This window comes from Podarcis bocagei, assembly GCF_964188305.1.
Source record: "Podarcis bocagei genome assembly, chromosome: 2".
NCBI classification, from domain to species: Eukaryota; Metazoa; Chordata; class Lepidosauria; order Squamata; family Lacertidae; genus Podarcis; species Podarcis bocagei.
In genome coordinates this window covers 4,086,596-4,199,838 of record NC_138126.1, presented here as the reverse complement: position 1 = coordinate 4,199,838, position 113,243 = coordinate 4,086,596, and the positions used below count along the sequence as shown (strand labels likewise).

At 47.5% G+C, this 113,243-nt stretch overlaps 7 protein-coding genes across 25 annotated transcripts; 1 reads left to right on the top strand and 6 right to left on the bottom strand.

Moving 5' to 3' along the window:
* Positions 1–4,822: 4,822 nt before the first annotated feature.
* LOC308580591 (uncharacterized protein) lies at positions 4,823–22,170 on the bottom strand. 6 transcript variants are annotated; one of them, XM_081182462.1, is made up of 5 exons: positions 22,103–22,170; positions 21,033–21,209; positions 20,777–20,903; positions 17,933–18,016; positions 4,823–7,032 (listed from the first exon to the last, which is right to left on the bottom strand). In XM_081182462.1, the coding sequence occupies exons 2-5, from the start codon at positions 21,108–21,110 to the stop codon at positions 5,420–5,422; spliced, it is 1,902 nt and encodes a 633-aa protein (XP_081038588.1). In that variant the 5' UTR covers positions 21,111–21,209; positions 22,103–22,170; the 3' UTR covers positions 4,823–5,419. The 6 variants fall into 6 exon arrangements, with proteins under 6 accessions (XP_081038588.1, XP_081038590.1, XP_081038587.1 ...); XM_081182464.1 differs by having other exon boundaries at positions 17,933–18,013; XM_081182461.1 differs by lacking the exon at positions 17,933–18,016 and adding an exon at positions 7,636–7,725.
* An 8,654-nt stretch (positions 22,171–30,824) lies between these two features.
* On the bottom strand, positions 30,825–36,425 carry LOC308580942 (uncharacterized protein). 2 transcript variants are annotated; one of them, XM_081183279.1, is made up of 3 exons: positions 36,273–36,425; positions 33,991–34,068; positions 30,825–32,467 (listed from the first exon to the last, which is right to left on the bottom strand). In XM_081183279.1, the coding sequence occupies exon 3, from the start codon at positions 32,287–32,289 to the stop codon at positions 31,120–31,122; it is 1,170 nt and encodes a 389-aa protein (XP_081039405.1). In that variant the 5' UTR covers positions 32,290–32,467; positions 33,991–34,068; positions 36,273–36,425; the 3' UTR covers positions 30,825–31,119. The 2 variants fall into 2 exon arrangements, with proteins under 2 accessions (XP_081039405.1, XP_081039404.1); XM_081183278.1 differs by having other exon boundaries at positions 36,233–36,418.
* A 3,603-nt stretch (positions 36,426–40,028) lies between these two features.
* On the bottom strand, positions 40,029–54,716 carry LOC308581050 (uncharacterized protein). Of its 6 annotated transcripts, XM_081183494.1 has the most exons (4): positions 54,616–54,716; positions 53,437–53,514; positions 51,569–52,058; positions 40,029–41,035 (listed from the first exon to the last, which is right to left on the bottom strand). In XM_081183494.1, exons 3-4 carry the CDS (start codon positions 51,882–51,884, stop codon positions 40,434–40,436), a joined length of 918 nt encoding a protein of 305 aa, XP_081039620.1. In that variant the 5' UTR covers positions 51,885–52,058; positions 53,437–53,514; positions 54,616–54,716; the 3' UTR covers positions 40,029–40,433. The 6 variants fall into 6 exon arrangements, 1 of the variants encoding a protein (XP_081039620.1); XR_014004869.1 differs by lacking the exons at positions 40,029–41,035; positions 51,569–52,058; positions 53,437–53,514 and adding exons at positions 45,101–45,395; positions 46,531–46,608 and having other exon boundaries at positions 54,616–54,695; XR_014004870.1 differs by lacking the exons at positions 40,029–41,035; positions 51,569–52,058; positions 53,437–53,514; positions 54,616–54,716 and adding exons at positions 45,101–45,395; positions 46,531–46,608; positions 48,731–48,761.
* Positions 54,717–57,771: 3,055 nt separating this feature from the next.
* Positions 57,772–69,396, bottom strand: LOC308581005 (uncharacterized protein). The gene is made up of 3 exons (XM_081183421.1): positions 69,296–69,396; positions 60,528–60,605; positions 57,772–59,153 (listed from the first exon to the last, which is right to left on the bottom strand). Exon 3 carries the CDS (start codon positions 58,977–58,979, stop codon positions 57,978–57,980), a length of 1,002 nt encoding a protein of 333 aa, XP_081039547.1. The 5' UTR covers positions 58,980–59,153; positions 60,528–60,605; positions 69,296–69,396; the 3' UTR covers positions 57,772–57,977.
* Positions 65,786–97,788, bottom strand: LOC308581006 (uncharacterized protein). 7 transcript variants are annotated; one of them, XM_081183424.1, is made up of 3 exons: positions 97,765–97,788; positions 75,090–75,167; positions 71,203–73,710 (listed from the first exon to the last, which is right to left on the bottom strand). In XM_081183424.1, the coding sequence occupies exon 3, from the start codon at positions 73,534–73,536 to the stop codon at positions 72,535–72,537; it is 1,002 nt and encodes a 333-aa protein (XP_081039550.1). In that variant the 5' UTR covers positions 73,537–73,710; positions 75,090–75,167; positions 97,765–97,788; the 3' UTR covers positions 71,203–72,534. The 7 variants fall into 7 exon arrangements, with proteins under 7 accessions (XP_081039551.1, XP_081039550.1, XP_081039548.1 ...); XM_081183422.1 differs by lacking the exon at positions 97,765–97,788 and adding an exon at positions 91,577–91,621; XM_081183423.1 differs by lacking the exon at positions 97,765–97,788 and adding an exon at positions 76,311–76,355.
* On the bottom strand, positions 81,125–84,816 carry LOC308581051 (uncharacterized protein). Of its 2 annotated transcripts, none has more exons than XM_081183495.1 (3): positions 84,748–84,816; positions 83,387–83,452; positions 81,125–82,440 (listed from the first exon to the last, which is right to left on the bottom strand). In XM_081183495.1, the coding sequence occupies exon 3, from the start codon at positions 82,265–82,267 to the stop codon at positions 81,350–81,352; it is 918 nt and encodes a 305-aa protein (XP_081039621.1). In that variant the 5' UTR covers positions 82,268–82,440; positions 83,387–83,452; positions 84,748–84,816; the 3' UTR covers positions 81,125–81,349. The 2 variants fall into 2 exon arrangements, with proteins under 2 accessions (XP_081039621.1, XP_081039622.1); XM_081183496.1 differs by having other exon boundaries at positions 84,708–84,787.
* Positions 97,789–97,991: 203 nt separating the features above from the next.
* LOC308580583 (uncharacterized protein) lies at positions 97,992–106,565 on the top strand. The gene is made up of 5 exons (XM_081182441.1): positions 97,992–98,052; positions 99,190–99,331; positions 99,461–99,587; positions 104,290–104,367; positions 104,558–106,565. Exons 2-5 carry the CDS (start codon positions 99,254–99,256, stop codon positions 106,198–106,200), a joined length of 1,926 nt encoding a protein of 641 aa, XP_081038567.1. The 5' UTR covers positions 97,992–98,052; positions 99,190–99,253; the 3' UTR covers positions 106,201–106,565.
* The last annotated feature ends 6,678 nt before the right edge of the window (positions 106,566–113,243 follow it).

Below are 113,243 nucleotides of genomic sequence, written 5' to 3'. Positions count from 1 at the left end.
AGGAGCTGTGTAGCAAAGTGTTGGTCTCCCTGGTCTAAGCCCAGCACCCTAACTGGGGGCTGGGGAACCTCAGTAGCAGGGGCCAAATCCAGCCCTTGAGGCCTCAGCAATCTCCCAGGCCACCCCCCCCTTTAAAATCACTGCCCTGGATCCTCCTATTGAATGGCTGGAAAAGACCCTTGGAATGAATGTAGCTACTGGACAAAGGTCAAATTTGCACCCATAGCTCCAACCACCCTGATCTCTGGCCCCACCCATCAATGGAATGTGGCCCCTGGATGACTGTTCAGAAGGGAATGTGGCCCTCTGGCTGGAGAACACGCCCACACCCGTTACAAAAGCTATATTTTACTGAGACTGACCCACCTTACAGGGCTGTTCTGCTTTCATCCCGCCCCCCTTATTACTAGGCCCTCCTGGGGTGAGGGTGGCAGCGAGACCCTCAGGACTGCTGCACTCGGCCAATCCTGAAACGCCCCCTCGAATCCATTTCTGTCCCCAGAAATTCCAGTTAGGGAGGGGGCGTTTAATTCCTCTCCAGTCTTTGCCATAAGGATATTTAAAGGTCCCCTAAGAATCTAATCAGCTTCAAATCCTGCCACCCATTTGCTTTGGCTCACCCTGCAGGGTTCTGGTGTGAGCATTGCCCAGGTGGTGGGTTTTAGATCACCTACAGTATTATAAAGGCCCTCCCGGCAACCTGGATGGGGACGAGGCCAGGCAGGAGTGAGGCTGCCAGAACCAGCAGGGAAAGTCCCTCAGCACCTCTGCGCTGGGCCAATCCTGCAAGACAGGCCAGATCTCCCACCCCTGGGAGATTTGATTTTCCTTTCCAACAAAGTCCCAAGAGGCTATCTGGAGAAGCCTCTTTTTGGAAAGTAACAGCATTAAAAACGCATCCCCCCTCCTCTTTCCCCCAAGTCCAGCTGGGGAGGGGGCATTTCTTTAATTCCCCCAAACTTTGCCTTGAAGCTTTTTAAAGGGCTCCTGAGACCTTGATCAGTTTCAATTCCTGCCATCCATGGGCCCATTTCCCTTGCCAAGCAGGAGGAAAACTGACAAGGTGCTTTTTCATGCAGGAAATCAGGAATGCTCCTCTTCCCTCCAGTTTTGGGGAACAAAAGCAGCATAGCAAATCCTCCCCAACTGCACCCCCAACATGGGAAACCCAACAGGGCTCTTTCCTTTGTGCCAAAGCAACCTCAGCCGGCTAGACTAGGATTTCTGAAAGGGGAGTGTGGGGGGGGGGCTCCCCCCTCCTCCTCACATCAGCCTCTTTCTTACTCAGGAAGCCTCGGAGGCCGATTTTCCTTGACATTGTCTATCTCTCACCCCCCCACCCAATTCGAAATCTCCCCCCTCTCTCCCAATCCAGAGGCGACTCTGTTCTCCAGCTGCTTCCACTTCCTCTCCCCTGCTTGCCCCCCCCATCTCCGCCCCACTGAGGCAGGGGCTTCGGCAGCAGATTTCGGGGGGGGGCAGATCAGGGTCCTGAAGGAGCTCAGCCCCCCCCCGCCCAGACTAGCTCCCTGACGCAGGAGGCTAAGGGAGGGGGGTGTTCCAGGCTGAGTGTGCAGAAATACACAAAAATGGGTTAGAAGGCTGGGTCTAAGATGGGGGGGGGTGTCACCTGGTGACTTTCATTGCATAGGTGCCAGATCCCCGGGTCCCTGAGCTCCCACCCAATTCCCCATGAAGGGGCCGGGCACCCACAAATTTCGGTGCCAGGGCCATGCATACTGAATGGCACCCACAGCCCCGGGGACCCACGGTCGTGGGGTGAAACTGGCACAACTGGTTCCGTGTCCCAGTCAGGTTGCATGGGGGTGGGGGTGGGGGGAGAACCCTTCTCTGGTTCGTCTCGGGAAGCAAAATCTCTCCCCCCCCCCCGGAGTCTGGCTGATCTCTCCGCTTCCAAGAGGATCCTGCAATGCAAACCTTGTTTGGGGAAGAGGACGCCCCCCCCCCTTTTGCAGCCGATTGCAGATTGCCTTTCCTGGTTCCCAGAGGGAAAGGGGGGAGCCCTTCCTTGCTTTAATGACCCCCTCACCTTTCCCCCCCCTCCCGCCCTATTTGTAGATTCATGGGGAGGAAATGCAAATTCTTCTCCCTCCCTGCACCCCAAATCACCCCCCCCCCCGAAACATTGCACCTTTTTCCTCCTCCTTTGCAGGCATCCTTCTCTTCCGGGGGTGTGCATGGAGACCCCACCCCTCCAACATTGCCTCTACCCCCCCGCCCTCCTCCGTCACTTCCTGCCTCTCTAGGAAGAGAGTTCATTGACCCAAGGGGAGGGGCAGGAGATTGCCCCCCCCCCCTGGAAGCAGAGTCCTAGGAATGTAGTGGGAAGGACGCCCCCCCAATGGAGCCCAGTGTCCCTCAGCCTTTTTCCGACCATGGCCCCCTCCCGACCTTCTTTCCTTCCTTTGCCCCCCCCCCCGGTAGAAAGGTAGCTATTTAAATGTTTTGCTTGTACATAGACCTTTTTTATTTATAGTTTTTATTTATAAATCTACTACGAAACACGGGCACTTTCTGCTTTTCTTTCTTCACTTCTCACTTCCCTCTGTGGCCCCCGAGTCTCGTGCCCTGGCCCCCCATTTACACGATGTTCGCCTGTGGCCCCCTTGGAATATCCATATGCCCCCCCCCTTTAGAAACACTGTTTTAGTCTTTAACCAGTTACCTGGGAGTAAACCCCATGGAATTGAGTGGGACTGGCTTCTGAGTAAACATCCTGTTCAAGCCTAAGGATTTTTATTCAGAAGTAATTCCCACTGAGTTCTATACGACAGATTCCCCCAACTGGGCAAGTTCTGCAGAAGCTGTTGAAAAGAAAGTCATAGACCCCCACTTTTGAGATTTTTCCCTGTCTCTACGGTAGTTTCTGTTGTGTGAATGGTGCTGTGGATCCCTGGGGGGGGGGGTTACCTGGAGTGGGCAGACTTACCTATTGGGAACAGCTGCTTTAGCGCTCTGATTTCAGGAGCCCCTTATGGTTTCTCCCCATGGGTTTCATTTTGGGGGAAATTAGCAACGAACCTACAGTGAAGCATTTTGCACACTTTTGTCACATGCCTGCTTGATTCAAGATGCTCCCACACTCCCCTGTGCCACCTTCCCATGTCCTGCAAAACATGCAGAGAGGAATTGGGTCTTTCCTGGTACTCCCACTAAACACTCCCTTTATTCCTGAGACCCTACCTGCCCGCAGACCGTTTTGCCTGAGTGGTGCATGCTCTAGTTACCTCCCACTTGCACTACTGCAATGCAATCTGCTTGGGGCTACCTTTGAAGGTGACCCAGAAACTACAACGAATCCAGAATGTGGCAGCCACTGAGATGATATAACATGGGTCCTAATGTATCTTCACTGGCTCCCAGTATGTTTACGAGCACAAGTCAAAATGTTGGTGCTGGCCTAAACAGCCTTGGCCCAGTATACCCGAAGGAGCGTCTCCACCCCCATCATCCAGACTGGACAATGAGGTCCTCCTCCGATGGTCTTTTGGTGGTTCCCTCTGTGAGAAGTTACAGGGTAGCAGGCAGAGGGCCTTCTCGGTAGTGGCGCCCTCCCATCAGATGTTAAAGAGATAAACAGCTACAGTGGTACATCTGGTTGCGAATGCCTCTGGTTGTGCACGCTTCGGGTTACAAGCTCCGCCACCCCAGGAGTAGCCGCTCCTGGTTGCAAACTTTGCCCCAGGATGCGAGCGGAAATCGCACACCAGAAGCATGCATGCAGCAGGAAGCACCATTAGCGAAAGCACGCCACATGCTATGAGTGGTTTCCGGTTATGAATGGACCTCCAGAATGGATTCCATTAGTAACCAGAGGTACCACTGTACACAACTTTCCTAAACATAGTTCTGTATCAGGAAGCATTTAATAATTGATGTTTTGTGTGTTTTTATTCTGTCAGAAGTAGTCCAGAGTGTCTGGCTCAATCCAATCAGATTATTATTATTATTGCTTGTCACAAAAGCAGTAGCCCTGGGGTTGCTACATGATGCTTAGGAGTGAAAATGGACCGACTAGGGGATTCAATGGTACCGGCAGCATCTTTTCTTTCCAAAATTGTTCCATTCTTCCACTGAGTTGTGTTTGTGCCACAGATGGAGAGGTAAGGGTTAATTTCACACATGTGGACCCCTCCCTGTGCCCTATTGGTTGGAAGGAAGTTTCTTGTTGGCTGCAATAGTGGGGTAAAGGTAAAGGGACCCCCTGACCATTAGGTCCAGTCGTGACCGACTCTGGGGTTGCAGCGCTCATCTTGCTTTATTAGCCGAGGGAGCCGGTGTACAGCTACTGCGTCATGTGGCCAGCATGACTAAGCCGCTTCTGGCGAACCAGAGCAGCACACGGAAACGCCCTTTACCTTCCCACCGGAGCGGTACCTATTTATCTACTTGCACTCTGACGTGCTTTCAAACTGCTAGGTTGGCAGAAGGGATCGAACAAAGGGAACTCACCCCGTGGCGGGGATTCGAACCGCCAACCTTCTGATCGGCAAGTCCTAGGCTCTGTGGTTTAACCCACAGTGCCACCTGCGTCCCTGCTGTAATAGTAGGTATGCTTCTAGACCCCCACTGCCCTGTTGCCACCTTCCCACCTCATGCAAAATGCACAGCTAAGAGCTGAGACTTTCCTGCCTCTTCCACTAAACACCCCCTTTACTCCTGCTGCCACCAGCTATGTTTTATCTGAACACTTTGCCCTTCACAGAATGAGGAGGCATAGCAGCACTATTAATGTATGACCTACAGACCATGTACAGTATTCAGGTTTACTTTATGCAGATAAGAAGTTGCTTTCAGCCTGTTTCTTATTTGTTGCTTTATTGCAGTTAAAACAATGCGCCTCATGCCACCGTTCCTATAATACTAGTTTAACCAACTCTTTTTGCAAAGCAACACCACGAATCTCACACTCCCATTTTCACAACTATCCATTCCTAACTCCAAACATCAACTTTTCCAACTCTCTCGACCAAAGACTGAAATTCAGCCGACTCTTAGGCCATCATCACTAAACACAACTCCAGATTCACACTCCTCCCTATCTAACAATACAAAGCAGCTTATACTTTACTAAGTATTATGAGACGTTACCTTCATTACTTTACTACATGAATGTACAACTTTACATTGAAACACCAGAATATCACATACACATAATGCGTTTAGATTTGATTTCTGCCTATAGGAACCTGTTCATCTGAAGGAAGAAGTGAACTCTTGAGGGGAAAACTTTCTACCCTCCATACACCTAAATGGTTTCTCCCCTCTGAGTCTGTAAACATTTTGTATGTACTTTATTAAACTGAAGCACTTCAGTTTCACATGTGGTGGGGTCGCAAAAAAAAAAAAAAAGAATATTCTGACTGAAGTTCTTTCCACACACCATACGCCTACATGGTTACTCCCTTGTGTGAGTCCGTTGATGATTTCTAAGTGTTCCACTACAGATGAAGCTTTTTCCACATTCAATACATTTATATGGTTTCTCCCCTGTGTGAGTCTGTTGATGTTTTCTTAGCGTTCCACTCTCAGTGAAGCTCTTTCCACACTCCATACATTTATATGGGTTCACCCCTGTGTGAATTCGCTGATGCTGTCTCAAATTTCCACTGTGACTGAAGCACTTCCCACACTCCATACATCTAAATGGTTTCTCCCCTGTATGAGTTCGTTGATGTACAGTAAGGTATCCATTGTCACTGAAGCTCTGCCCACACTCCATACATTTATATGGTTTCTCCCCCGTATGAATTCGTAGATGTGTTGTAAGAGTTCCATTCCGACTGAAGCTCTGCCCACACTCCTCACATTTAAACGGTTTCTCCCCTGTGTGAATTCGTTGATGTACGGTAAGATTTCCGCTTTCGCTGAAGCTCTTTCCACACTCCATACATTTAAATGGTTTTTCCCCTGTATGTGTCCGTACATGTATGGTAAGTTTTCCATTTTCACTGAAGCTCTTCCCACACTCCATACATTTAAATGGTTTCTCCCCTGTGTGAGTCTGTAGATGTGTTGTAAGACCTCCACTGTGACTGAAGTTCTTCCCACATTCCATACATTTAAATGGTTTCTCCCCTGTGTGAGTTCGTTGATGTCTAGTAAGGTGTGAACACTGTCTGAAGCTCCTTCCACACTCAATACATTTAAAGGGTTTCTCCCCTGTGTGATATCGTTGATGTATAGTAAGGTGTGAGCACTGAAGGAAACACTTGCCACACTCCAAACATTTAAATGGTTTCTCCCCGGTGTGACTCTGCTGATGCACAGTGAGTCTCGAACTACAAATGAAGCACATTCCACACTCCACACATTTATATGGTTTCTCCCCTGTGTGAGTTCGCTGATGTCTTGTAAGAGTTCCATTCTCACTGAAGCACTTCCCACACTCCATACATTTAAATGGTTTCTCACCTGTGTGAGTTCGTTGATGAACGCTAAGATTTCCGCTTTCACTGAAGCTCTTTCCACACTCCATACAGTTAAATGGTTTTTCCCCTGTATGAGTTCGCATATGTATGTTAAGTTTTCCATTTTCACTGAAGCTCTTCCCACACTCCATACATTTAAATGGTTTCTCCCCTGTGTGAGTCTGTAGATGTCTTTTAAGATCTCCACTGTGACTGAAGCTCTTTCCACACTCCATACATTTAAATGGTTTCTCCCCTGTGTGAGTTCGTTGATGTTTAGTAAGGTGTGAACACTGTCTGAAGCTCCTTCCACACTCAATACATTTAAAGGGTTTCTCCCCTTTGTGAATTTGTTGATGTTTTGTGAGAGATACACTGTGACGGAAGCTCTTTCCACACTCCGTACATTTAAAGGGTTTCTCCCCTGTATGAATTCGTAGATGTGTCGTAAGAGTTCCATTCCGTCTGAAGCACCTTCCACACTCCACACATTTAAATGGTTTCTCCTCTGTGTTAGTTTGTAGATGTGTGCTAAGGTGTTCACTCACACTGAAGTAATTTACAGATGGCTCCTCAAAATTCTGATTGCCTTCTTCATCACCTGGTTTAAAGTGGGTGATAAGAAAATATTGTTAGGTCTTCAAGGAAGAGAACCAGAGAACTTAAGACACAGCAAGACCAATCAGCACCTTCTCTTCTTTTAACACCTCCAGCATTCCTCCCTCTGCTATGTACCAATTTTTTAGGAAAGGAAATCTGAAAATAGTCTCAAGAACCCTTAGTATCCAGTTCTACCTTCAACTCCCATGTAACACTGAGCACCAAGAGAAACCTTCTATGCTGAGATGAGGCATCTATGGCCCTCAAGATGTGGTTGGACTCTAAGTACCATCAACCCAAGTAAACATGGCCAATGACCAGGGATGGCGGGAGTTGTAGTGCAGCAACATCTGAAGGGACACACTTTCTCCATCTTCCTCCTCCTGTGAAAATGCTATGACTCTGTATTCAGTTTTCTCCTTCCTCCCTGATCTGTAATATCTCACTGATACATTCCAACCAGCTGTTCACATCACCTAAACCTGCACCAGGATGCTGGAAAAGATGGGCCCTCGTTCTGATCCAAAAGGGCTCTATTTATATTCCTACACACTGAAAGGAGACATAGAAAATTACAGCCTCACAGCAAAGTGGAAGTATGTACCTCTGAATTGGTCCAGGACAACATCACTGTAATTTTCTGTTCCAAGCGAGGTGTGCTCAGACTTGAGTATCAGAGTCTCTGCTATGTGGACTAAGTAAAATGTAAGTGCTGTATTAGTAGTAGTAGTAGTAGTAGTAGTAGTAATAAACAACTTTTATTTGTATCCCGCCCTCCCTGGCTGAGACTTGGCTCAGGGCGGCTAACATCAAATATGTAACATTGATATAAAATCAAACAATAATTATATTATGTCCAAAAAACAGGTAGGAATCAAAATAATTTCTAATTAGATGGCTTTCCACAGGGTTAGCGTTGGGAACAGTAAATGCTCATCAGGCCCAACTATGTACGCTGATCTTATATGGGCCTGTGAGAATGCTGTGAGGCCTCCTTTGTACTAGTTCTTATACAAAAAGAGGAGAGTGAGGCTGAGCCATGATCAAAGGCCTGGCGGAACAACTCTGTCTAACAGGCCCTGCAGAAAGATGTCAAATCTCGCAGGGCCCAAATCTCCTGTGGCAAAGCGTTCCACCAGACTGGGGCCAAGGCCGAAAAGGTCCTGGCCAGCCTAATCTCCCTGAGGCACGGGATCTCCAGGATGTTATTATTTGCAAACTATAAGGTCCTCTGTTGGGCATACCAGGAGCGGTGGTCCCTTAGGTAAGAGGGTCCTAGGCTGTATAGGGCTTTAAAGGTTAAAACCAGCACCATAAACATGATCCTGTACTCCACCAGGAGCCAGTGCAGCTGTTATAGCACTGGATGAATGTGATCCCGCGGCAAGGACCCCATAAGGAGTCTTGTCACGGCATTCTGGATCTGCTGGAGTTTTGGGGTCAGCTTCAAGGGCAGCCCCACGTAGAGCGAGTTACAATAATCAAGCCTGGAGGGTTCTTGGTCGCTTGGATCACAGTGGCTAAATCAGGGCGAGAAAGGTAAGGAGCCAACTGCTTAGCTTGGCGGAGATGGAAAAATGCCGCCTTTGCTGTGGCTGCAACCTGTGCTTCCATAGAAAGGGAGGCGTCAAGGATTACACCCAAACTCTTGACAGAAGGCGTTGGCACTAATTGCGCCCCCACAAGAGATGGGAGTTCGTGGTAATACAGTGGTACAACTGGTTATGAACTTAATTCGTTCCAGAGGTCCGTTCTCAACTCAAAACAGTTCTTAACCTGAGGCACACTTTCGCTAATGGGGCGATTCCACTCACATCCTGGTGCAAAGTTCGCAACCTGGAGCACCTACTTCCGGGTTAGCGGAGCACGTAACCCGAAGCTTTCACAAGAAGGACTGTTTGTAACCACAGATATTACTTTATATGACTCTAAAAATATACAAGAAATATTAATCTTTTGAAGCAAAGACAATAAAGTATCTGCTGGCCCATTAAAAGCTAATAAATGAAACCTCATGCCACCATTATTAACCTGTGAGTCTCTTTGTAGAGTTTCCCTTTTTAGGTATTTTTGGGGAATTCATACCACAATGTCAGCTTATGAAGAGTTACCTACTGACAAAAGTACAGCGTTGCTATAAACTACAATCTTCAACATCAACTTCTTCGGACAACAAAAGAGGCTTCAAGATACTCTCAAGGCAAATCTTAAAAAATGAAGCATAGGCATAGAAAACACTGGCCTGCAAGAGTGCCAAGTGGAAAACTGCCTTTACCAAAGGCTTCGTGGACTTTGAAGAAACACAAGCTCAGGCCAAAAGGAAGAAACGAGCTAAGAGGAAAGCATGTTTGGCAAAACTTCACTGTGATTAACTCCCGCCCGGAAACCTATTTCCCCACTGTGGAAGGATGTATGGATCCAGAATTGGACTCCACAGTCACTTACGGACACACCATTAAGACCGTGTTCATGGAAGACTTGACTACAAGGATTCGCCAAAGAAGAAGACATGACATGAATAAATGGCTCAAATAACAGTTTCACACTTCCAACGTCTAACAGCCAAGAGGAATAAAAATGTACCCTCACCTAGAAAGGCTGCCATCTCATAATTCTCCTCCATGACTTCCTTGTACAGAGCTCTTTGGCCTGGATCCAGCAGAAACCACTCCTCCTCCGTGAAGAACACAGCCACCTCCAAAAAGGTCAAGAAGGCCTGAAAGAAGAGGAAGAAGACAGAGTTTCTCTTAGATCCCCATCATCCCCACTCAACACAGAGGGAGGCTGGGTGGTCCCATCTGTGCCTCTTCCCTCCTACTGATTTCCCATGGCTCTTTCCCTACCTGAGGAAGCTGCCTGGCTCCTCTTTCCACTCCACCCCTGAGAAGAGGCCGTTCAGAGGGTGTCTCAGAGGCCATTGTGTTGCCAGTGGAAAGGACAGAGGAGGAGGCGTAAACTGGGCCACTTCTGGGACTCTCTCAGCTGTTGCCACGATGCACTTCAATGCAGGGAGCAGGTCTTTAAGGAGAAAAATGCAGAAATAATTATTATTATTATTATTACAGAATTGAATTTATATTCCACCCTATACCCGGATGTCTCAGTGGTTCATAGAAAGGTGGATTTATTTAAGGTGGGAGACATTTACACAGATAGCATACCTTTTACAAATTACAAATACCAGTACTAATAAATCAATACTCATAAATTCTAACTGCAAATGCAAAATCCAAACACATATTATGAAACATATATGAAATAGTTGTGTTGTTGTTGTTTAGTTGTTGAGTCATGTCCGACTCTTCATGACCCCCTGGACCAGAGCACACCAGGCACTCCTGTCTTCCACTGCCTCCCATAGTTTGGTCAAACTCATGCTGGTAGCTTCGAGAACACTGTCCAACCATCTCGTCCTCTGTCGTCCCCTTCTCCTTGTGCCCTCCATCTTTCCCAACATCAGGGTCTTTTCCAGGGAGTCTTCTCTTCTCAAGAGGTGGCCAAAGTATTGGAGCCTCAGCTTCAGGATCTGTCCTTCCAGTGAGCACTCAGGGCTGATTTCCTTCAGAATGGATAGGTTTGATCTTCTTGCAGTCCATGGGACTCTCAAGAGTCTCCTCCAGCACCAGAATTCAAAAGCATCAATTCTTCGGTGATCAGCCTTCTTTATGGTCCAGCTCTCACTTCCAAACATCACTACTGGGAAAACCAGAGCTTTTACTATACGGACCTTTGTTGGCAAGGTGATGTCTCTGCTTTTTAAGATGCTGTCTAGGTTTGTCATTGCTTTTCTCCCAAGAAACAGGCGTCTTTTAATTTCGTGACTGCTGTCACCATCTGCAGTGATCATGGAGCCCAAGAAAGTAAAATCTCTCACTGCCTCCATTCTTCCCCTTCTATTTGCCAAGCAGGAGGGAAACTGACAAGGTGCTTCAGGAAATGGGAAATGCGCCTCTTCCCTCCAGTTTGGGGGCACAAAAGCAGCACAGCAACCCCCCCCCCAACATGGGAAACCCAACACGGCTCTTTCCTTTGTGCCAAAGCAACCTCAGCCGGCCAGACTGGGATTTCTGAAAGGGGGGCTGGGGGGCTTCCCCCTTCCCAAGAAGCAAGTTCTTGTTTTCTTTTGCTTCCTTCTCACATCAGCCTCTTTCTTACTCAGGAAGCTCTGGAAGCCAGTGTCAAGGGAATGTCAAGGGAACTGTCCATCTCTCACCCCCCACCCAACTCAAAATATCCCCCCTCTCCCCCAATCCAGAGGCGACTCTGTTCTCCAGCTGCTTCGCTTCCTCTCCCCTGCTTGCCCTCCCGATCTCCGCCCCACTGAGGCAGGGGCTTCAGCAGCAGATTTCGGGGGGGGGGGCAGATCAGGGTCCTGGAGGAGCTCAGCCCCCCCTCCCGCCCAGACCGGCTCCCTGACGAAGGCAGAGCCTGGGGGGAGCGATGGGGGGGCAGCAGCAGTGGCGTAGCGTGGGGGGTGCAGGGGGGCCCGGCCGCACCGGGCGCAACATCTAGGGGTTAGGGAGCGCAAATCCACGGGTTAGGGGGCGCAAATTACGTGCCTTGCCCCGGGTGCCAGTGGCGTAGCGTGGGGAGTGCCAGGGGTGCCGGCCGCACCGGGCGCAACATCTGGGGGGGCGCGAGTCCAGAGGGAAGGGACAAGTTCCTTCCTCCGCCGGGCTCCCCGCCGCCACCGCCAGCCTTGCGCCCTAGCGCGCGCGCCCCCTGCCGCCGCTGCAGCTGCGCTCCACTCACTGCTCGCAGGAGGAGCAGCCGCTGCAGCAGCGCCGACGCCGCCACCAACGCCTGGCCGGGCACGGGCAGCCTCCGCACCCCGACGACGACGCCATCCCCTCGGCCCAGCCACAGGTGGCGGCTGCTTCTGCCGACTGGGAGGGAGGAGAGCTCCGAGGGGCCTCGCCGCGCCATGCACTCCCCAAAACCCTCCGAGAGGAAGCCGGCCGGCGGGCGAGGGTCTCCCGGCAGAAGGGGGCGCCGCTGGCTCCGGCTCTCAGCCGCGGGGGGGGGGCGAGAACGGAGCACGGCTGGAAGCCCCCGGACCCGGCGGGGAGGAGGAGAGGCGCTCGCCAAGCCCAGATCTGGAGCTCCACCTACAGCCCAAGGAGAGGAGGGGGCGGGGAGGCGCCTGAGGGGAGGGGGCTTCGGCTGCCTCGGCCCGCGGGGGCTCCGCAAATAATAAATTTAATAAATTCCTGCTGAGCCTTTGGGGGGGTCCTTGGCTCCTTCGCTCGCCCCCAGCCCCAGTGGTGTAGCGTGGGGGGTGCAGGGGGGCCGGGCGCAACATCTGGGGGGGGCCGCTCGCACTGGAGTGCTAAAATCCACGGGTTAGGGGGCGCAAATTACTTGCCTTGCTGACAACCCACGCTACGCCACTGCCGGGTGCTGACAACCCACGCTACCCACTGGGCAGCAGTGAGAAGGGAGATGGAAGCTGTCAAACAGAGAGGAGCATCACTAGGCGGAATGGGGCTCCCCCCCCCCTTTGAACGAAGGACTGACTTCTGAGTCAACATGCACAGGTTGGGGCTGCAAATCCCTTTGTGGTTAGGGCGCACTGGGGGGGGGCGCCTTTTTGTGGTTCGTCTCAAGTGCCTTCGCTGCGCTTCGAAAAGGATCTTGCAATGCAATCCCTGTGGGGGGAGGGAGAGGACCTCACTTTGCAACAGGATGGCCTGCATCCAGCCCCCCCCCCCCGATTTCCACAGAGAAAGGGCAGAGTCCCTCCTTGCTTTCCTTTCTACCCCCCCCCCGGCTCAATCCTCCCGCCTCCTTTCCCAGCTGCCCTCTTTGTAGATTCAGGGGGAGGGAAAGCAAATCCTTCTCCCACCCCCCTCCCCAAATAACCCCCAAATATGCGGCACCTCTTTTTCCTCTTCTCAAAGTCCGCTTCTCTTCCGGGAATGAAGATGGAGACCCCTCCCCTCCAAATTGCCTCTCCCCCCCAAAAAAAAAACTTCCCTGCCTCTCTAGGAAGCGGAACTCATTGACCCAGAGGGAGGGGGAGGGGCAGGAGATCCGCCCCCCCCCAAACAGAAATGCCTTTCCTAGCAGGCAAGCTCTATATTCCCGTTTATTTAGGGAGAAATTCATGGGTTCAATTCCCCGCAGGGGCAGCGAAAGACAAAAAAAACACACACACACACCTCAATTTTTGAAAAGCCTCCTCCTGGAAAGGGGTTTAGAGCAGTAACTTAAAGACAACCCTAAAAGGTGGTCCTCCCTGGATGGTTAAATCCAGTCAAAGGCGACTAGCATCTCACTTTCAGGCCGAGGGAGACGGCGTTTGTCCGGTTTCCAGGTCATGTGGCCAGCAGGACTGAACCGCTTGTGGTGCAATGACGAAAGCCGGAGCGCAGGGAAATGCCATTTTCCTTCCTGCTGCAGCGGAACCTGTTTATCTACTTGCACTGGTGTGCTTTCGAACTGCTAGGTTGGCAGGGGCTGGGACGGAACTCACCCTGTTGTGGGGATTCAAACCGCCGACCTTCCAATTGGCAAGCCCAAGAGGCTCAGTGGTTTAGACCACAGTGCCACCCATGTCAATACAATGCGTACCCTTTTTAAAAAAGGGGGAGCTGATGGAGAAAGTTATTGGGAGGGTACAACTCAGTGATAGAGTAGTTGCTTTGCATGCAGAAGGTCTCAGATTCCTATTTTCACGTTTGGTGGGGGTGTACCGTGGTCCATGGCTTCTGGGGGAAAGTTTTTATATCTGACCTTCAAAATCACTAAACAATATATCCATCCTAGTTCAGCATTTGCCTTATTATAACTAGATTTGACCTCAAATCCTATGCTTCAATCTAAAGAATTAATTTCCTTTCTGTTCACAGCCGCTAGACTAGAGTTACTGCCCAACGATGGAAGGAAACCTCTAAAAAACCAATAACAATAGAGGATTGGATTAATAAACTTAAGACCATTGCTCTATCAGATCACCTCACATAATACCTCTCCAAAAAAGATACCTTTGACACAATCTCCCTTTATTGAAGAACAGGGTATTTTAATGCCAGCATCATCATCATCATCATCATCATCTCGGAGGTATTTGTGGAGAAGATTATGATTGGAAGTGTCTAGCCAAGCAGATGGGTAGTTGGGTTCCTATTGAGGGTGTTGGGGGAGCCAACATGACCGTGATGTGGGACTGAGGACTGGAGTGGTCATTCTGTGATATTATGGCAGTGGACAAAGCTGTATTTACTCTGAATAAATGAATATTGTTGTTTTAATAAAGGTCTCAAATTCAATGCTTTGCATGCAGGAGGTCCCAGGTGAAATCCTCTTCAGGCAGAGAGACCCTGTTGGCATCCATCTGTCTCAGGAGGCGATGGAGGAGGGGGCCTTTGGGGGTGTGAAGTCCAACTGTGGGCAGCTTGCAAGACCTGCTGTGGCTGCTTCATGTCAGGGGCAAATGCTCAATGCAGGCAGAGGGAGGAGCAGATCCAGGTGAACTTTCAGCCTCCTATACTGCCTGCTCTTTCTACAGATATCTGAAAGATGGGCCAATAGTAATAGCTACAATAATAATTTATTATTTATACCCTGCTCTTCTGACTGGGTTCCCCCAGCCACTCTGGGCAGCTTCCAACAGAATATTAAAAACACGATAAAACATCAAAAACGTGGGCACAGAGATCCCACTCTCCACAGGGAGCTGGCTCTCCTGAAACGACTGGCAATGCCCACATTTCCCTGTGCCACCTTCCCTCCCCATGTTGGTTGTTCCCCTCAGCACCTCCTTTATTCTGGCTGCCAACACGGATTTTTGCCGTTAATGTAGCCATGAATGAGAAGCTGTTGCAAAACAATTCATAAAATATAAACAACATAGGACAGTTTAAAGCTTGCTTTGTGCACATAAGACAACCATCCCAGTCTTTCTGTGTTTTCATTGTTCCCTTATTGCAATTATAAAAATGGGCTTTATGCTGCTGTTCTTATAACAGGGAGCTGGACTTGACCCTTGGAGTCCCTTTCAACTCTACAGTTCTAGGATTCTAGAGCCAATCCTGCTTCCTAAACACCACTGTTGTCAGGGACATAGCCACCCAGAACGGTGCTGAGGAGTCTGAATGGGACAAAGAGCCAGACGAAGAAAGGATGGCTTTTTCTCCTTCTCAGCTACGAATGATAACAGAAGAAGAAGAAGAAGGAGAAGGAGAAGGAGGAGGAGGAGGAGGAGAAGAATCTGCCTTTGTAACATCTGGGTGACATTTTAAAAAATGTAAGTAAAATATTTAATATAATTATAATATTTATATATAGTATTATAGTAGCAAGTGGGGGTAATAGGGAACTGTACAGTCATATCTCGGGTTGAAGTAGCTTCAGGATAAGTATTTTCGGGTTGCGCGCTGCAGCGACCTGGAAGTAACGGAGCGCATTACTTACGGGTTTCGCCGCTTGCGCATACGGTAAAAATGACGTCATGTGCAGAAGCAGTGAATCGTGACCCGTGCAGACGCGGGTTGTGTTCGCTTCTGGATGCGAATAATATAGGCCTACTAATAAAGATGAATATTTTTCATCATAGGCGCCTACATAACACAAAACACTGTTCCTGTATGTAGGTTTTATTTTATTTGTTTTTTATCTTATATTTTGGAAATGTACATCCAGGTTTCTTCCTTCAATTTTTTTGGGGGGGCCCCTAGAGAGTGGGGCCCTAAGCTATGCCTTATACATAAAATCCGTCACTGTCTGTGAGATCGTTGATGTTTACTAAGAATTACACTCTTACTGAAGCAGCTTCCAAAATCCATACATTTAAATGGTTTCTCTCTTGTGTGAGTTTGTTGATGTGTTGTAAGAGCTCCACTCTCACTGAAACTCTTCCCATGATCAATACCTTAAAATGGTTCATTCATGTACAGTAAGTATAGTGGTACCTCGGATTACAGATGCTTCAGGTTACAGACGGGTTAAGAACTTTACTTCAGTATGAGAACAGAAATCACGTGGCGGCAGCGGAAGGCCCCATTAGCTAAAGTGGTACCTCAGGTTAAGAACAGTTTCAGGTTAAGAACAGACCTCCAAAACGAATTAAGTTCTTAACCTGAGGTACCACTGTATTCCATTGTGACTGAAGCTCTATGCATACACTACAGGTTTCTCTCATGTGAGTTTGTAGATGTATGGTCAGATTTGAAGGTTCACTGAAACTCTTTCCACACGCCAAACATTTATACGGTTACCCCCACGTATGTGTTTGTGGATGTCTTGTAAGTTGTCCACCTTCACTGAAACCCTTCCCACAATCCATACATTTAAATGGTTTTTCCAGTGTGACTATGTTGGTGCACAGTAAGTTTCCAACTACAAATAAAGCTCTTTCCACACTCCAAACATTTAAATGGTTTCTCCCCTGTATGAGATCGTTTATGTCTTGTAAGAGCTCCACTCTGACTGAAGCATTTCCCACAATACAAACATCCATATGGTTTCTCCCCTGTGTGAGTTCGTTGATGTTTTCTAAGAGCTCCACTCTCAATGAAACCCTTCCCACACTCCATACATTTAAATGGTTTCTCACCCGTGTGAGTTCGTTCATGTACAGTAAGTATTCCATTGTAACTGAAGCTCTGTCCACAAACCATACATCTAAAGGGTTTCTCTCCTGTGTGAGTTCGTAGATGCGTTGTAAGAGCTCCACACTGAATGAAACCCTTCCCACACTCCATACATTTATATGGTTTCTCCCCTATATGAGTTCGTTGATGTATTGTCAGTTTTGCACCTTCACTGAAACCCTTCCCACAATCCTTACATTTGAATGGTTTCTCCTCGGTGTGACTCTGTTGGTGCTCGGTGAGTTTCCAACTACAGATGAAGCTCTTTCCACACTCCATACATTTAAATGGTTTCTCCCCTGTGTGAGTTCGTTGATGTACAGTAAGTTTTCCATTTTCACTGAAGCTCTTTCCACACTCCATACATTTAAATGGTTTCTCCCCTGTGTGAGTTCGTTGATGTTTTGTGAGAGCTCCTCTCTCAATGAAACCCTTCCCACAATCCATACATTTAAACGGTTTCTCCCCTGTGTGAGTTCGTTGATGTTTTGCAAGAGATCCATTCTCACTAAAGCTCTTCCCACACTCCAAACATTTAAATGGTTTCTCCCCTGTGTGAGTTCGTTGATGTCTTGAAAGAGTTCCATTCTTACTGAAGCTCTTTCCACACTCCATACATCTAAAGAGTTTCTCCCCAGTGTTAGTTTCTGGATGTGTGCTAAGGTGTTCACTCACACTGAAGTACTTTACAGATGGCCCCTCAAAATTCTGATTGCCTTCTCCATCACCTGGTTTAAAGTGGGAGAGAAAGATAATATTGTTAGGTATTCAAGGAAGAAAACCAGAGAAGTTAAAACAAAACAAGACCAATCAGCACCTTCTCTTCTTTTAACACCTCCAGTATTCTTCCCACTATGTACCAAATTTATATGAAAGGAAAGGAAATCTGAAAACAGTCTCAAGAACACTTAGTATCCAGTTCTACCTTCAACTCCCATGTAACACTGAACACCAAGAGAAACTTTCTATGCTGAGGTGAGGCATCTATAGCCCTCCAGATGTGGTTGGACTCTAAGTACCATCAACCCAAGCAAAGACCAGGGATGATGGGAGTTGTAGCCAATGACCAGGGATGATGGGAGTTGTGGTGCAGCCACATCCAGAGGGAGACACTTTCCCCCTCCTGTGAAAATGCTGCACCTCTGTATTCAGTTTTCTGCTTCCTCCTTGATCTGTAATTTATTCCTGATACAGTCTAACCCACTGTACACATCACCTAAACCTGCACCAGGCTGCTGGAAAAGATGGGCCCTCGTTCTGATCCAAAAGGGCAAAGGCACAGCCTCACAGCAAAGTGGAAGTATGTACCTCTCAATTTGTCCGGGACAACATCCCTGTATTTTTCTGTTCCAAGTGAGGAGATGAGCTCAGACTTGAGTATCAGACCCTCTGCTATGTGGAATAAGGAAAACAGAAGTGCTGTTTATATATATGTGACTGTAAAAATATACAGCAAAGACAGCAAAGTATCTGGTGGACCATTAAAAGTTAATAAATGATGTGGACCAGGAAACCTCATGCCACCATTATTAACGTGTCAGTCTCTTTCTATATTTTACATAGGATTTTTTTGGGGGGTGAGGGTTTCATACAATATCAGCTTATGAAGAGTTACCTACTGACAAAAGTACAGCATTGCTATAAACTACAATCTTCAACATCAACTTCATTGGACTTGTCATGTTGTTCAGATGCCTGATTATCATCTTCCAAAGCAACTATTCTATTCCCAACTTAAGAATGGAAAGAATATCAATGATTAAAATGACAGTACTTCCCCAAATCCTCTTTGCCTTTCAGACAATTCCAACAATTATTGGGACAAAATGTTTTAAAGATTGGCAGAGGGACCTGGCGAATTTTATTTGGCAGGGCAGAAAAGCAAGAATGACATTTTAATTGTTGACGGAACCCAGAGAAAGAGGAGGGTTCATGGTCCCGGACCTCAGAATGTACTTTGAGGCTGCATGCTGGACTTGGTTGAAGGACTGGATGTTGCTTAGGAATACCGAAGTCTTGGATTTAGAGGGCTGGGACAAGGTTTTCAGGTGGCATGGCTACTTATGTCATGATAAAATAAAAGCACAGAAAGGCTTCATGAACCACCTAGTGAGGAAGGCCTTATTCAAAGTTTTGGAGAGGAATAAATCCAAAGTTATAACAAAAAAACCATGGTGGATATCGCCTATAGAGTCAACTGCCATTCATAAGAATAACATGAACAATAACTGACCAACTAACATGAATGAAACTGAAAAGGTCTGAAGAACTCAAACAACTAGGGATAAATTGGCTAGAATATTACCAGCTTAGGGCGACCTTTGAAAAAGATAAGATGTTAAAAGGGTTTGATAATAAAGCATCGGTCTTAGAGAAGGAGGTTTTACAGAACAACCAAAAGACTCTCTCCAGAATGTACATGCTGTTACAGAATACTCAAATAGAAACAGAGGAAAAGGGAAAGGCCATAACAAGATGGGAGCAGGACTTAGGTTATGTAATTGAATATAAAGAGTGGAAAAAACTGAGGACAAAAAATATTAATTTTAAAGCAGATTGGAACCTTCTACCATATGAAATCGGCCCTGAGTGCTCACTGGAAAGACAGATTCTGAAGCTGAGACTCCAATACTTTGGCCACCTTATGAGAAAACTCCCTGGAAAAGACCCTAATGTTGGGAAAGATTGAGGGCACAAGGAGAAGGGGACGACAGAGGATGAGATGGTTGGACAGTGTTCTCAAAGCTACCAGCATAAGTTTGACCAAACTGCGGGAGGCAGTGGAAGACAGGAGTGCCTGGCGTGCTCTGGCCCATGGGGTCACAAAGAGTCAGACACGACTAAATGACTAAACAACAAAACCATGTGTGGTAGACATGTCCAGAGATCAGAAAGTTCTGGGACATGATCCATGAAGAAATTAAAAAGTTACTAAGAACTTCACATAGCAAAAGATCAGAAGCATACCGTTTGGGAATATTGAATAGTGAAATTTCTAGAGAAAATACTAAATTCTTCCTGTACATGACATCTGCGGCGAGAATCCTGGTGGCTAAGTACTGGAAGGGTAACCAGGTACCGACTAAAGGGGAATGGTTAGGCCAAACTGACAGATATAATAAGACTAAAGCCAATGAATACAGTCAAGAAGGAATGGAAGTGCTTGAATGATTATTTAGAAAGACAATGTTCTAATATAAAAATCTGGCTGTGTCTAGAATGACCTTGTGAATGGAAAAGGGGAAACACACACACACACACACCCCTATATTAAGGTGAAAATAATAATGAAATGCGGATAAAATAAGAAATGTTAAGGAAGTGTGAGAGTGATGGAAGTCTATCACCACTATTATTTTGTAAAATAGTGTTTATTGTATTGAAATATTATATTTTTCTCTATTATTTTACTGTACTTTTCTTCACATTTCTTCTTTTTTTCTCTTTTCTTTTTAAAAATTTATTCTTTATGTATGGCTTGGTATTGATGTATTTACCGTATTTTTTGCACCATAACACTCACTTTTTTCCTCCTAGAAAGGGGAAATGTCTGTGCGTGTTATGGAGGAAATGCCTACGGGTGGCATGCCTACGGATTTTCCTCCTCTAAAAACTACGTGCGTGTTATGGTCGGGTGCGTGTTATAGAGCGAAAAATACGGTACTTTGCAATATTTTTTTGTTATAAAAATAATGAAAAGAAAAGAAAAAAGAATGGAAAGTGAAATACTGGTGGACGACTAAAGAGGTTTAAAGACGCTTTCAAAGCAAATATATAAAAATGAAGTATAAGCACAGAAAATTTGGCTCCAATTGGAGAATAGCCTTTACCAAAGGCGTCATGGACTTTGAAGAAGCACAAACTCAGTACAAAAGGGAGAAGCAAGCTAAGAGGAAAGTACATTTGGCAAACCCTCACTGTGATTAACTCCCGCACAGAAATCAATGTTCCCAATGTAGGAGGATGTGTGGATCCAGAATTGAACTCAACAGTCACTTACGAACACACCATTAAGACCGTGTTCATGGATGACAATCTTACTCGGCTACAAGGGGTCACCAAAGAGGAAGACAAGGCATGAATAAATGGTTCAAACAGCAGATTCACACCTCCAATGCCTAGCAGCCAAGAGGAATAAAAACGTGCCCTCACCTAGAGAGGCCACCATCTCATAATTCTCCTCCATGACTTCCTTGTGCAGAGCTTGTTGGCCAGGATCCAGCAGAGCCCATTCCTCCTCCGTGAAAAACACAGCCACCTCCTCAAAGGTCAAGAGGGCCTGGAAGAAGAAGAGGAAGAAGACAGAGCTGCTCTTAGATCTCCATCATCCCCACTCAACACAGAGGGAGGCTGGGTGGTCCCATCTGTGCCTCTTCCCTTCTCCCTGCTCCCATTGCTCTTTCCCTACCTGAGGAAGCTGCCTGGCTCCTCTTTCCACTCCACCTCTGAGAAGAGACAGTGCAAAGGATGGTGCCTCTGAGGCCATTGTGCTGCCTTTGGAAGAGACAGAGGACAAGGAGGCGGAAACTGGGCCACTTCCAGGACTCCGCTGTTGCCACAATGAACTTCAAAGCAGGGAGCAGCTCTTTTAGGAGAAAAATGCCGAAATAATAATAATTATTATTATTGATTGAATACCACCCTATACCCGGAGGTCTGAGAGCAGTTCATAGAAAGGCGGATTTATTTAGAGTGGGAGACATTTACACAGAGAGCGAACGTTTTACAAATACTGTACAAAAACCAATAATAATAAATTAATACTCCCAAATTCTAATTATGAAAGCTCTGAAACACTTGAGATTATCACAACAGAAACGATTGACTTTTGGTTTAAGTATTTGTGCATCTGTCTCTCTCTCCCCTCCCGCCCAGACCGGCTCCCCGAAGGAGGAGGCTAAGGGAGGGGGGGTGTTCCAAGCTCAGTGTGCAGAAATACACAAAAATGGATTAGGAGGCTGGGTCTAAGATGGGGGGGGGGGAATGTCACCTGGTGACTTTCATTGCATAGGTGCCAGCTCCCCGGGTCCCTGAGCACCCACCCATTTCCCCATGAAGGGGCCGGGCACCCACAGATTTCGGTGCCAGGGCCATGCATACTGAATGGCACCCACAGCCCCAGGGGGTCCCACGGTCGTGGGGTGAAACTGGCACAACTGGTTCAGTGTCCCAGTCAGGTTGCATGGGGGGGGGGGAGGAACGTCTCGGGAAGCAAAATGTCTCCCCCCCCCCGAGTCTGGTTGATCTCTCCGCTTCCAAGAGGATCCTGCAATGCAAACTTTGTTTGGGGGAGAGGACCCCCCCCGCCTTGCTCAGATTGCTTCTCCTGGTTCCCAGAGGGAAAGGGGGGAGCCCTTCCTTGCTTTAATGCCCCCCTCACCTTCCCCCCCTCCCGCCCTGTTTGTAGATTCACAGGGAGGAAATGCAATTTCTTCTCCCTCCCTGCACCCCAAATCACCTCCATCCGAAACATTGCACCTTTTTCCTCCTCTTTTGCAGGCCTCCTTCTCTTCTGAGGATGTGCACGGAGACCCCACCCCTCCAACATTGCCTCTATCCCCCCCCGCCCTGCTCCGTCACTTCCTGCCTCTCTAGGAAGGGAGTTCATTGACTCAGGGGGAGGGGCAGGAGATTGCCCCCCCTCCCTGGAAGCAGAGTCCTAGGAATGTAGTGGGAAGGACGCCCCCCCCCCCCATGGAGCCCAGTGTCCCTCAGCCTTTTTCCGACCATGGCCCCCTCCCGACATTCTTTTCTTCCTTGCCCCCCCCCTTCTGCCGGTAGAAAGGTGGCTGTTTAAATGTTTTGCTTGTAAATTTATAGTTTTTATTTATAAATCCAATGCGAAGCAGGGACACTTCTCTGCTTTCTTTTCTTCACTTCTCACTTCCCTTCTGTGGCCCCCGAGTCTCCTGCTGTGCCCCCCTCAATTTACACGATCTTCACCTGTGACCCCCTTGGAATATCCATCTTCCCCCCCCCGCCCCCTTTAGAAACGCTGTTCTAGTCTTTTAACTACCTGGGAGTAAACCCCACTGGGACTGACCTCTGAGTTAAACTCTTGTGCAATCCTAAGGATATTTACTCAGAAGTCATTCCCACTGAGCTCCATAGAAACAGGTTTTCCCAATTGGCCAACCTGTTTTTCAAAAGCGAAGTCATGGACCCCCACTTTTGATATTTTGCCTGTCTCTTCCATAGTTTCTGTTGTGTGAATGGTGCTGCGGACCCCCTGGGGGGGGGGAAGGTTCCCTGGAGTGGGCAAACTACCTATTGGGAAAAGCTGCTTTAGCGCTCTGATTTCAGGAGCCGGACCGAACCTTTCCCCACATTGTACACCCCCGTATGGTTTCTCCCATGGGTGTCACACACCTGCTTACCGTAATTTTCGCTCCAAAACACACACTTTTTTGCTCCTAGAAAGTAAGGGAAAATGCTTGTGCGTGTTACGGAGCGAATGCACGGATCGGAGCCATGGCTGCTGTCAGTCAAGCAAAGCGGGAGCCGTTTACACGCTCTATGAGGCTCTTGCTTTGCTTGCTTTAAAGCGACCTGGAGCCGGGGACGGGGAGGAGGGAGGGAAGGAGAGCCATGGCAGCAAAGCGGACACAGAGGAGGGACAGACGATAGCAAAGGTCTGCGCGCTCTCTAAACAGAGCAATGAGGCTGTAGAGCACGGGTGTCAAACACAAGGCCCGCGGGCCGAATCCGGCCCGCCAGACCTCGTCATGTGGCCCGTGTAGCCGCCGCCGGCCGCCAGCCTTCACCTTTTATTCTCGCTTTTTTTTTGGACACAAGAAAGCCGCCTCTTCAGCGCATGCGCGGCAGCCTATAAGCCAGAGAACGTCTGCCCTCTAGCGGCGCCGGCCATTCTACACAGGAAACCTCCACTTTACATGCATTCAGGAAACCTCCACTTGTTACAACTGGCCCTTTGAGGGTGACCAAACTGCTGATGCGGCCCCTGATGAATTTGAGTTTGACACCCCTGCTGTAGAGGGACAGCAGGAAAGATAAAATTTAAGCAACCAGCAGCAAAATAAAACCAACCTTTAGCTCTGAGCCATGCAGTGAAAACCAGGAAGTAAAAAAAAAGGCTGGGGATGAGGGAGAGGGGAAAACTTCGCAAATCCCCAGAGTCTCAGCTGATCCACTGGGACTGAGCAGCTTGTTTTCAGGCAGGATTAGAGCATTGTCTGGGTCCTAGTGCCCCTATCTCTTTTTTGTGCTCCATTCTATTGCTGCTGGTGGCTGCTTATCGTTCAGGCTGCAAGGAGGAGCGCTTTTACACAGCTAATGGCGAATCCCCTGCAATCCAAGTCCTCCTCACTTGCTCAAATCTATTCTGCCTCAAAACAAGGAGCGGAAGGAAAAGGCTGCAAACTGTTAAATGGAAAAAAACCCAGGCACAGGGCAAATACCTTAAGTATACCTTTAAAGCAACAGTGCTCTTTCCCTCCCTCCTCCCCGCTCAGCTCCCCAAAAAGCTCCTTCTCCACACACCCCACACTGCTCCTTGTCCCTTGAGTGCTTTTCCTTCCCTCCCCACTTAAAACGTGGTTACAAAGCACGGATCCACATGGATCCTCAGGATTTTTGCACTGGGTCACCTCAAATTCACCATCAGATCACATGTCTGTGGCCACAGCATGAACCACAAAAATCATACATCCACTGTTTCATTTAGAATATTTTTTTCTTGTTTTCCTCCTCTAAAAACTACGTGCGTGTTATGGTTGGGAGCGTGTTACAGAGCGAAAAATACGGTAATTTGAGATGCTCCCACACTCCCCTGTGCCACCTTCCCATGTCGTGCAAAATATGCAGAGAGGAGTTAGGTCTTTCCTGGTTCTCCCACTTGTGATAGGAATTTTATGGTCTTGGAACCATTTTGATTCCTAAACTGACCAAATCCTTTCTCTGCAAAGTCAAAATAGAAAAGCCTCCCCATTGTCTTTTCCTTCACAAATCCTGTCTTAAGGGCGTGTCTGTGTTTGAATAGGGTGTGAGCCTGTGACCTGGCCCAGGAACTAAGTATTTATCATTACAAAAGACTGGCCAGGCTACCCAGGAAATCCAATCAAGTAACCTGCCAGACAGGAGATAAACAACAACAGAAGAAAAACAATATAAAAATTTCTGTTTTAGACCGCCTTTTCTGTGATGTAGGTGTGATGTATCTGAGGGGTGGTCTTAGGTTACACCCCTTCTGTGATGTATGTATGATGTTTCTGGGGGTAGTCTTGATCTACAGGGTGGCAATTTCAAAAGTCTTTATAAGGCCTTGCACACCATTTTTCTGGGTCCCTCCTCTCTACTGCAAGTGAGGGGAGCACCCTGTTGTAACAGATCAATAAAGGCCAAGCCTACAGGCTGCTGTTTTGCTCCAAGTAATCCTGGTTGGTGTCTTTGTTTTTTTGTCCAAGGGAGCCCTCGGATTTTTCTGTTAACAAACTAAAGGTAAAGGTAAAGGGACCCCTGACCAATAGGTCCAGCCATGGCCGACTCTGGGGTTGCGGCACTCATCTCGCTTTACTGGCCAAGAGCTGGCGTACAGCTTCCGGGTCATGTGGCCAGCTTGACTAAGCCGCTTCTGGCGAACCAGAGCAGTGCACGGAAACACCGTTTACCTTCCCTCCGGAGCGGTACCTATTTATCTACTTGCGCTTTGACGTGCTTTCGAACTGTTAAGTCGGCAGGAGCAGGGACCAAGCAATGGGAGCTCACCCAGTCTCGGGGATTTGAACCACTGACCTTCTGATCGGCAAGCCCTAGGCTCTGTGGTTTAACCCACAGCACCACCCGCATCCCACTAAACACCCCCTTTATTCCTGCTGCCACCAAAGATAATGTCTTAGCTGAACATTTCGCCCTCCACGGGGCCAAGAATGGCAATTACTACTACTAATAATAATTTATTATTTGTACCCCGCCCATCTGGCTGGGTTACCCCAGCAACTCTGGGTGGCTTCCAACAAAGATGAAAAATACACTAAAATGTCACATATTAAAAACTTCCCTGAACAGGGCTGCCTTCAGATGTCTTCTGAATGTCAGGTAGTTGTTTATCGCTTTGACATCTGATGGGAGGGCGTTCCACAGGGTGGGTGCCACTACCAAGAAGGCCCTCTGCCTGGTTCCCTTTAACTTGGCCTCTCGCAGTGAGGGAACCGCCAGAAGGCCCTCAGAGCTGGACCTCAGTGTCCGGGCAGAACGATGGGGGTGGAGACGCTCCTTCAGATATACTGGACCGAGGCCGTTTAGGGCTTTAAAGGTCAGCACCAACACTTTGAATTGTGCTCAGAAACATACTGGGAGCCAATGTAGGTCTTTCAAGACTGGTGTTATATGGTCTCGGCGGCCGCTCCCAGTCACCAGTCTAGCTGCCGCATTCTGGATTAGTTGTAGTTTCCGGGTCACCTTCAAAGGTAGCCCCACGTAGAGCGCATTGCAATAGTCCAAGCGGGAGATAACCAGAGCATGCACCACTCTGGTGAGACAGTCTGCAGGCAGATAGGGTCTCAGCCTACGTACCAGATGGAGCTGGTAAACAGCTGCCCTGGATACAGATTTGACCTGTGCCTCCAAGGACAGCTGTGAGTCCAAAATGACTCCCAGGCTGCGCACCTGGTCCTTCAGGGGCACAGTTACCCCATTCAGGACCAGGGAATCCTCCACACCTGCCCGCCTCCTGTCCCCCCAAAACAGTACTTCTGTCTTGTCAGGATTCAACCTCAATCTGTTAGCCGCCATCCATCCTCCAACCGCCTCCAGACACTCACACAGGACCTTCACCGCCTTCACTGGTTCTGATTTAAAAGAGAGGTAGAGCTGGGTATCATCCGCATACTGATGAACACCCAGCCCAAACCTCCTGATGATCTCTCCCAGTGGCTGCATGTAAATGTTGAAAAGCATGGGGGAGAGGACAGAACCCTGAGGCACCCCACAAGTGAGAGCCCAAGGGTCTGAACACTCATCCCCCACCACCACTTTCTGAACACGGCCCAGGAGGAAGGAGTGGAACCTCTGTATGACAGTGCCCCCAGCTCCCAGCCCCTCAAGACGGTCCAGAAGGATGTTATGGTCGATGGTATCAAACGCCGCTGAGAGATCCAGCAGAACTAGGAAACAGCTCTCACCTTTGTCCCTAGCCTGCCAGAGATCATCAACCAGTGCGACCAAGGCAGTTTCAGTCCCATGATGAGGCCTGAATCCCAACTGGAAGGGATCCAAATGGTCCGCTTCTTCCAGGCGTGCCTGGAGTTGTTCAGCAACCACTCGCTCAATCACCTTGCCCAGGAATGGAAGATTTGAGACTGGGCGATAGTTGGCCATCGTGGCCGCATCTAAAGATGGTTTTTTAAGAAGCGGTTTAATAACCGCCGCTTTCAGCGGGTCTGGGAAGGCTCCCTCACGGAGGAAAGCATTCACCACCCCACGAAGCCCATCGCCCAGTCCTTCCTGGCTAGCTTTTATAAGCCAGGATGGGCAAGGATCCAGGAGACAGGTGGTTGGCTTCACTCGTCCAAGCAGCCTGTCCACATCCTCGGAGGTAACAGGTTGGAATTGATCCCACGCAACTTGACTAGACAGGACTCTAGCATTCTCCCGCCCTGGCCCTGCTCCCACGGTGGAGTCTACTTCTTCCCGAATCTGAGCGATTTTATCTGCAAAAAACTTTGCAAAATCATTGCAGGAGGTCATGTGGCCCGTACTGGGCCCAGATGTCGCAGGTGGTTCCGCTAAATTGTGAACCACCTGAAAAAGTCTCCTGCTGCTGTTTTCTGCAGATGCAATAGAGGCGGCGAAGAAAGTCTTATTCGCCGTCGCTATCGCCACTTGGTAGGCTCGACGTTGAGCTCTAACCTGTGTCCGGTCAGATTCGGAATGAGTTATCCGCCACCGGCACTCTAGCCGTCTCAACGGTTGTTTCATTGCCCTCAGATCCGTGGAAAACCACGGGGCTGTCCGGGCTCCATGCAATCGGAGAGGGCGCTTCGGAGCCAAACAGTCAATAGCCCTGGTTAACTCCACATTCCAGCAGGCCACCAGGGAATCAGCTGAAAGGCCATCAACATGGGATAAAGCATCCCCTACCACTCTCTGGAAACCATTTGGATCCATTAAATGGCGGGGGCGGACCATCCGAATTGGTCCCACCTCCCTGCAGAGGGGAAGGGTCGCAGAGAAGTCCAGTTGCACCAGGAAGTGATCTGACCATGGCACTTCTTTCATTTCGCTTTTACTTAGTGTCAGATCACCAACATCCATAGAGGTGAACACCAGGTCTAAGGTATGCCCGTGGCTATGGGTTGGGCCAGACTTATTCAGGGACAGCCCCATGGAGGCCATGCTTTCCATGAAGTCCCGAGCAGCCCCTTGTAAGGTCGTGTCGGCATGGATGTTAAAATCCCCTAGGACAACCAAACTAGGTGTCTCCAGGAGAACATCCGCCACGACCTGAAGCAGCTCGGGCAGGGAATCCTTGGTGCAGCGGGGAGGTCGGTACACCAAAAGGAATCCTGTACTGCCCCTATTGCCCAACTTCCAGAACATGCACTCGGAAAACTGGGTCTTCCCAATAGGACGCCTGGTGCAAACTAATGACTTCCTAAAAATCACTTCAACATGACCTGGGTTGCTGTGCGTAAGAGAAACCTGGTGGACAAGCAGCGGCAAGGACAGGCCCATCTGCTTCATCCAACCAAGTCTCTGTTACACATGCCAGGTCAAGTCCTCCATCCATGATCAAGTCATGGATGGCAGTGGTCTTATGAATCATTGACCTGGCATTGCACAGCAGCACCTTCAGGTCATGTGGGTATCCCTTGATGATTCTAGTATCCATCCGGTCAGGACCAGACCCGGAGGCAGGGATAGTCCTCAGACAACGACTAAACCTGCCCCCTCTGTAATGAAATGGTCTAGTCTTAGCGTAACTCCTCCTCCTACCCGTGATCACTGAGATCAGTTGTCCCAGTGCATCCCCCCCTGTGGAACATGCCCCAGCCATTTTGTTGGCTGGGACCCACTCCCCGGCAGCCCTGACCCCTCCCCTTAAGAACAAAATAACACCTTAAAAACACACCAATAAAACAATACAAACAAAAACAGTAAAAATTAAAAAAAACATAAAATCAAACAAATTCCCAGGCCCAATAAACATCCATCCCACCCCCCACTTACAAAAAATTCAAAAGAAATTTTTAAAAAAACATTTTAAAAGCACTCTGCACCCCTCCAGCAGTAACAGCAACTGTCCTAGTGAGGCCCTGGGCCAGGTGGTAAGTGGCAGGAAGGAGCAGGGCCCCCAGACACTCACGCAGGAGAGTCTTCCTGGGCAGCAGAGCACAGCAGTCCCTGTGAGGCTTCAGGCCCCGCCCTGGGCCAGGTGGTAAGTGGCAGGAAGGAGCAGGGCCCCCAGACACTCACACAGGAGAGTCCTCCTGGGCAGCAGAGCATAGCAGTCCCTGTGAGGCTTCAGGCCCCGCTCCGGGCCAGGTGGTAAGTGGCAAGAGCAGGGCCCTCAGACACTCACACAGGAGAGTCCTCCTGGGCAGCAGAGCACAGCAGTCCCTGTGAGGCTTCAGGCCCCGCTCCGGGCCAGGTGGTAAGTGGCAAGAGCAGGGCCCTCAGACACTCACCCAGGAGAGTATAATAACACTATATAAGGGTTTCAAGATTACAGAAATGTAGTGACAGATAGGTAGCCGTGTTGGTCTGCCATAGTCAAAATAAAAAATTCCTTCCAGTAGCACCTTAAAAGACCAACTAAGTTAGTTCTTGGTATGAGCTTCCGTGTGCATGCACACTTCTTCAGATACACTTCAGAAGTTCTGTTTCAGTGTATCTGAAGAAGTGTGCATGCACACGAAAGCTCATACCAAGAACTAACTTAGTTGGTCTTTAAGGTGCTACTGGAAGGAATTTTTTATTTTGAGAAATGTAGTGAGTTATTAGTTACCATGTATGTACAACCATACATGCATGGTAACTAATAACTCACTACATTTTGTATGAATTCATTCCCATTATCAATATATATGTCCAAACACAGCCTGCATCTATAGGCAATCCGTTCATGTGTTGCATCTTCTATCGTGTTGTCATGTTTTTATTCTTCCAGTTAGTTCATCAGTATCAGCCTCTTGGCAACCATTAGGGTGCAAAGAATCCATTCTTCTTGTCCTGTTGTCAATTTTCAATTCTTGAAAATTGACAACAGGATTGTTCAGCTATGATTCTGAAATCATAGGCATTGGCACTGCTGTTCGCAGAAAAGGACTGGACTACATGGCTGTGAATTTTCCTCGATCTTTTAGTTTCATCTGATTTTTAACTGCTTTGAGGGTTTTGGCAATCAAGCAGTGTTTGAGTTTATGAAATAAACAAGTTAACTAAATATAACTCTGTTATTCTATCTGCCTTGTATCCAAGAAAAAGGTCCCAGGTTCACATACACCCCGGCATCTGGAAGAGGTTGCTGCTGCCAGTCAGTGGAGACATTCCTGGCCTAGATCGACCAATTACCTGACTCCCTAGAGGGCAGCTTCCTGTGCATTGGGCCTGCTGTTCTGTGCTTTCTGGGGGGGGGGGGGAGGTTGGACTTTTGAGGCCCAACAAAGCATATTAATCTCAAGTCAAGGTACTGCAGTGGCTCCTGTGTGGGACCTGGGTTCAAATCCAATCCCTGGGCAACCTTGGGCCACCCGCTGTGTCTCAGCCTAGCCTACCTCACAGGGGGGTTGATGTGCGGATCAAAAGGGAGCTGGAGAAGCGTTCAGATCACCTCTACTTCCTTGGAGGAAAGGCGAGATACAAAGCAACAATTACTTTTCTAAATTAATGTACAACTTTACATTGAAACACCAGAATATCGCATACACGGAATGAAATTAAATTTGTTCATCTCAAGGAAGAAGTGAACTCGAGGGAAAAACTATGCTCCGGATAGTAGGACGTGCACCCAGGGGTTGAATTTACAAGAAAGGAGGTTCTGACTAAACATCAGAAAGAATTTCCTAGCAGCAAAAACAGCATGGATGCTTTAGTTGAGATTCCTGTATGGCAGGGGGTTGGACTAGCTAACTTTGGGGGGCCCTTACAACTCAATAATTTGGAGATTCTATGATTTAAATGTTTTTCTCCAGGAGAGTTCATGCACACAATGACTGGAGGAGTTTGTAAATAATACTCGTGGTTTGACTGTTGCCAGCCTGACAAGTAAAGATTTATTTTCAACCAATTGGGTAATGCAGATATTTTTCTCACAAATAGCTAACCAGATACTGTGGTCAATGGCATTAAAAGCCACTTCCAGCACAAGCAGGAAAAAGTTTTTACCTCTGTCCCTTGCCCGCCAGAGATAATCAACCAGCGCCACCAGGGCGGTCTCAGTCCGATGGCAGGGCCTGAAACCCAATTGGGACAAATGCAGTCTAAATGGTCCACATCCTGCAGATATGCCTGCATTTATTCTGCAACCAAACATACATTTAAATGGTTTTTTCCATGTGAGTTTCCTGATGTCTTCTACGTGTTATACTACTAGTGAAGCTTTCCCCACAATCCATGCATTTAAAAGGTTTCTCCCCTGTGTGAGTTTGTAGATGTACATTAAGGCTTCCACTCTGAATGAAGCATTTTCCACACTCAAAACATTTATATGGTTTAACTCCTGTATGAGTATATTGATGCATTCTTAGCGAATGTGTATGACGGAAGCATGTTCCACACTCCTCACATTTAAATGGTTTTTCCCCTGTGTGAGTTCGTAGATGTATGGAAAGTTTTGCCCTTTCACGGAACGTCTTTCCACACTCTGTGCATTTAAATGGTTTTTCCCCTGTGTGAGTTAGTTTATGTCTTCTAAGGTTTCCACTCTCTCTGAAGCTCTTTCCACACTCTATGCATTTAAATGGTTTCTGCCCTGTGTGAATTCGCTGATGGTTTTTAAGCTGTCCGCTATGACTGAAGCTCTTTCCACACTCCATGCATTTAAAAGGTCTTGCCCCTGTGTGAGTTCTCTGATGTCTTTTGAGTCCTCCTCTCACACTGAAGCCCTTTCCACACTCCATACATCTGTATGGTTTCTCACCAGTGTGAGTGCGATGATGTGCATTAAGCTGATTACTCAAAAGGAAGCTCTTTCCACACTCCATACATTTAAATGGTTTCTCACCAGTGTGAGTGTGATGATGTGCATTAAGGTGCTTGCTCAAAAGGAATCTCTTTCCGCACTCCATACATTTAAATGGTTTCTCACCAATATGAGTGCGATGATGTGCATTAAGGTGCTTACTCAAAAGGAAGCTCTTTCCACACTCCATACATTTAAATGGTTTCTCACCCCTGTGAGTTTGCTCATGTATACAGAGGCATCCACTTTTTTTGAAGCATATTCTACACTCAAAACATTTATATAATTTCTCTCCTGTATGAGTACATTGATGCATTTTCAGCGAATCTGTACGACCAAAGCATTTTCCACACTCCATACATTTAAATGGTTTCTCCCCTGTGTGAGTTCTCTGGTGTCTTCTAAGTGTTCCACTTGCTGTGAAGCTCTTTCCACACTCCATGCATTTAAATGGTTTCTCCCCTGTGTGAGTTCCTTGATGTTGTGTAGGAGTTCCACTCCTACTGAGGTCCTTTCCAAAATCCATACCTTTAAATGGTGTCTCCACTATTTCAGTTCCTTGATGTGAACTAAGTGTGTTCACTGACTGAATCACATTGTATGTTCCACAAATTTAAATGATTTTTTCGTGATTCCTAATGAAAGTAGAGATTGCTCTGTCTGTCTTCTCTATTGCTTGCATTGGCGTAGGGGGAAAGGAAATCCTGTAGAAGAGAAGAAGAGATTGGATTTGATATCCTGCTTTATCACTACCCGAAGGAGTCTCAAAGGGGCTCACATTCTCCTTTCCCTTCCTCCCCCACAACAAACAGTCTGTGAGGTGAGTGGGGCTGAGAGACTTCAAAGAAGTGTGACTAGTTCAAGGTCACCCAGCAACTGCATGTGGAGGAGCAGGGAATCGAACCCAGTTCACCAGATTACGAATCTAATAATAATAATAATAAGTTTTATTTATATCCCGCCCTCCCCAGCCTTAGCCGGGCTCAGGGCGGCTAACAACAATAAAACAGTACAAAAGTACAGCATAAACAACACTCTAAAATCATTCATTCTAAAATTAATTAATTCAATCTACCGCTCTTAACCACACTGGCTCTCCAAAGAAGAAACAAAAGAATATAACACACATCAAGTGCCTTTGGTACCTTCTCTTATTTTAACATCTCATACACTCTTCCTTCTTCTATGTGCCAATTGTTTAGGAAATGAAATAATGTCAGATAATAGCATTGCATCAACTTTTAATAATAATCAATTATTGTTAATAATGCAGCATGATCTAAGATACAGTGCTTCTCTAAAACTGGCAATTTAAATAAAGAGGTTCCTCACAGGAAAGGGAGCTGCTCTCCCTCCATGAACATGCCCTGTATTTCTCAGGTTCAGAATTCCTAATGACTTTATGGTCCTAAACCCTTAAATGTTTGGTTGCAAGTCTCTTTGGGTAAGATAAAGTGACTAACAAATTCAATTAATCATAATAATGGACTACAACAGACATGTTCATCCGGTCGAGCGCGATCGACCAATAGATCATGTGAGTGATCCTGGTTGATCGTGGGATTACTGGGATAGGCGTCAGTTGTGCAGCTCCCTTTGATGGGGAGGAGAGAGAAAGGGCTGGCTTTGGGGGGGGGAGAGCTGCTTAAGGGGGAGGGGGGCTGGCTTGGGAGGGTGGAGAGATGACTGGCTCTTCAGAGAGAGAAGGTTTGCCTCCCTTTAATCCCCCCCAACTGAAACTCCCCCCTCCTGCATCCAGTTAGCCACCTCCTTCCACCCACGCACCCACCCCACTCCTCATTCCTCCAGTGACAATGGGTAGATCACTGCCAGTTTTTTATACTGGGAGTAGATCGCAGTCTGTTGGGAGTTGGACGTTCCTGCACTACAGGAACCCCTGAATTTCAGTAGCAATCTTCCCGATCCCTTAAATCCCAAAGACATGAGAATAAAGATAGTGGTTAATACTGGAAATCTGGTGGAATGGAGAGGAGGAGTGGGACATAGTTATCTCTGCGTAAAGGTAAAAAAAAAGATACTCTGCCTGCAACCTTCATAGCAATGGGCAGGGAAGGGTGGACTGGAGGCAATGTCTCTCCACAGAAACATGGGTAAATGGGTGAAATTGCAGAAGACAAGCCAAAATTGGGTCATCCTCTCAATCCAGCAGGACTTTTGATATATTTTTACGTAGTGAAATGTCTCACTGCATACTGCAAGAGCTTACCTCTCAATTTCCCCTTCACGTTTCTGTATTTTTCTTTTTCTAGCAAAATGTGCTTAGACTTGTGAGTCAGAGTCTCTCCTGTGTGGAACAAGTAAAAGAGAAGTGCTGTTTATGTCATATGTGACTGTCAAAGTCTTCAGAAACATTCATCTTTTGAAGCAAAAACAACAAAGTTCCTGGTGGCGCATTGGAGGCTAATAAACCACAGCATCAGCTCATGAAATGTTACGGACAAAATTACAGCATTGCTATAAACGATAATCCCACCCACTCCCTTTCTCTCACACACAGTGTTTGTGGAATTCTTCACTCTCACACACCTCGCCTGTAATACTGGCAATCCTTGGCCTGCATATGCACATGAATGTATGTAAAGCCTCCAGTTGTCGCCGGAAACCCCCCCCCCACACTGACACGTGTTACACAAGCACCACACTCACACATGCACACATCTTCCCCTTCCTGACCCTGGGGACGTCCCTTTAGAGGGGCATCCCTTAAAGCCTTCCGTAAATAAGGAAGCGCTAGCTTGACAGCTTCCCGCTATGGCACTCCGCGCAGTCCTATTCTTATTATAGGTAGACCGGCCGACCGAGTTCCGCTGTCAATCGGCACCCGTCTCAGCCAATCAGCATTACCGAACAGCGCCCCTTGCGGCGGCCACGCAGGTACTGCAGGCTACTGCCGCTCATTTCCTGACCCTTGACAGCTCTCAATACAAAGTTTCCGAGTTCAATTGACCGTGACTGATCTAATCAAAATGTAGCAAGCCGCTTCCTGAAGACGACAGTGTTTTGAACTTCAAAGACAATATCCTTTATAAATTCACTAAAAATCAGCCGTATTTCGGATTTTCACCGGACCACTTTTATTCTACTGTATATTGCAAGGACTATCAAGGGGGTGGCCTGATATCAAACGGCCATAATCCCTTCACCGAGCAGTCACGTACTCTGTGTTCCTTCCTGGTATACGTGACAACCTTGATAGCCTTCGGTGATGGGCTCAGACAGAAGGCTATCAGGGACATAATGAACTGCATATCATAGTGTATTCCGCGCGGACTCTCACAAAGGACTGTGACCGGATTCCCCTCAGGGGGGCAGGAACTTTGCCCTTTTCCTTTGTTCTTGAATATGGCTCATGTAGGGAGGGGGAAGGAGACACCGGCCAGGTGTCAGGACACTCAAGTTACCTGTGCAGCTCCTCCCCAACTCCTCCTATTTTTAATATAATCATGATGTAAATATGATGTAATTCTGAGGGTGTAGTTAAGGGGATTAGTAACTAATAAAAGCTGGGGTCTCCCTTTGTTCGGGGCTTCCATCTTGCTTCACCTCGTGGGCGGTGGGAGTCCTGTCGCGACAGTCTTTCTTAAATAAAGACCGAGCCTACTGGCTGCTGTTTTGCTCTGACTTGCTCTGGTCGGTGTCTTCATTTGCCCAAGAGGACCCTTGAATTTTCCGTTAACACAGTCACAAGCATTGTCTATCCTAATAATGGACCCTTTGTCCTTTTAAGCACCCCAGACTGGGAAGGTGCACACATTCACTGTCTTTGGGTGCTGATGGATTGTGTCTCAGCTTGTAACTCCCTTTGACATATAGAAAGGTATAGAAAGGCTGTCCATATATCTATTATACACAAATCCTGAAAGAATTTCCATAGCACCTCCAGCCATGTTGTTTTGAGTAGTGGACCACATTATCCCCTCAATTAAACATGCAGTGGAACTAAGGCTTAGAAACGAAACCCTGGGAGAGGCAGACGGGTTTTTCCTGGCCCTTCGTGGAAGAGGATTCCAGATGCAAAGACCCCCTCTGGACAGCCCTCCCTCCTTCCTCTCAGGAACTTCCTGCCCTTTCCTCTACTCTCCTGCTGGACCGCTTCTGGAGCCCCCAGCAGCAGCTGGCCTGGGGGTGGGGGAAGGAGAGTCCAGCTTCCGGGAAGGAGGGGAGGGTGGGGGATTGGACCCCCTCCCAATTTCAGGGATCTCTCTCCCCAAGGCAGATTTCTGGGCAGGAGGGGAAAGCCAAGGCAGCGTCTCCGGAGATTCCCCCGCCAGCGCCCAGGTGGGAGACCTCCCTTCCGATGGGCAGCGTCTCTTTCTCCCTCTGCACCCCTTTGCCAATGCTGGACGGGGCTTTCCTCCCCCAGGGATGCTTCCCTCCCTCCCCAGGTTCCCCTGCCCCCTCCGTCCCCAGTCTCTCCTGCGCCCAGAGACCCCCTTGGCACAGCTCACCCCTCGCCCTGCGCGCGGAATCTCCCTCGAGCGCACCGACCTCTCCATCCGGAGGAGCCTCCCAAGACGAGCAGGGAGGGGGGAGGAGGAGGTAAGAGACGGAAGTGGGGGAGGGAGGGGTCTCTTCCCAGGCCTCTCTAGGCATCTCGGCTCCCCCCCTTCCGTAACCCCTTCCATGCACTCTCCTTCTGTCCAGCAAGAGGCGCGCCTCGCCACACGCGCGCAGCCAGCAGCTCCCCAAGGGATTCCTGCCAGGGGGAAACGGGGACGCATCCCGAGGGGCGCTTGGGTTGAAAGCCATTCTCATAGGGATGGCCTTGGTGGCCATCTCAATTCCATTCCCACAAAGGTGCCCAAGGGGTGCAGGGCAGCTGAGCACAGATTGGCCAGCCAGATTGTTATAATGATAATGATAATGATGATTTTATTGTTTGTATGCTGCCCACCTCAATAGGTTTCCCCAGCCACTCTGGATAGCTGCAAAAAAAGAGGCAAAAACTTCCCTAACTGGTTTGCCAATGGGTGCCAATGAACTTCTTTTAGGACTGGTGTTATATGGTCCCTGAGGCCACTCCCAGTCACCAGTCTAGTTGCCGCATTCTGGATTAGTTGCAGTTTCCGTGTCACCTTCAAAGGTAGCCCCACGTAGAGCCCATTGCAGTAGTCCAAGGATAACCAGAGCATGCATCACTCTGGCCGGACAGTCTGCGGGTAGTGAGGGTCTCAGCCAACATACCATGATAAAATAAATGATTAAGTTATTTTTATTATTAAACCTTTAGAAGACATCTGTAGGCAGCCCTGCATAGGGATGCTTTTTAAGGTTTAATGTTTCATTATGTATTCATAAGAGGCTGGGTTGAAATAAATTGTTCATGTTGTCCTTGTTACACCTTTTAAGGAGAAAAAGAAACGTGTGTGATTCTTCAAATGAGATGGTGCAATGCAGACCCTGCAGTTGTGGGTTTCTTACTTGGCAACTGGACTGCGTGCATCCAGGTCCCTGCTAATGGGTCCCAGAAGACGTGCTTTTTTGGGGGGTGGGGGTTGTTATGGAAGGGGGGCATGTCTTCTTCACTACAATATATTTGCTCAATTTCTCTAGGACTCCATCACCCCTCCCATGTCCTCCATAATCTCTCAAGTAATCCTGTCAAAATCACTCTGCCAAACCTTTCCTCCGGGCAATGCCAGGTGACAGACTACATGTACATGGACCATTGTCTTCTCAGGATGTGCTTATCTCCGCATATCTCCAGCTCTGCATATTCCCCCCTCCCTCCTCCATATCTCCAGCCCTCTGCATATTCCCCCCTCCCTCCTCCATATCTCCAGCCCTCTGCATATTCCCCCTCCCTCCTCCATATCTCCAGCCCTCTGCATATTCCCATATAACGTGTGTGATTCTTCAAATGAGATGGTGCAATGCAGACCCTGCAGTTGTGGATTCCTTACTTGGCAACTGGACTGCGTGCATCCAGGTCCCTGCTAATGGGTCCCAGAAGAGGTGCTTTTTGGGGGGCGGGGGGAGAAGTCCCTTTGTCCTTTTCTTCCCCCTCCTCCCTCTCAGCACCACCACCTTCCCACATGCAGCATCTTATTTTTGTCCTCCCTTGCCACCCACTTTTCCAGTTCCCCTTGTTGCAATTTATAGACGCGGGCAGAATGTCCACTGTCACCCCTCCTCTCCTTTCCAACGCTCCCCCTCCCCACTTCCAGGGGCTCCTTTTGTCCAATTGCCCAGGAAACATCTGATTTAGGGGGAACACTTCAGGTTTGTTTTGGAACACGGGGGCCCATAGGGCTACGAGTGGGAGAGCAGCCCCTGCCTTTGTTGCACAGCGGAGGAATATTTTTGTAGAAATTTCAGCTTTTCTTAACACAGGCAAAAAGGTACTGTTGGCAGTGTTTACATAAATGCTTGCCAACTCTTTTTATAAATGCTGTGATTCAAGGACTGGGAAAATATAAGCATTTTCCCGTGACCTGCTTCCTAGAGCAGTGTTTCCCAACCACTGTTCCGCGGCACACTAGTGTGCCGCGAGATGTTGCCTGGTGTGCCGCGAGATGTTGCCTGGAGGGAGGCGGGCGAGTCGGGCGGCGAGAGGCGGGGTGGCGGCGGCGAGGAGAGGCCGCCCAGCGCGGGGCTCTCGCCGTCTGCCTGCCCGGCTGCCTGCGAGCTCGGCGGGCAGCGCCTCCGTCCGCAGCGCCCGCCTCGCGGCTCTCATTCCCTACCCCTGCCAAAGCTCACCCAGCCAAGCCGCGCTCTCCTTTCTGCCTCGCTTTGCTGCCTCCTCCCCCCCACCCCCAAAGCTTGGAGGTTCCCCGGCAAGGGGGAGGGGAAAAAATTGAAACTTACACTTTCGTGCGTCCCTCCCGGCGTGACGCTGCGCGCTGACGTCAAGGGGCTGTAATGGTGGTGTGCCTCGAGATTTTTTTCATCGAACAAGTGTGCCTTTGCCCAAAAAAGGTTGGGAAACACTGTCCTAGAGGGAAGCAATGTTAAAAAGCATGGGGAGAGGATGGAGCCCTGAACCACCCCCTAAGTTGAGCACCCAGGGGTCCAAACGCTCATCCCCCCCCCACATCACTTTCTGGACATGTCCCAGGACTAAGGAGCGGAACCACTGCATAACCCTGCCCCTAACTCCCAATCCTTCGATACCGTCCACGAGGATATGTTAGTATTTACAATGTCATTTCTTTGGGAATGTATTTCACAAAGCAGAGGTAGCATTGGGGAAATGAGGTGGCGCTTGTTTGGTTAATTCAGTTTGCTCTTTCTTGACTGCTGAGAGGGAGACGTGAGAGGTGTGGGGACTTTGTGCCCATGATGACTGGAGGAGTTTGGAAATAATACTCGTGGTTCAACTGTTGCCAACCTGACCAGTAAAGCTTTATTCTCAACAAGTTGGGTAAGGTATATATTTTTATCACAAATAGGGAACCGAATACTGTGGTCAACGGCATTAAAAACCATGGAGAGATCCCGCAGAACCAGGAAACAGCTTTTACCTTTTTGCCCGCCAGACATAATCAACCAGCACGAGTCATTCCAAATCTGTTTTCCCTTTCAAAGGGACTCCAGGAAGTTCCCAGAGGTGACAATTGCTGAGCTGATTGTTGGCCAAGGAAAGCCTAATCCCATCACCAAACTTGCCAAGGGGCCAGACATGCAGAGGAAGTTCTATTGTACTTTGGGTGGTGGGACTTCAGAGGTGTTTGCCTGTGCTCATCTTATACCTGGGTCTTGCCCTGACATGTCTGCTTATGCTAATCTTGTACCAAGGACTTGTCTGGACATGTTTGCCAAGGTTGAACTAGTGTAACCTCTGTCTACCCCTCCCCTTTGGTGACATGTCAGTGATGTAGCAATGATGCTGTACGAACTGTATTCTGGGATATGGTGGGAAAGTTCTAAAAGTCTTTGTCACCCCATCCTCAGAGTTCAAAATTCCTCTTTGAACCTATTGCGCAATAAACTCTGGTCTACAGCCATTTGCTCCGGTTGGTGGCTGGACTCCTTCCTTTATTCCGCAGGGACCCGTGGGCTCTGCCCGACGAGGAGCTGGGTGACTGAGCAGCCTCACACCTAGACAGCGGCAAAAGTCTTGTTATCACAAAGATGGAAGAATGAGGAAATCCCAACGAAAGAACAATGGGAAGAAAAACTGATGAGATGTGCGGAATTTTTCCAAGCTGACATATCAACTGCGTGACAATTGTAATTTCAAGGAAGAATGGGAACTATTTACAAACTATTTAAAAAGACAACAAAAGGATTTGGACTCCTTGGCAGGTTTTGAATAAACATCCACAAATTCATTAGTAGAACATATGATAGATAATGTACAATGATATGTACAATTTTATAACATGCAGAGAATAATATGTATAAACAAATCAGAGAGGGGAGCTGAGGGAAGTCTCTGGAAGGGGGGAGAGGGAGGGAGTTATATTGATCTATAAACGTGATTAAAAGTGATTAATTTTGTTTATTTTTTTAAAAGCCACTGAGAGATCCAGCAGAACCAGGAAACAGCTTTTACCTCTATCCCTAGCTCGCCAGAGATCATCAACCAGCGCCACCAGGGTGGTCTCAGTACAATGGCAGGGCCTGAAACCCAAGCGGAAGAAATGAAGTCCAAATGGTCCATATCCTCAAGATGTGCCTGGATTTATTCTGCAACCATACATACATTCAAATTGTTTTTCCCATGTGAGTTTGCTGATGTCTTCTAAGTGTTCCACTATTAATGAAGTTCTTTCCACAATCCATGCATTTAAAAGGTTTCTCCCTTGTGTGAATTTGTAGATGTGCATTAAGGCTTCCACTCTGAATGAAGCATTTTCCACACTCAAAACATTTATATGGTTTCTCTCCTGTATGAGTACATTGATGCATTTTCAGCGATTCTCTATGACGGAAGCATGTTCCACACTCCATGCATCTAAATGGTTTTTCGCCTGTGTGAGTTCGTTGATGTATGGAAAGTTTTGCCCTTTCACGGAACGTCTTTCCACACTCTGTGCATTTAAATGGTTTTTCCCCTGTGTGAATTTGATTATGTCTTCTAAGCGTTCCACTCTCTCTGAAGCTCTTTCCACACTCCATGCATTTAAAAGGTTTTGCCCCTGTGTGAGTTCGCTGGTGTATTCTAAGGGTTTCACTCTGACTGAAGCTGTTTCCGCACTCCATACATTTAAATGGTTTCTCACCAGTGTGAGTGCGATGATGTGCATTAAGGTGCTTACTCAAAAGGAAGCTCTTTCCACACTCCATACATTTAAATGGCTTCTCCCCTGTGTGAGTTCTCTGGTGTCTTCTAAGCCAGTGTTTCCCAACCTTTTTTGGGCAAAGGCACACTTGTTTCATGAAAAAAATCTCGAGGCACACCACCATTAGAAAATGTTTAAAAAATTAACTCTGTCCCTATATTGACTATATATAAAGTAACTCTCTTTAATAGGAATCAAATAAACACAAAGAAAGTATTTTGTAATTACTTTATTTTGAAATAGTAAGTAAACAGAAATATGAAAAATTATAAAATACTTTATTCAGAGCGCAACCTGGGCCTGTTTGGCTGAACACAAAGCTGATATTCTGGCTGGAATCGAAGAAAGACACACACGTAGCTCTTCGTCAACAGCTCTCAGTCTCTCTCTGTATTTAGTTTTTATAGCAATCATGCTTGAAAAGCTCAACTCACAGAGATATGTAGTGGAAAATGGGAGCAATGTCAAAATAGCTTTGTTTGCCAGAAGGGGGAACTCCTTGGCAGTTTCCAACCAAAAACTGTCCAAAGGTAGATCAGCAAATCTTAGCTTGAAACCACGATTTTGTCTCAGTTCAGTTAGTTCCTCCTGCTCCTGTAAAGTCATGTCCTTTCCACCAACTGATGCTGAGCTATAAGGGTCCCTAACCCAGTCAAGGCATTCAGTGGAGACTGAAGAGAAATAAAATGACAACTTCCCCTCGAGAGTTTTTAAATGTTTAGCTATTATCTCACACAGTGCAGCAGTGTGAACACCTTGCCATTGCTTGGTGAGTGTGAACATTTCAAGATTGCCACTTTCCACGTGTTGATGCCAGAGTTGCAGCTTTGCACGGAATCCATTTATTTTATCTGTACTTGTAAGCAGGTTTTCATTTCGGCCTTGCATTCGTTTGTTCAGTTCATTCAGATGATGAAATATATCTGCCAGGTATGCCAGCCTTGCACACCACTCATCACTTCCAAGCAGTTTTGCGTAATCTGTCCTCTCATTTGTCAGAAACACTTTAAGTTCCTCCCGCAGCTCATACACACGAACCAAGACCTTGCCACGTGACAACCACCGGACCTCCGTATGAAACAGCAAGGCTTTATGCTTCGCTCCCATCTCCTCACACAAAGCTGCAAATATGCGACTTTTCACGGGTCGTGACTTTACAAAGTTTACCATGCGCACAACATCATCCAACACATGAACTAGGTCTGCTGGTAAAGTCTTGGCTACGAGGGCCTCACGGTGCAAAAAACAATGCGTAACAATAACATTTGGATTTCTTTCCTTCACTCTGCTTACAAAGCCTTTGGTGTGCCCGACCATGGCTGCAGCTCCATCGGTGCAGACACTTGTGCAGTTTTCCCACTTAAGTCCTCCTTGTTCAAGGTATTCTGATGTGACCCGAAAAATTTCTTCTCCTGTTGCTTTTTCTGGCAATGCCTTGCAGAAAAAGAAGTTTTCTCTAATTGCATCACCATCAACAAAACGCACATTGGCCAAGAGTTGAGCATGTCCACTGATATCAGTAGACTCGTCCAGTTGTAATGCAAATTTCTCACTGCTTTGGATCTTTTCCAAAACCACACTTTCAATGTCTGCAGACATGTCATCAATACGTCTGGAAATTGTGTTGTTTGAGAGAGGGACCTTGGCTATTTCCTTAGCTGCTTCAGGTCCGAGCATCTCCTCTACAATAGCTTTGCAGGTGGGAAGTATTAATGTCTCTGCCACAGTGTGCGACTTTTTTGACTTGGCTATAAGTTCAGCAACGTGATAGCTAGCTTTAAGAGCTCTTTCATTTACCTTTGAGGTTTGTCTCATGAAAGTTGCCTGTTTCTCCGTGTTTTCACGCAGGCGAACAAAATAGTCCGCATTCTTGTTTTGAAGCGAAGGGTGTTTCGTTTGGAGATGGCGTTTAAGTTTGCTTGGGACCGTAGGACTGTTAGCTAGCTTTTCACCACACACCACGCACAGTGGAGTTGGTTGGTTTGCATCTCCGGTGAAAGTAAATCCAAATGAAATATAGCTTTCGCTATATTGCCTTGTGACAGAGAATTTGCTTGAGCTAACCATCTTTGCTTTCTTTTCATGCCCACTCATACTTGGGCTCTCATCTGGCTCCAAATTTTGTTCAGAGTCCAGTTCTTTTCTTTTCAAAAACTTTTCCATCACTGCAGTATCTGGCGTCTCTGCAGTGCCGACTCCCGCTGAGTCCTGGTCTCTGTGCTCGGGCGGGAAGGAAGTCGGGAGATGATGCCCTACTGTGATAGGTCCAGGCTGGAGTCCGGACCAATCACAGCCAGGCAAAAACATGCATACTGTGTGAGCTCAATGCAGCGGCTCATTTCTGCAAAGGAAAAAAAATGGGTTTAGATGGGGGGGAGAGGCGGGGTAGTCGTTATACAGAACAGTTTTTACTGCCTGTATTACGGGCACGAATTATACAGGGGAATGGCGGGAAGAGTGACGGCAGCACACGCAAAAGCGGAAGCCACGAGGTCCCCGAGGGCCTAGTGTGCCGCGGAACAGCGGTTGAAAAACACTGGATTAGAGAGGGCAAGAGCAAGGCAATTTCCATTGAGCTTCATGGCTAAGCAAGGAATTGAACTTCCAACATGGATGTCTTCCCCAGTTTACAGAAAACCTAAAAAGGTTGAAAAACACTAACAGCAGTTGAAAAACACTGTAATAAGGCCACTGTCACTTAATGGCTGTATACGCTGTTAAGTTTGTGAGAAACAGTTTTTGCTATCAAGCCTGCTTGGACATACCTAAACCATCTTTCCCAAATAAATTTTATTTATACCCCGCCCTCCCCAGCCAAGACCGGGCTCAGGGCGGCTAACAACAAATAATAAAAAACAAGTCGATTGAAATATAATAAAAAATAAAAAATAAGTCGATTGAAATAAAAACAATAATAAAGAACAAGTTGATTGAAATAAAAAAACCAATAATAAAACAAGTTGATTGAAATATAACTTAAAAACAAGATTAAAACACAACATTTAAACATCAAAATGCGGTTGAGTTGCAGAATTCTACAAGCAGAATAAATTCCACAGCCCTGATGCATTGGCACCTCGTGCCGTTTGAGTTGCAAAATTTATTCAGCACGCAGAAAATGGCCTTTTGGGGGGTGAATGTGGATGAAGCAGGAAGAGAACTTAAAAAAAAAAAGGCATGCATGAAATCTAGCCCCAAACACACACACGCACACTTTCCCCAAAGTGGTTGATGACGCAGGATATTTCCACATGCTTCTAAAATGCACATTAAATAAAACGAGAGAGAGAAGTGCACGCATTCACCTGCCAGCCTCGGAGCTGTGGAATGCAGCGACATGAAGCAATCTGTGTCCTTCCAGGCGCCAGCTCAGACCTGCCGTGCTGTTTCGTTCCTCCGGCGTCGCTGCCTTCATCCAGCCGGATGCCTCTCCTGCCCAAGGGACGTGTCAGCAGCCACCCGGCGTGGGGTAGAGGCAGGACGGCCCCACTTCCTGCTGCTCACAAGGCTTTGGGGTGAGAAACGCGGAGGGGCAGGAGAGTGGAGGTTGCCTTAATTGGAAAAAGCAGGGAGGTAGGCTGCTTGATGCCTGCTGAAGGGAATCCTGAAGGCGCGAAAACTTCGCGCATGCGCAGGCCCAGTAGCGAGCGGCGATGGGATGTGGGAGGGAGCTCGCTCACCGCCCCGCGTGTGCTCGCCGAGCATGCGCAGGCCCAGTAGCGAGCAGCGATGGGATGTAGCGAGCGGCGATGGGATGCGCGAAAACTTCACGCATGCGCAGGCCCAGTAGCGAGCGGCGATGGGATGTGGGAGGGAGGTCGCTCGCCGCCCCGCGTGTGCTCGCCGAGCATGCGCAGGCCCAGTAGCGAGCAGCGATGGGATGTAGCGAGCGGCGATGGGATGCGCGAAAACTTCACGCATGCGCAGGCCCAGTAGCGAGCGGCGATGGGATGTGGGGGGGAGCTCGCTCGCCGCCCCGCGTGTGCTCGCCGCCGCCCGACTCGCCCGCCTCCCTCCCACGGCACACCACCCAACGTCTCGCGGCACACTAGTGTGCCGCGGAACACCGGTTGGGAAACACTGTTCTAAGCGTTCCACTTTCTGTGAAGCTCTTTCCACACTCCATACATTTAAATGGTTTCCCCCCTGTGTGAGTTCCTTGATGTTGTGTAGGAGTTCCACTCCTACTGACGTCCTTTCCACAATCCATACCTTTAAATGGTGTCTCCACTATTTCAGTTCCTTGATGTGAACTAAGTGTGCTCACTGAGTGATTCACATTGTATGTTCCACAAATTGAAATGATTTTTTCGTGATTCCTAATGAAAGTACAGATTGCTCTGTCTTCTCTATTGCTTGCATTGGCGTAGGGGGAAAGGAAATCCTGTAGAAGAGAAGAAGAGTTTGGATTTGATATCCTGCTTTATCACTACCCTAAGGAGTCTCAAAGCGGCTAACATTCTCCTTTCCCTTTCTCCCCCACAACAGTCTGTGAGGTGAGTGAGGCTGAGAGACTTCAAAGAAGTGTGACTAGCTCAAGGTCACCCAGCAGCTGCATGTGGAGGAGCGGGGAATCGAACCCAGTTCACCAGATTACGAATCTACCGCTCTTAACCACACTGGCTCTCCAAAGAAGAAACAAAAGAATATAACACACATCAAGTGCCTTTGGTACCTTCTCTTATTTTAACATCTCATACACTCTTCCTTCTTCTATGTGCCAATTGTTTAGGAAATGAATTAATGTCAGATAATAACAAATTCAATTAATCATAATAATGGACTACAACAGACATGTTCATCCGGTCGAGCGCAATCGACCAATAGATCATGTGAGTGATCTTGGTTGATCATGGGATTACTGGGATAGGCGTCAGTTGTGCAGCTCCCTTTGATGGGGAGGAGAGAGAAAGGGCTGGCTTTGGGGGGGAGAGAGCTGCTTAAGGGGGAGGGGGGCTGGCTTGGGAGTATGGAGAGACGACTGGCTCTTCAGAGAGAGAAGTTTTGCCTCCCTTTAATCCCCCCCAACTGAAACTCCCCCCTCCTGCATCCAGTTAGCCACCTCCTTCCACCCACCCACGCACCCCACTCCTCATTCCTCCAGTGACAATGGGTAGATCACCACCAGTTTTTTACACTGGGAGTAGATCGCAGTCTATTGGGAGTTGGACGTGCCTGGACTACAGGAACCCCTGAAATTCAGTAGCAATCTTCCCGATCCCTTAAATCCCAAAGACATGAGAATAAAGATAGTGGTTAATACTGGAAATCTGGTGGAATGGAGAGGAGTGGGGCGTAGTTATCTCTGCGTAAAGGTTAAAAAAAAGATACTCTGCCTGCAACCTTCATAGCAATGGGCAGGGAAGGGTGGACTGGAGGCAATGTCTCTCCACAGAAACATGGGTAAATGGGTGAAATTGCACAAGACAAGCCAAAATTGGGTCATCCTCTCAATCCAGCAGGGCTTTTGATATATTTTTATGTAGTGAAATGTCTCACTGCATACTGTAAGAGCTTACCTCTCAATTTCCCCTTCACGTTTCTGTATTTTTCTTTTTCTAGCAAAATGTGCTTAGACTTGTGAGTCAGAGTCTCTCCTGTGTGGAACAAGTAAAAGAGAAGTGCTGTTTATGTCATATGTGACTGTCAAAGTCTTCAGAAACATTCATCTTTTGAAGCTAAAACAACAAAGTTCCTGGTAGTCCATTGGAGGCTAATATAAACCGCAGCATCAGCTCATGAAATGTTACGGACAAAATTACAGCATTGCTATAAACGATAATCCCACCCACTCCCTTTCTCTCACACACAGTGTTTGTGGAATTCTGCACTCTCACACACCTCGCCTGTAATACTGGCAATCCTTGGCCTGCATATGCACATGAATGTGTGTAAAGCCTCCAGTCACAAGCATTGTCTATCCTAATAATGGACCCTTTGTCCTTTTAAGCACCCCAGACTGGGAAGGTGCACACATTCACTGTCTTTGGGTGCTGATGGATTGTGTCTCAGCTTGCAACTCCCTTTGACATATAGAAAGGTATAGAAAGGCTGTCCATATATCTATTATACACAAATCCTGAAAGAATTTCCATAGCACCTCCAGCCATGTTTTTTTGAGTAGTGGACCACATTATACCCTCAATTAACCAGGCAGTGGAACTAAGGCTTAGAAACGAAACCCTGGGAGAGGCAGACGGGTTTTTTTCTGGCCCTTCCTGGAAGAGGATTCCAGATGCAAAGACCCCCTCTGGACAGCCCTCTCTCCTTCCTCTCAGGAACTTCCTGCCCTTTCCTCTCCTCTCCTGCTGGACCGCTTCTGGAGCCCCCAGCAGCAGCTGGCCTGGGGGTGGGGGAAGGAGAGTCCAGCTTCCGGGAAGGAGGGGAGGGTGGGGAATTGGACCCCCTCCCAATTTCAGGGATCTCTCTCCCCAAGGCAGATTTCTGGGCAGGAGGGGAAAGCCCCTCCGGAGATTCCCCCGCCAGCGCCCAAGAGGGAGACCTCCCTCCCGATGGGCAGCGTCTCTTTCTCCCTCTGCCCCCCTTTGCCAATGCTGGACGGGGCTTTCCTCCCCCAGGGATGCTTCCCTCCTTCCCCGTGTTCCCCTGCCCCCTCCGTCCCCAGTCTCTCCTGCGCCCAGAGACCCCCTTGGCACGGCTCACCCCTCGCCCTGCGCGCAGCATCTCTCTCCAGCGCACCGACCTCTCCATCCGGAGGAGCCTCCCAAGACGAGCAGGGAGGGGGGAGGAGGAGGGAAGAGACGGAAGTGGGGGAGGGAGGGGTCTCTTCCCAGGCCTCTCTAGGCATCTCGGCTCCCCCCCTTCCGTAACCCCTTCCATGCACTCTCCTTCTGTCCAGCAAGAGGCGCGCCTCGCCACACGCGCGCAGCCAGCAGCGCCCCAAGGGATTCCTGCCAGGGGGAAACGGGGACGCATCCCGAGGGGCGCTTGGGTTGAAAGCCATTCTCATAGGGATGGCCTTGGTGGCCATCTCAATTCCATTCCCACAAAGGTGCCCAAGGGGTGCAGGGCAGCTGAGCACAGGTTGGCCAGCCAGATTGTTATAATGATAATGATAATGATGATTTTATTGTTTGTATGCTGCCCACCTCAATAGGTTTCCCCAGCCACTCTGGACAGCTGCAAAAAAAGAAGCAAAAACTTCCCTAACTGCTTTGCCAATGAGTGCCAATGAACTTCTTTTAGGACTGGTGTTATATGGTCCCAGTCACCAGTCCAGTTGCCGCATTCTGGATTAGTTGCAGTTTCCGTGTCACCTTCAAAGGTAGCCCCACGTAGAGCCCATTGCAGTAGTCCAAGGATAACCATCACTCTGGCCGGACAGTCTGCGGGCAGTGAGGGTGTCAGCCAACATAGTTTATGATATAAGTTATTTTTATTATTAAACCTTTAGAAGACATCTGAAGGCAGCCCTGCATAGGGATGCTTTTTAAGGTTTAATGTTTCGTTATGTATTCATAAGAGGCTGGGTTGAAATAAATTGTTCTTGTTGTCCTTGTTACACCTTTTAAGGAGAAAAAGAAACATGTGTGATTCTTCAAAGGAGATGGTGCAATGCAGACCCTGCAGTTGTGGGTTCCTTACTTGGTAACTGGACTGCGTGCATCCAGGCCCTGCTAATGGGTCCCATGAAAGGTGCTTTTTTTGGGAGGGGGGGAGAGGTCCCTTTGTCTTTTTCTTCCCCCTCCTCCCTCTCACCACCACCTTCCCACATGCAGCATCTTATTTTTGTCCTCTCTTGCCACACAATTCCCTTGCTCACTTTTCCAATTCCCCTTACTGCAATTTATAGACGCGGGCAGAATGTCCACAGTCACCCCTCCCCTCCTTTCCAACGCTCCCCCTCCCCACTTCCAGGGGATCCTTTTGTCCAATTGCCCAGGAAACATCTGATTTAGGGGGAACACTTCAGGTTTGTTTTGGAACACGGGGGCCCATAGAGCTACGAGTGGGAGAGCAGCCCCTGCCTTTGTTGCACAGCGGAGGAATATTTTTGTAGAAATTTCAGCTTTTCTTAACACAGGCAAAAAGGTACTGTTGGCAGTGTTTACAAAAATGCTTGCCAACTCTTTTTATAAATGCTGTGATTCAAGGACTGGGAAAATATAAGCATTTTCCCGTGACCTGCTTCCTAGAGGGAAGCAATGTTAAGAAGCGTGGGGAGAAGATGGAGCCCTGAACCACCCCCTAAGTTGAGCACCCAGGGGTCCAAACGCTCATCCCCCCCCAACATCAATTTCTGGACATGTCCCAGGACTAAGGAGCGGAACCACTGCATAACCCTGCCCCTAACTCCCAATCCTTCGATACCGTCCACGAGGATATGTTAGTATTTACAATGTCATTTCTTTGGGAATGTATTTCACAAAACAGAGGTAGCATTGGGGAAATGAGGTGGCGCTTGTTTGGTTAATTCAGTTTGCTCTTTCTTGACTGCTGAGAGGGAGAGGTGAGAGGTGGGGGGACTTTGTGCCCATGATGACTGGAGGAGTTTGGAAATAATACTCGTGGTTCAACTGTTGCCAACCTGACCAGTAAAGCTTTATTCTCAACAAGTTGGGTAAGGTATATATTTTTATCACAAATAGGTAACCGAATACTGTGGTCAACGGCATTAAAAACCACAGAGAGATCCCGCAGAACCAGGAAACAGCTTTTACCTTTTTGCCCGCCAGACATAATCAACCAGCACCAATCATTCCAAATCTATTTTCCCCTTCAAAGGGACTCCAGGAGGTTCCCAGAGGTGACAATTGCTTAGCTGATTGTTGGCCAAGGAAAGCCTAATCCCATCACCAAACTTGCCAAGGGGCCAGACATGCAAAGGAAGTTCTATTGTACTTTGGGCGGTGGGACTTCAGAGGTGTTTGCCTATGCTCATCTTATACCTGGGTCTTGCCCTGACATGTCTGCTTATGCTAATCTTGTACCAAGGACTTGTCTGGACATGTTTGCCAAGGTTGAACTAGTGTAACCTCTGTCTACCCCTCCCCTTTGGTGACATGTCAGTGATGTAGCAATGATGCTGTACGAACTGTATTCTGGGATATGGTGGGAAAGTTCTAAAAGTCTTTGTCACCCCATCCTCAGAGTTCAAAATTCCTCTTTGAACCTATTGCGCAATAAACTCTGGTCTACAGCCATTTGCTCCGGTTGGTGGCTGGACTCCTTCCTTTATTCCGCAGGGACCCGTGGGCTTTGCCCGACGTGGAGCTGGGTGACTGAGCAGCCTCACACCTAGACAGCGGCAAAAGTCTTGTTATCACAAAGATGGAAGAATGAGGAAATCCCAACGAAAGAACAATGGGAAGAAAAACTCATGAGATGTGCGGAATTTTTCCAAGCTGACATATCAACTGCGTGACAAGGACAATTGTAATTTCAAGGAAGAATGGAAACTATTTACAAACTATTTAAAAAGACAACAAAAGGATTTGGACTCCTTGGCAGGTTTTGAATAAACATCCACAAATTCATTAGTAGAACATATGATAGATAATTTACAATGATATGTACAATTTTATAACATGCAGAGAATAATATGTATAAACAAATCAGAGAGGGGAGCTGAGGGAAGTCTCTGGAAGGGGGGAGAGGGAGGGAGTTATATTGATCTATAAACGTGATTAAAATGATTAATTTTGTTTATTTTTTTAAAAGCCACTGAGAGATCCAGCAGAACCAGGAAACAGCTTTTGCCTCTATCCCTAGCTCGCCAGAGATAATCAACCAGCGCCACCAGGGTGGTCTCAGTCCATGGCAGGGCCTGAAACCCAATTGGGAAAATTTCAGTCTAAATGGTCCACATCCTCAAGATGTGCCTGGATTTATTCTGCAACCATACATACATTCAAATTGTTTTTCCCATGTGAGTTTGCTGATGTCTTCTAAGTGTTCCACTATTAATGAAGTTCTTTCCACAATCCATGCATTTAAAAGGTTTCTCCCTTGTGTGAATTTGTAGATGTGCATTAAGGCTTCCACTCTGAATGAAGCATTTTCCACACTCAAAACATTTATATGGTTTCTCTCCTGTATGAGTACATTGATGCATTTTCAGCGAATCTCTATGACGGAAGCATGTTCCACACTCCATGCATCTAAATGGTTTTTCGCCTGTGTGAGTTGGTTGATGGTATTTAAGGTATCCACTCTGACTGAAGCTCTTTCCACACTCTGTGCATTTAAATGGTTTTTCCCCTGTGTGAGTTAGTTTATGTCTTCTAAGCGTTCCACTCTCTCTGAAGCTCTTTCCACACTCTATGCATTTAAATGGTTTCTGCCCTGTGTGAATTCGCTGATGGTTTTTAAGGTGTCCGCTTTGACTGAAGCTCTTTCCACACTCCATGCATTTAAAAGGTCTTGCCCCTGTGTGAGTTCGCTGGTGTCTTCTAAGGGTTTCACTCTGACTGAAGCTCTTTCCACACTCTACGCATTTAAAAGGTCTTGCCCCTGTGTGAGTTAGCTGGTGTATTCTAAGGGTTTCACTCTGACTGAAGCTCTTTCCGCACTCCATATATTTAAATGGTTTCTCACCAGTGTGAGTGCGATGATGTGCATTAAGGTGCTTACTCAAAAGGAATCTCTTTCCGCACTCCATACATTTAAATGGTTTCTCACCAGTATGAGTGCGATGATGTGCATTAAGGTGCTTACTCAAAAGGAAGCTCTTTCCACACTCCATACATTTAAATGGCTTCTCCCCTGTGTGAGTTCTCTGGTGTCTTCTAAGTGTTCCACTTGCTGTGAAGCTCTTTCCACACTCCATGCATTTAAATGGTTTCTCCCCTGTGTGAGTTCCTTGATGTTGTGTAGGAGTTCCACTCCTACTGACGTCCTTTCCACAATCCATACCTTTAAATGGTGTCTCCACTATTTCAGTTCCTTGATGTGAACTAAGTGTGTTCACTGACTGAATCACATTGTATGTTCCACAAATTTAAATGATTTTTTCGTGATTCCTAATGAAAGTAGAGATTGCTCTGTCTTCTCTATTGCTTGCATTGGCGTAGGGGGAGAGGAAATCCTGTAGAAGAGAAAAAGAGTTTGGATTTGATATCCTGCTTTATCACTACCCTAAGGAGTCTCAAAGCGGCTCACATTCTCCTTTCCCTTCCTCCCCCACAACAAACAGTCTGTGAGGTGAGTGAGGCTGAGAGACTTCAGAGAAGTGTGACTAGCTCAAGGTCACCCAGCAGCTGTATGTGGAGGAGCGGGGAATTGAACCCAGTTCACCAGATTACGAATCTACCGCTCTTAACCACACTGGCTCTCTAAAGAAGAAACAAAAGAATATAAGACACATCAAGTGCCTTTGGTGCCTTCTCTTATTTTAACATCTCATACACTCTTCCTTCTTCTATGTGCCAATTGTTTAGGAAATGAAATAATGTCAGATAATAGCATTGCATCAACTTTTAATAATAATCAATTATTGTTAATAATGCAGCATGATCTAAGATACAGTGCTTCTCTAAAACTGGCAATTTAAATAAAGAGGTTCCTCACAGGAAAGGGAGCTGCTCTCCCTCCATGAACATGCCCTTTATTTCTCAGGTTCAGAATTCCTAATGACTTTTTGGTCCTAATCCCTTAAATGTTTGGTTGCAAGTCTCTCTGGGTAAGATAAAGTGACTAACAAATTCAATTAATCATAATAATGGACTACAACAGACATGTTCATCCGGTCGAGCGCGATCGACCAATAGATCATGTGAGTGATCCTGGTTGATCATGGGATTACTGGGATAGGCGTCAGTTGTGCAGCTCCCTTTGATGGGGAGGAGAGAGAAAGGGCTGGCTTTGGGGGGGGAGAGAGCTGCTTAAGGGGGAGGGGGGCTGGCTTGGGAGGGTGGAGAGATGACTGGCTCTTCAGAGAGAGAAGGTTTGCCTCCCTTTAATCCCCCCCAACTGAAACTCCCCCCTCCTGCATCCAGTTAGCCACCTCCTTCCACCCACGCACCCACCCCACTCCTCATTCCTCCAGTGACAATGGGTAGATCACTGCCAGTTTTTTATACTGGGAGTAGATCGCAGTCTGTTGGGAGTTGGACGTTCCTGCACTACAGGAACCCCTGAATTTCAGTAGCAATCTTCCCGATCCCTTAAATCCCAAAGACATGAGAATAAAGATAGTGGTTAATACTGGAAATCTGGTGGAATGGAGAGGAGGAGTGGGACATAGTTATCTCTGCGTAAAGGTAAAAAAAAAGATACTCTGCCTGCAACCTTCATAGCAATGGGCAGGGAAGGGTGGACTGGAGGCAATGTCTCTCCACAGAAACATGGGTAAATGGGTGAAATTGCAGAAGACAAGCCAAAATTGGGTCATCCTCTCAATCCAGCAGGACTTTTGATATATTTTTACGTAGTGAAATGTCTCACTGCATACTGCAAGAGCTTACCTCTCAATTTCCCCTTCACGTTTCTGTATTTTTCTTTTTCTAGCAAAATGTGCTTAGACTTGTGAGTCAGACTCTCTCCTGTGTGGAACAAGTAAAAGAGAAGTGCTGTTTATGTCATATGTGACTGTCAACGTCTTCAGAAACATTCATCTTTTGAAGCTAAAACAACAAAGTTCCTGGTGGCGCATTGGAGGCTAATAAACCACAGCATCAGCTCACGAAATGTTACGGACAAAATTACAGCATTGCTATAAACGATAATCCCACCCACTCCCTTTATCTCACACACAGTGTTTGTGGAATTCTTCACTCTCACACACCTCGCCTGTAATACTGGCAATCCTTGGCCTGCATATGCACATGAATGTATGTAAAGCCTCCAGTCACAAGCATTGTCTATCCTAATAATGGACCCCTTGTCCTTCTAAGCACCCCAGACTGGGAAGGTGCACACATTCACTGTCTTTGGGTGCTGATGGATTGTGTCTCAGCTTGCAACTCCCTTTGACATATAGAAAGGTATAGAAAGGCTGTCCATATATCTATTATACACAAATCCTGAAAGAATTTCCATAGCACCTCCAGCCATGTTTTTTTGAGTAGCGGACCACATTATCACCGCCTATTAACCATACAGAAAGAACTGACACTTAAAACTGAAACACTGGGAGAGGCAGACGGGTGTTTTCTGGCCCTTGATGGCAGAGGATTCCAGAAGCAAAGACCCCCTCTGGACAGCCCTCCCTCCTTCCTCTCAGGAACTTCCTGCCCTTTCCTCTACTCTCCAGCTGGACCAAGGGCCCGCCTTGGTGTAACGCTGCTCTACCTTCTGGAGCCCCCAGCAGCAGCTGGCCTGGGGGTGGGGGAAGGAGAGTCCAGCTTCCGGGAAGGAGGGGAGGGTGGGGAATTGGACCCCCTCCCAATTTCAGGGATCCCTCTCCCCAAGGCAGATTTCTGGGCAGGAGGGAAAAGCCCCTCCGGAGATTCCCCCGCCAGCGCCCAAGAGGGAGACCTCCCTTCCGATGGGCAGCGTCTCTTTCTCCCTCTGCACCCCTTTGCCAATGCTGGACGGGGCTTCCCTCCCCCCCCAGGGATGCTTCCCTCCCTCCCCCCCAAGTTCCCCTGCCCCCTCCGTCCCCAGTCTCTCCTGCGCCCAGAGACCCCCTTGGCACGGCTCACCCCTCGCCCTGCGCGCAGAATCTCTCTCCAGCGCACCGACCTCTCCATCCGGAGGAGCCTCCCAAGACGAGCGGGGAGGGGGGAGGAGGAGGGAAGAGACGGAAGTGGGGGAGGGAGGGGTCTCTTCCCAGGCCTCTCTAGGCATCTCGGCTCCCTCCCTTCCGTAACCCCTTCCATGGACTCTCTTTCTCTCCAGCCAAAAGAGGCGCGCCTCGCCACACGCGCGCAGCCAGCAGCTCCCCAAGGGATTCCTGCCAGGGGGAAACGGGGACGCGTCCCGAGGGGCGCTTGGGTTGAAAGCCATTCTCATAGGGATGGCCTTGGTGGCCATCTCAATTCCATTCCCACAAAGGTGCCCAAGGGGTGCAGGGCAGCTGAGCACAGATTGGCCAGCCAGATTGTTATAATGATAATGATAATGATGATTTTATTGTTTGTATGCTGCCCACCTCAATGGGTTTCCCCAGCCACTCTGGACGGCTGCAAAAACTTCCCTAACTAGGCTGCCTTCAGATATATTTTAAGAGGGTGCCACTACCCAGAAGGCCCTCTGTCTGGTTCCCTGTAACTTCACTTCTTGCAGTTAGGGAACCACCAGAAGACTCTTGGAGGAGGACCTCAGTGTTTGGGCTGAGCAATGGAGGTGGCCGTTTAAGGCTTTAAAGGTCAGCACCAATATTTTGTATTGTGCTCAGAAATGTACTGGGTGCCGATGAACTTCTTTTAGGACTGGTGTTATATGGTCCCTGAGGCCACTCCCAGTCACCAGTCTAGTTGCCGCATTCTGGATTAGTTGCAGTTTCCGTGTCACCTTCAAAGGTAGCCCCACGTAGAGCCCATTGCAGTAGTCCAAGGATAACCAGAGCATGCACCACTCTGGCAAGGCAATCTGCAGGCAGGCAGGGTCTCAGCCCTTAATTTATTTTTATTATCAAACCTTTAGAAGACATCTGAAGGCAGCCCTACATAGGGATGCTTTTTAAGGTTTAATGTGTCATGTATTCATAAGAGGCTGGGTTGAAATAAAGTGTTCTTGTGATTCTTCAAAGGAGATGGTGCACTGGAGACCCTGCAGTTGTGGGTTCCTTACTTGGCAACTGGACTGCGTGCATCCAGGCCCTGCTAATGGGTCCCATGAAAGGTGTTTTTTTTTGGGGGGGGGGAGAGGTCCCTTTGTCCTTTTCTCCCCCCTCCTCCCTCTCACCACCACCTTCCCACATGCAGCATCTTATTTTTGTCCTCTCTTGCCACACAATTCCCTTGCTCACTTTTCCAATTCCCCTTATTGCAATTTATAGACGCGGGCAGAATGTCCACTGTCACCCCTCCTCTCCTTTCCAACGCTCCCCCTCCCCACTCCCAGGGGCTCCTTTTGTCCAATTGCCCAGGACACATCTGATTTAGGGGGAACACTTCAGGTTTGTTTTGGAACACGGGGGCCCATAGAGCTACGAGTGGGAGAGCAGCCCCTGCCTTTGTTGCACAGCGGAGGAATATTTTTGTAGAAATTTCAGCTTTTCTTAACACGGGCAAAAAGGTACTGTTGGCAGTGTTTACATAAATGCTTACAAACTCTTTTTATTAATGCTGTGATTCAAGGACTGAGAAAATATAACCATTTTCCCGTGACCTGCTTCCCAGAGGGAAGACAATGTTAAAAAGTGTGGGGAGAGGATGGAGCCCTGAACCACCCCCTAAGTTGAGCACCCAGGGGTCCAAACGCTCATCCCCCCCCCAACATCACTTTCTGGACATGTCCCAGGACTAAGGAGCGGAACCACTGCATAACCCTGCCCCTAACTCCCAATCCTCCGATACCGTCCACGAGGATATGTTAGTATTTACAATGTCATTTCTTTGGGAATGTATTTCACAAAGCAGAGGTAGCATTGGGGAAATGAGGTGGCGCTTGTTTGGTTAATTCAGTTTGCTCTTTCTTGACTGCGGAGAGGGAGAGGTGAGAGGTGGGGGGACTTTGTGCCCATGATGACTGGAGGAGTTTGGAAATAATACTCGTGGTTCAACTGTTGCCAACCTGACCAGTAAAGCTTTATTCTCAACAAGTTGGGTAAGGTATATATTTTTATCACAAATAGGTAACCGAATACTGTGGTCAACGGCATTTAAAAACCACGGAGAGATCCCGCAGAACCAGGAAACAGCTTTTACCTTTTTGCCCGCCAGACATAATCAACCAGCACCAATCATTCCAAATCTATTTCCCTCTTCAAAGGGACTCCAGGAAGTTCCCAGAGGTGACAATTGCTTAGCTGAATGTTGGCCAAGGAAAGCCTAATCCCATCACCAAACTTGCCAAGGGGCCAGACATGCAAAGGAAGTTCTATTGTACTTTGGGCGGTGGGACTTCAGAGGTGTTTGCCTGTGCTCATCTTCTACCTGGGTCTTGCCCTGACATGTCTGCTTATGCTAATCTTGTACCAAGGACTTGTCTGGACATGTTTGCCAAGGTTGAACTAGTGTAACCTCTGTCTACCCCTCCCCTTTGGTGACATGTCAGTGATGTAGCAATGATGCTGTACGAACTGTATTCTGGGATATGGTGGGAAAGTTCTAGAAGTCTTTGTCACCCCATCCTCAGAGTTCAAAATTCCTCTTTGAACCTATTGCGCAATAAACTCTGGTCTACAGCCATTTGCTCCGGTTGGTGGCTGGACTCCTTCCTTTCTTCCGCAGGGACCCGTGGGCTCTGCCCGATGTGGAGCTGGGTGACTGAGCAGCCTCACACCTAGACAGCGGCAAAAGTCTTGTTATCACAAAGATGGAAGAATGAGGAAATCCCAACGAAAGAACAATGGGAAGAAAAACTGATGAGATGTGCGGAATTTTTCCAAGCTGACATATCAACTGCGTGACAAGGACAATTGTAATTTCAAGGAAGAATGGGAACTATTTACAAACTATTTAAAAAGACAACAAAAGGATTTGGACTCCTTGGCAGGTTTTGAATAAACATCCACAAATTCATTAGTAGAACATATGGTAGATAATTTACAATGATATGTACAATTTTATAACATGCAGAGAATAATATGTATAAACAAATCAGAGAGGGGAGCTGAGGGAAGTCTCTGGAAGGGGGGAGAGGGAGGGAGTTATATTGATCTATAAACGTGATTAAAATGATTAATTTTGTTTATTTTTTTTTAAAAGCCACTGAGAGATCCAGCAGAACCAGGAAACAGCTTTTGCCTCTATCCCTAGCTCGCCAGAGATAATCAACCAGCGCCACCAGGGTGGTCTCAGTCCAATGGCAGGGCCTGAAAGCCAATTGGGACAAATGCAGTCTAAATGGTCCACATCCTGCAGATATGCCTGGATTTATTCTGCAACCAAACATACATTTAAATAGTTTTTCCCATGTGAGTTTCCTGATGTCTTCTAAGCGTTGTACTACTGGTGAAGCTTTTCCCACAATCCATGCATTTAAAAGGTTTCTCCCCTGTATGAGTTTGTAGATGTACATTAAGGCTTCTACTCTGAATGAAGCATTTTCCACACTCAAAACATTTATATGGTTTCTCTCCTGTATGAGTACATTGATGCATTTTCAGCGAATCTCTATGACGGAAGCATGTTCCACACTCCATGCATCTAAATGGTTTTTCGCCTGTGTGAGTTGGTTGATGGTATTTAAGGTATCCACTCTGACTGAAGCTCTTTCCACACTCTGTGCATTTAAATGGTTTTTCCCCTGTGTGAGTTAGTTTATGTCTTCTAAGCGTTCCACTCTCTCTGAAGCTCTTTCCACACTCTATGCATTTAAATGGTTTCTGCCCTGTGTGAATTCGCTGATGGTTTTTAAGGTGTCCGCTTTGACTGAAGCTCTTTCCACACTCCATGCATTTAAAAGGTCTTGCCCCTGTGTGAGTTCGCTGATGGTTTTTAAGGTGTCCGCTTTGACTGAAGCTCTTTCCACACTCCATGCATTTAAAAGGTCTTGCCCCTGTGTGAGTTCGCTGGTGTCTTCTAAGGGTTTCACTCTGACTGAAGCTCTTTCCGCACTCCATACATTTAAATGGTTTCTCACCAGTGTGAGTGCGATGATGTGCATTAAGGTGCTTACTCAAAAGGAAGCTCTTTCCACACTCCATACATTTAAATGGTTTCTCACCAGTGTGAGTGTGATGATGTGCATTAAGGTGCTTACTCAAAAGGAAGCACTTTCCACACTCCATACATTTAAATGGCTTCTCCCCTGTGTGAGTTCTCTGGTGTCTTCTAAGTGTTCCACTTGCTGTGAAGCTCTTTCCACACTCCATGCATTTAAATGGTTTCTCCCCTGTGTGAGTTCCTTGATGTTGTGTAGGAGTTCCACTCCTACTGACGTCCTTTCCACAATCCATACCCTTAAATGGTGTCTCCACTATTTCAGTTCCTTGATGTGAACTAAGTGTGTTCACTGACTGAATCACATTGTATGTTCCACAAATTTAAATGATTTTTTCGTGATTCCTAATGAAAGTAGAGATTGCTCTGTCTTCTCTATTGCTTGCATTGGCGTAGGGGGAGAGGAAATCCTGTAGAAGAGAAGAAGAGTTTGGATTTGATATCCTGCTTTATCACTACCCTAAGGAGTCTCAAAGCAGCTCACATTCTCCTTTCCCTTCCTCCCCCACAACAAACAGTCTGTGAGGTGAGTGAGGCTGAGAGACTTCAGAGAAGTGTGACTAGCTCAAGGTCACCTAGCAGCTGCATGTGGAGGAGCGGGGAATCGAACCCAGTTCACCAGATTACGAATCTACCGCTCTTAACCACACTGGCTCTCCAAAGAAGAAACAAAAGAATATAACACACATCAAGTGCCTTTGGTGCCTTCTCTTATTTTAACATCTCATACACTCTTCCTTCTTCTATGTGCCAATTGTTTAGGAAATGAAATAATGTCAGATAATAGCATTGCATCAACTTTTAATAATAATCAATTATTGTTAATATTGCAGCATGATCTAAGATACAGTGCTTCTCTAAAACTGGCAATTTAAATAAAGAGGTTCCTCACAGGAAAGGCAGCTGCTCTCCCTCCATGAACATGCCCTTTATTTCTCAGGTTCAGAATTCCTAATGACTTTTTTGTCCTAATCCCTTAAATGTTTGGTTGCAAGTCTCTCTGGGTAAGATAAAGTGACTAACAAATTCAATTAATCATAATAATGGACTACAACAGACATGTTCATCCGGTCGAGTGCGATCGACCAATAGATCATGTGAGTGATCCTGGTTGATCATGGGATTACTGGGATAGGCGTCAGTTGTGCAGCTCCCTTTGATGGAGAGGAGAGAGAAAGGGCTGGCTTGGGGGGGGAAGAGAGCTGCTTAAGGGGGAGGGGGCTGGCTTGGGAGGGTGGATCGATGACTGGCTCTTCAGAGAGAGAGGTTTTGCCTCCCTTTAATCCCCCCCCCAACTGAAACTCCCCCCTCCTGCATCCAGTTAGCCACCTCCTTCCACCCACGCACCCCACTCCTCATTCCCCCAGTGACAATGGGTAGATCACCGCCAGTTTTTTATACTGGGAGGAGATCACTGTCTGTTGGGAGTTGGACGTGCCTGGACTACAGGAACCCCTGAATTTCAGTAGCAATCTTCCTGATTCCTTATATCCCAAAGACATGAGAATAAAGATAGTGGTTAATACTGGAAATCTGGTAGAATAGAGAGGAGGAGTGGGACGTAGTTATCACTGCGTAAAGGTAAAAAAAAGATACTCTGCCTGCAACCTTCATAGCAATGGGCAGGGAAGGGTGGACTGGAGGCAATGTCTCTCCACAGAAACATGGGTAAATGGGTGAAATTGCAGAAGACAAGCCAAAATTGGGTCATCCTCTAAATCCAGCAGGGCTTTTGATATATTTTTACGTAGTGAAATGTCTCACTGCATACTGTAAGAGCTTACCTCTCAATTTCCCCTTCACGTTTCTGTATTTTTCTTTTTCTAGCAAAATGTGCTTAGACTTGTGAGTCAGAGTCTCTCCTGTGTGGAACAAGTAAAAGAGAAGTGCTGTTTATGTCATATGTGACTGTCAACGTCTTCAGAAACATTCATCTTTTGAAGCAAAAACAATAAAGTTCCTGGTGGCCCATTGGAGGCTAATAAACCGCAGCATCAGCTCACGAAATGTTACAGACAAAATTACAGCATTGCTATAAACGATAATCCCACCCACTCCCTTTCTCTCACACACACTGTTTGTGGAATTCTGCACTCTCACACACCTCGCCTGTAATACTGGCAATCCTTGGCCTGCATATGCACATGAATGTGTGTAAAGCCTCCAGTCAGAAGCATTGTCTATCCTAATAATGGACCCTTTGTCCTTTTCAGCACCCCAGACTGTGAAGGTGCACACATTCACTGTCTTTGGGTGCTGATGGATTGTGTCTCAGCTTGCAACTCCCTTTGACATATAGAAAGGTATAGAAAGGCTGTCCATATATCTATTACAGTGGTGCCTCGCAAGACGAAATTAATTAGTTCCGCAAGTTTTTTCTTCTTGCGAGTTTTTCGTCTTGCGAAGCATGGTTTCCCATAGGAATGCATTGAAAATCAATGAATGCGTTCCTATGGAAACCGCTTGCCAGGCTGGCGGTGCAGAGAAGGGCTTTTCTCCCCACCGCAAGCCTTCAGGACAGGTACGGGAACAGAGGGGTAGATGCGCAGCGCTTCTCCTCTGTTCCCGGGCTTGCGGTGGGAGGAGGGTTTTTCCTCCCCACCTCCAACATTCAGAACAGCCTTCCGAAGGCTGGCGGGGGGCGGAGAGACCTCCGCCCCGGAGCATCCATCCGAAGCCTGGCGGGGGGCGGAGAGACCTCCGCCCCGCCGCCAGCCTTCGGAGGAGGCCCGAGGAAAGTGGGGAAGACGCGCTGCGCTTCCCTGCTGTCCTGGATATTTCCCTATGGGCTTTCGTCTTGTGAAGGAAGCCCATAGGGAAATTCGTTTTGCGAAGCGCCTCCAAAACAGAAAACCCTTTCGTCTAGCGGGTTTTCCGTCTTGCAAGGCGTTCGTCTTGCGGGGCACCACTGTATATACAAATCCAGAAAGAATTTCCATAGCACCTCCAGCCATGTTTTTTTGAGTAGTGGACCACATTATCACCTCAATTAAACATGCAGTGGAACTAAGGCTTAGAACTGAAACCCTGGGAGAGGCAGACGGGTTTTTTCTGGCCCTTCCTGGAAGAGGATTCCAGATGCAAAGACCCCCTCTGGACAGCCCTCTCTCCTTCCTCTCGGGAACTTCCTGCCCTTTCCTCTCCTCTCCTGCTGGACAAAAGGCCTGGCTTGGTGTAACGCTGCTCTACCTTCTGGACCCCCAGCAGCAGCTGGCCTGGGGGATGGAGGAAGGAGAGTCCAGCTTCCAGGAAGGAGGGGAGGGTGGGGAATTGGACCCCCCCCCCCAATTTCAGGGATCCCTCTCTCCAAGGCAGATTTCTGGGCAGGAGGGAAAAGCCAAGGCAGCCTCTCCGGAGATTCCCCCGCCCGCGCCCAGGTGGGAGACCTCCCTTCCGAGGGGCAGCGTCTCTTTCTCCCTCTGCCCCCCTTTGCCAAGGCTGGACGGGGCTTTCCTCCCCCCCCCCGGGATGCTTCCCTCCCTCCCCCCCAAGTTCCCCTGCCCCCTCCGTCCCCAGTCTCTCCTGCGCCCAGAGACCCCCTTGGCCCGGCTCACCCCTCGCCCTGCGCGCAGCATCTCTCTCCAGCGCACCGACCTCTCCATCCGGAGGAGCCTCCCAAGACGAGCAGGGAGGGGGGAGGAGGAGGTAAGAGACGGAAGTGGGGGAGGGAGGGGTCCCTTCCCAGGCCTCTCTAGGCATCTCGGCTCTCTCCCTTCCGTAACCCCTTCCATGGACTCTCCTTCTGTCCAGCAAGAGGCGCGCCTCGCCACACGTGCGCAGCCAGCAGCGCCCCGAGGGATTCCTGCCAGGGGGAAACGGGGACGCGTCCCGAGGGGCGCTTGGGTTGAAAGCCATTCTCATAGGGATGGCCTTGGTGGCCATCTCAATTCCATTCCCACAAAGGGGTGCCGGGCAGCTGAGCACAGATTGGCCAGCCAGATTGTGATAATGAGAATGATAATGATGATTTTATTTAAAAAAAATTTTCTTCCAGTAGCACCTTAAAGACCAACTAAGTTAGTTCTTGGTATGAGCTTTCGTGTGCATGCACACTTCTTCAGATACCTCTTCAGATACTTCAGATACTTCTTCAGATGATTTTATTGTTTGTATGCTGCCCACCTCAATGGGTTTCCCCAGCCACTCTGGACAGCTGCAAAAAAAGAAGCAAAAACTTCCCTAACTGGTTTGCCAATGGGTGCCAAAGAACTTCTTTTAGGACTGGTGTTATATGGTCTTGGCGGCCGCTCCCAGTCACCAGTCTAGTTGCCGCATTCTGGATTAGTTGCAGTTTCCGTGTCACCTTCAAAGGTAGCCCCACGTAGAGCGCATTGCAGTAGTCCAAGGATAACCAGAGCATGCACCACTCTGGCCGGACAGTCTGCGGGCAGTGAGGGTCTCAGCCAACATACCATGAGAAAATAAATGATTAAGTTATTTTTATTATTAAACCTTTAGAAGACATCTGAAGGCAGCCCTGCATAGGGATGCTTTTTAAGGTTTAATGTTTCATTATGTATTCATAAGAGGCTGGGTTGAAATAAATTGTTCTTGTCCTTGTTACACCTTTTAAGGAGAAAAAGAAACGTGTGTGATTCTTCAAAAGAGATGGTGCAATGCAGACCCTGCAGTTGTGGGTTCCTTACTTGGCAACTGGACTGCGTGCATCCAGGTCCCTGCTAATGGGTCCCAGAAGAGGTGCTTTTTGGGGGGCGGGGGGAGAAGTCCCTTTGTCCTTTTCTTCCCCCTCCTCCCTCTCAGCACCACCACCTTCCCACATGCAGCATCTTATTTTTGTCCTCCCTTGCCACCCACTTTTCCAGTTCCCCTTGTTGCAATTTATAGACGCGGGCAGAATGTCCACTGTCACCCCTCCTCTCCTTTCCAACGCTCCCCCTCCCCACTTCCAGGGGCTCCTTTTGTCCAATTGCCCAGGAAACATCTGATTTAGGGGGAACACTTCAGGTTTGTTTTGGAACACGGGGGCCCATAGGGCTACGAGTGGGAGAGCAGCCCCTGCCTTTGTTGCACAGCGGAGGAATATTTTTGTAGAAATTTCAGCTTTTCTTAACACAGGCAAAAAGGTACTGTTGGCAGTGTTTACATAAATGCTTGCCAACTCTTTTTATAAATGCTGTGATTCAAGGACTGGGAAAATATAAGCATTTTCCCGTGACCTGCTTCCTAGAGGGAAGCAATGTTAAAAAGCATGGGGAGAGGATGGAGCCCTGAACCACCCCCTAAGTTGAGCACCCAGGGGTCCAAACGCTCATCCCCCCCCCACATCACTTTCTGGACATGTCCCAGGACTAAGGAGCGGAACCACTGCATAACCCTGCCCCTAACTCCCAATCCTTCGATGCCGTCCACCAGTGGCGTAGCGTGGGGGGTGCAGGGGGGGCCGGCCGCACCGGGCGCAGCATCTGGGGGTTAGGGTTAGGGGGCGCAAATCCACGGGTTAGGGGGCGCAAATTACTTGCCTTGCCCCGGGTGCTGACAACCCACGCTACGCCACTGCCGTCCACGAGGATATGTTAGTATTTACAATGTCATTTCTTTGGGAATGTATTTCACAAAGCAGAGGTAGCATTGGGGAAATGAGGTGGCACTTGTTTGGTTAATTCAGTTTGCTCTTTCTTGACTGCTGAGAGGGAGAGGTGAGAGGTGTGGGGACTTTGTGCCCATGATGACTGGAGGAGTTTGGAAATAATACTCGTGGTTCAACTGTTGCCAACCTGACCAGTAAAGCTTTATTCTCAACAAGTTGGGTAAGGTATATATTTTTATCACAAATAGGTAACCGAATACTGTGGTCAACGGCATTAAAAACCACAGAGAGATACCGCAGAACCAGGAAACAGCGTTTACCTTTCAGCCCGCCAGACATAATCAACCAGTGCCAGTGTTACAGAAATTACATTAAAGTTAAATGTTACAAATATTATGCCTGAATGTATCCTTTCAACGTGACAGCTCAGGGAAGTTACCTAGCTTTAAAAAATAATATAAAATCAACTTCTTTGCCAGTTTCCTGCATTCCAAATCTATTTCCCTCTTCAAAGGGACTCCAGGAAGTTCCCAGAGGTGACAATTGCTGAGCTGATTGTTGGCCAAGGAAAGCCTAATCCCATCACCAAACTTGCCAAGAGGCCAGACATGCAAAGGAAGTTCTATTGTACTTTGGGCGTGGGACTTCAGAGGTGTTTGCCTGTGCTCATCTTATACCTGGGTCTTGCCCTGCCATGTCTGCTTATGCTAATCTTGTACCAAGGACTTGTCTGGACATGTTTGCCAAGGTTGAACTAGTGTAACCTCTGTCTACCCCTCCCCTTTTGTAACATGCCAGTGATGTAGCAATGATGCTGTACAAACTGTATTCTGGGATATGGTGGGAAAGTTCTAAAAGTCTTTGTCACCCCATCCTCGGGGTTCAAATTTGCACTTTGAACCTATTGCGCAATAAACTCTGGTCTACAGCTATTTGCTCCGGTTGGTGGCTGGACTCCTTCCTTTCTTCCGCAGGGACCCGTGGGCTCTGCCCGACAAGGAGCTGGGTGACTGAGCAGCCTCACACCTAGACAGCGGCAAAAGTCTTGTTATCACAAAGATGGAAGAATGAGGAAATCCCAACGAAAGAACACTGGGAAGAAAAACTGATGAGATGTGCGGAATTTTTCCAAGCTGACATATCAACTGCGTGACAGGGACAGTTGTAATTTCAAGGAAGAATGGGAACTATTTACAAACTATTTAAAAAGACAACAAAAGGATTTGGACTCCTTGGCAGGTTTTGAATAAACATCCACAAATTCATTAGTAGAACATATGATAGATAATGTACAATGATATGTACAATTTTATAACATGCAGAGAATAATATGTACTGTATAAACAAATCAGAGAGGGGAGCTGAGGGAAGTCTCTGGAAGGGGGGAGAGGGAGGGAGTTATATTGATCTATAAACGTGATTAAAAGTGATTAATTTTGTTAATTTTTTTAAAAGCCACTGAGAGATCCAGCAGAACCAGGAAACAGCTTTTACCTCTATCCCTAGCTCGCCAGAGATAATCAACCAGCGCCACCAGGGTGGTCTCAGTCCATGGCAGGGCCTGAAACCCAATTGGGAAAATTTCAGTCTAAATGGTCCACATCCTCCAGATATGCCTGTATTTATTCTGCAACCAAACATACATTTAAATGGTTTTTCCCATGTGAGTTTGCTGATGTCTTCTAAGAGTTGTACTACTGCCGAAGCTTTTCCCACAATCCATGCATTTAAAAGGTTTCTCCCCTGTGTGAGTTTGTAGATGTGCATTAAGACTTGAACTCTGAACGAAGCATTTTCCACACTCAAAACATTTATATGGTTTCTCTCCTGTATGTGTACATTGATGCATTTTCAGCGATTCTCTATGACGGAAGCATGTTCCACACTCCATGCATCTAAATGGTTTTTCGCCTGTGTGAGTTCGTAGATGTATGGAAAGTTTTGCCCTTTCACGGAACGTCTTTCCACACTCTGTGCATTTAAATGGTTTTTCCCCTGTGTGAGTTAGTTTATGTCTTCTAAGCGTTCCACTCTCTCTGAAGCTCTTTCCACACTCTATGCATTTAAATGGTTTCTGCCCTGTGTGAGTTCGTTGATGGTTTTTAAGATGTCCGCTTTGACTGAAGCTCTTTCCACACTCCAGGCATTTAAAAGGTCTTGCGCCTGTGTGAGTTCGCTGGTGTATTCTAAGGGTTTCACTCTGACGAAAGCTCTTTCCACAATCCATACATCTGAATGGTTTGTCCCCGGTGTGATTTCGTTGGTGTACAGTAAGCTTTTCCCTATCCCTGAAGCTCTTTCCACACTCTGTGCATTTAAATGGTTTCTCCCCTGTGTGAGTTTGATGGTGTCTTCTAAGTGTTCCACTGTCTGTGAAGCTCTTTCCACACTCCATGCATTTAAATGGTTTCTCCCCTGTGTGAATCCTTTCATGGATTCTAAGTTTTCTGCTATCACTGAAGCTCTTTCCACACTCCAGACATTTAAATGGTTTCTCTCCTGTGTGAGTTCGCTGATGTTTTCTAAGGGCTCCGCTCCCACTGAAGTCTTTTTCACAATCCATGCCTTCAAATGGTGTCTCCACTGTTTCACTTCATTGACGTGAACTAAGCGTTTTCACTAACTGAATCACATTGTACATTCCACAATTTGAATGGTTTATTTGTGATTCCTAATGAAAGTACAGATTGTTCTGTCTTTTCTATCGCTTGCTTCTGAGTAGGGGGAATGGAAATCCTGTAAAGAAGAGAACAAAGGAATATAACACACATGAAGTGCCTTTGGTAACTTTTCTTATTTTAACATCTCATACATTCTTCCTTCTTCTATGTTACATTTTTTAAGGAAATGGAATAATGTCAGATTATAGTAGTAGTAGTAGTAGTAATAATAATAATAATATATTATTTATACCCATCCATCTGGCTGGGTTTCCCCAGCCACTCTGGGCGGCTTCCAACAAAATATTAAAATACAATAGTCTATTAAACATTAAAACCTTCCCTAAACAGGGTTGCCTTCAGGTGTCTTCTAAAAGTCTGGTAGTTGTTTTTCTTTTTGACATCTGGTGGGAGGGCGTTCCACAGGGTGGGTGCCACTACCGAGAAGGCCCACTGCCAGGTTCCCTGTAACTTGGCTTCTCACAGCGAGGAAACCACCAGAAGGCCCTCGATGCTGGACCTCAGTGTCCGGGCTGAACAATGGGCGTGGAGACGGTCCTTCAGGTATACTGGACTCAGGCCGTTTAGGGCTTTAAATGTCATCACCAACACTGTTTATTGTGCTCAGATCAGAAACATACTGGGAGCCAGTGAAGATCCTTTAGGACCTGTGTTGTATGATCTTGGCGGCCACACCCAGTCACCAGTCCACCTGCCACATTCTGGTATGTAGATTCTGAGTCACCCTCAACCACATAGAGCACATTGCAGTAGTCCAAGTGGGAGATAACCACGGCATGCACCACTCTGGGGAGACGGTCTGCAGGCAGGTAGGGTCTCAGCCTGCGCACCAGATAGAGCAGCTAGACAGCTGCCATGGACACAAATTTGACATGTGCTGCCATGGATAACTGTGAGTCTAAAATGACTGCCAGTTAACAAGCTAAAAGTGGGTCATTGTATCGATCTAGCAGGGCTTTTGATATGTTTTAACGTAGGGAAATGTCTCACTGCATACTCAAAGGGCTTACCTCTCACGTTTCTGTATTTTTCTTTTTCTAGCAAAACGTGCTTAGACTTGTGAATCAGAGTCTCTCCTGTGTGGAACACATAAAAGAGAAGTGCTGTTTATGTCATATGTGACTGTCAAAGTATTCAGAAACATTCATCTTTTGAAGCAAAAACAACAAAGTTCCTGGTAGTCCATTGGAGGTTAATAAACCTATAACGGCCTAAACATTTGTGGACAGCAGGCAAATGCAGCGGATTGCGGGCCAGGAAAGCTCACGCCATCATTAACCTGTGAGTTTCTTTGTGGGTTTTGCATAGTTGTTTTGGAATTCCCACCACAATATCAGTTCACCAAATGTTATGGACAAAATTCAGCATTGCTATAAACGATAATCCCACCCCCTCCCTTTCTCTCACACACAGTGTTTGTGGAATACTGCACTCTCACACACCTCGCCTGTAATACTGGCAATCCTTGGCCTGCATATGCACATGACTGTGTGTAAAGCCCCCAGTCACAGGCATTGTCTATCCTGATAATGGACCCCTTGTCCTTTTAAGCACCCCAGACTGGGAAGGTTGCATGTATTTACTGTCTTTGGGTGCTGATGGATTGTGTCTCAGCTTGTAAATCCCTCTGGCATCTCCTAAACCAAAAAAAGTTACAGAAAGGATGTCCATATGTAAATTATACACAAATCCTGAAAGAATTTCCATAGCACCTCCAGCCATGTTTTTTTGAGTAGCGGACCACATTATCACCGCCTATTAACCATACAGAGAGAACTGACACTTAAAACTGAAACACTGGGAGAGGCAGACGGGTGTTTTCTGGCCCTTGATGGCAGAGGATTCCAGAAGCAAAGACCCCCTCTGGACAGCCCTCCCTCCTTCCTCTCAGGAACTTCCTGCCCTTTCCTCTACTCTCCAGCTGGACCAAGGGCCTGGCTTGGTGTAACGCTGCTCTACCTTCTGGAGCCCCCAGCAGCAGCTGGCCTGGGGGATGGAGGAAGGAGAGTCCAGCTTCCGGGAAGGAGGGGAGGGTGGGGAATTGGACACCTTCTCATTTTCAGGGATCCCTCTCCCCAAGGCAGATTTCTGGGCAGGAGGGAAAAGCCAAGGCAGCCCCTCCGGAGATTCCCCCGCCCGCGCCCAGGTGGGAGACCTCCCTTCCGATGGGCAGCGTCTCTTTCTCCCTCTGCACCCCTTTGCCAATGCTGGACGGGGCTTTCCTCCCCCCCCCCAGGGATGCTTCCCTCCCTCCCCCCCAAGTTCCCTGCCCCCTCCGTCCCCAGTCTCTCCTGCGCCCAGAGACCCCCTTGGCACGGCTCACCCCTCGCCCTGCGCGCAGAATCTCCCTCGAGCGCACCGACCTCTCCATCCGGAGGAGCCTCCCAAGACGAGCAGGGAGGGGGGAGGAGGAGGTAAGAGACGGAAGTGGGGGAGGGAGGGGTCTCTTCCCAGGCCTCTCTAGGCATCTCGGCTCTCTCCCTTCCGTAACCCCTTCCATGGACTCTCCTTCTGTCCAGCAAGAGGCGCGCCTCGCCACACGCGCGCAGCCAGCAGCGCCCCGAGGGATTCCTGCCAGGGGGAAACGGGGACGCGTCCCGAGGGGCGCTTGGGTTGAAAGCCATTCTCATAGGGATGGCCTTGGTGGCCATCTCAATTCCATTACCACAAAGGTGCCCAAGGGGTGCAGGGCAGCTGAGCACAGATTGGCCAGCCAGATTGTTATAATGATAATGATAATGATGATTTTATTGTTTGTATGCTGCCCACCTCAATAGGTTTCCCCAGCCACTCTGGACAGCTGCAAAAAAAGAAGCAAAAACTTCCCTAACTGGTTTGCCAATGGGTGCCAATGAACTTCTTTTAGGACTGGTGTTATATGGTCCCTGAGGCCACTCCCAGTCACCAGTCTAGGTGCCGCATTCTGGATTAGTTGCAGTTTCCGTGTCACCTTCAAAGGTAGCCCCACGTAGAGCCCATTGCAGTAGTCCAAGGATAACCAGAGCATGCATCACTCTGGCCGGACAGTCTGCGGGCAGTGAGGGTCTCAGCCAACATACCATGATAAAATAAATGATTAAGTTATTTTTATTATTAAACCTTTAGAAGACATCTGAAGGCAGCCCTGCATAGGGATGCTTTTTAAGGTTTAATGTTTCTTTATGTATTCATAAGAGGCTGGGTTGAAATAAATTGTTCTTGTTGTCCTTGTTACACCTTTTAAGGAGAAAAAGAAACGTGTGTGATTCTTCAAAGGAGATGGTGCAATGCAGACCCTGCAGTTGTGGGTTCCTTACTTGGTAACTGGACTGCGTGCATCCAGGCCCTGCTAATGGGTCCCATGAAAGGTGCTTTTTTTGGGAGGGGGGAGAGGTCCCTTTGTCTTTTTCTTCCCCCTCCTCCCTCTCACCACCACCTTCCCACATGCAGCATCTTATTTTTGTCCTCTCTTGCCACACAATTCCCTTGCTCACTTTTCCAATTCCCCTTACTGCAATTTATAGACGCGGGCAGAATGTCCACAGTCACCCCTCCTCTCCTTTCCAACGCTCCCCCTCCCCACTTCCAGGGGCTCCTTTTGTCCAATTGCCCAGGAAACATCTGATTTAGGGGGAACACTTCAGGTTTGTTTTGGAACACGGGGGCCCATAGAGCTACGAGTGGGAGAGCAGCCCCTGCCTTTGTTGCACAGCGGAGGAATATTTTTGTAGAAATTTCAGCTTTTCTTAACACAGGCAAAAAGGTACTGTTGGCAGTGTTTACATAAATGCTTGCCAACTCTTTTTATAAATGCTGTGATTCAAGGACTGGGAAAATATAAGCATTTTCCCATGACCTGCTTCCTAGAGGGAAGCAATGTTAAGAAGCGTGGGGAGAAGATGGAGCCCTGAACCACCCCCTAAGTTGAGCACCCAGGGGTCCAAACGCTCATCCCCCCCCAACATCAATTTCTGGACATGTCCCAGGACTAAGGAGCGGAACCACTGCATAACCCTGCCCCTAACTCCCAATCCTTCGATACCGTCCACGAGGATATGTTAGTATTTACAATGTCATTTCTTTGGGAATGTATTTCACAAAACAGAGGTAGCATTGGGGAAATGAGGTGGCGCTTGTTTGGTTAATTCAGTTTGCTCTTTCTTGACTGCTGAGAGGGAGAGGTGAGAGGTGTGGGGACTTTGTGCCCATGATGACTGGAGGAGTTTGGAAATAATACTCGTGGTTCAACTGTTGCCAACCTGACCAGTAAAGCTTTATTCTCAACAAGTTGGGTAAGGTATATATTTTTATCACAAATAGGTAACCGAATACTGTGGTCAACGGCATTAAAAACCACAGAGAGATCCCGCAGAACCAGGAAACAGCTTTTACCTTTTTGCCCGCCAGACATAATCAACCAGCACCAATCATTCCAAATCTATTTTCCCCTTCAAAGGGACTCCAGGAGGTTCCCAGAGGTGACAATTGCTTAGCTGATTGTTGGCCAAGGAAAGCCTAATCCCATCACCAAACTTGCCAAGGGGCCAGACATGCAAAGGAAGTTCTATTGTACTTTGGGCGGTGGGACTTCAGAGGTGTTTGCCTATGCTCATCTTATACCTGGGTCTTGCCCTGACATGTCTGCTTATGCTAATCTTGTACCAAGGACTTGTCTGGACATGTTTGCCAAGGTTGAACTAGTGTAACCTCTGTCTACCCCTCCCCTTTGGTGACATGTCAGTGATGTAGCAATGATGCTGTACGAACTGTATTCTGGGATATGGTGGGAAAGTTCTAAAAGTCTTTGTCACCCCATCCTCAGAGTTCAAAATTCCTCTTTGAACCTATTGCGCAATAAACTCTGGTCTACAGCCATTTGCTCCGGTTGGTGGCTGGACTCCTTCCTTTATTCCGCAGGGACCCGTGGGCTTTGCCCGACGTGGAGCTGGGTGACTGAGCAGCCTCACACCTAGACAGCGGCAAAAGTCTTGTTATCACAAAGATGGAAGAATGAGGAAATCCCAACGAAAGAACAATGGGAAGAAAAACTGATGAGATGTACGGAATTTTTCCAAGCTGACATATCAACTGCGTGACAAGGACAATTGTAATTTCAAGGAAGAATGGAAACTATTTACAAACTATTTAAAAAGACAACAAAAGGATTTGGACTCCTTGGCAGGTTTTGAATAAACATCCACAAATTCATTAGTAGAACATATGATAGATAATTTACAATGATATGTACAATTTTATAACATGCAGAGAATAATATGTATAAACAAATCAGAGAGGGGAGCTGAGGGAAGTCTCTGGAAGGGGGGAGAGGGAGGGAGTTATATTGATCTATAAACGTGATTAAAATGATTAATTTTGTTTATTTTTTTAAAAGCCACTGAGAGATCCAGCAGAACCAGGAAACAGCTTTTGCCTCTATCCCTAGCTCGCCAGAGATAATCAACCAGCGCCACCAGGGTGGTCTCAGTCCAATGGCAGGGCCTGAAAGCCAATTGGGACAAATGCAGTCTAAATGGTCCACATCCTGCAGATATGCCTGGATTTATTCTGCAACCAAACATACATTTAAATAGTTTTTCCCATGTGAGTTTCCTGATGTCTTCTAAGCGTTGTACTACTGGTGAAGCTTTTCCCACAATCCATGCATTTAAAAGGTTTCTCCCCTGTATGAGTTTGTAGATGTACATTAAGGCTTCTACTCTGAATGAAGCATTTTCCACACTCAAAACATTTATATGGTTTCTCTCCTGTATGAGTACATTGATGCATTTTCAGCGAATCTCTATGACGGAAGCATGTTCCACACTCCATGCATCTAAATGGTTTTTCGCCTGTGTGAGTTGGTTGATGGTATTTAAGGTATCCACTCTGACTGAAGCTCTTTCCACACTCTGTGCATTTAAATGGTTTTTCCCCTGTGTGAGTTAGTTTATGTCTTCTAAGCGTTCCACTCTCTCTGAAGCTCTTTCCACACTCTATGCATTTAAATGGTTTCTGCCCTGTGTGAATTCGCTGATGGTTTTTAAGGTGTCCGCTTTGACTGAAGCTCTTTCCACACTCCATGCATTTAAAAGGTCTTGCCCCTGTGTGAGTTCGCTGGTGTCTTCTAAGGGTTTCACTCTGACTGAAGCTCTTTCCACACTCTATGCATTTAAAAGGTCTTGCCCCTGTGTGAGTTAGCTGGTGTATTCTAAGGGTTTCACTCTGACTGAAGCTCTTTCCGCACTCCATACATTTAAATGGTTTCTCACCAGTGTGAGTGCGATGATGTGCATTAAGGTGCTTACTCAAAAGGAATCTCTTTCCGCACTCCATACATTTAAATGGTTTCTCACCAGTATGAGTGCGATGATGTGCATTAAGGTGCTTACTCAAAAGGAAGCTCTTTCCACACTCCATACATTTAAATGGCTTCTCCCCTGTGTGAGTTCTCTGGTGTCTTCTAAGTGTTCCACTTGCTGTGAAGCTCTTTCCACACTCCATGCATTTAAATGGTTTCTCCCCTGTGTGAGTTCCTTGATGTTGTGTAGGAGTTCCACTCCTACTGACGTCCTTTCCACAATCCATACCTTTAAATGGTGTCTCCACTATTTCAGTTCCTTGATGTGAACTAAGTGTGTTCACTGACTGAATCACATTGTATGTTCCACAAATTTAAATGATTTTTTCGTGATTCCTAATGAAAGTAGAGATTGCTCTGTCTTCTCTATTGCTTGCATTGGCGTAGGGGGAGAGGAAATCCTGTAGAAGAGAAGAAGAGTTTGGATTTGATATCCTGCTTTATCACTACCCTAAGGAGTCTCAAAGCGGCTCACATTCTCCTTTCCCTTCTTCCCCCACAACAAACAGTCTGTGAGGTGAGTGAGGCTGAGAGACTTCAGAGAAGTGTGACTAGCTCAAGGTCACCCAGCAGCTGTATGTGGAGGAGCGGGGAATCGAACCCAGTTCACCAGATTACGAATCTACCGCTCTTAACCACACTGGCTCTCCAAAGAAGAAACAAAAGAATATAACACACATCAAGTGCCTTTGGTGCCTTCTCTTATTTTAACATCTCATACACTCTTCCTTCTTCTATGTGCCAATTGTTTAGGAAATGAAATAATGTCAGATAATAGCATTGCATCAACTTTTAATAATAATCAATTATTGTTAATAATGCAGCATGATCTAAGATACAGTGCTTCTCTAAAACTGGCAATTTAAATAAAGAGGTTCCTCACAGGAAAGGGAGCTGCTCTCCCTCCATGAACATGCCCTTTATTTCTCAGGTTCAGAATTCCTAATGACTTTTTGGTCCTAATCCCTTAAATGTTTGGTTGCAAGTCTCTCTGGGTAAGATAAAGTGACTAACAAATTCAATTAATCATAATAATGGACTACAACAGACATGTTCATCCGGTCGAGTGCGATCGACCAATAGATTATGTGAGTGATCCTGGTTGATCATGGGATTACTGGGATAGGCGTCAGTTGTGCAGCTCCCTTTGATGGGGAGGAGAGAGAAAGGGCTGGCTTTGGGGGGGGGAGAGAGCTGCTTAAGGGGGAGGGGGGCTGGCTTGGGAGGGTGGAGAGATGACTGGCTCTTCAGAGAGAGAAGGTTTGCCTCCCTTTAATCCCCCCCAACTGAAACTCCCCCCTCCTGCATCCAGTTAGCCACCTCCTTCCACCCACGCACCCACCCCACTCCTCATTCCTCCAGTGACAATGGGTAGATCACTGCCAGTTTTTTATACTGGGAGTAGATCGCAGTCTGTTGGGAGTTGGACGTTCCTGCACTACAGGAACCCCTGAATTTCAGTAGCAATCTTCCCGATCCCTTAAATCCCAAAGACATGAGAATAAAGATAGTGGTTAATACTGGAAATCTGGTGGAATGGAGAGGAGGAGTGGGACATAGTTATCTCTGCGTAAAGGTAAAAAAAAAGATACTCTGCCTGCAACCTTCATAGCAATGGGCAGGGAAGGGTGGACTGGAGGCAATGTCTCTCCACAGAAACATGGGTAAATGGGTGAAATTGCAGAAGACAAGCCAAAATTGGGTCATCCTCTCAATCCAGCAGGACTTTTGATATATTTTTACGTAGTGAAATGTCTCACTGCATACTGCAAGAGCTTACCTCTCAATTTCCCCTTCACGTTTCTGTATTTTTCTTTTTCTAGCAAAATGTGCTTAGACTTGTGAGTCAGAGTCTCTCCTGTGTGGAACAAGTAAAAGAGAAGTGCTGTTTATGTCATATGTGACTGTCAAAGTCTTCAGAAACATTCATCTTTTGAAGCAAAAACAACAAAGTTCCTGGTGGCGCATTGGAGGCTAATAAACCACAGCATCAGCTCACGAAATGTTACGGACAAAATTACAGCATTGCTATAAACGATAATCCCACCCACTCCCTTTATCTCACACACAGTGTTTGTGGAATTCTTCACTCTCACACACCTCGCCTGTAATACTGGCAATCCTTGGCCTGAATATGCACATGACTGTGTGTAAAGCCTCCAGTCACAAGCATTGTCTATCCTAATAATGGACCCTTTATCCTTTTCAGCACCCCAGACTGGGAAGGTGCACACATTCACTGTCTTTGGGTGCTGATGGATTGTGTCTCAGCTTGTAACTCCCTTTGACATATAGAAAGGTATAGAAAGGCTGTCCATATATCTATTATACACAAATCCTGAAAGAATTTCCATAGCACCTCCAGCCATGTTGTTTTGAGTAGTGGACCACATTATCACCTCAATTAACCAGGCAGTGGAACTAAGGCTTAGAAACGAAACCCTGGGAGAGGCAGACGGGTTTTTCCTGGCCCTTCGTGGAAGAGGATTCCAGATGCAAAGACCTGCTCTGGACAATCCTCTCTCCTTCCTCTCAGGAGCTTCCTGCCCTTTCCTCTCCTCTCCAGCTGGACAAAAGGCCTGGCTTGGTGTAACGCTGCTCTACCTTCTGAAGCCCCTAGCAGCAGCTGGCCTGGGGGATGGAGGAAGGAGGGTCCAGCTTCCGGGAAGGAGGGGAGGGTGAGGAATTGGACCCCCTCCCAATTTCAGGGATCCCTCTCCCCAAGGCAGATTTCTGGGCAGGAGGGAAAAGCCAAGGCAGCGTCTCCGGAGATTCCCCCGCCAGCGCCCAGGTGGGAGACCTCCCTTCCGATGGGCAGCGTCTCTTTCTCCCTCTGCCCCCCTTTGCCAATGCTGGACGGGGCTTTCCTCCCCCAGGGATGCTTCCCTCCTTCCCCAGGTTCCTCTGCCCCCTCCGTCCCCAGTCTCTCCTGCGCCCAGAGACCCCCTTGGCCCGGCTCACCCCTCGCCCTGCGCGCAGCATCTCTCTCCAGCGCACCGACCTCTCCATCCGGAGGAGCCTCCCAAGACGAGCAGGGAGGGGGGAGGAGGGAAGAGACGGAAGTGGGGGAGGGAGGGGTCTCTTCCCAGGCCTCTCTAGGCATCTCGGCTCCCTCCCTTCCGTAACCCCTTCCATGCACTCTCCTTCTGTCCAGCAAGAGGCGCGCCTCGCCACACGCGCGCAGCCAGCAGCTCCCCAAGGGATTCCTGCCAGGGGGAAACGGGGACGCGTCCCGAGGGGCGCTTGGGTTGAAAGTCATTCTCATAGGGATGGCCTTGGTGGCCATCTCAATTCCATTCCCACAAAGGGGTGCAGGGCAGCTGAGCACAGATTGGCCAGCCAGATTGTTATAATGATAATGATAATGATAATGATGATTTTATTGTTTGTATGCTGCCCACCTCAATGGGTTTCCCCAGCCACTCTGGACGGCTGCAAAAACTTCCCTAACTAGGCTGCCTTCAGATATATTTTAAGAGGGTGCCACTACCCAGAAGGCCCTCTGTCTGGTTCCCTGTAACTTCACTTCTTGCAGTTAGGGAACCACCAGAAGACTCTTGGAGGAGGACCTCAGTGTTTGGGCTGAGCAATGGAGGTGGCCATTTAAGGCTTTAAAGGTCAGCACCAATATTTTGTATTGTGCTCAGAAATGTACTGGGTGCCGATGAACTTCTTTTAGGACTGGTGTTATATGGTCCCTGAGGCCACTCCCAGTCACCAGTCTAGTTGCCGCATTCTGGATTAGTTGCAGTTTCCGTGTCACCTTCAAAGGTAGCCCCACGTAAGAGCCCATTGCAGTAGTCCAAGGATAATCAGAGCATGCACCACTCTGGCAAGGCAATCTGCAGGCAGGCAGGGTCTCAGCCCTTAATTTATTTTTATTATTAAACCTTTAGAAGACATCTGAAGGCAGCCCTACATAGGGATGCTTTTTAAGGTTTAATGTGTCGTTATGTATTCATAAGAGGCTGGGTTGAAATAAAGTGTTCTTGTGATTCTTCAAATGAGATGGTGCAATGCAGACCCTGCAGTTGTGGGTTCCTTACTTGGCAACTGGACTGCGTGCATCCAGGCCCTGCTAATGGGTCCCATGAAAGGTGCTTTTTTTTGGGGGGGGTGGAGAGGTCCCTTTGTCTTTTTCTCCCCCCTCCTCCCTCTCACCACCACCTTCCCACAGGCAGCATCTTATTTTTGTCCTCTCTTGCCACACAATTCCCTTGCTCACTTTTCCAATTCCCCTTATTGCAATTTATAGACGCGGGCAGAATGTCCACTGTCACCCCTCCTCTCCTTTCCAACGCTCCCCCTCCCCACTTCCAGGGGCTCCTTTTGTCCAATTGCCCAGGAAACATCTGATTTAGGGGGAACACTTCAGGTTTGTTTTGGAACACGGGGGCCCATAGGGCTACGAGTGGGAGAGCAGCCCCTGCCTTTGTTGCACAGCGGAGGAATATTTTTGTAGAAATTTCAGCTTTTCTTAACACAGGCAAAAAGGTACTGTTGGCAGTGTTTACATAAATGCTTGCCAACTCTTTTTATAAATGCTGTGATTCAAGGACTGGGAAAATATAAGCATTTTCCCGTGACCTGCTTCCTAGAGGGAAGCAATGTTAAAAAGCGTGGGGAGAGGATGGAGCCCTGAACCACCCCCTAAGTTGAGCACCCAGGGGTCCAAACGCTCATCCCCCCCCCACATCACTTTCTGGACATGTCCCAGGACTAAGGAGCGGAACCACTGCATAACCCTGCCCCTAACTCCCAATCCTCCGATACCGTCCACGAGGATATGTTAGTATTTACAATGTCATTTCTTTGGGAATGTATTTCACAAAGCAGAGGTAGCATTGGGGAAATGAGGTGGCGCTTGTTTGGTTAATTCAGTTTGCTCTTTCTTGACTGCTGAGAGGGAGACGTGAGAGGTGTGGGAACTTTGTGCCCATGATGACTGGAGGAGTTTGGAAATAATACTCGTGGTTCAACTGTTGCCAACCTGACCAGTAAAGCTTTATTCTCAACAAGTTGGGTAAGGCAGTGTTTCCCAAACGTTTTTGGGCAACGGCACACCTGTTAGCCGGAAAAAAATCTCGCGGCACACCACCATTAAAGCCCCGCCCCGTGACGTCAGCGCGCAGCGTCACGCCGGGAGGGACGCACAAAAGTGAAAGTTTTTTCCCTCCCCCTTGCCGGGGTGGGAGGAGGCAGCAGAGCGAGGGCAGCTGAGGCGGCGGCGATAGCGGGCGGAGGAGGGGGCGGCGGCGGGAGTTGCTGCTGCTGTTGTTGCTGCTGCTGCCCGGACATGCCGGCCTCCTCCTCCTCCGCTGTCTCGCGCTCCTCCCTTTTGCGCGCGCTGCCCCGCCGCTCGGCACCACCACCGCGGAGCCGCCCCCGGCTCGACGCGGATCCTCGACGCCGCCGCCGCCTCTCACCGCCCGACTCGCCCGCCTTCCTCCCACGGCACACCAGCCGATGTCTCATGGCACACTAGTGTGCCGCGGAACACCGGTTGGGAAACACTGGGGTAAGGTATATATTTTTATCACAAATAGGTAACCGAATACTGTGGTCAATGGCATTAAAAACCACAGAGAGATACCGCAGAACCAGGAAACAGCTTTTACCTTTTTGCCTGCCAGACATAATCAACCAGTGCCAGTGTTACAGAAATTACATTAAAGTTAAATGTTACAAATATTATGCCTGAATGTATCCTTTCAACGTGACAGCTCAGGGAAGTTACCTAGCTTTAAAAAATAATATAAAATCAACTTCTTTGCCAGTTTCCTGCATTCTAAATCTATTTCCCTCTTCAAAGGGACTCCAGGAAGTTCCCAGAGGTGACAATTGCTGAGCTGATTGTTGGCCAAGGAAAGCCTAATCCCATCACCAAACTTGCCAAGGGGCCAGACATGCAAAGGAAGTTCTATTGTACTTTGGGCGGTGGGACTTCAGAGGTGTTTGCCTGTGCTCATCTTATACCTGGGTCTTGCCCTGCCATGTCTGCTTATGCTAATCTTGTACCAAGGACTTGTCTGGACATGTTTGCCAAGGTTGAACTAGTGTAACCTCTGTCTACCCCTCCCCTTTTGTAACATGCCAGTGATGTAGCAATGATGCTGTACAAACTGTATTCTGGGATATGGTGGGAAAGTTCTAAAAGTCTTTGTCACCCCATCCTCGGGGTTCAAATTTGCACTTTGAACCTATTGCGCAATAAACTCTGGTCTACAGCCATTTGCTCCGGTTGGTGGCTGGACTCCTTCCTTTATTCCGCAGGGACCCGTGGGCTCTGCCCGACAAGGAGCTGGGTGACTGAGCAGCCTCACACCTAGACAGCGGCAAAAGTCTTGTTATCACAAAGATGGAAGAATGAGGAAATCCCAACGAAAGAACACTGGGAAGAAAAACTGATGAGATGTGCGGAATTTTTCCAAGCTGACATATCAACTGCGTGACAGGGACAGTTGTAATTTCAAGGAAGAATGGGAACTATTTACAAACTATTTAAAAAGACAACAAAAGGATTTGGACTCCTTGGCAGGTTTTGAATAATAATAATAATAATAATAATAATTTATTATTTATACCCCGCCCATCTGGCTGGGCCTCCCCAGCCACTCTGGGCGGCTTCCATAAAAACCAAAAAGACAGTAAAATGTCACACGTTAAAAACTTCCCTGAACAGGGCTGCCTTAAGATGTCTCCTGAATGTCAGGTAGTTGTTTATCGCTTTGACATCTGCTGGAAGGGCGTTCCACAGGGCGGGCGCCACTACCGAGAAGGCCCTCTGCCTGGTTCCCTGTAGCTTTGCTTCTCGCAGTGAGGGAACCGCCAGAAGGCCCTCGGCGCTGGACCTCAGCGTCCGGGCAGACTGATGGGGGTGGAGACGCTCCTTCAGATATACTGGACCGAGGCCGTTTAGGGCTTTAAAGGTCAGCACCAACACTTTGAATTGTGCTCGGAAACGTACTGGGAGCCAATGCAGGTCTTTCAAGACCGGTGTTATATGGTCTCGGCGGCCGCTCCCAGTCACCAGTCTAGCTGCCGCATTCTGGATTAATTGTAGTTTCCGCGTCACCTTCAAAGGTAGCCCCACGTAGAGCGCATTGCAGTAGTCCAAGCGGGAGATAACCAGAGCATGCACCACTCTGGCGAGACAGTCCACAGGCAGATAGGGTCTCAGCCTACGTACCAGATGGAGCTGGTAAACAGCTGCCCTGGACACAGATTTGACCTGTGCCTCCATGGACAGCTGTGAGTCCAAAATGACTCCCAGGCTGCGCACCTGGTCCTTCAGGGGCACAGTTACCCCATTCAGGACCAGGGAATCCTCCACACCTGCCCGCCTCCTGTCCCCCAAAAACAGTACTTCTGTCTTGTCAGGATTCAACCTCAATCTGTTAGCCGCCATCCATCCTCCAACCGCCTCCAGACACTCACACAGGACCTTCACCGCCTTCACTGGTTCTGATTTAAAAGAGAGGTAGAGCTGGGTGTCATCCGCATACTGATGAACACCCAGCCCAAACCTCCTGATGATCTCTCCCAGCGGCTTCATATAGATGTTAAAAAGCATGGGGGAGAGGACAGAACCCTGAGGCACCCCACAAGTGAGGGCCCAAGGGTCTGAACACTCATCCCCAAATAAACATCCACAAATTCATTAGTAGAACATATGATAGATAATGTACAATGATATGTACAATTTTATAACATGCAGAGAATAATATGTACTGTATAAACAAATCAGAGAGGGGAGCTGAGGGAAGTCTCTGGAAGGGGGGAGAGGGAGGGAGTTATATTGATCTATAAACGTGATTAAAAGTGATTAATTTTGTTTATTTTTTTAAAAGCCACTGAGAGATCCAGCAGAACCAGGAAACAGCTTTTACCTCTATCCCTAGCTCGCCAGAGATAATCAACCAGCGCCACCAGGGTGGTCTCAGTCCATGGCAGGGCCTGAAACCCAATTGGGAAAATTTCAGTCTAAATGGTCCACATCCTCCAGATATGCCTGTATTTATTCTGCAACCAAACATACATTTAAATGGTTTTTCCCATGTGAGTTTGCTGATGTCTTCTAAGAGTTGTACTACTGCCGAAGCTTTTCCCACAATCCATGCATTTAAAAGGTTTCTCCCCTGTGTGAGTTTGTAGATGTGCATTAAGACTTGAACTCTGAACGAAGCATTTTCCACACTCAAAACATTTATATGGTTTCTCTCCTGTATGTGTACATTGATGCATTTTCAGCGATTCTCTATGACGGAAGCATGTTCCACACTCCATGCATCTAAATGGTTTTTCGCCTGTGTGAGTTCGTAGATGTATGGAAAGTTTTGCCCTTTCACGGAACGTCTTTCCACACTCTGTGCATTTAAATGGTTTTTCCCCTGTGTGAGTTAGTTTATGTCTTCTAAGCGTTCCACTCTCTCTGAAGCTCTTTCCACACTCTATGCATTTAAATGGTTTCTGCCCTGTGTGAGTTCGTTGATGGTTTTTAAGATGTCCGCTTTGACTGAAGCTCTTTCCACACTCCAGGCATTTAAAAGGTCTTGCGCCTGTGTGAGTTCGCTGGTGTATTCTAAGGGTTTCACTCTGACGAAAGCTCTTTCCACAATCCATACATCTGAATGGTTTGTCCCCGGTGTGATTTCGTTGGTGTACAGTAAGCTTTTCCCTATCCCTGAAGCTCTTTCCACACTCTGTGCATTTAAATGGTTTCTCCCCTGTGTGAGTTTGATGGTGTCTTCTAAGTGTTCCACTGTCTGTGAAGCTCTTTCCACACTCCATGCATTTAAATGGTTTCTCCCCTGTGTGAATCCTTTCATGGATTCTAAGTTTTCTGCTATCACTGAAGCTCTTTCCACACTCCAGACATTTAAATGGTTTCTCTCCTGTGTGAGTTCGCTGATGTTTTCTAAGGGCTCCGCTCCCACTGAAGTCTTTTTCACAATCCATGCCTTCAAATGGTGTCTCCACTGTTTCACTTCATTGACGTGAACTAAGCGTTTTCACTAACTGAATCACATTGTACATTCCACAATTTGAATGGTTTATTTGTGATTCCTAATGAAAGTACAGATTGTTCTGTCTTTTCTATCGCTTGCTTCTGAGTAGGGGGAATGGAAATCCTGTAAAGAAGAGAACAAAGGAATATAACACACATGAAGTGCCTTTGGTAACTTTTCTTATTTTAACATCTCATACATTCTTCCTTCTTCTATGTTACATTTTTTAAGGAAATGGAATAATGTCAGATTATAGTAGTAGTAGTAATAATAATAATATATTATTTATACCCATCCATCTGGCTGGGTTTCCCCAGCCACTCTGGGCGGCTTCCAACAAAATATTAAAATACAATAGTCTATTAAACATTAAAACCTTCCCTAAACAGGGTTGCCTTCAGGTGTCTTCTAAAAGTCTGGTAGTTGTTTTTCTTTTTGACATCTGGTGGGAGGGCGTTCCACAGGGTGGGTGCCACTACCGAGAAGGCCCACTGCCAGGTTCCCTGTAACTTGGCTTCTCACAGCGAGGAAACCACCAGAAGGCCCTCGATGCTGGACCTCAGTGTCCGGGCTGAACAATGGGCGTGGAGACGGTCCTTCAGGTATACTGGACTCAGGCCGTTTAGGGCTTTAAATGTCATCACCAACACTGTTTATTGTGCTCAGATCAGAAACATACTGGGAGCCAGTGAAGATCCTTTAGGACCTGTGTTGTATGATCTTGGCGGCCACACCCAGTCACCAGTCCACCTGCCACATTCTGGTATGTAGATTCTGAGTCACCCTCAACCACATAGAGCACATTGCAGTAGTCCAAGTGGGAGATAACCACGGCATGCACCACTCTGGGGAGACGGTCTGCAGGCAGGTAGGGTCTCAGCCTGCGCACCAGATAGAGCAGCTAGACAGCTGCCATGGACACAAATTTGACATGTGCTGCCATGGATAACTGTGAGTCTAAAATGACTGCCAGTTAACAAGCTAAAAGTGGGTCATTGTATCGATCTAGCAGGGCTTTTGATATGTTTTAACGTAGTGAAATGTCTCACTGCATACTCAAAGGGCTTACCTCTCACGTTTCTGTATTTTTCTTTTTCTAGCAAAACGTGCTTAGACTTGTGAATCAGAGTCTCTCCTGTGTGGAACACATAAAAGAGAAGTGCTGTTTATGTCATATGTGACTGTCAAAGTATTCAGAAACATTCATCTTTTGAAGCAAAAACAACAAAGTTCCTGGTAGTCCATTGGAGGCTAATAAACCTATAACGGCCTAAACATTTGTGGACAGCAGGCAAATGCAGCGGATTGCGGGCCAGGAAAGCTCACGCCATCATTAACCTGTGAGTTTCTTTGTGGGTTTTGCATAGTTGTTTTGGAATTCCCACCACAATATCAGTTCACCAAATGTTATGGACAAAATCCAGCATTGCTATAAACGATAATCCCACCCCCTCCCTTTCTCTCACACACAGTGTTTGTGGAATACTGCACTCTCACACACCTCGCCTGTAATACTGGCAATCCTTGGCCTGCATATGCACATGACTGTGTGTAAAGCCCCCAGTCACAGTCATTGTCTATCCTGATAATGGACCCCTTGTCCTTTTAAGCACCCCAGACTGGGAAGGTTGCATGTATTTACTGTCTTTGGGTGCTGATGGATTGTGTCTCAGCTTGTAAATCCCTCTGGCATCTCCTAAACCAAAAAAAGTTACAGAAAGGATGTCCATATGTAAATTATACACAAATCCTGAAAGAATTTCCATAGCACCTCCAGCCATGTTTTTTTGAGTAGCGGACCACATTATCACCGCCTATTAACCATACAGAGAGAACTGACACTTAAAACTGAAACACTGGGAGAAGCAGACGGGTGTTTTCTGGCCCTTGATGGCAGAGGATTCCAGAAGCAAAGACCCCCTCTGGACAGCCCTCCCTCCTTCCTCTCAGGAACTTCCTGCCTTTTCCTCTACTCTCCAGCTGGACCAAGGGCCCGCCTTGGTGTAACGCAGCAGCAGCAGCAGAGTCCCGCTTCTGGAGCCCCCAGCAGCAGCTGGCCTGGGGGTGGGGGAAGGAGAGTCCAGCTTCCGGGAAGGAGGGGAGGGTGGGGAATTGGACCCCCTCCCAATTTCAGGCACCCCTCTCCCCAAGGCAGATTTCTGGGCAGGAGGGAAAAGCCAAGTCAGCCCCTCCGGAGATTCCCCCGCCAGCGCCCAGGTGGGAGACCTCCCTTCCGAGGGGCAGCGTCTCTTTCTCCCTCTGCCCCCCTTTGCCAATGCTGGACGGGGCTTTCCTCCCCCCCCCGGGATGCTTCCCTCCTTCCCCAGGTTCCTCTGCCCCCTCCGTCCCCAGTCTCTCCTGCGCCCAGAGACCCCCTTGGCCCGGCTCACCCCTCGCCCTGCGCGCAGCATCTCTCTCCAGCGCACCGACCTCTCCATCCGGAGGAGCCTCCCAAGACGAGCAGGGAGGGGGGAGGAGGAGGTAAGAGACGGAAGTGGGGGAGGGAGGGGTCCCTTCCCAGGCCTCTCTAGGCATCTCGGCTCTCTCCCTTCCGTAACCCCTTCCATGGACTCTCCTTCTGTCCAGCAAGAGGCGCGCCTCGCCACACGTGCGCAGCCAGCAGCGCCCCGAGGGATTCCTGCCAGGGGGAAACGGGGACGCGTCCCGAGGGGCGCTTGGGTTGAAAGCCATTCTCATAGGGATGGCCTTGGTGGCCATCTCAATTCCATTCCCACAAAGGGGTGCCGGGCAGCTGAGCACAGATTGGCCAGCCAGATTGTGATAATGAGAATGATAATGATGATTTTATTTAAAAAAAATTTTCTTCCAGTAGCACCTTAAAGACCAACTAAGTTAGTTCTTGGTATGAGCTTTCGTGTGCATGCACACTTCTTCAGATACCTCTTCAGATACTTCAGATACTTCTTCAGATGATTTTATTGTTTGTATGCTGCCCACCTCAATGGGTTTCCCCAGCCACTCTGGACAGCTGCAAAAAAAGAAGCAAAAACTTCCCTAACTGGTTTGCCAATGGGTGCCAAAGAACTTCTTTTAGGACTGGTGTTATATGGTCTTGGCGGCCGCTCCCAGTCACCAGTCTAGTTGCCGCATTCTGGATTAGTTGCAGTTTCCGTGTCACCTTCAAAGGTAGCCCCACGTAGAGCGCATTGCAGTAGTCCAAGGATAACCAGAGCATGCACCACTGTGGCCGGACAGTCTGCGGGCAGTGAGGGTCTCAGCCAACATACCATGAGAAAATAAATGATTAAGTTATTTTTATTATTAAACCTTTAGAAGACATCTGAAGGCAGCCCTGCATAGGGATGCTTTTTAAGGTTTAATGTTTCATTATGTATTCATAAGAGGCTGGGTTGAAATAAATTGTTCTTGTCCTTGTTACACCTTTTAAGGAGAAAAAGAAACGTGTGTGATTCTTCAAAAGAGATGGTGCAATGCAGACCCTGCAGTTGTGGGTTCCTTACTTGGCAACTGGACTGCGTGCATCCAGGTCCCTGCTAATGGGTCCCAGAAGAGGTGCTTTTTGGGGGGCGGGGGGAGAAGTCCCTTTGTCCTTTTCTTCCCCCTCCTCCCTCTCAGCACCACCACCTTCCCACATGCAGCATCTTATTTTTGTCCTCCCTTGCCACCCACTTTTCCAGTTCCCCTTGTTGCAATTTATAGACGCGGGCAGAATGTCCACTGTCACCCCTCCTCTCCTTTCCAACGCTCCCCCTCCCCACTTCCAGGGGCTCCTTTTGTCCAATTGCCCAGGAAACATCTGATTTAGGGGGAACACTTCAGGTTTGTTTTGGAACACGGGGGCCCATAGGGCTACGAGTGGGAGAGCAGCCCCTGCCTTTGTTGCACAGCGGAGGAATATTTTTGTAGAAATTTCAGCTTTTCTTAACACAGGCAAAAAGGTACTGTTGGCAGTGTTTACATAAATACTTGCCAACTCTTTTTATAAATGCTGTGATTCAAGGACTGGGAAAATATAAGCATTTTCCCGTGACCTGCTTCCTAGAGGGAAGCAATGTTAAAAAGCATGGGGAGAGGATGGAGCCCTGAACCACCCCCTAAGTTGAGCACCCAGGGGTCCAAACGCTCATCCCCCCCCCACATCACTTTCTGGACATGTCCCAGGACTAAGGAGCGGAACCACTGCATAACCCTGCCCCTAACTCCCAATCCTTCGATACCGTCCACGAGGATATGTTAGTATTTACAATGTCATTTCTTTGGGAATGTATTTCACAAAGCAGAGGTAGCATTGGGGAAATGAGGTGGCACTTGTTTGGTTAATTCAGTTTGCTCTTTCTTGACTGCTGAGAGGGAGACGTGAGAGGTGTGGGGACTTTGTGCCCATGATGACTGGAGGAGTTTGGAAATAATACTCGTGGTTCAACTGTTGCCAACCTGACCAGTAAAGCTTTATTCTCAACAAGTTGGGTAAGGTATATATTTTTATCACAAATAGGTAACCGAATACTGTGGTCAACGGCATTAAAAACCACAGAGAGATACCGCAGAACCAGGAAACAGCTTTTACCTTTTTGCCTGCCAGACATAATCAACCAGTGCCAGTGTTACAGAAATTACATTAAAGTTAAATGTTACAAATATTATGCCTGAATGTATCCTTTCAACGTGACAGCTCAGGGAAGTTACCTAGCTTTAAAAAATAATATAAAATCAACTTCTTTGCCAGTTTCCTGCATTCCAAATCTATTTCCCTCTTCAAAGGGACTCCAGGAAGTTCCCAGAGGTGACAATTGCTGAGCTGATTGTTGGCCAAGGAAAGCCTAATCCCATCACCAAACTTGCCAAGAGGCCAGACATGCAAAGGAAGTTCTATTGTACTTTGGGCGTGGGACTTCAGAGGTGTTTGCCTGTGCTCATCTTATACCTGGGTCTTGCCCTGCCATGTCTGCTTATGCTAATCTTGTACCAAGGACTTGTCTGGACATGTTTGCCAAGGTTGAACTAGTGTAACCTCTGTCTACCCCTCCCCTTTTGTAACATGCCAGTGATGTAGCAATGATGCTGTACAAACTGTATTCTGGGATATGGTGGGAAAGTTCTAAAAGTCTTTGTCACCCCATCCTCGGGGTTCAAATTTGCACTTTGAACCTATTGCGCAATAAACTCTGGTCTACAGCTATTTGCTCCGGTTGGTGGCTGGACTCCTTCCTTTATTCCGCAGGGACCCGTGGGCTCTGCCCGACAAGGAGCTGGGTGACTGAGCAGCCTCACACCTAGACAGCGGCAAAAGTCTTGTTATCACAAAGATGGAAGAATGAGGAAATCCCAACGAAAGAACACTGGGAAGAAAAACTGATGAGATGTGCGGAATTTTTCCAAGCTGACATATCAACTGCGTGACAGGGACAGTTGTAATTTCAAGGAAGAATGGGAACTATTTACAAACTATTTAAAAAGACAACAAAAGGATTTGGACTCCTTGGCAGGTTTTGAATAAACATCCACAAATTCATTAGTAGAACATATGATAGATAATGTACAATGATATGTACAATTTTATAACATGCAGAGAATAATATGTACTGTATAAACAAATCAGAGAGGGGAGCTGAGGGAAGTCTCTGGAAGGGGGGAGAGGGAGGGAGTTATATTGATCTATAAACGTGATTAAAAGTGATTAATTTTGTTTATTTTTTTAAAAGCCACTGAGAGATCCAGCAGAACCAGGAAACAGCTTTTACCTCTATCCCTAGCTCGCCAGAGATAATCAACCAGCGCCACCAGGGTGGTCTCAGTCCATGGCAGGGCCTGAAACCCAATTGGGAAAATTTCAGTCTAAATGGTCCACATCCTCCAGATATGCCTGTATTTATTCTGCAACCAAACATACATTTAAATGGTTTTTCCCATGTGAGTTTGCTGATGTCTTCTAAGAGTTGTACTACTGCCGAAGCTTTTCCCACAATCCATGCATTTAAAAGGTTTCTCCCCTGTGTGAGTTTGTAGATGTGCATTAAGACTTGAACTCTGAACGAAGCATTTTCCACACTCAAAACATTTATATGGTTTCTCTCCTGTATGTGTACATTGATGCATTTTCAGCGATTCTCTATGACGGAAGCATGTTCCACACTCCATGCATCTAAATGGTTTTTCGCCTGTGTGAGTTCGTAGATGTATGGAAAGTTTTGCCCTTTCACGGAACGTCTTTCCACACTCTGTGCATTTAAATGGTTTTTCCCCTGTGTGAGTTAGTTTATGTCTTCTAAGCGTTCCACTCTCTCTGAAGCTCTTTCCACACTCTATGCATTTAAATGGTTTCTGCCCTGTGTGAGTTCGTTGATGGTTTTTAAGATGTCCGCTTTGACTGAAGCTCTTTCCACACTCCAGGCATTTAAAAGGTCTTGCGCCTGTGTGAGTTCGCTGGTGTATTCTAAGGGTTTCACTCTGACGAAAGCTCTTTCCACAATCCATACATCTGAATGGTTTGTCCCCGGTGTGATTTCGTTGGTGTACAGTAAGCTTTTCCCTATCCCTGAAGCTCTTTCCACACTCTGTGCATTTAAATGGTTTCTCCCCTGTGTGAGTTTGATGGTGTCTTCTAAGTGTTCCACTGTCTGTGAAGCTCTTTCCACACTCCATGCATTTAAATGGTTTCTCCCCTGTGTGAATCCTTTCATGGATTCTAAGTTTTCTGCTATCACTGAAGCTCTTTCCACACTCCAGACATTTAAATGGTTTCTCTCCTGTGTGAGTTCGCTGATGTTTTCTAAGGGCTCCGCTCCCACTGAAGTCTTTTTCACAATCCATGCCTTCAAATGGTGTCTCCACTGTTTCACTTCATTGACGTGAACTAAGCGTTTTCACTAACTGAATCACATTGTACATTCCACAATTTGAATGGTTTATTTGTGATTCCTAATGAAAGTACAGATTGTTCTGTCTTTTCTATCGCTTGCTTCTGAGTAGGGGGAATGGAAATCCTGTAAAGAAGAGAACAAAGGAATATAACACACATGAAGTGCCTTTGGTAACTTTTCTTATTTTAACATCTCATACATTCTTCCTTCTTCTATGTTACATTTTTTAAGGAAATGGAATAATGTCAGATTATAGTAGTAGTAGTAATAATAATAATAATAATAATAATAATAATAATATATTATTTATACCCATCCATCTGGCTGGGTTTCCCCAGCCACTCTGGGCGGCTTCCAACAAAATATTAAAATACAATAGTCTATTAAACATTAAAACCTTCCCTAAACAGGGTTGCCTTCAGGTGTCTTCTAAAAGTCTGGTAGTTGTTTTTCTTTTTGACATCTGGTGGGAGGGCGTTCCACAGGGTGGGTGCCACTACCGAGAAGGCCCACTGCCAGGTTCCCTGTAACTTGGCTTCTCACAGCGAGGAAACCACCAGAAGGCCCTCGATGCTGGACCTCAGTGTCCGGGCTGAACAATGGGCGTGGAGACGGTCCTTCAGGTATACTGGACTCAGGCCGTTTAGGGCTTTAAATGTCATCACCAACACTGTTTATTGTGCTCAGATCAGAAACATACTGGGAGCCAGTGAAGATCCTTTAGGACCTGTGTTGTATGATCTTGGCGGCCACACCCAGTCACCAGTCCACCTGCCACATTCTGGTATGTAGATTCTGAGTCACCCTCAACCACATAGAGCACATTGCAGTAGTCCAAGTGGGAGATAACCACGGCATGCACCACTCTGGGGAGACGGTCTGCAGGCAGGTAGGGTCTCAGCCTGCGCACCAGATAGAGCAGCTAGACAGCTGCCATGGACACAAATTTGACATGTGCTGCCATGGATAACTGTGAGTCTAAAATGACTGCCAGTTAACAAGCTAAAAGTGGGTCATTGTATCGATCTAGCAGGGCTTTTGATATGTTTTAACGTAGTGAAATGTCTCACTGCATACTCAAAGGGCTTACCTCTCACGTTTCTGTATTTTTCTTTTTCTAGCAAAACGTGCTTAGACTTGTGAATCAGAGTCTCTCCTGTGTGGAACACATAAAAGAGAAGTGCTGTTTATGTCATATGTGACTGTCAAAGTATTCAGAAACATTCATCTTTTGAAGCAAAACCAACAAAGTTCCTGGTAGTCCATTGGAGGCTAATAAACCTATAACGGCCTAAACATTTGTGGACAGCAGGCAAATGCAGCGGATTGCGGGCCAGGAAAGCTCACGCCATCATTAACCTGTGAGTTTCTTTGTGGGTTTTGCATAGTTGTTTTGGAATTCCCACCACAATATCAGTTCACCAAATGTTATGGACAAAATCCAGCATTGCTATAAACGATAATCCCACCCCCTCCCTTTCTCTCACACACAGTGTTTGTGGAATACTGCACTCTCACACACCTCGCCTGTAATACTGGCAATCCTTGGCCTGCATATGCACATGACTGTGTGTAAAGCCCCCAGTCACAGTCATTGTCTATCCTGATAATGGACCCCTTGTCCTTTTAAGCACCCCAGACTGGGAAGGTTGCATGTATTTACTGTCTTTGGGTGCTGATGGATTGTGTCTCAGCTTGTAAATCCCTCTGGCATCTCCTAAACCAAAAAAAGTTACAGAAAGGATGTCCATATGTAAATTATACACAAATCCTGAAAGAATTTCCATAGCACCTCCAGCCATGTTTTTTTGAGTAGCGGACCACATTATCACTGCCTATTAACCATACAGAGAGAACTGACACTTAAAACTGAAACACTGGGAGAGGCAGACGGGTGTTTTCTGGCCCTTGATGGCAGAGGATTCCAGAAGCAAAGACCCCCTCTGGACAGCCCTCCCTCCTTCCTCTCAGGAACTTCCTGCCCTTTCCTCTACTCTCCAGCTGGACCAAGGGCCCGCCTTGGTGTAACGCAGCAGCAGCAGCAGAGTCCCGCTTCTGGAGCCCCCAGCAGCAGCTGGCTGGCCTGGGGGGTGGGGGAAGGAGAGTCCAGCTTCCGGGAAGGAGGGGAGGGTGGGGAATTGGACACCCTCTCATTTTCAGGGATCCCTCTCTCCAAGGCAGATTTCTGGGCAGGAGGGAAAAGCCAAGGCAGCCCCTCCGGAGATTCCCCCGCCAGCGCCCAAGTGGGAGACCTCCCTTCCAAAGGGCAGCGTCTCTTTCTGTCTCTGCACCCCTTTGCCCACGCTGGACGGGGCTTTCCTCCCCCAGGGATGCTTCCCTCCCTCCCTCCCCAAGTTCCTCTGCCCCCTCCATCCCTAGTCTTTCCTGCGCCCAGAGACCCCCTTGGCACGGCTCACCCCTCGCCCTGCGCGCAGAATCCCTCTCGAGCGCACCGACCTCTCCATCCGGAGGAGCCTCCCAAGACGAGCAGGGAGGGGGGAGGAGGAGGTAAGAGACGGAAGTGGGGGAGGGAGGGGTCTCTTCCCAGGCCTCTCTAGGCATCTCGGCTCTCTCGCTTCCGTAACCCCTTCCATGGACTCTCTTTCTCTCCAGCCAAAAGAGGCGCGCCTCGCCACACGTGCGCAGCCAGCAGCTCCCCAAGGGATTCCTGCCAGGGGGAAACGGGGACGCGTCCCGAGGGGCGCTTGGGTTGAAAGCCATTCTCATAGGGATGGCCTTGGTGGCCATCTCAATTCCATTCCCACAAAGGGGTGCAGGGCAGCTGAGCACAGATTGGCCAGCCAGATTGATATAATGATAATGATGATTTTATTGTTTGTATGCTGCCCACCTCAATAGGTTTCCCCAGCCACTCTGGACAGCTGCAAAAAAAGAAGCAAAAACTTCCCTAACTGGTTTGCCAATGGGCAGTGGCGTAGCGTGGGTTGTCAGCACCTGGGGCAAGGCAAGTAATTTGCACCCCCTAACCCATGGAATTGCACCCCCTAACCCGTGGATTTGCGCCTCCTAACCCTAACCCCCAGATGTTGCGCCCGGTGCGGCCGGCCCCCCCTGCACCCCCCACGCTACTCCACTGCCAATGGGTGCCAATGAACTTCTTTTAGGACTGGTGTTATATGGTCTTGGCGGCCGCTCCCAGTCACCAGTCTAGTTGCCGCATTCTGGATTAGTTGCAGTTTCCGTGTCACCTTCAAAGGTAGCCCCACGTAGAGCCCATTGCAGTAGTCCAAGAATAAACAGAGCATGCATCACTCTGGCCGGACAGTCTGCGGGCAGTGAGTGTCTCAGCCAACATACCATGATAAAATAAATGATTAAGTTATTTTTATTATTAAACCTTTAGAAGACATCTGAAGGCAGCACTGCATAAGGATGCTTTTTAAGGTTTAATGTTTCATTATGTATTCATAAGAGGCTGGGTTGAAATAAAGTGTTCTTCTTGTTCTTGTTACACCTTTTAAGGAGAAAAAGAAACGTGTGTGATTCTTCAAATGAGATGGTGCAATGCAGACCCTGCAGTTGTGGGTTCCTTACTTGGCAACTGGACTGCGTGCATGCAGGCCCTGCTAATGGGTCCCATGAAAGGTGCTTTTGGGGGGGGGTGGAGAGGTCCCTTTGTCTTTTTCTCCCCCCCTCCTCCCTCTCACCACCACCTTCCCACATGCAGCATCTTCTTTTTGTCCTCCCTTGCCACACAATTCCCTTGCTCACTTTTCCAATTCCCCTTACTGCAATTTATAGACGCAGGCAGAATGTCCACTGTCACCCCTCCTCTCCTTTCCAAAGCTCCCCCTCCCCACTTCCAGGGGCTCCTTTTGTCCAATTGCCCAGGAAACATCTGATTTAGGGGGAACACTTCAGGTTTGTTTTGGAACACGGGGGCCCATAGAGCTACGAATTGGAGAGCAGCCCCTGCCTTTGTTGCACAGCGGAGGAATATTTTTGTAGAAATTTCAGCTTTTCTTAACACAGGCAAAAAGGTACTGTTGGCAGTGTTTACATAAATGCTTGCCAACTCTTTTTATAAATGCTGTGATTCAAGGACTGGGAAAATATAAGCATTTTCCCGTGACCTGCTTCCTAGGTAACCGAATACCGTGGTCAACGGCATTAAAAACCACGGAGAGATCCCGCAGAACCAGGAAACAGCTTTTACCTTTTTGCCCGCCAGACATAATCAACCAGCACCAATCATTCCAAATCTATTTTCCCCTTCAAAGGGACTCCAGGAAGTTCCCAGGTGTGACAATTGCTTAGCTGATTGTTGGCCAAGGAAAGCCTAATCCCATCACCAAACTTGCCAAGGAGCCAGACATGCAAAGGAAGTTCTATTGTACTTTGGGCGGTGGGACTTCAGAGGTGTTTGCCTATGCTAATCTTATACCTGAGTCTTGCCCTGCCATGTCTGCTTATGCTAATCTTGTACCAAGGACTTGTCATGTTTGCCAAGGTTGAACTAGTGTAACCTCTGTCTACCCCTCCCCTTTGGTGACATGTCAGTGATGTAGCAATGATGCTGTACGAACTGTATTCTGGGATATGGTGGGAAAGTTCTAAAAGTCTTTGCCACCCCATCCTCACAGTTCAAAATTCCTCTTTGAACCTATTGCGCAATAAATTTTGATCTACAGCCATTTGCTCCAATTGGTGGCTGGACTCCTTCCTTTATTCCGCAGGGACCCGTGGGCTCTGCCCGAGGAGCTGGGTGACTGAGCAGCCTCACACCTAGATTTTTCCGTAACAGCCAACAAGGCGGTCTCAGTCTGATGGCAGGGCCTGAAACCCAAGTGGAAGAAATGCAGTCCACATGGTCCATATCCTCCAGATGTGCCTGGATTTATTCTGCAACCAAACATACATTCAACTTGTTTTTCCCATGTGAGTTTGCTGATGTCTTCTAAGTGTTCCACTATTAATGAAGTTCTTTCCACAATCCATGCATTTAAAAGGTTTCTCCCTTGTGTGAGTTTGAAGATGTACATTAAGGCTTCCACTCTGAATGAAGCATTTTCCACACTCAAAACATTTATATGGTTTATCTCCTGTATGCGTATATTGATGCATTTTCATTGATTCTCTCTGACTGAAGCATTTTCCACACTCAAAACATTTATATGGTTTATTTCCTGTGTGAGTATATTGATGCATTTTCAGCGATTCTCTATGACGGAAGCATGTTCCACACTCCATGCATCTAAATGGTTTTTCCCCTGTGTGAGTTCGTAGATGTATGGAAAGTTTTGCCCTTTCACGGAAGGTCTTTCCACATGCCATACATTTAAATGATTTTTCCCCTGTGTGAATTCGCTCATGTCTTCTAAGGTTTCCTCTACAATTGAAGCTCTTTTCACACACTATGCATTTAAATGGCTTCTCTTCTGTGTGAGTTAGTTGATGGTTTGTAAGGTTTCCACTATCATTGAAGCACTTTCCACATTCTATGCATTTAAATGGTTTCTCCCCAGTGTGAATTCTCTGGTGTCTTTTAAAGTTTCCACTCTGACTGAAGGTCTTTCCGCACTCCATACAACTAAATGGTTTCTCACCAGTGTGAGTTCGATGATGTGCATTAAGGTGTTTACTCAAAAGGAAGCTCTTTCCACACTCTATACATTTATATGGTTTCTCCCCTGTGTGAGTTCCTTGATGTTTTGAAGGAATTCCACTCCCACGGAAGTCCTTTCCGCAATCCATGCCTTTAAATGGTGTCTCCACTGTTGCAGTTCATTGATGTGAACTCATTGTGCTCCCTGACTGAATCACATTGCACATTTCACATATTTAAATTCTATCTTTTTTATTCCTAATGAAATCTCTGATGGCCCCTCCGAATTCTGACTGCCTTCTCCGTCACCTGGTTGGGAGTTGGGGGAAAGGAAATCCTGTTAAAAGGGAACAAAGCAGTGGCACCTTCTCTTGTGTTAACATTTGTTTAACATTTCACACATGCTCCCTTCTCCTGTGTTCCATTTTTTTAAAAGGAAACCCAGCCCCCTGCAAGGCAGGAATCTTTTGCCCCACATGGGTCTCCAAGTCACTTCCCTGAGATTAAGAGTCTCATGCTTTACTGACTGAGCTGAGTTTAAAAGTTTTACTTCCAGGAACTTGATTTAAGTGTTACAGAAAGAGTAAACAATACATTGCCTCAGGTATGCAGGCCTCTTCTTACCCACTCCGGTCTCATTATAAGGCCCTGAGGTAGCATATATTTGCCAAAAACTAGATTTCCCCCTAAAAATTAATAATCAAAATTAATTCTGCCTAGGGTTTCCCCTGATGTTGCCGATTTGGCCAAATTCCCTCACGATGCCATTTTTACACCCCAAAACCAATGACATGTGAGGAATTTTCCTGATATATGGGAAGCCTAACTCTGCCCCTCTCTTTCCTGCTTGCTGCATCTTCCACAAGACCTGTAGGAATTTGTGTCTGCCTGCAAAACAACTTGACATTTTGAAATTCTATCCAAAGACCATGATTCAGGAAGGTGTGTGTGTGAGGGGGGGGGTCATTTGGACCCACCCCCTTTTTCAGGGATCCATCTCTCCACGGACTTGGAGCAGAGTCAAGATTCCTAGGCAGGAGGGAGAAGCCGAGGGAGACCCCTCCAGACAAGGGTGCCAACTTGAATAAAATATGGGGAGGCGTACTGAAAAATTTAAGGTCATATATATATATAATAAATGTTCATAAATGTACCAACCAAGCACGTACATAGATATGTGGAGCAAATGTCTGGAGCAGCACAGGAAGAAGAAGAAGAAGAGTTTGGATTTGATATCCCGCCTTTCACTCCCTTTAAGGAGTCTCAAAGCGGCTAACATTCTCCTTCCCCTTCCTCCCCCACAACAAACACTCTGTGAGGTGAGTGGGGCTGAGAGACTTCAGAGAAGCATGACTGGCCCAAGGTCACCCAGCAGCTGCAGGTGGAGGAGCAAAGACGCGAACCCGGTTTCCCAGATTACGTGACTACCGCTCTTAGCCACTACACCACACTGGAAGACCCACTTGAAACCATTTTGACTCCCAAACTGACCAAATGTTTTCTCTGCAAGGAGGGAGGGGGGTGAGGGAACCTTCCCATTGTCTCAAGAATGGGCTAATCACCATCTCAAAGGAATGGGCACACTACCAGGAAAGGCAATCAGATAAGGCATTATCAGATAACCTGGCAGACAGGAAAACAACAACATTCAAATTTCTGTTGTAGACCGCCTTTTCTGCTATGTATGTATGATGTTTCTGGGGGGTGGTCTTGAGCTCCAGGGCAGGGAATTTAAAATGTCTATATAGGGGCAGGCACACATTTGTTTTGGATCCTCCTCCCTGTGAGGGGGGCACCCTGTTGCAACAGCTTTAATAAAGATCAGGCTTACTAGCTGCTTTGCTTTTCAATATTCTCCTGTTGGCCTCTGTTATTTTTTCCTACCAATAGGGAACCTACGTAAGGACTCTATATGGGCTCTTGGGTACCCCATAAGGGAAGAAGGGCAGATTTTGTTTACGACAGGGGGCTACATAATTGATCACGACACAGCGTGCATACACCATTTGAATGGCAATGCCAATCAACTCGGGCGGGGGAGGGAGCAGCCCCCTCAAATATTTTATGGGGAGGGGGGAAGGGACCTCGGCTCCCCGACAGCGCACAAGGTGGATACGTCCCTCCGAAAGGCCACGTTTCCCGTTCTCTGTCTCCTTCCCCGCCCCCCCCCCCGGCCAATGCTCACTGGACTTCTCTTGTTCTCGCCCCGGGGATGCTTCCATGCCCCCCAGCCCCTCCCCAGCATCCTCTGCCAGGGACGCGGACTTATAAAAAATATTGGGGGTGCCCGGGAAAGCTCATGAATAATAAATAAGCTCATGAATATGCAAATAAAGTGGCGCCGCCTCCTCGTGAGCGAATAGGGGAGAGCGTGCTGCGCCTATTAATCAGCTCCGGAGCGGAAATTGGGTGGAGCTTTTGCTCGGGAGGGAGGGCAGGAGGCATGCAGCCCGACCCTGTGCATTTTGGGCTGGGGGAGGGGCGGCGGTGGCGCTCTGCTGGAGGGGCGCCGGAGATTATTGGGGGGCAGAGCCCCCCCAAACGAATTTTTGAGGGGCTCGGGCCCCCTCAGGCCCCATGGAGTCGGCGCCTATGTCCTCTGCCCTCCCTGAAGCTCTCCTGCGCCCAGAAACCTCCCTTGGCACATCTCACTCCTCGCCTTGCGCACCAAGTCTCTCCCGAGCGTGCCCACATCTCCATTCGCAGGAGCCTCGCAAGGAGGGGGGGAGTAGCAAGGGGGGGTCTCTATCCAGGCGTTCCTCGCGTCCTTTAACCCTTACGTGGACTCCCTCTCTCCGTCTCCGCAGCCCAAAGGGACCCCCCCCCAAGGCGCACCACGGATGCGCCTCGAAGCGCGCGCGGAGCCCGGAGCGCCCCGGGAGATTGCTGCTGGGGGGACACCGGCCGACGCGTCCGGAACCCGCAGAGGGACGCCGGGTTTGGGGTCCCGGTTCGACTTCCCTTTAGGGTGGTCGCAAGTAACTGCTCTCTCCCAACCCCTCCAGCAAAACAGGAATAAGTGAAATGTAGAAGGCTCACCTTCTTCCACCGCCGTTTTTTCAGGGGGGGGGTCTTTTCTGTCTGCCGCTGCCGGGGATCGAACCTGCGACCTTCTCACTAAATAAACGAGATTACATAGAGCTTTGCTTGCGGGGGATCAGGATTTCCGCTTGGGTCTATCGAGCTGCGCTTCCTAGAGAGGCAGGAAATTTGGGGGGGGGGTTCTGCAGGGGGAGGGGGGAGGGAAATGCCAACGTTGGAGGGGAGGGGGTGGGTCTCCGTGCAGAGCCCCAGAAGAGAAGCTGGCCGGTTGAAGGGGAGAAAGAGGTGCATCATATTTGGGCGTGGGAGGAGGGTGAAGGATTTGCTTTTCCTCCCCCTGAATCTACAAACAGGGCAGCTGGGAGGGGAGGGGAGGAAGGATTTGGGGAGGGGGATGAGAGGCAAGTAGGTTCCGTGGGGGGGATCCAGGCAATCCGGCTGCAAAATAGAGCCCTCCTCCCCCAACAGGGTTTGCATTACAAGATCCTCCTTGAAGCAGAGAGATCAAGGGGATAGGAGGGGGCGAGGTGGGGGGCTGCCTGAGACGAATCCGCCCTCATGCAACCTAACTGCAAATAGGTTTGCAGCCCCATCCTGTGCAAGCTTACTCAGAAGTCAGTCCTACTCCATTCAAAGGGGTTGCAGCCCCATTCCACCTAGTGATGCTCTGCTGAACAGCCTGCATCTCCCCTCTCACCACGGGAGGGCAAGTGGGGGAGGGAGTCTGCTTTGGTGCAGGGGAAACAGCTGGAGAACAGAGACAATCCTTTTGATTCCGAGAGCGGGAGCAGATCTTGAAGTATGTGGGGGGGTGGGTGTGAGAGAGAGGACAATGTCAAGGGAAATCGGCCTCTGGAGCTTCCTTAGTAAGAAAGAAGCTGATGTGAGAAGGAGGCAAAAGGAAACAATAATTTGCCTATTGAGAAGGGTAAGCGAATTCCAGATAATGTCTACCTTTGCTTAATATTTGTTCCCTGTCAAAGGTATGCCACAGGGAGGTTAGGCTGGCCTCAACCAGAGCCAGGGCTTTTTCGGCTGTGGCCCCAATCAGGTGGAACGCTCTGTCACAAGAGGCTAGGGCCTTGCAGGATTGACATCTTTCCGCAGGGCCTGCAAGACAGAGCTGCTCCACCAGGCTTTTGGCCAAGGCACAGTCTCACCCCCTCCTTCGGTAATCCTCACAGAACTCTTGCCCAATGGTTGCCATTAATTTGACTTTGAATTGATATTAAAATGAATTGATTTTGGAATGTTGTGTTACTTTTATTGTTGTTAGCCGCTCTGAGCCCGGCTTCGGTTGGGGAGGGCGGGATATAAATAAATAAATTATTATTATTATTATTATTATTATTATTATTATTATTATTATTATTTGTCTCCCACCCTAAATAAATCTGTCTTTCTCCATTGCTCACATCAAAGACCTGCTCCCTGCTTTGAAGTGCATCTTGGCAACAGGTGAGGGAGTCCCAGAAGTGGAAGCGCAATGGCCTCAGAGGCACCATCATTTGCACTGTCTCTTCTCAGAGGTGGAGTGGAAAGAGGAGCCAGGCAGCTTCCTCAGGTAGGGAAAGAGCAACGGGAGCAGGGAGGAGGGAAGAGGCACAGATGGGACCACCCAGCCTCCCTCTGTGTTGAGTGGGGATGATGGGGATCTAAGAGCAGGTCTGTCTTCTTCCTCTTCTTCTTCCAGGCCCTCTTGACCTTTGAGGAGGTGGCTGTCTTTTTCACGGAGGAGGAGTGGGCTCTGCTGGATCCAGGCCAACGAGCTCTGCACAAGGAAGTCATGGAGGAGAATTATGAGCTGGTGGCCTCTCTAGGTAAGGGCAGATTTTTATTCCTCTTGGCTGTTAGACGTTGGAGGTGTGAATCTGCTGTTTGAGCCCTTCATTCATGCCATGTAGGAACAAGCAGTAACCATCGAAAGACCTCTTCTCAAAGCAGTTGTCTTCTATTATTTTTAAGCCACCCAAGTTTGTGGCCATCACTGCCCCCTGTGGGAAAGTTCCCTAGTTTAACTATTCACTCTGTTTGGAAGGACCTACAGTGGTACCTCGCAAGACGAATGCCTCGCAAGACAAAAAACTCGCTAGACGAAAGGTTTTTCCGTTTTCGATTTGCCTCGCAAGACGAAATTTCCCTATGGGCTTGTTTCGCAAGACGAAAACGTCTCGCGGCTTTGTTTCCTTTGTCTAAAAACAAAGACATGTTTTGTTTATAAAGTTAATTTATTTTCCCTTCAATTTTTGAACTGCTCTTTACAGTATGTGTGACTTTAAAGAGCAGTTAATAAACTGTTGTTGTACCAAATTTGGCTTTGTTTCGACTTTTTTTGACCATAGGAACGCATTAATTGATTTTCAATGCATTCCTATGGGATTTCGTGCTTCGCAAGACGAAAAAATCGCTAGACGACAAAAATTGCGGAACGAATTAATTTCGTCTTGCGGGGCACCACTGTACTTTTATCTGTCCTCAACCTTCCAACATTCTGTCATGTGACAAAGACACTTGAGGGCAGAAGCAGCAAAGCAGCCTGGGAAGTGCTGGGACTGCACAGTCATTTTGGGCCTACTAAAGTTATTCAGGCCTAACTGCTAACTGCTGAGTCACTCTGACATGTGACTCATTCTCCTTATAAGTAGCAGCCATTTTCTCTCTGTGTAAGATTTCAGTCAGAGTCAGTCTCCCTCAGTTATGAGCAGAGTCAGTCTGTAATCTCAGTTGTTGTGGGAATTTATGTATAGGTTTTTTTGGGGGGGTGTTGCCCCTCCAGCAGATATCATACACATGCAGCCCACTACCAAAATCAGCACAATCACTTTTGTGATTTGTCCCCACAAAACACTTCGTCACAGTTTCTTCCTGACTATTCAAAGGGCCTTTGCTGCACGATACCAAATGTAAGAATTCACTGATCAATGCATCTATGTACTGGCTGATTGGGAAAACTTCAGAAATTCCTATAGACGTGTGAGCTCAGCTACTCAGCAGCCCCTCTGCCTGAGTGATAATTTCTGGCATCCTGACACCTGAGTGCCAGACAGGTAGCCATTCCAGAAATAACAAACCCATATGAAGACAAAAGGGTGTGATGAACTTGGCTGGGAAACAGGGAAATGCAAATATCTCTTTTGTTCCACTTGATGGGTGTTTGGTGGAGGGCAAGGGGAACCATGGGGCAGGGTCCAGGATGCTCAGATTACTGCCACCAGACCTCCCCTTTCATGATGTAACCGTGATGTAGTTTGGAGGGGGTGTAACATGGGGATTAAAGGTAAAGGGAGCCCTGACCATTAGGTCCACTCGTGACCGACTCTGGGGTTGCAGCGCTCATCTCACTTTATTGGCCGAGGGAGCCGGCGTACAGCTTCCGGGTCATGTGGCCAGCATGACTAAGCCGCTTCTGGCAAACCAGAGCAGCACATGGAAACGCTGTTTACCTTCCTGCAGGAGCGGTACCTATTTATCTACTTGCACTTTGACGTGCTTTGGAACTGCTAGGTTGGCAGGAGCAGGGACCGAGCAACGGGAGCTCACCCTGTCGTGGGGATTCGAACCGCCAACCTTCTGATCAGCAAGTCCTAGGCTCTGTGGTTTAACCCACAGCGCCACCCGCGTCCCTTACATGGGGATTAGCATCTTATAAAAGTTGGGGTCTTCTTTTGTTCGGGGCTTCCATCTTGTTCCACCTTGTGGCAGGTGGGAGTCCTGTCCCGACAGTCTTCAATCAAGACCAATCCTACTGGCTGCTGTTTTGCTCTGGTATTCCTGGCTGGTGTCCTGGTTTTTTGTCCAAGGGAGCCCTCAGATTTCTCCGTTAATACGGTCAAACTGTTTGGAACCATGTTGATTATGAAGAAGTTTATTTTAACTCAGTAAAGCTCTTACTCTTTCACTTAAAAACTCTGCATTATTAATTTACGCTGCGCGTCACATTCAGCATAAAGGAGTTGCTGCATCCCCTTCATCGTTTTCGTTGTCCATTTCCAAACCTCCTCCAACTTTATACTTATTCGTTCTGAGGTAAGGGGGCCAAAACTGCGCACAGTATTCCAAATCAAAATATTAAAATGCTACAAAGCCAGTTTGCAATGTTAATAAATCAAGAAGTGGAATGGAAAGAATGGAACAGAAAAATTTCGAACGTGCTAATAAATCAGGAAAACGGTTGGCTTGGCAGATTAAAAAAAGAAAAGCGCAAAATACAATAAATAAAATTACAGTGGAAGGAAAATAAATAGAAAATCCGAAAGAAATCAGGAAAAGATTTGTGAATTTTTATAGACAGCAGATTTTTTCAGCAGGGGGCCGGTCCACTGCCCCTCAGACCTTGCGGGGGGCCGGACTATACTTTGTGGGGAAATGAACAAATTCCCATGTGCCACAAATAACCCAGAGATGCATTTTAAATAAAAGGACACATTCTACTCATGTAAAAACATACTGATTCCCGGACCGTCCATGGGCCGGATTTAGAAGGCGATTGGGCTGGATCCGGCCCCCGGGCCTTAGTTTGCCCACCCATGGCTTAGAATCATAAGAGTTGGAAGGGACCCCACAGGTCATCTAGTCCAGGGACAGATGTTAAATTAACCAGCCTGTCACTTCCATTCCCTTTTTCTAAAAAATAAAATGAAAAATTATTCCATTGGCTACTTTCCAATCCTCAGATATGTCCAAGGGACAAATTACATACCGAATATAAGCTGCACCCGCAAATAAGCCGCACGTTTAAAATTCATGGGGTGGGGGAGATAAAAAGACAATACCTGAATATAAGTCGCTCCCTTAAAATTCAGCAGGCCCTCACACACGTTCCGTTTTACTGTATGTCTGTTTCAGGTGCATTATCGCAAAAGCCATTTTTTGTAAGATTTCAAATTTAAGCCGCACTTTAACTTTTCACTGTCGGAGTTGGGGGGGGGGGAGTGCGGCTTATATTCGGGCCAATATAAGCTCCTGAAAAAGGCTAACTACAGTGGTACCTCTAGTCATAGCTGTCAAGTGTCCCTTATTTAAAGGGACAGTCCCTTATTCCAGTGCCATGTCCCGCTGCTGCCCCTTATTGATGGATGTCCCTTAAATGTCCCTTAAATGATGTCCCTTAAATTTCAAAGGAAGCAGCTCCTCTCCCTCCCTCCCTGCTGGCCAGGGAGGAGGGAGGCTCCAACTGTGTTGCTTGGCTGCGTTGCTCACCCAATAAGGAGTCTGAGAACGACTGGGGGGGTGGAGCTTGCATGCCTTGTGTGTGGCTAGTTAATGCAAGCTGAGGGGTTTTTTGAATGCTGGACGCCATTTTGTTGCACGTGCTGCTGCAAACTTTGCAGTGCAAAGCCAGGCTGGGGAGCCATCTTAAGTTGAGGCTGCATAGGCCTTGTGGTGCATGTGATTCAGATTCTATTCAGTTGAACCTCTGGTTACAAAGTTGGTTGGACAGTGTTCTCGAAGCTACCAGCTTGAGTTTGACCAGACTGCAGGAGGACAGGAAGACTGGAGTGCCTGGAACAGGTGAGGCTGCAGGTCCCTTATTTTCAAGGCTGCTGGTCCCTTATTTTCAAGGCTGCTGGTCCCTTATTTTCAAATCTGTAAGTTGACAGCTATGCCTCTAGTTATGAACTTAATTCGTTCCAGAGGTCCGTTCTTAACCTGAAACTGTTCTTAACTAGAGGCGTGCTTTCGCTAATGGGGCCTCTTGCTGCCGCTGTACCGCCAGCACACGATTTCCGTTCTTATCCTGGGGCAAATTTCTCAACTTGAGGTAACTCTTCCAGGTTAGTGGAGTTTGTAACCTGAAGCATTTGTAACCTGAGGCGTTTGTAACTCAAGGTACCACTGTAGTTTTTTTGTTTTTTTTTCAACACACTTTTAAGAGTACAGTCAAACTTTGGCTTACAGACGCTTCAGGTTGTGCGTTTTCGGGTTACGGACGCGCCAAAACCAGGAAGTACCGGAAAGGGTTACTTCTGGGTTTTGGCACTCACTCATGCGCTAAATCACACTTTGCGCATGCGCAGAAGCGCCAAATCGCAACCCGCGTTGTGAGCAGACGGGTTGCGAACACTGTGGGTTGTGAACGTGCCTCCCTCATGGATCACCTGTTTCCCTGGAGTTTCTTACTTTAGTTTAGCATGGGTCAGTGACAAATTTTCAAGTGATGTATCTGGTCTGGATATGTGATCCCTTTTCATTGGATCACTGAAATGTAGAGTTGGAAGGGACCCCAAAGGTCATCTAACCCAACCCCCTGCAATGCAAGAATCTCAACTCAAGCATCCATGACAGATGGCCACTCAACCTCTGCTTAAGAACATGCAAGGAAAGAGAGTCCATAACCTCCAGAGAGAGACTGTTCCATTGTCGAACAGCTCTTACCATCAGAAAGCTCTTCCTGATGTTTAGTCGGAATGATATTATTATTATTTTGTATCTTGGATTTGAGGTCACAGGTATATGCATTGATTTGAAATGGCTTTATATTTTGTGGCCCAAAGTAACTAATATTGTCTCTTTCCCTGAAAGAATCAGACTTCAACTCCTGTTGGGAAGAAAGACAAGATCCATTTCTCCAGAATCCCAAAGAAGGGGAGATATTAGCAGGTAGGTGCTTACTTGGGACTGTAGGATATTCAGAAGCTAACTTCAGATGTAGCTGAGGAGGGAGAGAAGTAGGGAGACATGCTTGAAAATGGTAAAATCAGAGAAGCTGAGAACTGGGCCTGACCTACAATGAGAGTCTCTGCTTTACCTTGCAATTTGAATGGCATTTTCTTTTTCTGCCTCAAAACAGGTAATGGGCAGAAGAGTGAGAAATATGATGAGCCATCCATGGTGTCTGTAGAAAACATGGAGCATGAAGCACAGAAAGAGACCTTTGTAAATCAACAATCAACCGAAAAGTATGTAGGAAATACGTGGGAGAACTGGAAAAATAACTCCCTTACTACTCAGGATATTGGTGTCCATGTATCCCTGAATCCACAGGAAGAATGCACAGGAAGTAGCAGTGTAGAGTGTGGAAAGAGCTTCAGTCAGAGTGGAAGCGTTAGTTTACATCAAGAAACCCAAACAGGGGAGAAAATGTTTAAATGCACGGAGTGTGGAAAAAGCTTAAGCAGTGCTGGTAACCTTGTCAAGCATAAAAAAACCCACACAGGGGAGAAACCGTTCAAATGCATGGAGTGTGGAAAGAGTTTCAGCCAGAGCGGAAACCTTATTGCACATCAAAGAACCCACACAGGGGAGAAACCATTTAAATGTATGGTGTGTGGAAAGTGTTTCAGTCTTAATCACCATCTTACGTTACATCAAAGAACCCATACTGGGGAGAAAACACATACATCCACGGAGTGTGGAAAGAGCTTCTGTTCGAGTAGTGTCCTTATTGTGCATCAAAGAACCCACACCGGGGGAAATCGATTTAAACCTATGTTGTGTGAAAAGAGTTTCAGTCTCAATCACCATCTTACTTTACATCAGAGATCCCACACTGGGGAGAAACTGCATAAATGCATAGAGTGTGGGAAGAGCTTCAGTCATAGGAGTAACCTTAGTTTACATGAAAGAACCCACACTGGGGAGAAACCATTTGAATGTATGGTATGTGGAAAGAGCTTCAGCCAGAGTGGAAACCTTACTGCCCATCAAAGAACCCACACAGCAGAGAAACCATTTCAATGTATGGTGTGTGGGAAGAGTTTCACTTTTAGTCACTCTCTTACTTTACATCAAAGAACCCACACCGGGGAGAAACCGTTTGAATGCATGGAGTGTGGAAAGAGCTTTAATTGTAGGAGTGCACTTACTGTACATCAAAGAACACACACTGGGGAGAAACCGTATGAATGCATGGAGTGTGGAAAGACCTTTCGTCGTAGGAGTAACCTTACTTTCCATCAAAGAGCCCACACCGGGGAGAAACCATTCAAATGTATGGAGTGTGGAAAGAGCTTCAGACATAGCGGAAGCCTTACTGCACATCAAAGGACCCACACTGGGGAGAAACCATTTCAATGTATGGAGTGTGGAAAGAGTTTTAGTCTCAATTATTATCTTACTTTACATCAAAGAACTCACACTGAGGAGAAACCATTTTTATGCATGAAGTGTGGAAAGAGCTTCACTTGTAGGAGTGTGCTTACTGTACATCAGAGAACCCACACTGGGGAGAAACCGTTTGAATGCATGGAGTGTGGAAAGGGCTTCACTTGTAGGAGTGGACTGACTGTGCATCAAAGAGCCCACACAGGGGAAAAACCATTTCAATGCCTCGAGTGTGGAAAGAGCTTCCGTCGTCAGAATAACCTTACTTTACATCAAAGAACCCATACTGGGGAGAAACCATTTAAATGTATGGAGTGTGGAAAGAGCTTCAGCCAGAGTGGAAACCTTGCTACACATCAAAGAACCCACATAGCAGAGAATGGAGCATGAGAAGAGCTGCAATGTACTATGATGTAAGGTTTTGTTCCTGCTTGGTGAGAAAAAACCATCAACAGTGAAGCCTAATGGAACCGAACTGCCAAAAGTACAATGTATGGTAGCTATGTTTCATCTTAGAGTTATGCAAAGTAATCAATACACATTCATAGCCGCCATAATTGATTATAAGGGGGAAAGAATAAATTCCTAGCACTGCTATGTTAAGTGCCTGAGGCAGTATCCTCACTCTGCCTAATGTTTGGGCTGGCCCTGTTTGAAATTTGGAATGGGGCACAGATTTGGTGTAAATCCAAGTGGTGGAAAAGGAGATAAGACAAAGCGTAGCTCCTTGGTCAGAGGTGTGGCTAAAGACACTGTTCTACAAGCAGCGACCGATTGACTTGCACTTGATATGAGCATTGTGCATCATGACAAGCCGGAAGGGGGCAGATTGGGGAGGGGGCAGGCTTATGAGTGCTTCACCATCATACGCCAATTGCAGATGGCTTGTATTTGGGGTCTTCTGGTGGCTTAGGATGTCTACTTGGGAAATGTGATATATTTGACTTTGACTCTACATGTTGAAAAAGAGCCACAGGCCACTCCCTCCAAAGAGAAGGGGGGGCAGGACCTTAAAACCTGAGCTGCCCTAGCAGCTTTAATCCCACCCCTTTTCATGACTGGGTTCACAGTGCATCTTTCATACCAGCGAGAGACTGGCCATTTGCTGTGTTGCGCATTAGTACACTAGAAATACTATACTGCTTGTGAATAGGCTATGCTTAGTCCAGGTAAAGAGCTACAGCAGTCTGCTTTGTTTTGTAATCTTTAACCTGGGGTGGTGGTGTTTTTTTGTTTTGTTTTTTCGCTTTTGGGCCTCCTACCTTTTATTCTAAATAAAGTTTCACAATCTGACCAGCTCTTCAGACTGTCCTGTAACTGGGGCTATTTTGAGTACCAGTCTATTCAGAAGCATATCAAATATCAACATAAAGGATGTTTAGATTAAAACTGCTGCAGTGGTAGCCTAATAATATTTATTTATTTATACATACATACATACATACATACCCCGCCCATCTGCCCGGGTTTCCCCAGCCACTCTGGGTGGCTTCCAACAGAATATTAAAATACAATACAGTGGTACCTCGGGTTACATATGCTTCAGGTTACAAACGCTTCAGGTTACAGACTCCGCTAACCCAGAAATAGTGCTTCAGGTTAAGAACTTTGCTTCAGGATGAGAACAGAAATCGTGCTCCGGCGGCATGGCAGCAGCTGGAGGCCCCATTAGCTAAAGTGGTGCTTTAGGTTAAGAACAGTTTCAGGTTAAGAACGGACCTCCAGAATGAATTAAGTACTTCACCTGAGATACCACTGTAGTCTATTAAACATTAAAAGCTTCCCTAAACAGGGCTGCCTTCAGATGTCTTCTAAAAGTCAGATAGTTGCTTATTTCCTTGACATCTGGTGGGAGGGCGTTTCGCAGGGCGGGTGCCACTACCAAGAAGGCCCTGTGCCTGGTTCCCTGTAACTTCGCTTCTCGCAGTGGGGAACCGCCAGAAGGCCCCTGGCCCATCCGGGTTGAACGATGGGGGTGGAGTTGAATCCAAAACGTTTGGTTACCTCCACATTTGTCAGAGATAAGTTTCTCTTTTGGATCAGTGGAAATCTGATTTGCTTTCTTTTCACATATACAAATCTCTTACAAATCAAATTTCCACTGTTCCAAAGGAGAAATTTATCTTTGACAAATGTGGAGGTAACCAAACGTTTTGGATTCATATTACCAAATTCTCCTCTTGAAAAGGGGAGATGGGCTACACATATTGCCATTTTGGTAGCGCCAACTCAGTCTCATAAAGGATGCTTAGTTTAAAGCAGCTGAATGTGTCGCCTCGAGTGGTTTATGGGGTGTCAGAACACCAATTTGCTGATAGCATCAAACTGGGAGGGGTAGCTAATAACCAAAAGCCACACCCAGTGGGAGGCTGATATAAGGAGGCGGCAAAAAGAGCAAAGAATTTGCTTTTTTCAAAGGTGGGAAGAGGCCACTTTCAAAATTCAAGGATGTGGGGCTGACAAGCTGGGGTTGCCTTGCTAGAAAGTGAACACCCTGGCTGGAAATGCCCATGTTGGGGCGGGGAGAGGAACCAGTGAGGGTTGGCTGTGCTGCTTTTGTGCCCCAAAACTGGGAGAGGCACATTTTGGATTTCCTGAAGCCTGAAAAAGCACCTGCTCACTTTCCCTTCTGGAAGGGTAATGGGCGCATTGGTGACGGGATTTGAAACTGATTAGAGTCTTAAGGACCTTTTAAATAGCCTCAAGACTAGAGGAATTAAATGATTGCCCCCTCCTCCCCAACTGGACGTGGGGCAAAGTGGGAGGAGGAAACGGGTTCCCCCCTCCAGTAGATTTTGATGCTCTTTCTTTCCTGAGAGAGATCAAATCCAGGGTGCAGGATGGGCCCAGTGCAGGCATAAAAGCATGTTTTGGGGGGCGGGATTGCAATGCAATGCAGTGCTGGTGGGATGTGGAGACGGAAAGAGAGAGCAAACAGGGAAGCTGCCTGACAGGTGGGGGGGGGGAGGGAGACCCCCAAAATGAAGGGAGGTGGGTGCACACCTGATTCGTCCTCGGGGAGAAGACTCAGGGATTCTTCCTGAAGGTGCATATACACAAACAGGTAAATGATCTTGAAAATGCTAAATGCCTGTATTCCATTTCCAACTTCCACTTTGATCTTTTACATAAAGGTAAAGGGACCCCTGACCATTAGGTCCAGTCGTGGCTGATTCTGGGGTTGCGGCGCTCATCTCGCTTTATTGGCCGAGGGAGCCAGCGTACATTCATGTGGCCAGCATGACTAAGCTGCTTCTGGCGAACCAGAGCAGCGCAAAGAAACACCATTTACCTTCCCGCCGGAGTGGTACAGTGGTGCTTCGCAAGATGAAATTAATCCGTTCTGTCTCTTCGTCTTGTGAAGCACGGCTATTAGCGGCTTAGTGGCTATTAGCGGCTTTAAGAAAAAGGAAACAAACTCGCAAGAACTCGCAAGACGTTTTGTCTTGCGAAGCAAGCCCATAGGGAAATTCGTCTTGCGGAACGACTCAAAAAACGGAAAACCCTTTCGTCTAGCGAGTTTTTTGTCTTGCGAGGCATTCGTCTTGCGGGGCACCACTGTACCTATTTATCTACTTGCACATTGACGTGCTTTCGAACTGCTAGGTTGGCAGGAGCAGGGACCAAGCAACGGGAGCTCACCCCGTTGCGGGGATTCGTACCGCAACCTTCTGATCGGCAAGCCCTAGGCACAGTGTTTTAACCCACAGTGCCACCCGCGTCCCAATCTTTTACATACTCTTGATGTAATTCAGGATCAGGACAAGGGTCCATCTTCCTGCATCCTGCTCTCCCAGTGGGAAACCAGATGCCCATTGGGGGAATCCTGGATGCCTTGGGAACTTCATCCATCTCCCATGAGCCAGCCAGCTGTTCCTGGTGTCTCTCCTGATTGAACACAAATGGCTTGGCCTTTATATATTTTGCCTTTTTCTGAGTTTACCTGTATTCATAGAGTTGTAGAGTTGGAAGGGAGTCTGGAAGTCTTCTAGTCCAACCCTCTGCAATGCAGAAAAATGCTTAGCTGTCCATGGAGGCGCAGGTCAATTCTGTGTCCAGGGCAGCTGTCTACCAGCTCCATCTGGTATGCAGGCTGAGACATTTTTAAATCTCAGCTTATCCGTAAACTCAATGCAAACCTGAGTCTCTCAGCAAGGGAAGACCCTGTGTGGCAATACCTATAGCTCATAATATGTATCCAAAATGATTGGTTATCTTTACAATTGTCAGAGGGAAATTTCTTTTAGATCATAGGAAATCTGATTTCTAGGGAAACGTGTATAGGTGAAAAAAACCCAGTAGTTCTAAGATGAAGGCTATACATTCAGCTGTTTTGCTCCAGACATCCTTTATGTTGATATTTGATGTGCTTGTGGGTAGGCTAAATGTTGGTACTCAAAAGAGTTTCAGTGACAGTGTTGCCGGAAAAACCCCTGTTCTTCCTGGTTCTTACCAATCAGAAACATGAGAGGAGAGTCAAAAGTTCCTTTATTTTGCTGTGCAGCAGAGTGTTTCAAAGAGATTGTTCCCAAAGTCTGGACCCTAGGGTGTTGCCCGCAGGGGTCAGTTTCACAGACAAGGAAAATAATACAAAACCAATTATAAGTCGCCCAAACTTCTCATTCCCTTATTTGGAAAATAAGCACCCTGCTGCTGGCTGCAACTACGTTCCAAACCTGTAACCTTAATTCTGCTGACATAACTCTTACCAAACTTCAACATACTACTGTGCCTGCGCGTCCTATAGCCTAATACTGCTGCTTTATTAATACTGCAAAAATAGAGGCTCATTGTGTAGCCTTTCTAGGCCCTTTAACCATGGGTAGGAAAGCGTTGTGCCTGGGGAGAGACAAAAGAGTCAAACGACACCAAGGGGTTAAATCCAGAGAAAGCTTTATTCTGCCATTCCTGGGGGGGCGGGCAGAGGCACCTGTGTGATGGATTCACAGAACAGGCAGCTGAAAACATTTTACAAGCAGGTTTTTTATCCCCCTTTTTTCCTCTCCCCCTTCATAGGTTTACATAGAAATGTTTATCTTGTTCCCTGGCTCTGTTCCCGGAAGAGAGTTTGCAACAAGCTAAATGTGCTATTGCCAAGGTCAGTTGGCCTGAGAGCGAAAGGCATTGTTTTAATTCAGCTACCTTTGTTACATAGAAAATGCTTAGCTAAAAGCTTTTTTAGCCTTAGAGAAAATGAAAAGTGCAGTTTGAAAAGTGCTTGAGGCTTTGAGGCCTGGTTGGGGGGGGGGAGGAATTCACAAACAGTTTTTAAGGGTAACCTAACTTACTGTCCCCCTTCAATTGTTAGTCAGGAAATGTTCACTTCCACAACAGGAAATGTCTGCTCCTCCAGACTGCTGTGCCTGCACTTTCGACCCCTTACTTCATGCGTGCAGGCAATCTTTGAAGGGAGACTGTGCATTTATGATTACAAGTAGGGGCAGGGTGTACTGTGTCCAGGGCAGCTGTCTACCAGCTCCATCTGGTACGCAGGCTGAGACCCTACCTGCCCGCAGACTGTCTCGCCAGAGTGGTGCATGCTCTAGTTATCTCCCGCTTGGACTACTGCAATGCGCTCTACGTGGGGCTACCTTTGAAGGTGACCCGGAAACTACAACTAATCCAGAATGCAGCACCTGAACTGGTGACTGGGAGTGGCCGCCGAGACTGTGTAACACTGGTCCTGAAAGACCTACACTGGCTCCCAGGACGTTTCCGAGCACAATTCAAAGTGTTGGTGCTGACCTTTAAGGCTTTAAACAGCCTCAGCCCCGTACATCCGATGGAGCGTCACCACCCCCATTATCCAGACTAGACACTGAGGTCCTCATCTGAGGGTCTTCTGGTGGTTGCCTCACTGTGAGAAGTTACAGGGAACCAGGCAGAGGGCCTCTTGGTTGTGGTGCCCTCCCTGTGGAAGACCCTCCCATCAGATGTCAAGGAGACAAACTTTTAGAAGGTATTGTTTAGGGAAGTTTTTAGTGTCTAAGGTTGTAATGTGTTTTTAATATTCTGTTGAAAGCCGCCCAGAGTGGCTGGGGAAATCCAGCCAGATGGGCAGGGTATGAATCATCATCATCACCATCATCATCATCTCCCCTTTCCTCCAAGGAGGTCAAGGTGACCTTTGTGGTTCTCTACCTCTCTTTTTATCCTCACAACCACCCTGTGAGATAGGCTGTGCTGTGCTGCAGTGGGTGGCCCAAGGTCACCTAGTGATCAGATGAGAACCCTGGTCTCCCAGGTGCAACACAGGAGCCACTTGCGGCACCTTGACTTGGCATTAATACATTTCGTTAGGCCTCAGAAGCCCAACCTTTTTTTCTGGAAAGCAGCTCCAATGCACAGCAAGCTGCCTTCTAGGGAGTCAGGTAATTGGTTGATCTAGGCCAGGAATCCCTTCACTGACTGGCAGCAGCACCCGGGATTTCAGATGGGTGATTCTTCCCATATGCTGATGGTCCCCTTTCCCCTTTCCATCTCTCCCAACAGACGTGGCTTCGAACAGGGGAACCAGTCGCCACTTGCCCTCAGCGCCCAACGCACTTCCTAGCCAACTTTGTTGCTTTTGCATGTATTTTGCATATTTTTCTTTTAAATAGTAGCATAGGCTAGCATTTTATCTTCTTTTATTTTTTAAGAAGTAGAAGCACTGCTGCATGTCACCCTCACAAAAGGATGGGTTCTCTGCTCCCCCGGGGGTGGACTTAAAATGTAGTGATTTGAACAGGCAAGATGTGGGCGCGGCTAATCGCCATGGCGGACAAACAGGAAGTCGACAAATGTAGATATTTTAGATTTAGAAGGTCCTAAGAATAGGTTTGGATGGCATGCATATTTATGGTTCGAAAAAACAAAGATGCATAAAGCTTTTCAGAATCATACACGTATCTTTCGCTCTATAGAACGCACCCGACCAAAGCGCACACCTAGTTTTTTGAGGAGAAAAACAAGAAAAAAAATATTCTGAATCAAATGTTGTATAAACTACTGTATTTAATAAACAACCAGTATATCAGAATCATATTACAGCCATGTAAAGTGAACAGCAGTCAACAATGGCATTAAGAACCATCATCACTGTCATTAACAAATGAAGAGAGACTTTTAAGGTTTGAGTACTCTTCTAGTCTTCTGTGAACCCCAAGAACTCATCACTGCTAGAGTCAGAATTTATGAAGCTCAGTTGCTCACAATCACTGACATCACTTTCTTCGCTATCTTCATGTAAAATACCATCTTCGTTTCCATCCAAAGCATTGCTAATGCCACATTTTCCCCTCTCAGTCCTCTTCCTCCCCTCTCTCAGCGAACAGCCTGCTCGCTGCTCCAAACATTGAGGGGGAAAGGGCGGGCTGCTGGCAGAGCAGCACCCCCCACCCCCATTCAGCAGCCCAGGAGCATGGGGCAGGCTGCCCGCTGCTCCAAAGCTT

Excerpts from the sequence above, each read along its gene's own strand:
- LOC308580591 (XM_081182461.1), bottom strand. The coding sequence starts at position 21,110 with ATGGCCTCAGAGGCACCATCCTTTGCACTGTCTCTTCTCAGAGGTGGA. Across the intron at positions 20,904-21,032 it reads GAGCCAGGCAGCTTCCTCAG|GCCCTCTTGACCTTTGAGGA; the intron begins GTAGGGAAAGAG and ends TTCTTCTTCCAG. Across the intron at positions 7,726-20,776 it reads TGAGATGGTGGCCTCTCTAG|TCCACATAGCAGAGACTCTG; the intron begins GTGAGGGCACGT and ends CATTTTACTTAG.
- LOC308580942 (XM_081183279.1), bottom strand. The coding sequence starts at position 32,289 with ATGGATTTTGGAAAGGACCTCAGTAGGAGTGGAACTCCTACACAACAT.
- LOC308581050 (XM_081183494.1), bottom strand. The coding sequence starts at position 51,884 with ATGGATTGTGGAAAGGACGTCAGTAGGAGTGGAACTCCTACACAACAT. Across the intron at positions 41,036-51,568 it reads ACATCATCGCACTCACACTG|GGGAGAAGCCATTTAAATGT; the intron begins GTGAGAAACCAT and ends GAACTCACACAG.
- LOC308581005 (XM_081183421.1), bottom strand. The coding sequence starts at position 58,979 with ATGGATTGTGGAAAGGACGTCAGTAGGAGTGGAACTCCTACACAACAT.
- LOC308581006 (XM_081183424.1), bottom strand. The coding sequence starts at position 73,536 with ATGGATTGTGGAAAGGACGTCAGTAGGAGTGGAACTCCTACACAACAT.
- LOC308581051 (XM_081183495.1), bottom strand. The coding sequence starts at position 82,267 with ATGGATTGTGAAAAAGACTTCAGTGGGAGCGGAGCCCTTAGAAAACAT.
- LOC308580583 (XM_081182441.1), top strand. The coding sequence starts at position 99,254 with ATGGCCTCAGAGGCACCATCATTTGCACTGTCTCTTCTCAGAGGTGGA. Across the intron at positions 99,332-99,460 it reads GAGCCAGGCAGCTTCCTCAG|GCCCTCTTGACCTTTGAGGA; the intron begins GTAGGGAAAGAG and ends TTCTTCTTCCAG. Across the intron at positions 104,368-104,557 it reads AGAAGGGGAGATATTAGCAG|GTAATGGGCAGAAGAGTGAG; the intron begins GTAGGTGCTTAC and ends GCCTCAAAACAG.